This window comes from Amblyomma americanum, chromosome 7, assembly GCF_052857255.1.
Source record: "Amblyomma americanum isolate KBUSLIRL-KWMA chromosome 7, ASM5285725v1, whole genome shotgun sequence".
In the NCBI taxonomy this organism is placed as follows: domain Eukaryota; kingdom Metazoa; phylum Arthropoda; class Arachnida; order Ixodida; family Ixodidae; genus Amblyomma; species Amblyomma americanum.
The window spans coordinates 62,019,293-62,163,471 of record NC_135503.1 but is presented as its reverse complement, the minus strand read 5'-3'; the positions used below and the strand labels follow the sequence as shown (position 1 = coordinate 62,163,471).

The 144,179-nt window shown below is 45.2% G+C and overlaps 3 protein-coding genes, 1 long non-coding RNA gene and 1 pseudogene across 4 annotated transcripts in view; 2 read left to right on the top strand and 3 right to left on the bottom strand.

Annotated features, from left to right (window-relative positions):
• LOC144096814 (plexin-A4-like) overlaps nucleotides 1-6,676 on the bottom strand; it is a 7,690-nt gene extending 1,014 nt beyond the window's left edge. Inside the window, exons 1-2 of the mRNA XM_077629686.1 lie at nucleotides 6,511-6,676; nucleotides 1-231 (exon numbers count right to left, since the gene is read on the bottom strand). The exon at nucleotides 1-231 is cut by the window's left edge and continues 1,014 nt beyond it. Coding sequence (XP_077485812.1) covers nucleotides 1-159 — 159 coding nt within the window. The 5' untranslated portion in view covers nucleotides 160-231; nucleotides 6,511-6,676. The remainder of the gene's footprint in view (nucleotides 232-6,510) is intronic.
• LOC144099219 (uncharacterized) overlaps nucleotides 1-11,495 on the top strand; it is a 21,909-nt gene extending 10,414 nt beyond the window's left edge. Inside the window, exons 2-3 of the long non-coding RNA XR_013307349.1 lie at nucleotides 7,789-7,913; nucleotides 9,478-11,495. This is a non-coding gene — a long non-coding RNA (uncharacterized LOC144099219). The remainder of the gene's footprint in view (nucleotides 1-7,788; nucleotides 7,914-9,477) is intronic.
• The window catches only part of LOC144097732 (hepatocyte growth factor receptor-like), a 77,265-nt gene extending 47,067 nt beyond the window's left edge, over nucleotides 1-30,198 (bottom strand). The window contains exons 1-4 of the mRNA XM_077630371.1: nucleotides 28,993-30,198; nucleotides 27,329-27,514; nucleotides 25,128-25,259; nucleotides 23,426-23,599 (exon numbers count right to left, since the gene is read on the bottom strand). Coding sequence (XP_077486497.1) covers nucleotides 23,426-23,599; nucleotides 25,128-25,259; nucleotides 27,329-27,514; nucleotides 28,993-30,126 — 1,626 coding nt within the window. The 5' untranslated portion in view covers nucleotides 30,127-30,198. The remainder of the gene's footprint in view (nucleotides 1-23,425; nucleotides 23,600-25,127; nucleotides 25,260-27,328; nucleotides 27,515-28,992) is intronic.
• Nucleotides 30,199-60,908: 30,710 nt separating this feature from the next.
• On the bottom strand, nucleotides 60,909-134,464 carry LOC144099218 (hepatocyte growth factor receptor-like). Its single transcript, XM_077632364.1, has 17 exons — nucleotides 134,378-134,464; nucleotides 123,623-124,822; nucleotides 121,929-122,114; nucleotides 114,060-114,191; nucleotides 112,537-112,710; nucleotides 106,061-106,209; nucleotides 103,271-103,409; nucleotides 92,405-92,541; nucleotides 84,015-84,206; nucleotides 79,185-79,296; nucleotides 77,701-77,943; nucleotides 76,699-76,835; nucleotides 75,492-75,683; nucleotides 72,847-72,958; nucleotides 70,256-70,483; nucleotides 68,172-68,388; nucleotides 60,909-62,342 (listed from the first exon to the last, which is right to left on the bottom strand). The coding sequence occupies exons 2-17, from the start codon at nucleotides 124,772-124,774 to the stop codon at nucleotides 62,191-62,193; spliced, it is 3,654 nt and encodes a 1,217-aa protein (XP_077488490.1). The 5' UTR covers nucleotides 124,775-124,822; nucleotides 134,378-134,464; the 3' UTR covers nucleotides 60,909-62,190.
• Nucleotides 95,102-100,300, top strand: LOC144097151 (uncharacterized; annotated as a pseudogene).
• Nucleotides 134,465-144,179: the final 9,715 nt, after the last annotated feature.

The window sequence follows — 144,179 nt, the reverse complement described above, 5'->3', positions numbered from 1 at the left end:
ACCACCTTCCGGCGTACTAAACTGCAGAACGTTTTCCAGGGGTCCTTCTTGAGCCTTGAAGTGCTTCAGGGACTGAACACCTCCGTAACATACACTCATGAACAGCGTTACAAAGTATACATCAGCAAAAGACGACGCTGGGCCCTTGTGTTCCATCATCAATGATAAGGACTTCCACGGCCAGGTGTCTGTACAATCTTCACAAATTGTCCCAATGTGGCTTCAGAGGGCCTAAATGAATAGACAAATGGGGAAAAGAAGCAGAATAAAAATAGCATTCTCGTTGTTTCGTTATTTTGCTTTGTAGTGCCCTAAAACTTTCTTCGTGAACACGGCTTCTTTAAATATATTGGCAATGCTTAAACAGATTTACTGTTCATATATTTGACACCTTTAACTAAAACAATCGCGTGATTGCGTGTTTCTCTAACACGTGCATTCAGTAATTTAAACATCTACTGTTTTTAACACGACCACAAAAGATATTGTATCTGTAGAGCCTGCGTTCCGAAAGGCGTTACCGTTCGTAGTCATCCACTGACGGTGACTCCAGGCACTCATGTCAGTTAAATATATTTTTGAGGAAAGATGATGGACTCTTGGCAGAGACGATTCAAGGAGAAATTTTGCGATCATCGTTAAAAGTGTGGCAATGAAACTAAGCCGGCACCGGGTTTCTTGCTGCTGTTTAGCTTGAATTACACTTGGGTCTATACTATCCTAGATCACAAAACTCGGGCTTCGTGGGTATATAGCGCCAATATTTTGACAATAGTTACGCTCTTTTACAGAAAAAGCACGATAAGTGACACTTTTCGAAATCATGTTTTCATCTCGCCGGCTTCATCAGCGCACGTCAACGATCATTTTATGCAGCGTAGATTCTCTATTGATGACACATAGAGCAAATGCATGATCGTCAGCACATCGGCTATTGATGGAAGCGTAGGATGCTTTTAGGGTTTTATTTTTTTATCTCTCTTGCAGTGATGGTATTTTGATCACCGTATTTCTAGACATGAAGGACCAATCAACTGTGCTTCACATTACCGGATGTCCTTATTTGACGATATAACCAGGAAGATATCTAATGCACCAAGCCATATATTAGGCCCCGTGTTTAAGTTACCGATATAGTTTTTAGAATTACACACCCTTTAAGAGCCTATATATAATTTCAGAGGCAGCGTAATTCAAAAAATATCAAAACGCTCTACCATCAGCAAAGCACTTCCGCTTAACCACACTAATACAACAATATATTGCACAACGTTTATAAATACTGTTCACTGAAAAATTTCCCTGCATTTGGCTTTCTTCGACAACCTTGTAGTCGTTCCCTGGAGGATGCTAGATGCCATTTTTCCAGTATTAAATTTTTTTTATAATCTGCTTCCGTTAGTCTTCTGGTGCGCTGTGAAATTAAACAAGTGGATCGTATTTCACCTGGATAGCTCACTGCGAAACAATGAATCGAGTGGAGTAGAGCGTTGGATGAATATTCTTCTGGAATCGGGCACAATCATATCTACAAGCAAACAAATCAATCGCTCGCCGGCCACAAAAACACAAATGGTTTGGTTTACGGGGGTTTAAAGTCCCAAAGCGACTCAGGCTATGAGAGATGCTGTAGGGAAGGGCTCCGGAAATTTCGACCTCCTGGGGTTCTTTAACGTGCACTGACATCGTACAGTACACGGGCCTCTAGAATTTCGCCTCCGTCGAAATTCGACCGCCGCGGCCGGGATCGAACCCGCGTCTTTCGGGTCAGCAGCCGAGCGCCATAACCACTGAGCCACCGCGGCGGCTACAAAAACACAAAAGATGAAGATAGCGAGAAAAGCTAGTCGTATGGATTCTGTGGTAGCCGACTGCTCTTTAGTTTTAGACAGTTCAGATGATAGTATTCGTTTTGGCTGCACCCTTAACGGTATCTCGTGTCAGGGGAATCCTGGATTTAAATTTCAGTCAAAGCATTTGGCACTACTCTTAGCAGGATCGCTGCTTCTGTTATTGATGCGAACTCACTCCGCTCTCGGTCAGGCAATAATCTTTGGTTTTCGTTGTTTTATTCATGTTATAATATACCGTACACCATTATGCCATGTTTCGCTATTATACGCTTATTTTAACACATGACCGGAGGCATGAGACAAAAAACACAATCTTATGCGACAGTAAGTCATGTCTCTTGGCTTCGTAAAGTTCAGAACGGAAGGAAACTTGACCCTCTTTGTGAAGTCTCATGTGAATTGCTCCCTGCTTACAGCCTGCATGACAATGCAGCGTGCGTGGTTCATTTGGATCAACTTTCATAATACATGGCTTTGTCTGCCGCATTCCGGCTTCCACTAGTAACCAATTGTAACATTAAAGGCTGTTAAGTATTAAAACGTCGGTTTCATTCTGATCCTTTTTCTCTTGCCCATTAGCACATCCGCATGTCGTATTTGGCTCTGTCCATTTACCAGAATCTTGCTGCTGTCTCGTCGTGTTATATAAGGAATAAAATAGCCTGCAGTTCCTCTCTCCAAAGCGCCGCCTTGCTTTGCGTGCTACGCAGATTTCAGGAAGCCTTTGCTGATGATTGTAGTCCCGACCGTGAGTGGTCCCTGCCGTGCCGTCTTTGAACTTCCCCGACTATTCCGCACTAAGAAAAAGCAGTCGGTGGATGTATAGGCCTTATTCGCATGGGTGAGTCAGTCAGCAGGAGTTAAGGCTCAGTCAACTTTTCGGTGCTTTTTTTTCCCGGCTGAACTTTTATTCATTGCAAGTCGTTCTTGAAAAAACAACAGGAAAGGCGTCAGGTTTAATGGCTGTTTTTTTAGACATGCCGAAGGTTCTCCACACAACTGCGAAATTTGCAGCCTTCTTCGAAAACACAGTCCGTTAATGTCCACTCGTTTCTTGTTTTTTTTTAGGCTTTCACATTGGCCGTGGTGACGGCACTGCACGGATTGTGCTCGTGTGGTTACTTTATAAGACCTTATAAGAATGTGCGCTTTAGGCCAATATAGTGTTGCAACTCACTTCAGCGCAGAAGTGATAATCATATCTACAAAAAATTTCTGCAGTTACTTAAATGCGCATGAAGCTATCAACATTAAGGTCATTAAGCAGGACGTAGAAAGGTCAACTTTCTCCATGGGCTCACGAAGTTGCAGTGTTAATTTGTACCGTTACGCATATAAGATACACTGATGCTGTTTCTGTCCGGGAATTTAAACAGCCGTTCGGAGGCTTGTCTGCTGACGCCAGCTCAGCAGTCAGGTATACTGTCACGTTGGTGCTAAGCGGCCAGGGGTCAACAGCGGCGTAGACCTGGACGAGCGCTTCCACAACACTTTTCTTTTTCTTAATTGACGCGTTAGTCTGCATAAGCGCTGGCGTCACAGTTGGGCATTAATAAAGAATGAAATACATTACTACGGACATTTTAAGAAACTTGGGTTCTAGTAATGCGAAAATATTCCAATTCCATTCCAATCGTATTTTAATTATATTTCAATTCTATTTCTATTATATTTATTTTCAGTTAGTGCAATGCTAAGTACTAGTACTGACTATTACTGGTTAATATTTCATATTTTCCTGCCGATGACATGGCACTGCTTCGTCCAATCGCCAGTTTTGTAACGCCGCCACTTTATGCGCGACACCAGGATTTTTGAGCCATCTAATGCTTTTCATTAATAATATCCCCCACCCAGCTAACCTATTTCGCATTCGGCTAATTGGAGCTAGGACAGAGAAGAAAAAGTCATGATAACTATAGTAAGCTGCCGTAAGCATACCTTTAATTGTGCGTGTGAATTTGAGTGCTTTTGCCGCTGCGCGAAGGAAGAAAAGGAAAACGCATGGGGGTTGTCGGCTGGCGTTAAATGGGCCACTATTACTGCCTCGTGCTGATGTAGAATGAGGAGAATCAAGACGGAAGAGAAATAGAGACTTTTAGCAGAGCGAGCCAAGGCCAGCGGAGCGGAGCGGACGAAAGGGGACGCCACTGCGCATGTACAGAACCTCAGGCGGCCAGGGGGTTTACAGTGCTGTGCGCTCGCCCGCCCGCTCACCCGCTCGTCTGGTCACCCCAGCGGAGGGCGCCAAGCGAGCGAGTGAGCGAGCAAACCGGGGTTTAGCCTGGCTTGACCATCACAGTGCCAAACGTTCTTTTTTTTTCTAACGTCACATACTTGCGCAGATTATGCGGACCACTAATGTTAAAGAATAGCAACACAAATTTTGTTTGACTTTAGCAATCTTAGTATAATAAGAACAAGCGTGATTTATATTAGTTTCCGCGTAAATCCGCTTTTCACCAATTGGGGGGGGGGGGGGGGGGCAGCACAGCACTCCGCGCTACTAAGCTCATTCGGGCGTTTTAGACGCTGCGCTAAAACTCTTTACTCGCGCTACGTTCGGCTGGTGCCCCACTGGGGAGCTTCCAGCGAAGTGCAACGTAAATCCGGTCAGCTAAAAGCCTCTAGTAGAACTGACGCACGCCGCAGCCGTCAGCGTTGTAGCGACGACGATGACAGTGGCAAAGCCAATATAAATCTATGTCCTCGATACCTATCTTCAATCTAAGAAGCCCTTTAATTTATACTGCCGTGCAGAACAAGCAGTCATGGACAAGTGGTTTCTCTCACGAGTTGCTATAATCTTTACTGCATCCACTTCTTATTGTTAGTTCAAACTATGTTTTAACTTTACCTTGCCAGCTGCACTAGTTTTATCTTGTAAATAACGGCGCTGTGAGCCCAAAGGTACAACACTCCATCGAGGTATTCGCTGTGCGAGGATCAGCTGGTAACTGCCATCTCTCATCCTATTCGCGCTGAGCGAAGACAGCGAATGTCTCTTTCGATACCTTCTTACTCCTCATAATATCTATTCGGTACGTCGTTGCAGGAACGTGCGCAGCATAGAGTATCCACGCCATTGCCCGGTATCGATCGAAGGCCACACAATTTAGTAGAGAAATGGTCTCTAAAAATTTTCTTTTGCAACATGCATTAGAGGGTTAGCGAAGTTTAAATGTGAGCATGAATGACATCTACAGTAAATTAGCGTCAGTATTTCATAATTATGTCTGGATCTATGCTGAACATCTTAAAATCTTTTTTATGTTAATTCAATTAAGAACCTAACGGCAAATCGAGAATTTAATAAATATTCTAACCTCTGCAAGCATTCTTTCAAGAACCACCTTCTCAATTGAAGCACAGGTTGCTGACTTCATACTAGATTTGCTTGAACTAATTGACAAGAATCATCAAACTAGCACCACATTCCTTAACTTCATCGCAGATATCGATCGCGTCCTCCGGAATCATTTATTGACAAATTCTTCGTTAAAAAAATTGCAAATAATGCAATCAGTTGTACTGAGACCACTCCATTAGGCATACTATGTCATCGGTAGAGTAATCACCAAAACTCACGACACATCTTTGCAGCAACATCATGTAAAAACATTTGCTTCAGCGTACAATGCGGCATATCGGGCTATCCCCATTACCGAGTGCTAAGTGGTGTCATATACTACGAAACACAGTGTACAAGAACACCAGTGCAGCGTTTCCTTCATTTCCGTTTTCCCCTCAACACCATAGAACATCTTTAACCTACATCTATTACTGTCACTGTCATAAAAGACTCTCATTCAAAATCAATCCGTCCTTCCTGACGCTTACCAAAAAGAGCGAAATTGAAAGCTGACCCCTTCAGCTTCAGAGCATCTACTACCCTTCGCTTAATATCCCTGGAAAGCTAAAAACGTCTTGAAATATTTAATAAAAGCGCGTTAAAGTGAACGTTTGCAATATAACGGAACTTGGTAAGATAATGAGCCTGAATGACGACTGAAAATGGGGATATTGTTCAAGGCGTTCTCAAAGCGTTTGTATTACTGCCCTTGAAGAGCAAAGCCCTTTGTAAACTACAAGTGAGGTCCGACAACAGTGGAAAGAAACGAATTTTTACGCTCGAAAACACATGAAGTCTCTTTGCAAAAAACTAATGAATGTGTGTGACGCCGCGTCACTCTATTGTTGTACATCAGTAAGCCGTTACATTTGTCTTCCAGAGCATGCCACAAACTTCTTGGACGGGAAACTTGATAAAAGGAGATAAGAAGGAAACGGAACATCCTAGCAGTGGTTGGTGCATAACGACATACTATGCTACATAGACACATGTTTTCATTTCTGCTACGTAAACACTACATGGGGTGAGATAGCAAACGCAAATACAAGCTAATCTAAGGCTGCAAAGCAAGAGCCTACAGCTGACCCGAAAGACGCGAGTTCGATCCCGGCGGCGGCGGTCGCATTTGTTGGATGCAAAATATTATAGGCCTGTGTACTGTACAATGTGACTGCATGTTAAAGAGCATTACACGGTTGAAATTTCCGGAGCCCTCCACTACCATCTCTCATAGCCTGAGGCACTCTGAAAGGATAAAACTATGAACTAAAGTAATCAACAGCAACGATCGTATCAATAACCTACCGCTCAGCCCCAACAGTGTCTCCTCCCCAGTACCTCGGGAAACAGCACTACCACCGACAGTTCCGTCCGCACTCATTGATGTGGGCGAAAGTCTGCGGCGGTCACCTACACAGTCCGAACACACTCTACACTCTGGGGTGCCTGCGCTGTCTCCCAGCTGAGCAGGCCTGCACGATGCGTGCAATGCAACCCAAAGGCACAGCGTTGGACGTCAAGGAACTGAATATACCTGACGTGTCGCGCAAATTTCTTAGAAACGCAACGCTTCCGACGCGCCCGGATATACTTACGGCCGCGGCACCCTCAGTTGACACCTTCCACGCAAACTAAGGCTGCAAAAAAGATTACAGAATACCAGCTGGAATACATGGACCGCATCCCATAATATAATGTATACTGTCTAGAGCTGGTGTGGTGCATAAAGCAACTATTTTTCCTAAAGCGCAATCTATAGGCACACTGCATCCAGTTTAGGCCTGAAAAGCGTCAATAGTTCTTTTGTTGGAGGTTGACTACATCATTTCACTGATCACCGCCAGGTCTGCAGTTGCAAATCTCTGTTTTCTGTCACCGCTGTATCAGTTTTCAGGTGACTGACATGTCAGTTTGGGGGCGAAGGGAAGGTGTCGTTCTGTAGCTGCCCAATGTAGGACATCTTCCTCTCAAGAGTGAGTGTGGGAGGTAGCAGTTAATAGTCTTGGGTTGATGTAGAGCTGGCCTGGCTGTAGAACTGGCGTGATCCAAGACTTTTTTTTCCTATGGCGCAATTAATCTATATGTGGTCGTCATCATGACGCATGCATAGGTACTCCGCTTAGGAGAAAATCAGGCCGAAGCCCTCCTCCGCATTCCAGGCTGAACGCCTCACTTCCGCACGAGGCTACCAGGTTCACTATCCGCCGGCAGTCACGTATGCGCGTGCATTCCCAGTCCGAGTCGAATGCCTTGGCGCCCAGATGATGCAATAGCAGCAGGCGGAAGCGGCAAGTGCGCGACATGTTGCTCGAATCGCAGTGCGGTTGAAGCCGTCTGGCGTAATCACAGTCAGCGCACGTGTTTAAGACCCATCAACACGCGCTCCCCACTGCGGGTGCTATCCACCTGCTATTCTTTCTCTTTCTCGTACGAAAGCCCTCTTCACTTTGGGGCGGTTGAGTTGCGCACAGATAATGAGGCGCTCCAACCGGCTGCTAAATTGGGATGTAGCTACTTGTTTCGAAGTCTCATGCACTTGCACTTGACCTGCGATAACCCGTCGTGATTAGGTCTTGTCTGCAGTATATCGCAGATAGCACCACGCTCGCAGCACTCCTACCCTACTTTACGCTCAGAATGCCGGAAACAGCCGCTGCCGCAATCTGTGGTTTACAACGAAAGGGAGCTGTCAAGCTTCTAATTTTGAGGTGAGTGAATTAGATTTGTGATGCAGGGATACTGCTACACTCCATCCATGCTATGCTATCATATTCGTCCAGCAATATGGCTTTGAAGAAGAGAAATCAGCTATCTTTCAAACAGATCCGTGGTCGCCGACTTTCCCGTTTAAATATCTTAAACAGCATAACGTTCGTGTCATTCTGGAGCAGTTTAATTCCGTACCAGGTTTCGTTATATGCAGTGTAAGTGCAGATATCATTTGTGCCTTGAAACACAGTAGAGGTACTGTGACATCTCCTGCAGTTGCTGAATCTATAAAAAGGTAAATGGCGTTAAGACGCGTTGTCATGCACGTCCCTTAAATGGGAACATGGAAAGTAATATTACTCAAACGAGTTTTAATCCAACTTGCTCTCTCTATCTTCCAGTTCAGCCTGGTAATTTTCGATAACCTGGCAAACAGCGTCGTTTAAACTTCTTGATGAGTGAATGTTACTAGCAACTTTTCTAGTCACAGTTTATGGGATCTCGACGGGGAACAGCGCGGTTTTGACGTTATAACCATCACTGGCAAGGTCACACACACTCCAAACTTTATTTTAGTAGAAAGGTGACTTACGGCAATCAGGTTAATTTTTGAAAAACACGACGTTTCGGGACAGGCTCGGTCCCTTCTTCACGGTGTGACTACGGGCGATGCGCAGCTTGGGTTTTTAAGCCCTCGTGTTGAATACCTCCGGGTCAGTGGCCGCAAACCATGAATGTAAGACGAAGGAAGTGTCCCCAGGGAGCGATTAACATTCCTTCGCGTCTGTTGTATGTGCCACGACTCAAGCAGAATCTTCCTGCGCTGGTTTGCTTCGGTTTCCAGTACAATAGTGCCGTCAAAGTCAATTCGGTGGTCATATTCCTCGCAGTGTTCGGCACCGTGCTGCGCTGACGGTTCATTTGTCGGACGTCCGCTTTGCGTTGCCTCATTTTTTCGGCGAAGTTCTTCGTTTCCCCTACGTACGAGGCCGGGTGGACCGAGCAGGGAATCGTGTATACCACCTCTCTTGGGCCCTTTCTTTTGGGTGACGGTCTTTCGGGCGGGGGAGAAGGCGTCCGATGGTGATAGCCGGTTTGTGCGTTGCCAAACTTTTGTGCGATCTCCAAACTTGCTGGAGATCAATGTTTACGATTGTACAGGATATTTTTAGCCATTGATCAATGGCTAAAACAGCCTATTTTGAATCGAATAATGAGAAGCACCTGAAACGACTACTGCTGACTGCGCGCAAATGTGTCTGCAATTTTCAGGTTATTTAATTACAGCACTCGACTCGGTGCACATGGTTTAGACCCACCGACCCAGGAAACCCACCTCATGTGCTTTCCCTCCCTCATTTTCCTCTTTGGGGCAATTCAGCTATGCACAAGTAGTGGGGCCGTTATTGGGCGCTTCATTTTGTCATTTTCATCTCGCCTTCCGCGCTGCTTCCAACCCCGACGAGTTTCTAAATTTGTTCATTGCCCCTGCCCTTTGAGACTGATAAAGACTTGAAGAATAAGGATGCCGTGAAAAGGATTTGTTGCCTGCTTTTATCGCAGACGGTCCAGACGCCGGAAGGGCTCCTAGTCTAGTCCACCTCCATGTTGACGTGACGAGTCGGAAACCACCCACTGCTGCATTCTGCGCTTGACAACGAATCCCAGCTCACATCAGTATCCCTGAATTTTGAGGTTGGTGCATTCCATATTTTTTGATGCGGCGATACTGGCAAACTCCTTCGATGCTAAGTTAGCGCCGTTGATAGTCTGCCGCAGAAAATTACTTTGAAGAAGCAGAACTGAATAAAAATGAGCAACTTCGTTGCGAAGTATTCTGATTTACAAACGGCTGTTTGTTTCTTTGTAAGACATATTTATGCCGCAGCAGGCTTCGTGACATACGGCCTAAAAGTTATTATTATTCCAGCTATAAAGCAAAATGGATGTCCCGCGGTATTTCATATTTTGAGTCCTTCGACAAGAAACTTTGAGTCCTTCGAGCAAGATGCAGAGACTGCCATTTTGTTGGCGTAAAAAAGCGAGCTAGAATTTTGTCATTGCAAGTTTCTTTATAATTTTAACCTTAAATTCCTTCTCGTGTACTTAGGCGTAAACCGATGAATTTGAGTTAGCACGGGCTAATACAATTTTCGCAGCAACCTGAAACAATTTGTGCAGGTTTAAAGAAATCAAAACGAGGTCGTGTTTACCCGTGCAGTCTATTCTGGCAGCAATTCCTCCTTGTGCACAAAGCCTCTGTGCTGTTATGTCATTACTCGCAAGCTGCAAAAATTAAGGAAAATGACGACTGTGACGTCACTTTCAGACACATTAAATGAAGTCTCCTACCTACCTCAACAATTGGCCGACCTAAGTGACTGCACGAGGGTAGCCCAGTGTTGAAGGACAAAAGAGTGGATATGATATAAATTATGAATGAAATCGTTATATCTATACACGCATGTATAACAAAGCAGAATATGACATAAGGGGCGCGGCGCAATGAAGGCTGAGACAATCCTGCAAAAAGCGTTTGCGCTTAAGAAGTGCTCATTATCCACCTGCGCTCAGCAATATATGTTTATAAATAGTGGATTGTGCTTAGAAAAATCTTTATTAGGGAATTGTGACGCGGCAGACAGAAAGTTTCTTCTCTATCTCGAGCACCAAGGTTTTTGTTAAAAGGAACAAAATATCAGCATGCAATAGTCTTATCTCGCATACAGTGGCCTCCGGTGTCCGTGCTGGAAATCGAAACCTCGGCCAGGTGTTCACAGTAAGCGCGCATTACCTACGAAGCCTTAACGGTGTCGATGTCTGGCTAAGAACTTGGTAAGTCGCTGAATAGACAGGAAACAGGCTATATACACTCTACTTCAACTTTAGCCTGCAAACATTAGCCAACAAGGCGCTCCCGTGCTGTCATTCGTTCGATGGCGGCACAGTCATATGGAGAAGTCAAAATGCTATGTCAGTCTACTTTCCCAACAGGACATGGCCACGTATGAGGGCTCGTCATTCGCTTCCGCAATGTTCAGATTTTCTCTAAAGCTGCCAATGTGTACATACTTTGCTTAATTGTTGGTTCGAACTCGCCTTTCAACCGTGAGTGCGTTGTGAAAAGTGTAGATCATTTTTGAAGCTATTTAAAGGCAAATAGCCTTCTGGCAAAGGAATGGCTGTTTAGGAGGTGTGCGGCTCACCGTCTGATCTTGAAGCGCTCGAATCCCGAGCGGCTTCTGTTAAGTCATAACCGCATAAGCCGAGCGATATCCCATCGGCGACGAAGTGCAGCGCGAACTACTATCCCTCTCTGAGGCTTCTATTGCAATAATGTGGTGATAATTGTTCCAAAATGATTGTTTCGGTGAGAATGTTTTCTAAATTTAGAAATCAACCTATGCAAATTAATCTGGATGAACTTGGGCTTCTAGGGAATGCACACAGTGGCAACTACCTGCTCTTCAGCACTGGCAAATTATGACAAAGTTTGTTTAGAATCTTCTGTTATGACTCGTAATAATCGCAGTGATTCAAATCAAGCTAGGCGGCTACGCTTCTTGTTGTTCAACTGCTGCACTTCTGAAAAAAAGGTTTAAAAAAAATGTGTTTTATCTCAAGAGTTCACACATTGTTATATATGAGATCTGTTATGATGTGCTGTATGGTGTGCACTTTTGAACAAGCAAGCCGGTTCTTTGAAAGAAAAACTGAAATGCCTCATAGAGGCCGCACCGCAAATGAGCGAAAGAATAAACGGCGGCCACACCCCGCGTATGCAGTATGAGTATGAGTATACACGCCACGAGTACACGAGTATACAGAAGCAGCTTGGAAACCGAGAACGCGCAGCAAACGAAAAAGCTATTATCATGCATCGACGTGCATCCAAGGAAATGGCAAAGAGCGGACATGGTTTCCTCTTCCAGAAAAACAAAAACCTTCTGCGCGCTAAATGGGGCTTTGAAAGCTCGCCCGGAGCGAGCCAAATGGTATTGGTTAATGCCATAGACCTTTGATCCCGCGAAGTTATGGTTGGTGCATTTTTTCAGTAATGCTCTTCAGGTGCCGCATTCCTCCGCTAGGTAGCGGTAACACTGCGACCAGTTGGTGGAGCTAGACTGTTCGAATGCCAGCGAGCGTCTTCGGTACATGCGATGCAACGCAAGTTTGACGCCTGAGCAGAGAAGCGCTCGACTGACCAGCAACGCACCCTTACGCGCCCGCACACGATAGCGAAGTATGTTTCTAACACGTCTTCAAAAAAGAAAAGAAAAAGCGCTCATCGCTTCCCTTGAGGCCTTGCCAATAGATGTTCGTAGACAGTGGTTGGCAGTATCAGTGACCTGTGTGAAAGTTTGGGATGAACAAGATGCAATCAGCGAGTCTTGAAAGGTGTTCCCACAAGTACCGCTATTGAGGGCCGTTCGAATACCGCAAACAGGGTCGGCAATTTTTTGATGTCTTATATTTCATTGGGGCCCTCTACCAGACAAGTCTCGAGATACCTTGATGTAGTTAAAAAAAAATGGCTCAGGTGTTCTTTAGCTCTGCAGCCATGCATTTATTAACAGCGCCCTGTATAATTACGATATTGCTTTGAATGTTTTTATCGAATATTGGAGTTCATGACCTGAGACTACTGCTTTTATGCCCTGGAAGTTCTCAGTGGGCTCCTCCATTAGCCTTCCTGTTGTGCATCTCAAAGGCAGCACTCTGACGAAAAGCGTCCAGAATTTCTCTCCGATTGTTTTCGTTCTCATTACATCAGGGAAATCAAGAAGGTTGATATAACGCGATATTACCGGAATAAATACAAACAATATATTTCGTTCTGCGGAGCAGTCGACATAGTGCAACTTCTCACAACTGCCTTTGTTCAGCTTTTGAATACAGCATTTTGCGTCGAATCAGTATTTATATGCAGCTTATGCGTGCTTACTCAACTTGCAGCTTTAGTATTATGTTTAGATTACGTAAGTGGTCGATTTTTTATTAATACCACCCTTTTTTAATCAAGCTTTTTGGAGCCCGCAGTTATCTATATATTGCTTTATGTCTACTACCGAAGAGTGGTTTTTGATCATTAACGTAGAGGGAAAGTGTGAAACAACAGGACAGTGCGGATGGCGAAATAGATTGTGAATGGATAACAAAATAACTCAAGTATCTCATTTACGTACATAATAGAAACCAACAGAGAGCGCAGTACAAGAGCTAAAGCTACTTAAAGTAGGCGAAGAGTAAATGCGTTCCTTTTATTCTGGGAACAAAACAATCACATGATTGAAGCTGATCAGGTGCTTTCATCGCGTTTTCTTTTCAGTTTTCACTGTAGGATGTACATGCCTACAGCTTTCTCTGTAGGCATGCTAACAGTGAACATGCCTACAGTTTTCGTTGTAGGCATGAAACCGATGGCGCCAGCGCCATCGGTTTCATGCCTTTGGTTGCTTTGCCCCCTTTGCCTGCCCCCTACGGCCAGTCTTAGATAACAGTCAAGACTGTGGGAGGGTCGTGGCATCGTTGCAGCATCAAGCCGTGGTGGCATCTGTATCTGAAACTTCGGTGCCCTTCTTCATTTTGCTCCGAGTGCGACTTTCCTCTGCTTTCAGCGAGGAAGAACCCTAATCCAAAACTCCGCCCAGCCCGCTGCTACAGCGGGCTGGGCGGGGCAAAGTAACAAGAAAATTCAAACAGCACTAGACAACTGGACCAGAATGAGGAGGAGACAAACACGGCGGTGTTTCAATTTTCCTGTCACCATGGAACACCTACTCGCCCAATCTGTCGTCCTTCTAAGGGACAAAGTAGTTTACGTGACACGTGTGCACCGAGTGACGTGTGGTTGAGGGCGCTCGTAGTGGTCTTCACTTTGGCGCGGCTTTCGAATTGCACACTGAACGCCTAGAATTCTTTTCGTCAGCGGTGATGGGAATCATCTTTTGAAAATTCGAAAATCTGGTAAGGCTACAACTAATGGCCAGATAAAAATTCCTGATTGCATGTAGGTGTCCCAGTGTAATAGTTAAAAAATAATTTATATAATTGAGTTAACCACCCTACTGCAACATGATTCGCCTGTTTCCGGGTGTATTCCATCCTTCGTATCACTACGCAAAAAAGTCGCATTTTTTATTTCAAATACTACATCTTTCAAAATACCTGACAGACTTCTCTGTAACATCCGATCATTTGCAAAGTACTTGTGCTAGTATTCATAACCTTTTGTTCCCTTTAGACTTACTTTGTGCGTTGTTGCATTAATGCGCAATGCCTGTCCTATGCTACAAACTCTTGTTGCCTGTTGGTGTTTCTTTTCCCTTTCACTCTTGTTCGGCACAAAAAAAAAACGAATAACATTTCTTAGAGGCCTGCAGTTCCACTCCACGTGGACAAAGGTTTGCGCAGTTTTAAATTCATCGACAACAAGATGTATATGCTATTACTTTCTTTCAACGCATTCGACAGAACAGAGTTGTGCGCCCGCTTCTTGGCGGGCATATTGTCCCTGCTGATCTTTCACAGATGTAGAAACCGCCCTAGCTGACGCACAATGGAAGAAAAAATTCGAACCACGTACGACCACTGGATAAGACGCCTCTTCTGGGCCTACAGAAGCTAGCGCATGACACAATGAAATAGCACGTCACCGTTTGTGAATTGAAATCACTTTTCAGTCAATGTATCTTTAGCACTAATCTACCACCTAGTGCCACTCAACACAAGAAAATTTGTTTGACTTGAACGCATTTTACCTAACTGCCCCTTTTAGACCAACGCTTCTTGATGCACTGAAACGTTACTTACGGGTCAGAATGCACCATTTCGGGAGATATAAAGCAACTTCATCCGAGAAAGCTTAGGTGCCTTATTCCTAAGCTGCGCAGTTGGACAGACTCAGGAGCCCTACGGTTTAACTTGCAAAGTTTGGTTTAGTTTATGGGGGTTTAACGTCCCAGAGCAACTCGGGCTATGAGGGACGCCGTAGTGAAGAGCTCGTGGAATTTCGACCACCTGGGGTTTTTTAACGTGCACTGACATCGCACAGTACACGGGCCCCTAGAATTTTGCCTCCATCGAAATTCGAGCGCCGTAGCCGGGACCGAACCCGCGTCTTTCGTGTCAGCAGCCGAACGCTATAACCCGTGAGCCACCGCGGCGGCCCTTAACTTGCAACGATCCCGAATTGTAACATCGCTGAGATGGTTTACAGCAGCAGCTGTAGCCTCCAACATTGACTACACCGTTTGCATCCCTTTATATCTTTGCAGGAAGTTGAGGAGGAAGCTTTTTAACGAAGGGCCGTTTTTGCGCTGGCCCCTGTTTTCGAAGCGTAAATCCGCCAATACATACGTCACGTGACCACCCCTACACTTGCAGCGTCAGCGCGCTAGGCTCTTCTACCAGGGATGGGGGAGGAAATGCACGATGGCAGCTCAGAGGAGACAGCAAGGTTAGCTGGACTTAGTAGTCATGGCGTTCGTATCGCATTCGCACACACCAATGGGAGGCAAGCGCAGTGGCGGTTCGCGGTGTTTATATGAGTTGTTCCGCGTTTCGGCGCGGACGTAGGTGGAGCCCACTTCATTGCCATGAAGCGTCAGGTTCGCGAGCTGGAGATCCGAGTCGTGCATGTGCTCCATGTGGGTGGAGTATACAGCAAATGTCACGTGAATTCACACAAACATTTGCACAGTGCCTACATATAGCCCGGACCTCGCTGATTTTCGCTTAACACAAACGTTGGTATTTTTAAAGAAAGCACTGCGAGTATTACAAGAAGTGACACTTTACATTGAAAATATACGTATATTGAAAGTCCGTGCTCTCAGCACGAGTTTTTATCAAAACATGTGTAGAAAAGAATAGACGAACTCATCCTCTATACGGGCTTGGCAATTGTTAGAGGAAAACTTCTACATAAAAATTATTTCATTTCATTATAAGAGCAAATTACTACACACGTTCATCGAGTTTTCATTATTGTGAAAAAGAAAGTTCTAAAAACGTTTTGAGTGCTTGGTATTGGCACTAGTCCATCCAACTAAGAGACCCCTGCTTATTCCATTTCAGGAAAAACGTACTTGTGCGAACGATTCCTTGATGTTCGATGAAGTGATTTCGACTGGCATTTCACTGCAGTTAACGCAAGATATGGTGAACCTGTGGGCTTGTCTGAAAAGAGGGTTATCTCTTTTACACTCACCTCCGCAATTGCCGCCACGTGACTCAGTGGTTATGGTGCTCAGCTGCTTACCCGAAAGACGCTGGTTCATTTCCAGTCGAGGTAGACGCATTTCTATGAAAGCTATATGTTAAAGGCCCATGTACTGTGCGATGTCAGTGTACGTTAGATAGCAAAGCTGTCGAAATTGTCCATAGCCTCCGCTTAAGGCTTCGCTAATAGCCTGAGTCGCAATGTGACGTTTAACATCATGAAAACAAAACCATCACATCCGCCGTTGATAACAACAACATATGCGTGCCTCTGAATTTACATTTTGAATATGGAATTAGAATATATAGCTCAAGTACACAAATTCATCTCGTTAAAACCACTGAACGCACGTTCCGCGAGCTTACATGCGTGTTTAGTCTTTTTTTTCTGCATCTGTATTTGAAAAGTATCAACTAGTTCAAAAGCGCACATTACTAGAACACTCTTTTGCGCACTCAGGAAAGATTGAATTCATCAGTGGTCGCAGTTATGCTATTATGTCTTAACCCTTAGGGCACCTGAGGGGTTGAAATTATATCTTCTCTTCACTGGCTGTTTTCTGTATATCTTTTGTTTGAATCTGGGGAATTGCACTAGTGGAACGGACACTGATTTCAGTGCTAGCTTAGGTTTATATTGATATTATTTCATCAGAAGCAAGTTACTACTGTCTTAAAGCATATAGCAACAGTTTTATCACGGCGCGAGAGCGCATCATACGCCTTATAAACATCCCATAGATTCCAAATATATCCGAGCCGCAACGCTTGTCATAACCGACAAAACGCTATGTTCGAGGCTAGTTCGTACTTCATATTGTGGTGGATAGCACCGGCCCTGCAGAAAAAGGGGAAGAAAAGGAATACTGCTGCAATGGCGACATCAGTCTTTGTGGTAACCTGTTATTCCGTCTCCATCTTACTCTGTCAGAGCACGCTGTCCACTACATCCTTCGCCTGATACGTGAAGGGATGAAAACAACCAGCGCTCACCGTTTGTCTCAGTTGTCTACGTGCAGAGAAACGGTTGTTGCGATGTGGCAACGACATATGCTGCCTTATCTGAAAGCAGCGAGAGATAAGGCGTACATCGACCGTGTAGATAGGGTCGAGTGCGCTCGAAAAAGCGGGCGTATGGGGACCGCATTCAATTCCGGGGAAGGGTGAGTGTTTTGCGGTGGCATGCTTGCGTCCGCTGCTGTAGATTATTACAGTCAGCCATCTGTTTACAAAGCGCTGTTATCACTTTCTCGATGCTGCGCTGTTTCAGAAAGGACTGCCAGCTGCCCTCTGTAAACATCTTTTAGCGCTGGGGGTGTGTGCAGCACTGTGCCCTTTTATCGAGCGGGTTCAACGATAATTCTACGTTTCATCAGCATACTTGGGATTATTTAAATATGGACTCCAAGGTGAGGACATTCATTTACCGTGTATACTGAGTCGTGACGTAATTCATTTTTGTAAACAGCTTTTGAAAAGTATACCGGAGAAAATTTCCTCCTGTTGCGAGAAAATTTCAGCCCTCGAGTGCCAATCATTGGCTGCACTCGAGAGCTGCGCAGAATACGCCGCATGCGCCTGCCGGCCAAAGATTGTGTATGAGGTTAGTGGTAACGGCTGCTCGGTGAAAACAACTGGCCATCTTGAGGTGTTTTCAAAGGCATCGCTACTTTTTTTCCTGCACTGACAGCATAAAGGCTGAGGCAGAAATGAAGTTACACACTGACAAAAACTGCACAATTAGAAGCAGCACATTTTGAGACAAAAGCACACGCAAGCACACACACTGCCGCAGGCTTGAAACTGTAAACAAAAACGACAGAATGTTCTGCTTCCAAAATTGGTGACCCGCGTTTTTTGCAAGTGCATAGCCCGCTACCTGCCACCAGCGTTCGTAGCTAGCACAGGGAATCTATTCGGCGGCTGCTTAAATACTCTGCATTATGCTGGTGCCCTTGTTCGTACGGAATGTCACTAGGTTGGTTTTGGTTTATAGGGGTTTAACGTCCCAAAGCAACTCAGGCTATGAGAGACGCCGTAGTGAAGGGCTCCGGAAATTTCGACCACCTGGGGTTCTTTAACGTGCACTGACATCGCACAGTACACGGGCCTCTAGAATTTCGCCTCCATCAAAATTCGACCGCCGCGGCCGGGATCGAACCCGCGTCTTTCGGGCCGGCAGCCGAGCGCCATAACCACTCAGCCACGGCGGCGGCCTGGAATGTCACTACAGTACGCATAGTAAAGCCAGAGTGTATACGACGACATATAGCCACCTATGCAAGATGTGATTCCATTTTTCTGACATTCCCGCAGGGCAGGAATGCTCAGCGCCGGCGATCTTGACATCGCTAAAAATTACAATCGCGTCAGTGCTGCTGAGAGGAAGAAAAAGGACGGGGAAGTAGTTTCTGTCAGTGCATTAGATGTAGCGGCCGTAAAATGGTAAGATAAGCTGAGGCGTATCACCTGAGAGCACAGGCCATACTGCTGTGCCATTAAGTCAGCGCATGATGTATGACGGGAAGCAAAAGGCTCGTTTTATGGTTTATGGGGGTTTAACGACCCAAAGCGACTAAGGCTATGAGGAACGCCGTAGTGAAGGGCTCCGGAAATTTCGACTACATGGGGCTCTTTACCGTGCACTCACATCACACAATGCACGGGCCTCTAGGATTCCGGCTACATCGAAATTCTACCTCCGCGGCCGGGATCGAACCTGCGTCTTTCGGGTCAGCAGCCGAGTGCCATAACCACTGAGCCACCACGGCGGTTATAAGCAAGAGGAAATTCGTGATTCACGTCAGCCAGCATTTGTTGGGCTTCGAATATGCTGGCGTGTGGTGCGCACGCAGCTCGTTTGAGCAGGTGAGCGGCCGTGAGTTTCACACCGTGCGCTGACTGGCAGCCTGAGCATTGTGGACATGCGCACTGGCATCCTCGTTCGTCTCTAGCTACACTACATGTCTCGATTACCTAGTGCTCCTGTGTATTACTTTCGTACACGCTCCTGCTAAATCTCTTGCCAGGGACAGCAGTATTTGTAAAGAAATAATTTTAGATAAATACTGCGTGCCAAAAGTAGCGCTGTAATGAAGTTAACCTCTAATGAATCTTCTCCTCTTTAATTTTTATACTCTTCTGGAATTTTTTTGGCTTATTAAGCAATATTAGTGGGCGAAGTTGGATGAACGTACCAGTAATCTAACCTGTCAACATGCCGCAAAACAGAACATGGTATTAAATAACATTACTCGCGAAATAAAACAAGCAGCGAGAATAAATTTGACCAGTTTGACGGGAAATACGAAAAAAAGGCATCACGAAAGAAAATGTTTTGAAGCTTCATGAGGCAATGGCGAAATAATTGAAGCGAGATCACTATGTCTCACAGTCCGCAGTTGTAAAAGGGTATATTCCCAGGATGATGAGTCTTTTGCATGGCGTCGAAAATTTGAAGAAACAGTTAAGCGCACATTTTTGAAATGTAGCCGTGTACAATGAGGCAATAGTACAGGCGCCTCCTAGAGTTCAGGGACAAAGGAGTTGATATGAACACATCTCCAGGTGAACGCTGAAAAAACGGTGGGAGAATTCCTGGCTTAAAAGGAGCGCAGTGACGCATAGCAGGTTAGCATTCAAATACAGTATAGCCTAAAAGTGTCGCATTCTGTATTTAAAAAAAAACACCAATTTCAAGGTTGAAGGTTTTATGTGGTAAAGCAATAAACAGAAAAAGAACAATATAATGAGGCTCGTGGCGCTCGTCACTAGTCCGTTTCAAAGGGAAAGCTTTTAGCATCCAGCCATCTAACCAAGGCTCTTACTGAGTACTCAGAATAAGTGCTTGCTCCAACCCAGTATTTATCAGGCTGCTGCGCTCTGCAGGCGTTCCTTATCTTTTTCGCTGGATATACACCCAAAGAAAGGAAGCTTGGCATCAGTTCTAGGAACCGCAGCCGCCAGCTCATGCTTTTTTTCCATGAGGAACCGCCTGTCCAGGCCAAGCGAGGTAAGACGCCGACTAGCGGATCTTATCGTAGCTGGTGTACGCGTGGCTGTCGATTTTTTTTTTCGCGTTATGTGCCTGAAGGTGAAAAGCCATAGATTATTGAGGCTGAGTGAGCCGCCAAGAGTGCTCAACTCGCTTGCATTCGCTGCTGCATGCAAGCCTTGTGCTAGAAGCGAGAAAGGATACAACAAGCGGGCTGTACCTTCTGCAATCCTGCTTTCCCTTGTTTAAGACTATTGTTATTCGGCTGATGCCTCCTTTAAAAGACATCATAGCAGACAACACGCGCTTTGCATATCCTCTGGCTGTTGCGGAGCACCTCTCTTATTTCAAGCCGAAGAATGGCAATTGATGATTCCCCTACTAACGGCAGGAAGTATTCCCTTGTAGTTTGCTAATATCCTCAAGGATTCCTTTTTGACGTAAAAGTCGGTGAACAGGCAAGCTTTCGTTTGGAAAATGGTTTGAGCACGGACCTGACTGCTTCGACGGGAGACGAATCTCAAAGTGCCAGTGACCGCGAAAGCAGCAGATGGTAGAGAATACGTACTTTTTTGCTGAAAACTCTACTATTACCTGCTCCTAATACGAACTATGGAGCTCCTATATGAAGTATAGAATTTATTTTCTACTGAGGACAAAAATTAAAACATCTTTCACCATAGCTTTCTAAGCATCTGTTGTTGCCATAGAAGTTAACCGCTACGTGGGTGCGTGCCAGATGCTATCTTCAGGACCACACAAGCGAACAGCGAGCCGAGGTTGCGCGCCTATTGCTGCACCGGTGCGCAATAAAGGTGATGATAACCGGCTTGCGAAAGGTCATATGCCACTCAAGCGATATGTCAACTTCCTGGTTGCTCGGCGCCCTGCTGCTGGCGCGGAGTCACTGCTCCGCGTTATTTTGGGGTGGGTCAGAACAGGTGCGCGTGACGCGCATGCTGCAGAGGGGCGCGGTATGAAGATTGGGGTTGCGTGCGCTCTTCCACATCTCGTTATAGGCTTAATACGCTCAACTAGCCAGAATAACTGCTTATTTCAGCAATAAAACTCATTCAGTCATTCCAATAATGCCTGACATCGTAATCAAAATGGAAGCCATCACTTCCTGTCTTAGAAGCCTTCCAGTTCCGACGCAAGGAATTATTAACATATGCATGATGGCAGTATTGATATCTCGGGCCATCCGGAGGTTTAACAGCTCCTAACGAATAGCAACAGGAAACTTAAGCGAGCTTCAGCACTGAAGAAGGAACGCAAGTTCTTTGGCGGGCTTGTAAACCTCTTCATAACCGCCATTTTATGCGAGAGAATGACCTTGAGCTCCCGGCCCCTCATGCGTGGTTTTAGGCCGGAACTTGGGGATTCTGAGTCATTGAACCTTGCGACATACAAACTAAGAGTGCTGTTATAATTTCAGGGTTGCGTTAGTATTCATTTTCAATAAAACAACCCGGGTGACGAAAAAAAAACTCAAGACAGGTAGACAAAGGATGGACGCAGAGTCACTACTCAAGTCTTATACGTCATGGCGTATGTTTATGCATATGAAGGGCGGAAGGCGGTCGGCCGAAAACCGGCAAGCCGCCAGATGTCATCTCATCGCACATGCGTGAAGCCTAATATCCGAATGCACCGCAACATACAGGAATACCGCTTATGGCTCGAAAAAGGGCAGAAAATGTTCATTTTGCGTCTATATTTATGTCGACGTACACTCGCACACACACACACACTCAGCTAAGACGACGTGACTATGCCATTAAGAGCTACAAAGGCCATTTCACATGAGAATATTTCTTTTTTAACATGAGCCCCAAATAGAATCTGAAAGAGCAAAACGTTTTTGCGACTCTCACTTGACGGGATTGTCGTTATTAACAAATGTTTTTACTGGCACGCTACATTACCTTTAGAATGTAACGAAATTAATGCGTGCGCAATGTATCGAACTACTAACGTACAGTAGCGCCCATGGCGGTAGTTTAGTGGCTATGGTGTTCTGTTACTCAGAACTACTTCATAAGTTGAAGCCAGCTCTTGGTCCAGGCGTTTATTTGCAGCGGTAGCACCATGACGCAAGAGTGATATATAGCGTTCGGTGTGAAGTAAATAATCCCAGCTTGTCGAAATCAAACCAAGGCGGTTCGTGACGGCTGGCTTCAATACCCTCTCATGGTCTGGTCTTTAAAAGTTCGCCATAATACTGCAATCAGCATGCGTCAACGTCATCTTCGGCTTCTCTGTATGACCATCCCGTGATGGGAAGCCCTGCATTTAAATTAGCTGCGTAAACTATCAAGAGGGGGCGTCTAGGCTGCTCCGGCACGACCAACGGTTTTGACGGCGCTAGTAGAATGGACCCTCTCTTCAGCACCCAGAGCTAACGGCTTGCCGACGGCCCCATGGCGCTGCGCTCTTCTCCAGCAGGCCGTAGTCTGCGGGGATCGCATCCGTCGACCTCACAGCGTTTGGCTTTGGAGCGCCTTGAGTGCCTTGGAGCGAGCGGACGCGACAGTTTAAGTGAGCTGGTGAGTCAGAGGCCCGCGATTTCATTCCGTATTCCGACCGATGAGCTTATTCTTGGCACTAGCTATCTGGAACTATCGTTTTAGCAGCAATGAGCGCTGTTTCTGTATCCACATGCTGCCTTCTTTTTCTGTTAACAGCGCGGTCCGCCACGGTCGGTTTGCGTCCTGTTGTGCTCGCCATCTTGGGATAGAAAGTTTCACTGTAAGCCGCTTACAGGCATGAAAAAAAATTTCTCCTCCCCCGCCCTATAAAACATTATGTAATGTAGCCGACTGTAAGGGGCAGTTTTAGAGTATTAGTCGACTGGCGGTCCGGTTCATGGGCACATGTTTTTCGCACTTCACGGCTGTTGTACTTAGGGTTAATTTTATTTGCTAAGACAGGCTTCATGCTTTCCTAACAGCGAGGTGAATCTGGCTCTAGATTGTATGAACCAATCGACTTATCAAACCTTTGTCTATGTTTTTTTTGCATCTTCCTAATATAATTACCTTCCATAGAACAATACAGTGCCCATCAATGAGATTTCGTGGTCTAGCGCTCGCAAAGTTGGCACACCTGCAGCGAGCAAGTACGAAGCTGTGAGGACGGTCCGAGTTTTTAGGGTAGATAGTTTTCCTCTGCTCCATCGACTCTGGAAGTTCCATCAGGGAGTTGGGTGGCCACGAGCTCTCTTTCCCTTCCAAGCAACGAAATTCAAGCCAAATGATTCCCACTAACTAGTAGCTGTGATTTTTTGCTTACCGTATGGACTTCGACGGGGCACCGGTCGAATATCAAACTTTTGCCTTCAGGGCACTCTCCTGCGTGAGCACAGCTTCCTTCGCACCATCCGCATCGCAATGGGTCCTCGTGGCCTCGCAGGCACTTGGAGCACGAGCTGTAGATACTGCACGATCCGACCGGAAACTGCACCACCTATATTTGGACAAATGCAAAAAAATCTCCCCCATGAAAAGTGCCACATTAAGATGCCCGACTAAGAGATATGAATTTGGCACAAACCACTTCTCGCGGCTTGCTTCCACAGATCGGAGCAGAGCTGCTTGTATTTTGGTGCGCTTCTCTCGAGGCATTACGATTGAAACCTAAGACGTATTGCTGGTAATATCGGACAGCGTGCCTTTGTCATCAGGAAGTGCGTGAAGACAGAAGAAAATATTAGTTATGCAGGTGTGTTAGGGTTGAAAGAATCGTTAGGATGACATCTGAGCAAATGATAATTGCACGTGAAGGGATAGGTCTGAGGACTGCCTGCGAAAATTACCGCACCATTCGCCTTGAGGGGCGAGTGTCAGTGTTGGCGCATGTAACAAGTGCAAAATATATTTTTGCATTTATGTATATAAAAATCATGAAAAACAACACTTCTGCAGCTTTACGAAGATAATTGGAGTGGCATCGTACTTAGCGCCCCAAGAAATCAGTGTTCTAAAGAGTTATTCCCTTCTCCTTCATTCTAGGATATCTGAATATAATATGCGTTTTTTTGTCCATTCAAGTGAAGGCACATAATTCCAAAAAAAGGTGTTGCCCAATTCTTTTCTCCCTGCGTAATACCGTGGCCGTGCTTCCTCGTTGAGCTACATGCGTACTGCGTGATTTTGCTTGCTGGCAGTGTCACCAGCCGAATGATCTTTCTTCGATTTGGCGTGAAACTGGCTGTCAAGTTAGTCTCGAAAATTTTGCGGCTGTTCTATTTACGTTATATGGTGGCTAAGTTATTTATTTCAGCCACAGAACCATATTGCTGTTTTTAGAGGACTTAGCTAAATCTTTATAAAAACAGCAGACACTATGAAGCCTATGATGCGCCATGGTCATGCACAAATTATTTCATTAAATTTTTCAGAAGAGTGAAAAAATGATCATTGAGACGTTTTTTTTCATAATTCACTAGCTGTCGTAATGGTGCATCAAGTATTTCAACACAGCATGCGATGTAAGTGCACCGTGGTGGTGTTAGGGGCGTAGTGTGTGACATTCATCTCTTTGGCCTGAGCAGCATAGTGTACAACGCTATAATGTCACGACCTGAATAAAAAACATCGGAATGAGACCTCTTCTTTCTTAGTAGAAATAAGCAAAAATTTGTTCCTTTATTAATATGCACAGTTGTCCTTCTAAAAGCAGCATCTGTTTCTATTTTAAACGATAATTATTCGTACTACAAGTTTTCTACACCTGCACTGGCGGCTTACTGATTGTTGAATTGCTATTTTTCTTTCTGGTTATTTAAGCTCATCAATGCCGTGCCAAACAAATGTGGGGCATAGAACACATGAGCCAAGCCGGACAGGTGTTTTTTTTAATATCTTCCTCACCCACTAGACCTAACATAGATAAGGAGCGTGTGTTACGCCAGAATAGGGTTGATCTTTCTGGCTACAATTCGCACAAAAAGAGTTGGCCAAAGGCCGCAAGTAAACCAGACAAACATGCGTACCTTGTTATGCAACAAAAAGTAGCCATAAGCTCCCATCCTGTCTAGAGCTGTACTCTTCTCGATGGGTACGTTTCCTCCTCGTGACAAGTCCGTCCAGAATAGAAGTTTTGATGACTCACCTTGTAGCTTAACCTGAAATAAAAGGATGCTTTGCACCATGCAACAAAAACATGTTGACTGTAGCTCGGAACAATGGTTCATGTTTTACATTGAACAATATGGCAATGTTTTACATGCAAACAATTTTTTCTCAAGCCATAGCACCTCAGTGACAAGGGACGAAAAACGACAAGAACACACACAGCGCTATCATTCAACAGCTTAACTAGGAAAACACACAGCCATTTATGCATCTTGAAGCAACAAAATACACATGTAGTCAGCGGGAACGAAGGTTGGGAAGTTTTTTTTTTTTTAGACATTGATTAACGTGAGGCTCACGCAGCCATTTCTTAGGCTGGCTTTTCTGCTTCCATCATTTCTCCGCTGCGCCTATTTTTGCACTTTCCAACTATAAAAAAATTTACCGAGCAGCGGCCTGCCTTCTTTTCACCTGTTGCAGTGTAATACAAGTTGTCCGTTTGGTTCATTCTTATTTTCTACATCGCGAACGTTCTCTCGAATCTGATCATCAAGGCAACAAACAGACAAGTTGTTTTCCCCAGGAGAAAGCAATCTGGTACATGATGCCCTCTTTGCATTCAACCAACGGAACTCGATGCTTCTTTTTGCACTCACTAGGCACGTGATGGTCATGTCTGTTTAACTTACATAGCCTGCCACCTTGTCAGGAGCTAGAAAACGAACTGATACTGCTATCCGTTTTGAAATTTGCTTCAAATTATGGGGAGAGGCGATATGCAAGTCCAGAAGCAGTGCTTTTTTTCTTTTTTTGATCGGGTGATCATGCACATTATTGTGCTTCAGTGTTCAATTTTCTTCATACTATTTCTGCAACAAATATCTGAAGATATCTGTCCGCGATAGCCTGCGAGTGGCAATTAACCTACGCACTTTTGCAAGAAAACTGAATAAAATAAATTTCGATATTTTCGAAGAACATTTTGAAAGCAAAGGTTCAAAATAGCTTCTTTGACTTCTTTGAAATGCTCAGAATAGTAGTGTACCACCGGCTTACTAATTCGTTGCTCATAGGCCCAACCGATGTGATCGCGATTAAAGATAAAGCTAACGTCCATGCATCTTAGCATGCTGTTAGAAGGTAGCTTGAATGCTAAAACATGCGGGGTAAAACTTTGTCTCAAAAGTGTAAGCATGTTGAAAGCCCTGTGTTCAAAGGAATCCTGGTCCCTCTCGATAAATTTGCAACATGTCTGAATCAAATACAGTGGAGACAAGCGTGAAACATGTAGGACGCTCCTTGAAAATTTGTTCTCAGTCTGAAAGAGTAACAATAGGCGCCTACCAGAAATTATCGATGTGGAAAAGATCGCCATGCTAGGGAATGCTTACGTGAGCACCCCATCTGTCAGTCTAAGGAAAAAGTCTTCCTTACTATCGTTCCATCTGGTTACACAAGTCTTTTAATGTCACGGTAGTGCTGCTTATATAAATACACGTATTAGTTAACGCTGTGTGTTCATGTCATTCTTCGTGCATTACTTTTGATGCGCTACTGCTTCGAAGCATGAAACAACAAGCCAAGCTCCGCTAATGTTTTCGTGTACTAACTTCATCAGAACCCGCAATTTTTTTAACCTCAGCGAAAAAAAAATTACATAATTTAATGTAGTCATAGCTGCAGAGGCTTTCATTTCATAGCTTGAGCTAGCCTTTGGTACAATGCCCTCTCATGATGTAAAATAACAGATAAATGCTATACGCAAAGAACTCAAGAAATCTTGCAATCTGCGTCATCAAACACATATTACCTATGCTATCAGGCGCTCAGCGGTGTGCAGTTTAAATTGTCGCAGATATAAGCTTAGCGGTAATGACTACTTCCCGAAGGTAAACATCAGCTTTCCTTGAAAGAAAGCCCGTAAGTGAAGTGAAAACTTGCACTTTTATATCTGCTATACTTATATGCAAAGTGAAAAACAAATTCATGTCTACAGATATGTTAGACGGTTTCATAAGATTGATACGATCAGCAGCGGTACGCGGATCATACCACCACTGACCACAAAAAATTTTGCTGGCATCAGAGAATCAAAGATCAAAGAGGCGGGCACTCTCACCCTGTGGAGGTAACCGCTGTTGTCGCCCACCCATGCAACGGTGGCTCCGTTTTGTTTCATTACATTAATGGAAGTCATCAAGCCTTCTTTGAACTCCATGGTTGCGCGGCCGACGAGTGGCAGCAGGCCTTCAATGTGACTGTTAACCCCTGTGCTGCATCCGTCTATACTGTCATCCCTTTGTTCCTGAAAATAACAAATTGCGACGCAGTAAAGCAAAGCAATCTACGATGAGCCCGCCACCTATTCGAAAGTAGTGGCAATATTCTGCGTTCTTTCGTTCCTGCTGTTTTAAAACAGCGAAAAAGAAAATGCTGTTGCATTAGCGTCGCCCAGCGAATCAAGTTACGTAATTGCAGTTTCAAAACGTGTATCCTAGTTTTAGTCTTTTCAACAGAAACAGCATTGTCCAGGTGGAGCTTTACAAGCGCACAGGGCTAAGTGTCCATGGAGAACACATTGCATGGGAAAGCAAAAATAAAAAAGTATAAATTATAAAGGCAAATTAACAAAGTCATATTTTTATTGAGCCGTATGCGAAAAAAACGCCAGCATACGTTAACGAGCATATTGAGTCAGAGATCTTAGTGGCCAGAGACTCTGGCGTGGCATTAATCTACCGCGGTTGATGGTTAATTGATGAGATGGATGGGACTGTGAGCTTTTCAGCCACCTCGCTGGTGGAGACCTAAAGAGTACCTCAGCTAAGAGGATGTAGATGCGTGGCTAGTGTGGCTGAAAGTTCTCAAAATTTGGTCCTACTCGTCTCCGCTTTCGCTCAGATACTCTGTCAGATGCGGGCGGCCTAAAAAAAACGGCGGCATCTTTTGTACATCACGCCGGTGGTGTTGCGACCGTGAGCCAAGTGACTTTCATGTTACTGGACAAATATCCGTCGCTTCATACGTGTGACGGGATTTGTAAAGTGTTTGTTAAATATCTTCAGTTTTCATAGTAATTCCATTGCTACACGCCTACACTCCGCCACCGCTGCACAAAATATTATCTCTGCTGCTCTTTTCTAACCCTGACGCTTTTAGTCGAAACGCATTTTAATGCTATCATATCACAGATGCCCGGTTTAATTGAATAAAACCAAATATTAGAATGAATGTTGCCTGATTGGGACGTAGGAGGTATCAACATGTTTTCGCAGTCATATCTTTTGAAGAAATTTGGTTGGGCGCCAAGACTTATAGAATGGCGCAGCATATTGTTAATTTCCGCAATGGCTATATTTGCAGTGGAATAAATTATTACATTTCTGAAGAAATCATTAGACTACGTGCCATGACACCCCTGCAGTGCAGGTGAAAATCATGAACCGAAAAACTCTTCATGCAACATACAAAATGATTACATTAAAGTTACACAATTTCTGAAAGTCTTAACGAATGTATGAAATAATTCTCTTTCAAGAGGCATTTAGGAAAATTTCGAAAACCAGAAGCGCGTTTCGAAGAAATATACGTCTGAAAAGTTCTTTTATTGCCTTACAGTAATCGAAATTATCGCATTTTGTTGCAAGGAATATATTCTTTTGCCTGATATCTTCTATATGCCGAAAACTCCCCATGTTGATGGGCATCAGAGACCTTTTAAAAACTAGTTAAATAATTTATTCAGCTTTACCACTTGATGTACAGACAACGTAGGCAACTCACGTTAGGAGCGCAGTTGGAGTCCAGCTGGTTGTTACCGAAGAACTGGATGAGCTTCACCGTAGATTCCCCCTTGTTGCAGCTCTTGACTGTCTTACGGAACGCAGCTTCAACGTTGTCCATGTCGAAGAAACAAAGCTCTGAACCGAGGCTTGGGTCGCTGGAGTTCCGATTTCCGCCGAAAGAAGTTCCGAATGCGACGGCAAGAACTTTGCTGCCGTTTTCATTTCCAGCTGTAGACTGCTCTAAGGACGCACTAACGCCGATCCTGACGTTATTATTCACATCATCAACTTTTTTTAGACACCGTATGGGTAACTCTGTGTATGTTCTGAACGACAAGTCGTCCTCGCACACACGAACAAGCCTGGTCTCAAAGATGCCGGATAAACGTCCGCTATTCAGAACCGCAACAAAGTAAGCAAAGCCGTTGTAGCTGAAGCCGTACAAGAAGCGTGCACGGTAGGAGTTCTTGAAGGAGTCGAGCACTTTTACAAAAGAATCAGCCGCGGGAGTGGATGAACGAAGGCTAAAGGAATAGGGTGTGGTCAGTACTCTGGCTGACAGAGTGTAAGGGTTGTATTCAGAAGGCTGGCCATCATACGCTGACGCGACGAATAGGACGTTTGCGTTTCTACCGCTACCAAAGAAAGCAACTGTGCCGGCGCTTGATGCCGCGTAATCGGTGTTTGCTGTTTTTTCGATGGGCTTGCTGACGTTCAGGTCGTGCGAGACTTGATGAAATGAGCACATTCCTTGCAGTGTTGATGCGCAGGCCAGAACGCCTGAAGCTGACTCCAGCGGCAGTAGAATTTGGTTTTTGTTGTCCGTTGCAGTCTTCCCGTGAACGCAGTAAAGGGGGTGTGGGGCGCATAAGAGGTTGTCATCACTGGACCCCGTGACGCTAACAGCTTCAAGCGAAAGACTCTCTGCTGACAGCCTATAGAGTCTGTTTTGACCACCTGCAATAACCGTGCCGCCACCTTTCGGCGTACTAAACTGCAGAATGTTTTCCAGGGGTCCTTCTTGAGCCTTGAAGTGCTTCAGGGACTGAACACTTCCGTAACATACACTCATGAACAGCGTTACAAAGTACACACCTGCAAAAGAAGAAGCTGGGCCCTTGTGTTCCATCATCGATGATAAGGACTTCCACGCCCAGGTGTCTGTACAATCTTCACAAAATGTCCAACTGTGGCTTCAGAGGGCCTAAATGGATAGACAAATGGGGAAAAGAAGCAGAATAAAAATAGCATTCTCGTTGTTTCGTTATTTTTCATTGTAGTGCCCTAAAACTTTCTTAGTGAACACGGAATTAGACACCTATAACTAAAACAATCGCGCGATTGCGTGTTTCTCTAACACGTGCATTCAGTAATTTAAACATCTACTGTTTTCAACACGACCACAAAAGATATTTTATCTGTAGAGCCTGCGTTCCGAACGGCGTTACCGTTCGTAGTCATCCACTGACGGTGACTCCAGGCACTCATGTCAATTAAATATATTTTTGAGGAAAGATGAACTCTTGGCAGAGTAGATTCAAGGATAAATTTTGCTATCATCGTTAAAAGTTTGGCAATGAAACTAAGCCGGCAACGGGTTTCTTGTTGCTGCTTAGCTTAAATTACGCTTAGGTTTATACTCTCCTATCACACAAAACACTGGCTTGGTGGGTATATAGCGCCAATATTTTGACAATAGTTACGCTCTTTTACAGCAAAGCCACGCGAAGTGACATTTTTCGAAATCATGTTTTCATCTCGCCGGCTTCGTCAGCGCACGTCAACGATCATTTTATGCAACATAAATTCTCTATTGATGACACACAGAGCAAATGCATGATAGTCAGAACATCGACCATTGATGGAAATGTAGGATTCTTTCAAGATTGTATTTTTTTATCTCGCAGTGATGGTATTTTGATCGCCGTATTTCTGGACATGAATGACCAATCAACTGTGCTTCACATTACCGGATGGCCTTGTTTGACGAGATAACCAGGAAGATATCTAATGCACCAAGCCATATATTAGGCACCGTGTTTTAGTCACCTATAGAGCTTTTAGAATTACACACCTTTATAATTACATTCCGGCTTCCACTAGTAACCAGTTGTAAAACTAAATGGATGTTAAGTATGAAAACGTCGGTTTGATTCTGATCTTTTTTTCACTTTTCCATTAGCCCATCCGCACGTCTTATTTGGCTCTGACATTCACCAGAATCTTGCTGTTGTCTCGTCGTGTTATATACGGAATAAAATTGCCTGCAGTTCCTCTCTCCAAAGTGCCGCCTTGCTTTGCGTGCTACGCAGACTTCAGGAAGCCTTTGCTACTGATTGTAGTCCCGACCGTGAGTGGTCTCTGTAGTGCCGTTTTAGAACTGCCCCGACTCTTCCGCACTAAGAAAACGTCAATGACCGTGTAGGCCATATTTTCATGGGCGAGTCAGTCAGAGGGAGCTAAGGCTCAGTCAACTTTTCGGTGGTTTCTTCCTGGTTGAACTTCCTTTTATTCACTACAAGTAGTTCTTTAGAAAACAACAGGAAAGGCGTCAGGTTTGCGTGCTGTTTTTTGAGACATGCCGAGGATTCTCCACACAGCTACGAGATTTGCAGTCTTCTGGGAAAACACACTCTGCTAATGTCCACTCATTTTTTAGAGGATTTCACCTTGGTCGTGGTGACGGCAATGCACGGATTCATCTCGTATGGTTATTTTATAAGACCTTATAAAAATGTGCGAATTGACCCAATATAGATAGTGTTGCAACTGACTTCAGCGCAGAAGTGATACTCATATCTACAGAAAAATTCTGCACTTACTTAAATGTAGATGAAACTATCAACAATAAGGTCATCAGGCAGTACGTAGAAAGCTCATCTTTCACCTATGGACTCACTAAATTTCAGTGTTAATTCGTACCATTACGTGTATATGATACACTGGTGCGGTTTCTTTTCGGGCATGTTAACAACCGTTCGGAGGTTTGTCTGCTGACGCCAGTACAGCAGTCAGGTATATTAGGCATTAATAAAAGAATGAAATAAATTACCATGGTCTTTTTAAGAAACTTGAACTCGAGTAATGCTGAAATATTCGAATTCTATTCCAATTGTATTCAAATTGTATTCAAATTATATTTCTATTTATTTATTCGCAGTTAGTGCAGGCATAAGTATTAGTACTGACTATTACTGGTTAACATTTCGTATTTTCCCGCCTTTGATGGCGTCACAGAAATTCGCCCAATCGCGAGTTTTGCAACGCCGCCGCTTTATGCATGACGCCGGGATTTCGTGTGTTTTCCATTAATAATATCGCCCAGCCAGCTCCACCTATTTCGCAATCGGCTACTCGGAGCTAGGACAGAGAAGAAAAGATTACGATAACTATAGTAAGCAGCCGTAACCATACCTGCGATTGTGCGTGTGAATTTGAGTGCTTTTTCTGCCGTACGAAAGAATAAACGGAAAACGCATGGGGCGGTCGGCTGGCAGCAAATGGGCCACTGTTACGGCTTCATGCTGATGTAGATTATGAAAAGAATCAAGAGGGAAGAAAAATATAACTGACGCAGGGCCGCAGCCCTCAGCGCCGTAGCGACAACGACGACTGTGGCAAAACCCATATAAATCTGTGTCCCCGATATTTGTCTTCAATTTAAGAACTTTAAATTATAGTGTCGTGCAGAACAAGCAGTGATGGACAAGTTGTTTTTCTCACGAGTTACTAAAATCTTTACTGCATCTCCTTCTTAATGTTACTTCACACTATCTTTGAACTTTACCTTGCCAGCTGCACGAGTTTTTTATCTTGTGAATAATGGTGCTATGAGCCCATAGAGACAGCGTACCACCAAGGTATTAGTTGTGCGAGAGAGAATTAGATGGTAACTGCCATCTCGCATCCTATTTGCGCTGCGCGATGACGGCGAATGCCTCTTTCGATACCTCCTTACTCCTCATAAACGCTCTTCGTTCTTCATCATCATCATCATCATCATCATCATCATCATCATCATCATCATCATCATCATCATCATCATCATCATCATCAGCCTTCTTACGCCCACTGCAGGGCAAAGGCCTCTCCCATCTGTCTCCAATTAACCCTGACCTGTGCCAGCTGCATCCACCCTTTGCCTGCAAACTTCTTAATCTCATCAGCCCACCTAACCTTCCGCCGCCCCCTGTTACGCTTACTTTCTCTTGGAGTCCACTCCGTTACCCTTAAGGGCCAGCGGCTATCTATCCTTCGCATTACATGCCCTGCCCAAGCCTATTTTTTCCTCTTGATTTTGACTAGGATGTCATTAACCGGCGTTTGTTGCCTCACTCACTCTGCCCGCTTCCGGTCTCTTAACGTTACACCTATCATTTTTCTTTCCATGGCTCGCTGCGTTGTCCTTAACTTAAGCTGAACTCTTTTCGTTAGCCTCCACGTTTCCGCCCCGTAGGTGAGTACCGATAAGATACAGCTGTTGTACACTTTTCTCTTGAGGGAAATTGGTTAACTTCCACTCATGATCTGAGAGAACCTGCCATATGTGCTCCACCCCATTCTTATCCTTATAGTTATCTCCCTCTAGTGATTCGGATCTGCTGTCACTACCTGCCCTAAGTAGACGTATTCCTTTGCAACTTCCAGGCCCTCGCTGCCAATTGTGAACTGCTGTTCTCTTGCTAGTCTGTAGAACATTACTTTGGTTTTCTCCGTATTAATTTTAGACCCATCGTTCTGCTCCGCATGTCTTACTCATTGATCATGATTTGCAGTTCACCTCTTGAGTGACTCAGTAAGCGAATGTCATCTGCGAATCGCAGATTATTTATGTATTCTCCATTTACTCTTATTCCCAACTGTTCCCAATTCATGCCTCGGAATAACTCCTGTAAACAGGCGGTGGATAGCATTGGCGAGGTCTTGTCTCGCCAAGGAGGAAACGCTCTTTGTTACGCCCTGGCAATACAGAGTATCCACGCCGTGGCCCGACATCGATCGAATTCAGCACAATTTGCTGCAGAAATGATCTCAGAAAGTTCTCGTGTGCCACATGGGCTAGAGGAATAACAGAGTTTAAAGGTGAGCATGGACCTCATCTTGAGTAAAATAGCCTCAGTATTTCATAATTATGTCTGAATCTATGATGAGTTGCTTACAACTTTTTAAGTAACTTTGTTTAAGAACGTGACAATAAATCGTGAATTTAATAAATATTCCTTCCTCTGCAAGCATATTTTCAAGAACCACATTCTCACTTGAAACACAGATTGCTGACTTTTTTTTTCTTTGAACAAAAATTATCGAAAGAGTGTTAAATTTTTAACTTGTTAACGCTATCGATCGCGTCCTCCAGAACCATTATTGACAAATTCTTCTTTACAAAAAATTGCAAATATTGTATTCGGTTCTACTGAGACCTTTTCATTCGGCATAACTTCTTTCTAAAAGAACGTTAGAAGTCTCCCAATTCCTCAGCTGGACATTGTTACTATTCTTAGTGTACAGTAATGGCTTTCGATTCTTCCAGCATGAAGTCAAGCAAACGTATTTGGGAAACCACTACATCATCTGTAGAGTAATCACCAGAACTAACGACACTTCTGTGCAGCAACAGGATGTAAAAACACTTTCTCCATCTCGCAATACGTCATATCGTGCCAGTAAGCCTTACCAAGTGCTAAGAGGCGTCATGTACTACGAAATAGAGCATGAATAAACGCCAGTGCACCATTTGATCTATTCACGTTTTCCTCTCAGCACCTTAAAATCACGAACGCACATCGATTGCCGTCCTTATCATGAAAGACTCGCACTCAAAATCAATCCTGGATCCTCACGCTATCCGCGACGTAACTTAAAAGCTGACTTCTTCAGCTCCATAGAATCTAGTAGCCTTCGCTTAATAGCAACCGAAAGCTAATGAAATCTTGAAATATTTAAAAGAAAGGCGTTAGGGAGAACGTTTGCAATAACACAGAGCTTGGAAAAGCTAAGGAGCTTGAACTACCGAAAATAGGACTATTGTTTAATACCTTCTGCATACGTTAGTACTACAGACCTTGAAGAACAGAGCCTTTTCTTAAGTCAAGGCCCACAACAATGATATAGAAAGGAATTGTATTCGTACTTTAGAAACCCCGTAAACAAGCCCCTTCACGAAAAAACTAACGAACATGCGTTGCGGCATGTGACTCGGTTGTCGTATATCAGTAAGCCGTTAAACTTGGTTTCCAGAGCATGTGACAACCTTTTTGGGAGGGTAAGAAATGTGACAAAACGAGACAAGAAAGCAACGGAGAACACCCGCAGTGGTTGGTGCACAAAGACGTGGTATGGCCTATAGCCTCATATTTTTGTGTCTACTCCGTAAAAACTACATAGGGTGAGCTAACAAACGCAAAAGCATGCTAATTCAAAGGCTGCAAAAGCCTGCGCCGGAGGTCAGTGGTTATCTTGCACGGCTGCTCATTCGAAGGACGCGGACGCGATCCCGGCCGCGGTGGTCGCATTTTGATGGCAGCAAAATGCTAGAGGTCCATGTACTGTGCGATGTCAGTGCATCTCAAAGAACCCCCCTTGTTTAAATTTCCGGAGCCCTCCACTACCGTCCCTCATAGCCTCAGCCGCTCTGTGACGTTAAATACCATAAAGTAAACTAAGCCTGCAAAAAATATGGCAGAATGTCAACTGGAATACATGGACCGCTTCCCATCATATAATGCACTGTGTAGAGCTGCCGTGGTGGATAAGGCAACTGTTTTCTCTAGGGCGCAAACTCTATTTCGAACAGAGACAATGCATACAATTAAGGCTTGAAATGCGTCAATAGGTCTCGTGTCGGAGGTTGATTACATCATTTTGCTGATATCTGAAAGCAATGTAGTTGCAAAGCTCTGTTTGCTGTCATCACCGCATCAATTTTGGGGTGACTGACATGTCGCTTTTAGGGTGAAGGGAACGTAGCTGCTGATGTAAGACAACTTCCTCTCACTAGAATGTGTGGAAGGGGGCAGTTGATAGGCCTGGCGTAGTGCTGAGCTCTCAGGTTGCCTGGCGTGGTGCAGAATTGGCTTAGTTGTAGAGCTGGCGTTGTGCATAGTATTTATTTTTCCTACAACGCAATTAACCTGTATGTGGCGGTCTTTTCAGCGCATGCGCAAGTACACTAGGCTGAAATCCCTGGGAGAAATTCAGGCTGAAATCCTGCTCTTCATTCAAGGCCGAACGCCTCTCTTCTGCCCGAGGAAACCTGGTTCACTGACCGCCTCAGGCGCGTGTACGCGTGCATTCCCAAAGCCAGTCAAGTGCCGATAGCAGCAGGCGGAAGAGGGAAGTGCGCGACGTGTTGCTCGCATCGCAGTGCTGTTGACGCCATCTGACAAAATCACAGTCGGCGCACGTGATTTCGACCCACCGACAAACTCACCCTACCGGGCTTGCTTTTTCTTCTTCTCCTTAGCAAGCGTGGCTGTCCACCTGCACTTCTTTCTCTTTCGTTTATCAAAGCCTTCTTCTTTCTTTAAATTGGGACGGCTCAGCTTTGCACATATAGTGAGGCAATTACTGGGCGCGTCGTTTCGTCATTTACATCTCGCTCTCTCCCCACTGTTTCCAACCCCAAGTGGCTGATAAATTTGGCCACTGGTCTCGAAGGCCCGTGCACTTGTACTTGACCTGCGATTACCTCCGTGATTATGTCTTATCTCCAGTTTTTCGAAGATAGCACCCCTCTCGAAGCACGTCTACCCTGCTGCACTCTCTTAATCACCGACAAGCCGGAAAGAGCCGCTGCCGCATTCTGCACTTGACAACAAAAGGGAGAAGGAAAACGTCGTTTAATTTTGAGGTGAGTGAATTCTAGATTTTTAATGCGTTGATATTAGTAAACTCCTTCGATGCTATGTTAGCGCCTTTGATATCTGTCCTACAACGTGGCTTTGAAGAAGAGAAATGAACTATTCTTTAAAGCGTCCCAAGATTGGGAACTTTTTCCTCCAAGTACACTAACACACTAATGTTCGTGTTATTCTAAAGGAGATTGTATGTCGTTGCAAGTTGTGTTGCATAGAGTTTAAGGGTAGCTTTTATTTGTGCTTTGAAGCTCTATGGAGGTACTGTGCTATCTCCTACACTCAATCCTCCGTGATCCCGGCCGCGGCGGTCGAATTTCGATGGAGGCGAAATTCTAGAGGCCCGTATACTGTGCGTTGTCAGTGCACGTTAAAGAACCCCAGGTGGTCGAAATTTCCGGAGCCCTTCACTACGGCGTCTCTCATAACCTGGGTCGCTTTGGGACGTTAAACCCCCATAAAGCAACCATCAGTCCTCCGTGAGGTAAATAGCATAACGTCGTGAACATCTATTGAATGGAAACTCGACAGATCATTTCAGTCAAACGGATTTAAATTCCAGTTGTAGCCGCCGCGGTGGCTGAGTGGTTATGGCGCTCGGCTACCGGCCCGAAGGACACGGGTTCGGTCCCGGCCGCGGTGGTCGAATTTCGATGGAGGCGAAATTCTAGAGGCCCGTGTACTGTGCGATGTTAGTGCACGTTAAAGAACCGCAGGTGGTCGAAATTTCCGGAGCCCTTCACTACGGCGTCCCTCATAGCCTGAGTAGCTTTGGGACGTTAAACCCCCATAAACCTTAAATCCCAGTTGTTGTGTTCGCTCTGCTGTCTGCCTTGGTAATTTACAATAAGTTGGCATACAGCGTCGTTTACATTTCTCAATAAATTATTGTTAGCAGCAATTTTTCTAACCACATATGCGATATTGATGGGGAACAGCGCGGTATTGACTTTAGAAACGTCCCTGGCAAGGTCATACATGCTCCCAACTTGCAGGACAACGATGTTTACGATTGTACAAGATATATTTTGGTGGGCCTTTGAGCGATGGAAAAAACAGCCTTTTTTGAATCAATGAATGAGCGGCACCTGAAACGGCTAGTGCTGACTGCGCGCAAATATGTCTGCAATTTACAGATTATTTTATTACTGCACTCGACTCGGTGCACATGGTTTAGACCCACCGACCTAAGCACCCCACCATGAGAGCTGATGATGACGATGATGTCCTCCGAAGTACCAACCTGCACTGCTTTCACTTTCTCCTTTTCCTTTTTGGGACAGTTCAGCTATGCACAAACAGTGGGGTAGTTACTACGCGCTTCATTTTGTCATTTTCATCACGCCTTCCCGGCTCCTTTTAACCCCGGCAAGTTTCTAAATTGGTTAGTCGCTGCTATCCTTCAATACTGAAAAAGAGTTGAAGAATAAAGACGCCGTGATAAGGATTTGTTATCTGCCTTTATCGCAGACAGTCCAGACGCCAGAATTGCTCCTAGCCTACTCCACCTCCAGGATGTCATGACGAGTCGGAAACCACCCACTGCCGCAATCTGCGCTTAACAACGAAAGGCTGCTCACATCAGCATCCCTGAATTTTGAGGTCGGTGCATTCCAGATTTTTTGATGCGCTGATACTGGCAAAATACTTCGATGCTAAGTTATTGCCGTGGATAGTCTGTCGCAGAAAATTACTTTGAAGCAGCGGAACGGAATAAAAATAAGCAACCGCTTTGCAAAGTATTCTAATTGACAAACTGCTGTTCGTGTATTTGTAAGATAGTTTTATTCCGCAGCAAGCTTCCTTACATACGGCCTTAAGGTTATTATAATTCCAGCTACAAAGCAAAATCGGTGTCCCGCGGTATTTCGTACTTTGAATCATAGAAGTGAACGGCCTAACGTCGCGTGGCGATCCGCGTACCTCAACCAGAACTTCAGAGTTCAGTTCCGTTTCACGAATTTTATTCCAACTCCAAATGTTCAATGCTTGTTGCCCAGTGTTTAAGGGAACCTCTCGGGATGGCGTGGATTTGTAGTAAGGAAGTAATTACTCATTAAAATCCGCTCACGCGGAGCCATACGGCTAATAAACGACAGCGAAACAGCCTCTCTTTCCCTCCTGGTCATATGCGATAATTCTGGGTAACATGCGACCTGTGGAGGCGTACACCGCAAGGTGTATGCCCTCCACGCTTACTCGACCACTTTTGCAAGTGTGCCAATGCTTGCATAGCCCGGAAACCGGAGCATGGAAATAAAGTAACTCGCGAAACAGAAAGTGTTGTTTTGTGAATGTACAACACAAAATTGGGAAGACATTTCTTGAATGGAGGTGTCGTTTCGCATCAAGCTATAGGCGTGTAAGAAAGCTATTCCCGTTTTGAATGAGGCGTCATCGGCGGCCAAAAAAATTGCAGCGCTCGACCATAAAGTAAAGGTGCGCTGTTTGTCCTGCTCCAAAATTTTTATTAGGCGTCTTTGGACGCTGAACGGTACTAGCAAAGAAAGGTGAGCTTAATATACGTGCTGCGATTATAAGCTGTAGATTTTTAACAACTTATCGAAGTTAACATTTATCAAAGGTGACTCAGCGGCTTTCCAAGGTTGCGGCGGTTCATTTGCATCGATGCGAAATGCAAAAACACCATTGGGCTCTTGGATTTCAATGAACTCACAACCGCAGCTGGTTGAAATTATTCCGGAACCTCTCACTACGGCGTTCATCATCACCCACAGGTGGCACTGTAAACATATTCATGCGGTCATCGCTGCCTAAACTTCGAGCTTTAAGGCACTAAATCTGGAAACTTTCTAGACCACTATTTCTGAAATCTGATGAGATTGCTTTGGTCATCTCTTTAGACGCAAATTGACTTGCGCAGGTATGCCGATGACAGCCTCCACATATGAGGCGAAGAGTCTTTCTGCTATTACGAATGAATACATGCAGCGACCCAGGAACTGAAGACAAAGGACAAGCGCCACTAAGCTCTCGCGATTGATGGCTCACACACACATTAATACTAGTTTAACATGCCCATAAACCACATATTCTTGCTCAAATGACAAATCATACAAAAATAATAACATCAGATATATCTCCCTAAAAAAACCCTGCCGACTAGTGTCCAGCTTCACCCATGCAGTGATGATGCAACGCATCAACACATGGGCTTGGAAGCGTTGGTCAACGACCGGTTGATAAACAACGCAGCAATGCACAAGGTCGTGGCTGGTCCTATCGCTCAGTTTTTTGTTCTCTCTGTGGCGTGCAACACGTATTTGTATTAGGCATCATGACCGAAAGTATTTTAGCGCAAAGTGTTATTGAGTTTTCATTTTAACCAGAAACAAACTAGAGGCAAGGGCGATATCTCCGCTTTGGAAACGGCCGGCATGAAATAGGAGTGGTAAATGGAAGACGCTCCTATTGGAGAGAGTTTAAAATTATCAAGTTCTTGTACATAGGTTCAATGAAAGAGGAGAAGCATAATTTTGAGTGTTGAGCCGCATCGGTAAGCAAGGTACAGAGACTGCCATTTTGTCGACGCAAAGAAGAAGCGAGCTAGAATTGTCTCATTGTAAGTTCCTTTATAATTTTAACCTTAAAGTTCATATCGTGGGTGTTTAAGCGTTTACCGATGAATTTGTATTAGCACAGGCTAATACAATTAGCGCAGCAACCTGCAATAATTTGCGCAGGTTGAAAGCAATCAAAACAAGGTTGTGTTTAGCCGCGCAGTCTTTTCTGGCAGCAATTCCTCCTTGTGCACAAAGTCTCTCTGCTTTTACATCGTTGCTCGCAAGCTGTAAAAATGAAGGGAAGTGACGACTGTGACGTCACTTTCAGACACATTATATGAAGTTTCCTACCTGGCTCAACAATAGGCCAATCTAAGTGACCGCGCTAGGGGCAGGACTATGTCGAAGGACCAAAGAATGGAGATGATATAAAATCCTAATGAAATCGTTATAGTCATACATGCATGTATAACAAAGCACAACTTCACGTAAGAGGTACGGCGCAGTGAAGGCTGATACAATCCTGCAAAAGGCGTTTACGCTTAAAATGTGGTCATTAGCCATCTGCTCACAGCAATATATGATTATAAACAGTGGATTGTGCTTAGAAAAATCTTTATTAATGAATTGTGATGCGAAAGTCAGAAAGTTCTTCATCAGTCTCGAGCACCAAGGTTTTTGTAAACGGGAACAAAATATCAGCATGCAGTAGCCTTATATCGCATACAATGGCCTCCGGTGTCCGTGCTTGAGATCGAAACCTCGGCCTGATGTTCGGTGCAAGCGCTCATTATCTACGAAGCCTCAATAGTGTCGATGTCTGGCTAAGAACTTGGCAAGTCGTTGACTCGAAAAGAAAGACGCTATATACACTCTGCCAATAGCGTAGCCAGAGATTTTGCTCGGGGGGGTGGGGGGGGGGGGGGGGGGCTCATGTTGCAGGGCGGCCTCCTCATATTGTTTTTGAAGGAATCAAACACAAGAATAATAACTGCATTGCCATTGACAATTCCATGGTGTATTAGATAGCCCTACGCACTGTCTAGACGAGCGAAATATGTATTCTTAGAATAAAAGAATGTATTCGTATGTCTTAAAAATAGTGGCAGACATAACTGATAGCAAAGATTCCATGTTCTTGCGTATTTAATTAGGAAGGAAAATATCACACGAAGTCTAGAACTATATCGGTCCGGAACCGGCAAAGCAGTGCATGGCGCTGATGTGAAAAACGTTAAGGCCATGAAATGAGCAAGTAGAGGACAAACATTTTAATGAATGTTTGTCGTTCAACCTTTAGATTTTTGTACATATCCAGCGGCCAGGGAAAAATCTTAATGACGCTGTCCTTCGTTCCACTCTACTGCGCTGCAGCAGCTGTCAGCGGTCATGTGTTGAGAGTAATAGCACCGAAATTTTATTCACAACAGCGAGCACATGTATAAATTAGTTCTGGAATATATACACTAGAAGTGCGAAGATGAAATGGAGTATTAGAAATACGAAGATACAACTTGATAAAAGGCAAAAAAAAATGTCACTGGAAACAAAGTCACTGTATGTATGCACGAAACCTCGCAACAAAATATGTAAACACACGTATGTCTCCATTAAATCTACGTATCTAAGCAAACGTCACTGTATACAATGCTTAAAACAGGGCAAATAAACATCTTGCGCAATCGCAGGTAGTAAACTTTACACACAGAAAGACAGACGATCCAGGCAAGAAGAACAAAACTATGATAGCAGAAGTCGCGGTATGTACTTGGGACATGCTGTGGTCGCGACAGAACCATATGGTTGGAATAATAGAGAAACAATGCAGAAATATATACGAAAGCATATATTTTCTAACTGCCTGCACGGCGACAATTATTCTTCACCCATAATTACCGAAGGGTATTCATTTGATTCAAATAAAAAAGTAAAAGCAGCAGTAAAAGCCCCCGGAATCTCTAATACAGGTTCCTTTTCTCGAGCAGTGGGAGGCCGTGTTGGTCAGCTCAGACTTGGAGTTCAAACCCGGGTCATTGAATGGGCTACCCAGGTCGCTGTCAGCCGTGGACTGATAGCCACCTAGCACGGATCGTCTGCATTCTGCCTTTTCTGACGAATTAAATGTTTTCCAATCCAATCCTTAGAGGCCGTACCAATAGAGATTCGTAAAATTGGGTTGGCAGGATCCATTACCTGTGCGAAAATTTCGGATGAACAAATTGCGATGAGCGAGTTTTGAAATGTGTTGCCACAAGTACCGCTACTGAGAGCCGTTCGTATCGCGAACAGGCTTGACAATTTTTTGATGTCTTATATCTAATTGGGACCCTTTACCAGACAGGTCTCGTGATACCTTGACGTATTTAAAAAAAAATGGCAGTGGCATAACTCGGCTATGCCAGGTTATATGTAGCGAAAGCAAGTGTGAAATTTCCCGGTTGGCCTTGTTCACATATTCCACAACGTATGAAGCACAGGCATAAACGTCCAGTATGACCTGAAGGTCCATGTTTGGTTTCAGCACCGAGGCTATCCGAGGATTGAAGGGGTCGCGTCACTCTTACGCCTATTCTCTAGGCTAACGGCACGTTGTTCTTCGGTTTCTTGAGCTCACCGCTGAAGTCTCTTGGTCTCATTCCATCGTTCATCACGGGCCGTCTTCAGTGATGCAGGACTCAGGTCTCTCCTCCGGCTGCTGTTGCTGCTGCTAGTGGTCGAGACACCGGACTGAGACACCGGACGTTAAAAGTGCCTGTCTCGCGGCGGCATACTCACGGCAGCGTTCAGGCAGTCGTTCGGCGCGCTGTTCGTCTGTTTCCTGGGCGATTCGTTTCCTCTTCATCTCGTTCCGCTGTCGATTCCAGGCCTCCTCCAGCTTATCACAATTGTCGCCGTCCATACTGTCGCCTTAACTGTGCTTGCGGTACACGCCGGCTCTCCTTTTCAATCCTGTGACATGTTATCACGCATGCGACGCAGCTGTCGAAGCGAGCGGAGGTGAGGGCAACGACGAGAAACGCGGTGTCACGTCCTACCAAACGGCGTGGTGGCGAGCGGCGCGGTGTGACGTCATGCCAGATGGCGCGGCGAGCGCGCGAAGCACAGTAACCTTCCGTGGCGAGGCGCGCGTTGTGACGTCACGTGCCTCGATGGAGTACCGCCGCGGTGAAATCGCGAGTTTGCGGCCGATAAAGCTTTCTCTTTAAAAATGGCTCAGGTGTTCTTTAGCTCTGCGACCATGCAAACATTCACAGTTCACGCTACAATTACGATACTTCTTTGGTTTCATAAAATATTAGTGTTCAAGGCCTGAGACTACTGCTTTTATACTCTGGAAGTTCTCAGTGCGCTGCTGAATTAGCCCCCCCCCCCCCCCCCCCCCCTGTTGTGCATCTCAATGGCAGCACTCTGACCAAAAGAGTTCAGAATTTTGTCTCGGATTTTTTTCGTTCTATTTAAATCGGGAAAGTCATGAAGTTTGATATAACGTTATATTGCAACAACAGAAAAAAAACCTACAACAGATTTCGTTCCGCGGATCTTTCGATGAACTCCCTATTTTTAACATGTGATTACAGCGTTTTCCTCGAATCAGTGGTTATATGCAGTTTATGTGTGCTTACTCGACCTGCAGTTTTAGTATTTTCAGACTTCTGAAGTGGCTGATTTTTTATTAATACCCCCCCCCCCCTCTGCCCCTTGTAGTAAAAGCTTTTTGCTGTCTGCCATTAATCTATATATTGCTTTTTTATTACATATAGCTGGATTTTACACATTAATGTAGGGGGAAAGCGTCACATATAATGGGGAGTCTGAAATAAAAGTATGAACGAAAGATGTTTGAAGAAGATGACGGGGACTTTCCGTCGTACCTGAGCCCGTTCCGAGGAGTCAACGGAGGACGCTACCACCTGCTACGGCCAAGGGTATCTCCAGCGCTGTTGCCCCCCATCTGGGTGGTGCCCCCAACGCCATCACCGGCATCACCTCCACGGGCACTTGGACCGGGAGCTTGTAGACCGCCACCATGACTACCCCCGGCCTGGTGCTCGGCTCTTCTGGGTGAGATGCTTGGGAAAAGGGTCTTGACCATAGTTGCACGGACGGATCAACGATAAGTTGCGCTGTCAACAACCTTAAATCCGCCTCGTGTGGTAGAAGCCCATTTGTGGCCCTTTTTTAGACCAAGCCCACAAGGACGGGATTTGAAGGCGCAGGCTCCTTTGCCAAGCCATGTAACCCTAGCAAGCCGAGCATTAGGCCGGGCCATAGCTTGTATCCATTTTGAGGAAACCGGTGGGTAGCGGGCCGGCAGTGGGAGTCGAACCCACCACCTCACGAAGCCGAGGCATGTAACATATATAATAGGAGAGTCACAGCGTACGACCATTGGATAAGACGCTTCTTCTGGGCCTAGAGGATCTGGCGCATTGCACAATGAAATAGCACGTGACCGTTTGTGAGTTCAAATAACTTTTGAGTCAAAGTAACTTAAACGCTAATCTGCCACGTAATGCCGCTCTACACAAGACAACTTGTTTCAGTTGAACGGATTTTAGCTAACTGCCCATACAGGCCAGGCATGTTGATGCATTAAAGGATCCTTTCGGGACAAACTGCACTATTTCGGGAGACATGTAGCAACTTCATCCTAGAAAGCTGAGGCACCTAATTCTTAAGCCGCACAGTTTGACAGACTCGAGAGCGCTACGATTTAACTTGCAAAGCTTATGTTTTGTAACATCGCTGAGGAATTGATTTATAGCAGCAGCAGTAGCCTCAAGTATTGGCTAAAACGTTTCTCTCTCTATCTTTGCAAGAAGTTGAAGAGGAAGCTCTTTTAACCAAGGGTTGTTTCTGCGCTGTCCTTTCATTTCGACACGCAAGTGCGCAGCAACACGTGACAATCCCCTGCACTCGCAGCGGCAGCGCGCTAGGCTCTTCTGGCAGGTATGGGGGAGGTAAAGCGCACTGGAACCCCAGAGGAGAGAGCAAGGTGGACTTAGTACTCATGGCGTTTGTATCGCAATCGCGTGCACCATTGGGAGGCAAGCACAGTAGCGGTTGGCGGCGTTTGTCAGTTCTTGCCGATTTCGGCGCGGACGTACGTGGAGCCCACTTCGTTGTCATGAAGCGTCGGGTTCGCGAGCTGGGGCTTCGAATCGGGCATGTGCTCCATGTGGGTGCAGTATACAGCAAATGTCAGGTGAATTCACACCAGAAATTTGCACAGTGCCCACATGGAGCTGAATTTCGCATAGCACAAACGCTGGTATTTTTGTATAGAAAATGACACGAGAATTACAAAAAGCGACGACATGCGTTCATTGAAAGCACGAGTGCTCAGCAGGAGTTTGTACCAAAACATGCGTAGAAAAGAATAGATGAATTCACCCTCTATACGGGCTTGGCAACAGTCAGTGCAAAAGTTGAACATAAAAATTAGTTTATTTCATTTTAAGGGCAAAGTACTCCATAAGTTCATCGGGTTTTAATTACTGTGAAAAACAAATCTTTAGAAACGATTTGAGTGCTCGGTATTGACACTGATCCATACTACTAAGAGGTCCCTGCTTATTTCATTTCAGCAAACATTTACTTGTGTGAACGATTCCTTGATGTTTCATGAAGTACTTTCAACTGGCAATTGATTGCGGTTAACTTAAAGGTTGGGTAACCTGAGGGCGTGTCTGGCAAGATGGTTATCTCTTCCGCACTCACCTCCACACCTCCTTTTGCACTCACCTGTACGGTGACTCAGTGGTTATGGTGCTCGGCTGCGTACTCGAAAGATGCGCTTTCGATCCGAGCCGAGGCGGACGCAATTCAATGGAAGCGAAATGCTGAAGGCCCGTGTAGTGTGCGATGTAAATGCGCGTTCAATTACGCAGTTGTAGAAATTGTCCGGAGCCCCCCATTACGGCGTCGCTCATAGCCTGAGTCGCATTGGGACGTTTAATCTCATGAAACCAAAACTGTCGCATCACCAATTCATCCCTATGAATTTACATTTTCAATGGGGAATTAGAATGTATAGTTCAAGCACCCATGTTCACCTCGTTAAAGCCACTGAACCCACGTTCCGTGACTTTTCATGCGTTTTTCTTCTTTTTTTATGCACCTGCTATTTGAGAAGTATCATCTAGTTCAGAAGCGCACATTGCCAGGACGCTCTTTTTCCGCACTACGGAAAGATTGATTTCAACAGTGGTCGCAGTTAAGCTATCCCGAATTAAGCCTTAAGGCACCTGAGGGGTTAAAATTGTACCTTCTCTTCATTAGCTCTTTCTGTATATATGTATATTTTTTTTAATCTGGGGAATTGCAGAAGTGGAGCGGACACTGCTTTCAGTGCTAACTTAGGTTTATACAGCTATTATTTCATCAGAAGCAAGTGACTACTGACTTAAAGCATATAGTAAGTTATTTCACGACGCTAGAACGCATTATACATCCTGAAAACATCACATAGATTCCAAATATATCTGAGTCGCAGTGCTTGACATAAATGACAAACCGCCATGACTGCGGCTTGTTCGTGCTTCATTATGTAGTGGATAGAACTGGCCCTAATCAAAAAGCGGACGAAAAGAAATACTGCGCAAATGACTACGGTAGTCTTTGTGGTAACCTGTTCTTTCCGTCCTCGTCTATGTCCGTCACACCATGCTGTCCACTACAACATCCTTCGCCTGATACGTGGGAGGACGAAAACAACCGGCGCTCACCGTTTCTTTCAGTTGTCTACGTGCAGAGGAACGGTTGTTGCGATGTGGCAACGGCATATGCTGCATTATCTGAAAGCAGCGACAGGTAAGAGATAGGGTCGAGTGCGCTCGCTCTAAAAAAAGAGCGGGCATATGGGACTGGGCTCAGTTCAGGGGAAGGCTGACTGCTTTGTGGCTGCATGTTCAGCGTCCTTTGCGGTACATTATTGCAGTCAGCCATCTGTTTACAAAGCTCTGTCAGCGCTTGCTCTATGCTGCGCTATTTCAGAAACGACCGCCAGATGTCAGCTGCCCTCTGTAAACATCTTTTAGCGCTGGGGGCGTGTGCAGCACTGTGCCATTTTATCAAGCGGGTTCAACCAATGTTCTACGTTTTGTCAACATACTCGGAGTGATTTAAATTTGGGCTCCAAGGTGAGGACATTCATCGACCCTGTATACTAAGTCGTGGCGTAATTCATTTTTTCAAACAATTTTTGAGAAGTATGACGGATAGAATTTCCTCCCGTTGCGAGAGAATTTCAGCCCTCGAGTGCAAATCTTCGGCCGCACTCGAAAGCTGCGCAGAATAGGCTGCATGCGCCTGCTGGCTAAAGACTGAGCATGAGGTAAGTGGCAACGGCTGCTCGGTTAAAAATATTGGCCATCTTGAAGTGTTTTCAAAGGCAGCGATGCTTTTTTCCAGCACTGACAGCATAAAGGTTGAGGTAGAGCTGCAGTTACACACTGATAAATGCTGCACAAATAGAAGGAGTAGCAGGAGATTAGAAAAGAGCGCACACAAACGCTTTCAAACACACACACCGCCCTAGGCTTCAAACTCTTATCTAAAATGACAGAATGTTCTGCTTCCAAAATTAGTGCCCCGCGGCAGCTGGCAAGACGTGTAGAGCCCGCAAACTACCACCCGCGTTCATAGCATGCACATGGAATCTATTCGGCGGCTGATTCAATACTCTGCATTATGCTGGTGCTCCTGTTCGTATGGAATGTCACTTCAGTACGCACAGTACAGCCAGGGTGGACGACGACATATAGTTCCTGCCCCATTGTCCGTGGAGAGGCCCTTCGTTGTTCCTTAAATATTCAGGTTATAGCTAGATCACATCGTGCTTAATTTTACCGTTCGCTTTGATTGTTCTGATCATGCTAAGCGTATTCATGTTGCAATGCGGCACCGGAGAGTGCCATTTCGTTCGTATTTAACTCTGTAGCTACTATCATGGCGTTTTCTTGCAAGTCCGCGTCTTTATGCCCATTCGAAATTCTATAACTACCCTAGACAGCTGAATCCGATCAGCTTGACTGCGACGGGGAGCGTATTCAACCGTTGTGCGCTAGACCACGGGCACGAAATGACACACCGCAGATTGTGAAGGCACCTATATACAACCGACCTGCATATGTCAATGAAGTCAAGCTAAATCACTTAGAAGAACGGCCATTCGCGTACCCTCTTTGATCGCAATGCCGGCGGACAAGGGTAAAGAGGCGCATTTACAGAATATATAAAACGAGCATACATGCTGACACGAAGAACTACCGTCAAGTCGTGCTGCTTTCTTAGTTTACATCACTGATAGTATGAACACGGACTACTGTGTGGCCCAGATATATGTATTTTCTTTATTTTGTTCCTCGCAGAATGTTCCTCGTCCGGATATTGAAGCCACCCTGATCATATCGTTGAAGAGCAAGTTCGCATGGAGCAGAAATTGAGGCACGGCTTTTACTCGGAGAAACCTTGCGCCCGAAATTCCGTAATTAAATCCGCTATGTCACACACATCAGTCAGGTTCATTACCAGTGACAGAAATTCCTGAGCACACAGCCAATTCAGAACTAGCGCTTCTAGTTCCCTTGGTTCCTACCAAGTGGTGCATGGGTTTGAACATTCAAATATAGCGCGTTGACATCATGCGTGACATGAGAGAGAGAGCGTGACCCAGTCGCCTCCCATTGAAGCGCTATAGGCCTCTAGGCTAAGCGCCACTGGCTGGGCGCCGTCCCGCATTCTTGGGAATAGGTACTTCGGTGTCACACTGAGATCTAATGTGACAAAACCTTCACAACAAAAGCGTATATTCATTCGCATTTTCTGAACATGACCGTGGAAATAACGAACAAAAAACGCGAGTAAAGGGACACTAAAGCGGGATACTAAGTCACGCTACATTGTCTGCTTAGCGTCACGTGATACCAGACGTTGCATTTTTTATGCAAAAAAGACTTTAATAAGACAGAAATCTGCTTGGAAGCGATGTACCCGTGGCGCCACCACTTGCGCACACGTACAACCACGGAAGGGGAAGTATATTTACGCGTTTTCCAGACGAACGCTATTTCGCCGTCAAAGGGCAATTATAGAGTTGAAATGCGAAGGAAGAGGCGCGACGAGCACAGACCGCCATGTGAAGAGTCTCACAATTACAACGGTGCAAGGACGACAGAAAGAAAATCTTGGTTTATGGTGGATTAACTTTCTTGTGTTGCAATCTCTTCCAATCCGAAAGGAACAAGAAATTGCAGCTTTCTAAGCAGTATACGATCAAAGGTCAAGAATTCTTCCTTTACGTGCACGTTTTTAGATGCGGTGAAGTTCGCATCGGGCGCCAAGGATGTCGCGTACTGATTGCCTCCTGTCAAATTAAATCTGCATAAAACGCAGATGTTATGGTAGGTTATGATAAGGTAACAGAGCAATTAATTTCAGAGTGCCTAGTCTTATGTGCCTGGCTCAGCATCCCTGAATATTCGTTTTTGTTGTTCGCCGTGTTTCGGCGCAAAGTATTTTTGAGTTTGCAGGTGTGTAGGAAAATTAATGGAGGTCTGCCCTTGGTGGAGCAGAAGATAGACACGTGTGTAATCAGCCCTCTGTATCACTGCAGAACAATGAACCATACCTGACATGTGCACCTCTCGTGCTTGCACTGCTATTATCGAGACAGTATGTGTTGTTACTTTTGTTTATTTTGCTGCAGCCATAGAGTTTCTCACTATTAACTAGAGGGAAAGCTGGCGGCGCTGCACCTGAGCCACTATGGGCGCTCAAAGCATCATGGGGCGATGAGCTACTTGATGCGAAAGAAGAACAGAGTGTGGCGTTACTGAGATGTCCCGTTCTATATATGGCACAGACGACTTTGCAGCAAACGTAGTGCGCAAAAGCCTTAGTAGCGAAAACGCAACAGCATACGACGCCAATAAAACGTTTTTGGTTTCCGAAGTGCCATTAAAAACCTCTTAAAGTGCTGATGCGACAATATTTTTTAAAAACTTATTTCGTTTTGAAAAAGCGCCTGTTAAGCACGAAATGTTAGCTTTTGTTGTCTGCAATGCTAGGCCAATAGGAGAGCAATCCATCGCTTATTTTGGGCAAACTTGATATTTACATGATTTTCTGCTCGTTTGTTGCAATTTATAGGCAGGATATCGAATGATAGAACGTTCTTGATCATCGAACAACATTTGGTTTTTTCATTATTTTTTGTCCAAAAGTTGTGCTTTTGCAGTCGGTAGCTCTCCGCCACATGATGCTTAGAGCGCCCATGGTGGCTCAGGTGGTCTCGAGGAAGCTCCATGCAAACTCCCGGGCGCCAGCTTTCCCTCTAGTTAATAGTAGGAAGCTCTGTGGCTGCAGCTTGCTCACCGGAGCAGCCCCGGTTTCCAGTTTGATCACTGACCTCACCTCAAAACGGAAATTATTCTCTTATTTCATACGACATTTTGTCTTCTATGAATTTCATTATTTATAAATGGAGAGACGCCATCTGACAGTATCCGCATGTGCTTTCTGCTTATTTCTATTCTTGCTTCTGAAAATTGACAATTGGTATTGAAGAAAGGAAATGACGCAGTAACTGTCTCACATATATATGTCCATGGACACCAGAATCGCGCCTTAAGGAAAGGAATAAAGGAGGGATTGAAAGAAGAAAGGAAGAAAGAGGTGGGATATGTGGAGGTCTCCGGGAAAATTTCGACCACTTGGGGGTACTTAACATGCACTGACATCGCACAGCATACGGGCGCCTTTTGCCTTTCGCCTCCGTCGAAACGCGGCCGCCGCGGTCGGGTTCGAGCCTGGGTACTCCGGCTTAGCTGGAGAGCGCCTTAACCACTGAGCCACCGCGGCGGGCTCCTTCCTTCTAGACCGCAGTTTCTAAAAGTGTCCGTTCGTGGGTTGAGCGGGGTCCTTCGCCGTCGGCCGCGGCCGGCGTTTTACGCGAAAGCGTAAAGGCCCCTTATAGCAGGAAAGCCGGTGTCGGCGTCGCCGCCGGCGTGACAAAAAACATTCTAAGGGCAATTACGACACTCCGTAATTCGAAATTCCAGAGCAGCCCTTTCTACTTCGGCACCGCGAACGGCAGGGTCCTCTTGGTGGCGGCGATGAGCTTGTGCTTCGGTGGCGCGCTCCTCTAGATCTCGATGTCGGCGGCGCTGCGCCTCTGCTCAGGGAGCTCGTTTAACAGCAACGGCAGACGAAATATTTCCACGGTTGCGACACTCATTCTTCAGAAAGAACTGGCTCAGGCTATTTTGTTATGTTATAAGCAGACGGTTTGTACTAGGAAAACAACGCTTTGAGTGGCGTGGCCGACGCGGACAATCTATCGCTTGCAGCACATTTCACACACCATCCGCCACCATAGGGTAGCGGGCATGACTGCGAGGTGGTGGTGGTTGGTACTATTAATTATTCTGGGGAGGGGGATACAGGGCCCGACATATGTTGGCCCTTTGGACAGGCAGCGCATGGGTGCACGTGGGCGCGTATTGAAGCAGACAGACCTCCCCTAATACAGTGATGATGACGACGGCGCGCCCTGTACACACCTCTGGCGCCATCTATAAGCTCGCGGTGATACTCTCGTTCGCTCGGTTACGCCGACGGTGGCAAAGGCGACGGCGATGCGGGTCAGCCGACGAACGCGCTTAAATGTGTTCAATCATGATACGTTGCAAAATGACTCAGTAATGACTTTCATAAGTAATAGTACGTTACGCTTCATCATTCACGACTATACATGCTCGCTTGCATGTGCAGTAACACCTTATACCAGCGTTCTGACATCCTCCGAATTTCGTGCCGTAAACGCCCGGTGCCAGACGGCGCACACCGGTTTTTGCGCTAGTGGGGCATATACTTCTTTCGCATTAATAAAGAGTTATGAAGTAAGTACGTAAGGGATGTGAGGCCAAATTTAAAACATCAATACTTGAAAAAAGTTGGTTTTGGCCAAGCGTTCTCGTGTGTACGGCGCTGCTATTTTTTGAAAAATTCACATTCGATCGATGGGTCCGTCCGACAGTAATGCGTCAGCGTGCATTCGTATGAACCTGTGGCGCGTGAGCTCGCACGTGCAGTAGCGGCGCCACTGCTTCGACCCTCCACTCCTACCGTCAGAGCGCGCGCCAGGTTCCCACAGGAACGCATGCCGCCTCCACGTGAGGCTCTTTCATTCCTGCTACCACGACAGGTGCTCTGGTGGCTTTTGAAGTACTCTCCCTAAACCGAGATCACCCTGACCGCCTAGCCTCTCACTCATTCAACCTCCCACCACTATTCTGGCAAAGCAAGAGTATAAAATTATGGATGTACAAGTACCACCTGGACCTAAAATGTCGGCCAATTCAATGGCTGGTATTGCTCTAGTTCTCCCGAGAAGAAAACCGAAATGACGGTAGCAGAATTAGCCGAGAATGTAGACCTCAGGTTTGCTAAAATGGAGGCCGACAGAAAGGCCGACCTAGAACGTCTAGATGCCAGATTGGTAGCTACACTGGAAGTATTCAAAACCTTCATCATATATAGACGAAGTTAAAAAGAAATGACTAATCTTGCAGCCAGTGGAACTACAGACACAAACTAGCAGGATACAAAAACTTTGTGCAGTAAGGCGTGAACACCAAGAAGGAGCAGACCGCTTTTCTTGTACAGAGAAACGGTTATCCAGCACAAATTCGGTAGCGCAACCGCCAATTACACTCTACTACGGGTCGTCCCTAATAGGAGACACAAATCTTTCCATACTTAACGTGTACAGCTGTCCCGAACATGAAGGGCTAGCCGTTCCAAATTTATTGAAAACACCTTCCAGTTAACTAATAACTAAAGTAGGGCAACTCCTCGTGGTCGAAGACTTCAACGGGTCCCACGAAAAATGGGGATACGCACTTTGCAAAACGAAGAGTTGGGTTATGTACACTTTTTCAGTACATATACGCCTTATATATATGATAACGCGAAAATGCGTCGCGCGCTTTTTGGGCCCATGTATTTCTGTCGCGTTAATCAGCACAGCTAGGATGACGATAACCCGATTGCACTAAGAACATATTTCCTTTCCCTAAGCACCACACCCTCAGCATCTGAGGCATCCGTAGCCTCAGATGCTGAGGGTGTGGTGATCTTTGTCTCCCTGGTGAGGCCAGTTTCAGAGGATGAGTGCTCGAGAATAATTGGACCGTTAATATTAGCACATCTAGAAGATTCCATTGATCAGGTGCCACTTATTAAGAAACGTAGTCCTGACTAACTTTATGGAAAATTTTACAAGGCTTTTAAGCCCCTCTTGAGTACCATTCTATTTAAAAAAATTTCACCGTTAGTCAGGATGTCGGAGCTCAGCCGAAGACATTTACAAAGAGGCTTGTTTTATTGATATTAAAGAGCACTGGTGAACAAAAATTGCAATATATAAAGGCATAAAACCGATTACGCTATCTAATGTGGACATCATCACAAATTCAGTTTGAGGGTCTGTTCCGTTCAAGCTAACTTAACCGGTACAGTTCTACTATTTGGCAACAACTCTCAGGGACAAATAACATTGCTTCAAACTTACCTTGCGATGGTCCTTGATCTTTGATCGTGTCAGGCACAATTTTCAGTTGTCACATTTACCGCATGTTAGTGTTGGTTTAGTTGTCCACGAGGGAATAAGTCTTCTTGGCACTAATTCCTCCAGCCACTTGATTGTGAATGGTTCTTTTTCACGACACGTGTCCATCTCTTCGTCTGTCAAACAGGCGTGTCCATTATCGCCACTTCTGTTTGCACTCTACTTATATGCGCTATGTATGAGCATTCTGCAGAGTAGTAGCATTTGAGGCTTCCGTGTACTAGATAGTGTGGTCAAAGTTTTAGCTTTTGCAGATGATCTTACTTTTCTGCGCTCACAAGCCTAGTCCGGATTAGGTAGTTCACTTAACCGAGCAGTTTGGCACAGTTTCGCGTGCCCACATGAACCTTTCCAAGAGTGGTGGTATGTGGTTTGGATTAAGCTGAATAAGCTTGCATGGCATGGACGCGCGTACCGCCCAAGATCTTTGGCGTACCGTTAGTGCACATAGCCCCAGTAGACACTACTCGAAAGATGGCGTATCGGCTGTAGAGTTCTATGCTCAGACATTTGCACCACATGGTCTCAATATTCGGCAAGGCTATCGCCTGTAGCCTGCTTCTCGTAACAAAAATTTATTACGTTCACCAGATTATCCACTGCGCCAGCACTTCTATTTATCGCTTTTGTAGAGTTTTTCCAACTTTTTCTTCGTTTATTTTTTTTTTTTTGGGGGGGGGGGTTCTTTTATTGAACCTATGCGACGTGATTACCTTCTCGGACCTGTCAGCGCTGCTGGCATGGGTTCAGTCCATCCTTAATTACGGCATATTGTTGCCCTCTATGTTTTTTCTTGACATTTCTTACCCAATGCTGCGAGCGTTTTCGAAGACAAATTTAGTTAGTACTTTCACCACATTTATTGTGTCCTCTAACCTCGCTTACCGTCCTCGTTTATGGGAGCTTATGCATGGGGTATATTTTGCTGTGTGTTTTCTGGAAGTCCATTTTTCAACAGGGTTCTTATTTTCACTGTCGCGAAACCGCTTGTACAAACACTTGATTTCGATACTTTTCCCTGCTCCTACTTACCGCGCGATGTACTTTTTCGACTATGTCGCATGTTTCTTTCTGTAACCTGAAGGATAGTGTTCTGTTTCGCAATGCTTTTACGCTTCTATGAGCGCCAGCTAGCAAACACTAACCTTTTGTTAAAACGCATGCAAATGAGGCTAATTGTACACAGTAATTACTCCCAACAGCGAGACTGATCACAGCAAAGCGACCATTTTGTGCTACTGTAAACTGAACGCCCCAGTGGCGTCATAATTGCAAAGACAATTATTGTCTCGTACAAAAATCCACAGTCCCGTATTAGAACATTAACAAAGAGAAATAAAACAAAAATGCCGATGGGCATCCATTCGACAATAAAGAGAATAAAAACTCATGCGTCTGACCATTTTAGCATTGCAGACAGAATTCTACTCGCGAAAATTTTTTTTTACCCCAGTTCGCCAATAAAGAATAAAGCTCATGCCACTGACCATTATAGCATTTCAGGCAGAATTCTACTCGCAAAAAAGATTTTTTTTCCCAGTTCGCCAATAAAGGCAATAAAAACTCATGCCACTGACCATTATAGCATTTCAGACAAAATTCTACTCGCGGAAGGTTTTTTTTTTACGATTCTTTATTTCCAAGGATGCAGGCACGTGGCTTTGTTACTTTGTGATGCCAGATAGGAGGAGATTTATCTCATTTGACAGAAAGAACCGCGTAGAGCTGCTTCTACGTTTTAAGATATTATTGTTGATGCTATTCATGCCTTAGGGCAAAAGTTTTCGCAGCTTTAAATTGAGCGAGGCCAAGAGCGGCGCTGATCCTGTTCTTGGATGACCGCCGAACACGCACCTTGCTGTCGCCGCCGCTGAGTTTAATTGTTTGTGGGCACAAGTCTGCCCAATAAAGAGCCCTCTTTGAAAGCAGTTTGTTGCCTTCCTGTGAGTCGGCATCCCGTCAGTGCCACCCGACACATCTTAGGGAACCCAGGAAATCGCTCATCTTTATTGAAGCGCAGAGAAGGCGCCTCGATGGCCATGAGATCAAGATGACGTTAAAAATCAAGCACTAATGTGGTCGACATAACGTTAACTACGTATGTCCTGTTAGTGCGAGGCGGTCTCGTGAGTGCGGTCAGAGCATAATTAAAGTAGATATCGGACCATATCTCGTTGAACAATGAGGAAACCGACAGAAATATATAGACTGCAGCCAATGAGTACAAACTGAATTCACATTCATTTATATCAATAAACACCTCTGGAACAGCAGTTTCTATTGTGCGAGTAATGCGGTTAGACAACGTTAAGGCTTTCAAAACGTTATGTCAGCTCAGGTTCGAGGTAACAATTTTCAAAATATTTGGCTGGGTTGAACAGCGCGCACAGGACGACACATGGAAAGAAGCTGGCGCTCGTGTCTTGTCGTTTGTCTCCTTGTGTCCTCGTCCTATGTGCGCAGTTAAATCCTAACATGCAATACCAACATGCCCAAACTGCCACGTTATTCAATATACTTATTTGCCATCACCAAAAATGAAGTTTATTCTGTTTTTGTTTCGAGGCCTGCAGTGTCCAGCAAGCAGGCAAATCAGTTTTCATTGCGTGATATTCACTTTCGCTACTTGGACTGTTTTTAACCGATGTCAACGACAAAGGCCTATAATGATCCAGCAACAGAAAAGTCGGTCCACCAGTTCGTAAAAGTACTGATTTATTTATTTATTTATTTATTTATTCACAAACGTCAACACCCCAATACGTCACTCATAAAAATGGTTAAAAATTAACAAACCGCTAAATGCGACCAAAGCTAAACAAATTGCGCAGTGCACCGAACCAGAGAGTATGAAAACAGAAAAAATCTGGAAAGCAAAATGTCTCAAGCCACTAAATAATTGCTACTCTGTATGGGACGTTTAACGTCCCGAAGCCACACATAGACAATGTAGGACGTCGCAGCAAAGGGCTCCAGATTAATTTTCAACAGCTGGGGTTCTTTAACGTGCTTTGACACCGGACCGCACACGTCTTTTTTGCATTTAGACTCCATCGAAATAGAGTCACTGCGACAAGGATCGAACTCACGACCTTGGAATCGGCGGTTGAGCTAGAGCCCCTGAGCTACTGCGGTTGGTCCAAATAAGTAATAATACAGGCTAGGACAAATACGTTGAAAACAATAACTAAGAAGATCACTTAATCACTAACAATGTGTGCGAATGCGATAGCATAGAGCCTTGTTGTGCGCCCTTATTCCCGCGAAACGGGCACTGATGTGAAGGGCCAGCCAGATTCCATAGACGCCCAAATGTGTTGTTTTACAAACTGACTCCCGACATAAAACTGAAGCTGATACGGCTAGCAGATCTGTGCTAAATCAGACGCAGATGTGAACGAGATCAGTTCCGCACTTATGCGCAAGTTTGAGGGCCCACACACTGTTTTTCCGAAGAGAACGGCTCACAGGGCAAGGTGGTCGTTCCTCTCTCTGGGTGCTATACCAAGCCAAGTACAACTAGGTTTTTTTTTTATCGTACTATTTAGCTTGCAAACTACGGTTCTAGTCCAATTACAAGTTTTTATTTCGCACCATGATAGATGAGACAGTGGAGTCCCTTAAAGGATGACGCCGTGTCTTCGCGCCAGCAAGGTTTCTATGTTATCGCATAAAAAACTAGAAAAATAGAAAAATTGACCCTCCACAAAAGCGAAGTGAAATTTTGCAGTCCTCACGATGAAAAAACAACAGCAAAAATGCAAACGAATAGCAGACTAGGTATAACTTCCTTGTATACAAAAAATTCGCCCGTTTGGCAATAGCGTTGTGCACAAATAGGTTACACAGGCAGATTTCACAAAAAAAGGTACAGGTTTAATGAACGCTGCCGCAAAGGCAGTGTGCTTTAGAATATAAGACACGTATACACCTACATGTATGCATACAAGGCATCTATTCAATATAGACAAAGCATTTAAGGCATAGATACAAGAAGTTTCAACGTGACGAAAAAACCTTCCGAACATCGCAAATTGCAGGGTCAGTTAGCAAGACTTCTCAACCCAAAACATGCATAAAAAGCCGATGGCGGAGGTTTAAAAAATTTAAAATACAATTTTTTAAAGCATAACCAGCGTTAAGTATAACCAGGCTTCAACCTTAATAAAAATGAATCATACAATCGCATTCAAAAATACACAGCACTTAGTTGGCAATGCAGCAGCAACTACAGGGTGATACTGCGGCCAACCTATCTTTTGGCAAGCGCGAACTACATGCATTTCGACGAATGACGACGAAGTTTGCCCTCACCTTCGCTCTTTTGCGTTAGTAAACACGTGAAAAATTCTTTTAAGTTGGCTTGTCGTTGCCTCTCACAGCGAGACAGGACGCTTGGCGCCGAAAATATTCAAGTGCAAGACGCTTTCGCGCTATAGCAGCCAGTGTAGGGCCGCTCAGAATGAAGAATCCTCCGTGTCGAGAGGTCTACTGCCGCTTCGCTCTTCATCATGGCTGTTTTTTTTTATTTGTGCTAAAGAAAAAGAAAACGCACGCGTTGTTTTCATTTCGACTATCGAGAGGCAAGCCCGTTGTCGCGTATAAATTGGCACCAGCACTTTACACACTATCTCGCTCACATTCGCATCCGGTCTTAGCAGCAACGCCTGAAATAGATGTCACAGAAATTTAAACGCACGTCGGCAGAAATTTATGCGATATAGCCTCGCATTGCCCATAAACGATATCGCTTTGATATCTTTAAGCATGCCCTAGCAGTTTAATTTTCTGCTAGCGTGCAGTCTTCCATCGTTCTCGGCGTTGTGTAATTCAAATGCCCTTGTCACCTAGGTGCGCATTGTTCGTGGACAGTAAAATCAAACTAACCACTTGATTACTGCAATGACTAGGTTCTTGTAGACGTTTCTTGTAAAATGAAACTAAAAATAAAATTATAATTGGCAGTAATCCACATAAAACGCAACCCAGGAGCGCTGAAATGTCTTGTGTAGCATGTAACAGTGCACTATCTGGTTGCTAGCATCAATTCTTGGACCTCGATTAAAACAATCAGCGTACGTTAAGAAAATAGGCATGACTTCAGAGTTTGAGGGCCTCCATCTTGAAATGAAATACTGTCTTTGGTCTCATCTACGAAATTGTGAGTGTACTTTCTTAGACAGCGTTTTTACTGCAGCTATGGCCTAGTGGTTGAGCATCGGCATCGCATGCGGGAGGCGCGAGGTTCCATCCTATAGTGCCGTCGGGTACCAACCGGCGATAAATGGCTATAAGCTTCCCCTGGCCACGTGCTCGGCTTAGTCAGGGTGAAATGCTTGGGAAATGGGCCCTGGACCTCACCTTGAGCAAACGAAAGTATCTTGTGCCTGGCTCTCTTTAGCCGCTGATGCCCTTGCCCCATAAAAAAAAATCACCATCATCTTCACTATCACTAAAACAGCGTTTTTGCGCCTTACGAGGTGCAGTGGGATACACCCTCCAAACATGACTTTGCGATTGCCTGTCCTTGGGGTGACCGACTATAAAAGAAATAAACTTCGGATATGCATATTGCAAAAATGCCCCGAGATAAGTGCAGCCTCGAGTGAACCTTGTTGAACATCCAACTGTGAACAAACAGCAACGGGACTCATAGTAGGTGGGACGGGGAACGGCTCTTGGCCGTTGTCATATTGCACCTACGCACAGGATCAAAATCATTTTCGCAATGTAAGATACACTCGTAAATGAAAGAACACCCAAAGATTCAGTTCATTAAGCGCAAAGGACACCACAAAGAACAGCAGAACCAGAATAACACTAACACTGGCGCGTTATGTTGTAGTATCCTTTTCGCTAAATGAACTCACTATAGAGACCGACTACAAATTAGCTCAACCGTTAACACCTATGAATTGTTGCTTGAAGTGCTACCGGCTAACATATATGGTGGTCGAAACTGGCTCGAAATAAGTTTCATTTAAGGAGTTAACGTAAAGTAAATCTCATGATGAAAAACGAAGCGGCACATTGCCGCTCGGCACAGCAGAGGCTTTGTGGTACGTGGCTACCTGTTTAGCGCTAGAGCGGGACCGCGGATTCCCGTTGAATATTTTGAATGCTAGGCTTCCCATTTCGTCCTGAGAGCCAGCAGCAGAGCATCCCAGCAGCACACACTGAATTTATCAAGTACGCTACGCACCTGCCCGAGAGTGAAGGCAAAACTCTGTCGTCATTCGGACCACGCACCGAAAGTACCGGCGCCGCGGTGTGGCCTCGCAGGAACTTAGGCCAACGGCTCTGTGAGCCGCGTGAGCGAGGGCGTGTTGATGATGTCGCGCTGGCACGCGACCAGCGTCGCCACCACAGCAGCTGCTCCGCGGCGCTGGTTCTCCAGCCTCGCAGCCTCCGGCATGGACACCGCGCCGGTGACGGCCCTCTGCGCGCTCACTTCGGCGTAAGCGTCAGGTCGAATCCGATCATAAGGCGGATGTAGCTCGTCGGCAAGCCAGTCTCTCTAGCCACCCAGAACGCAGCCGGGCCAGACAGGCTGCTAAGTCAAGCTCAACACAGCTTACGCTCGATACACTATCTCAAAGAATTGTTGAACCCCACCATTTTTTTTTACACAGGCTGTGCCTTTATGCCGACTGTATCTGCAAGCGAACGAGGTAGCCTTGAATAAGGGGGAGAACAAAAGAGAATGTAATACTTACGTGACATGAACGGCAAATCAGGCGTTAAGAACATGAGATCAAAAATAGCGATCAAGTGAAAATGTTGCCTCCCACAGCAACAAGTTTGTAGATTATTTACCAGAGCAAGGACTTTCTTTTGACGTTGTTTTTTTTGCGGTGTCCTAGGTGAATAAGACTCGTGCTTTTCGTTTTTTTTCTCTTTTTCTGATTTTTCCTTTTTATAAGGTCATTTTCTTTTTATCAAGCCGGAATAATCTTTCAGCAATATTTAGAGATTCTAGCCTCGCGTAGGGGTGCTGGAACTGATAACTGTCAAGCAACATCCTCACAACAGCTCACTGGATTCGGTCCAATAGCAGTGTTCGATAGCTCCGTCAAGTGGGAGGAATTCGGTATCGTGCGCGAAACAGGTTGGCGTACTTGTTGCTATTAGCCCTCCCTGTACTACGGTGTGAAGTTTCAGAGCTCTTCATTTTTTATGTTTTTGCAGTGTTAAGCCAAGGAGGTCTTGAATGCACTATTCGGCAAAAACTGACACTTAGCTTTCAACTAAACTTTTAGCAGAAAATGGGACGAAAACTGGTACGCTTCTCACAGTACTAAAAAAATTACTTTTTTTTTGCGTAGGACTTAAGCAAGCACATTAACCCCATAAGCAAGAAGCACACAGTAAACACCAACAAAATTTCTTACATGCGTGGTGAGACGCCTCATTCGGACAACTCACAAAACGGATGCACCAGAAGTGCATTTGCACCTGTTTTGTTTTAATACTACCTTTATATCTGAGTGGTATAATTGATGTCAGCAGCGGCCGCGCTTTTCTCATCATTTTTTTCGCTAAGTTCAGCTCACATCAAATTTTAGTGCTTCTGCGTCAGGTGGCATGGCAACACATCCGCAGGTGAGCTCTCGGTAATCATGTAACGTATCTGTAGCAAGGCACAGCTTAAATGGTACATTTCAAAACTTCGGAAGTCAGACTTGGTGCACATTAAAACGTCATCACCATGGCTGCCCACACTGTATTTGGGGCGCCAATTGGTTGCATCGCTGGAAACGGCCTTTATGCCGTTCGCATAAAGACATGAAGCATTGGACACCGATAAACCTCAAGTGCTGTACCAAAATTCAAGCTAAGCCACCAAAGTAAAGCGGCCGCAGGTATGAAGGAAAGCTGCCTTTCGGAGTTTTGAAAGGGTCCTTTTAAAAACCACAATTCCACGACCAGAAAAGTTTGCCCGAGGTTTTGCTGACCCGTACTGCTGATAGGTCACTAGCACTCTCTCCACTTTCTTGGCTTTCACATCCGAGCAATTGCCAAACCGGTACTAAACCATTGCTGGTCCGACTACTTCCCGACTTTTGTTTACCAGAATTATCGGCTACCGACCACATTTGCGTCATGGGCCATAGTCGGAAGCCGGCTAGCCGTATTTCAAAAGCTCGGGCTTTTGCATAACCTGAAAGTTTTCATCGTCAAAGGCCCTAGCGCCTACAAGGACTTGGCGTTCGTCGGGTGCCCCCTATGAAGGAAGCTGGTCCCTTGGTCTCAAACATGGGCTGGAATTTTTCATTCAGTACGAAGCCTGAGCCTATGATGACTTGTCGTTCGTCGGCCTCGGACATTTGCGTGCATCCTGTAAAAGTAAAAATAAATATAAATTGGTGCTATAGTGAGAATACTTTTGACAACGTATTGAAACCTACCATGAAGAAAAAACAAGCGCTAAGGGCAAAAAGTAGTGCTTCTCATAAAGCAACGTCGCACAACTGAATATTCGAAATGAACCCCAGACAAGAAATTAGTGCAGCAGATGTCTGCGGCATTTGAATTTAAAAGTGTGTAATTTCTCCAAGTGTCATCGGCCATCTACCATACAGATTTTCTGAACCAAACTCCCTGTTAATGAACTAACAAGAAACTTTCTTTCCATTTCTATGCTCTTGCATTGTAACTGCCAGAACGCGCCCTTATAACTTCATTTAACTGGTGCACCAGACGCGACCACAGCGCTCTGGAACAGCGAGTCATGTGCGGAACTTCTAATTGCATTTGGGACTGTAAGTGCTTCGTCTGCGTTATGGCGGAAGTTTGTAGTCGTCTTCAAAATTGAGTACTGCCGAGAGGCACGGCTAAGGGGAACTCAAAATCCGCGGAGAGCACTTGCTTATAATGGCGATGACGCTTTAAGTTTGTCTTCAGTTTGAGGGCAGAAATTCCTAGAGTAAATATTCCTAGTTGACCGCCAGCCTCATTGTCCGTTGTCTACCACCATGCTTTTCATCGCAACTTCGTGACATTTACTGCGTGTGCTTGATAGCAAACCATGTTTCCGAAGATGGAGCCCGTCACTCAGCCTTCGTCCCTGATCTTTACGCAACCCCCATAGCAATGTCCTTTTCACGGCCTAATGCTTGAGCACACCGAAAAAGGGGCGGACTCCTATGGTCATGTGGCAGTATTGAATTCCAGCATGGTAAGCCAAAACGGTAAAAACAACAAGCGTAATTCCAGGACTATAAGAACGTCTACTCTCTCAACGCCTAGTGGGCACCCGCTATGAGAATCATGCTGTTTCTGTTGTGATGTCGTCAAAGTTCAGAAGAACGTGCTGAATTCTTATAAAGTCACTTTCCAGACAGAAACGATTCGAGCTCCTCCTCACATCCAATACTCGAACTAGACTGCCTTCGTTTACTTCGGAGAAATAAAACGCCTCTTCCTCCACGAAGACCGCGGCATGTCCGAGCGGGGAAAGAAAAAATGAGCATAGAGTGGCGTGAAGGCAAAAGTTTAATTTCCAAAAACGTTGCCCAAAACTCTAGTGAATAAAGCAAGAAAGCGTCTACGATGCGAAGACCCTCAAAGCCCGGTAGCTTAAGCGTAACCTTGCAGCACAAGTTTGAGTAATACGCTTGTGCATGATGACCTCCAACAATAACTCGCAGGAAATGATCCGCAAAGTCTTCTCAGATAAACTGCACCGGCTACGCCGATGTTCACCAGAGTTCAAGCAGAAACTATAGCTCAAACAAGTATATCGTACACGAAGTGCTCCATGCACTTGACGTTCTGACATCGACGACCGCAGGGCCAGAACTACATGAGTTACCTCACCGCCTTTCTAACTAGATCCGACGTGAAGACACGGCCAAGTCCTCTTCGATATCAGTATTACGTGCCAGAGCGCCACCAATTTGCATGCACCAACACACTTGCGAACCACCCGTGAGTTCCCGCAAATGCGACGCTTGAAGAACCGCTAGCAACCACCCCCTGTGCTTTCAACGCAGAGAAGAGAGTCATAGCTGGTGATGGTGCCCCTGCACTACATACGAATAGGCACTCAGTGTAGCTGTTACAAGGAAGCGCGGCCTCGACCTGTAAAGCGACAAGGAAAGTAGGATGTCATGCCGAGTACATGCCCAGCGGCTCATCGAGGTCACCATCGCCGTTGCATCACACGTAGCAGGTGCTAATAGGTCTCGCAATGCTCGTAGGGGAAATTGATATGGCCTGTCTTGACACGTAACGCTGAAGATTTTCTATCGATGGTGACACGTGGCTACGCGTCATTTAATGCAGTTCAATTAAGCACAGAGATAAGCTCGAAGACGACGCGGCGCAACCTCGAAATGACGATACCAACGAGCAACTACAGCGAAACCTCCCAGCTGCAGCTTTAGGCGCGTCGGAAATGCCCGGCTACAGTGCTCAGAATAACATCCTGTGGCCTGCACACTTGTGACGCACCCTGTACATTCACTATGCTATGCACCTCCGTCTTGCTGCCTGAAAAAGGGGGCGAGCGGTTCTGCCGCTGCATTTTGGCAGCCTGTACCTCGGCCTCCTCAATTATCTGTAAAAAGAAATTAATCAATACGTGAGGAAAGAAACATTCCCGATGACGCCATCAGTCATCAAAGAGCTCCAGTGCGGCATCAGTCCCACTTTTCAAAAAACACCGCTACACTCCTATTCAGAGTCGATCAGCGCCAACTTAGCAGCGCAACGAAGAACGACGTTAAGCGTCTATGTGGCATCCAGGGCACCCAGACCAACTTTGATTTCCAACGGCAAGCACTTCTTTTTGATGGATATTAATAGCAGCTACTGAGAAGATTGCATTGTTCACGCCAGATCGCTTTTTCCAGTTCACTGGGATGCCGTTTGAACCTTTTGAGCCTCCACGTTTCTGCCCCAAGATGCACGATAGTATACTTTCCTCCTGAGGGATACTCATGATATAGAGTACCTGGCAAATCTTCTTCATCTCATTGTTCTTCGCATAGTTATATTACTCTCGTAGTAGTAGTAGTAGGTAGGTAGGGACGAAGCGTACCTCTGATAACAACAAAATGCTGCATAGGCTTGGCGAACATTGTCTATGTTTTTCATTCTATTTTTAGACCCACCATCTTCTCTCATTGCCTTCGGGCTCGGTCATGCTCTGCAATTCTCCCGCTAACTTTTCTAGCACATATTCTCTGAAAACCTGTAAACACGCGGAGAACTAACGTCAGTGGAGGTTGCATCTTTGACTTTCTGAGGCCCTTCCTTATTTATCATTTACCTTATTTACCATTAAAATTTTACCAATTCCTAGTTGAAGGCCTGAGTTTGATGTTAGCTCCAAATGAATATTTTCCAGCACCCTTTCATATGCCTCTTCTATACTCTGGGCATGCAAACCCTACATGACTGCTATGGCTTCGACTAGTTTAAATGCGTAATCATATTCTTTGCAGGCAGTGAAAGGCGGTAGGCTATACTCTGCGCATCTCTTTCTACTTGGGTGGCGATGTGAATGCTGTGTTTGTCGAGTATCTCTTCCTAAAGCCAGCGTAGTCCTTTGGTTGTCCGCGGACTGAGGTTGCCTTAAATATATACGTCGTTGCGTTATTAAAATCCTTGCAACCACGGATACAGCATTCGCATGCTTTAAATGTCGTATTTGTCAGGTACGCTTATATTATCTCACTGTCTGAGCTTCAGAGTTTGGCGATGTCCAGAAAATATTTCCAACAACTAATCAGAGTGACCGGAGACCACGACGTTTTGTGCTGGTTTGCTAATTAAAGAACAATAAGGGCAGTCTATGGTAGGCGCTGCCCATTACAATGATTTGGCGTCATCGTGATCAACAAATCAAGACGGAAGAACCTCGACATGTACTGCTTTCAACGCACTGCTTTTAGCCCACTGCTCCAAGAAAACCAAAATAAAGATACTTTTTAAGCTCAATTAGCAAAACGAACTCTCGCAGAAGGAGAGCAGTTCGGCAAGAACATGAGTAATTTTATCAAGTAGTTCGAAGCTTAGACTGATCCATCCACATTGATCTTCAGGGGCGGATTACCAGCATTGTGTCTTTAATATGACGTTGTTATGAAGATGAGTTTCTCACCTACCAATGCGGCACACCTTCATCTTACCAATTACCAAGAATCCTCCGCAAAGTAATGACGCACGCATGTCACGTCGAACGGACTCTTGGCGCCTCGAATTCCCTCGCAAGCTCCGAAAAATTCCGAACAGGTGTAGGTCATGGCTTTCCGTGGACGTCGCAGACATTGTCATATATATATATATATATATATATATATATATATATATATATATATATATATATATATATATATATATATATATATATATATATATATATATATATATATATATATATATATATATATATATATATATATATAGCCTCGGCTCGTGACAAGCGCTCGCGCTGAGTACTTGCAGCCACGTGCGGAGTAGAATAAAGAAGTTGATACCTGGATCCGGCCTGTTCGCTTCGTCCGCGTTACGCTCCGTTAATTTGTAGAGGACTAGTTCTCTGTCCCTCTACAGTTTGGTGAACCCAGACGTTGGACGCGGATACCGCCGCCACGGTTGTGGCGCCCAGGCCCCAGGTCCCGGCTCATACACCGGCTGCGGAGGACACCGCCAACGTCCATGTTCAGCTGCCGTCATTTTGGCCTCGGAATCCTGTCGTACGGTTCGCGCAAGTGGAGGCTGTGTTCGACCTTCGGCGGATCACTTCACAACGCGTGAAGTATCTCCACGTCGTGTCGACCCTCTCCCCCGAGGTAATGGAACGAGTTTGACGACGTTTTGAAGACGCCCGACGCTTCCTCCCCGTATGATCACTTCAAGGCTACGGTCCTGGCCCGGAGAACCATCTCGGAGCGCAGCCGCCTGCAGCAGTTGCTCAGCACTGAGGACCTCGGCGACCGTCGACCATCTCATCTCCTCCATCGCATGTGACTGCTGCTCGGCGACCACCCACAGGACGTCAAGAGCCCGCTACTCTGTGAGCTGTTCCTTCAGCGCCTGCCTCAGGACCTCGTGGTCGTCCTGGCTGCAGCAGGTGGTGCTAGCTTGGATAATGTCGCGAAGTTGGCTGACCGTGTCTCGGAATACTCTGGCCCGCGTTCTGTGGCTGCAATTCCTTCCGCCGCGTCGTCCACTCTCGTCAACCGGCAGTATTATTCTAGCACTAATCAACACTGCAAATATAAAAATAAGCACATTCCCCTATGCAGCTTGGTTTCGATAGCTGTTGGCTTCCTTCATATGTTTTTCAAACGAGCATATATATATATATATGAGAGAGAGCGAGACCAATGAACGTCTACAAGTAAAAAAAAAAGGTGAATTTTGTGACAAAGGAAAAATTCAACAGAAACTTATGCTTTAGTGCTCACATCAATTGGCCGATTCAAATACATTCCAGGTTCGAACTGCACAGAAAGTGACAATTACGCGAGCCGCATTCAACTGGAAATCGCGATCTGATAGAGCGACAACAAACAGTCCGTGGCTCACATACGTTGTCGGATGCGGAGCTTTACAAGCAGGAAAAACTTTTCTCAATATCTCAGGCCCTACAGGTACTGCAAGCCAGGCTGCAGACAATCAAAGGCCACGCTCGGATTAAACAGCATGGTATCTATGTGTTCCATCACCAGAGATTAATTTCTAATATGAAGGTGTTGAAGAAAGAGCTATAACGGATATAAGCGTAAGGCCGTTATAGCTCAAGGTTTTTTGCCATGTTTACTTTTCATTGGCAAAGGTTACCGCATGAATGTAATATTCAGGTGCAGAAAATAGGTGTGTTACTCCTGAAAACGTTTCATTAATATCACAAACAGCAGTCTGATCCCTGCTTAAGGAATATATTTTAGGAAGGATTTTTCGCCATCTAATTTTTATTGCGCGCACTTTTCTCGAGATTTGTATGAAGAACATTATTTAAACAGTAGCCACGATGCGAGTTTAGGCAACGAAGGAAGCACTCATTGGCCGTACTGCTCAGCCGATCACCTTCAAAAGCATTTCTTCTATAGGTAACCTATTTGCGTTTCTTTTCAATGCAATTAAATTGGCGCCTGACTGCATCCCTCGCCTACGTTATCCATTTGTGCATGAATCCTGATGTTTCCTCGCTCACCATTTTTCTGTCGACCGCACAAAGCGTCCTTGGAGCTCGCATGGTCCAGGCCCCTGTCTTCGCAGCTTGTCTTCGCCATTTTTTGGGCGCGAAGCCTCCGGTAGAGGATCCATATGCAGTAGAAAACGGCGATTCCCAGGAGTAGTTGAAGAAATAAGGCTACTGCGATCAGTAGAAGCCTGTTCGTGTCGACTGTCGTCTTCTCGCCGTCCGGCTTCTGAGTAGAGATTGAATTTTCCAGCTTACACATAATGCATTGCAAGCAGGGTTAATGCTTATGCGCTAGAATAAATGACAAAGAGATCGAGGAGATTCTCGTAATAACCGCTATTTCGAGTACTCGCAAAATTATTGTTTTTCCCAGCTTCGTGACCTCCGCAGTGCTCTATGAGGTACTGTAAAATCAAACTTTTCGTAGCCACTTAAGGGGTGCACGAAGGGGTGGACAGGAGAGACCCGCTATGACAGCGTCGGCACAGTACCATTACGCAAGAGTTGAAACCCACAACGGAACTCTACTGCGCTATTCACGCCCACATGCAAAACCACCGCAAGACACAATGGTGAGGCAGACACCTCTGGTACTCTTCACGACCAATACTCTACGCAGCGGTGGTCCAGAGGCAGAGCACAGACCTCGATGGTGGTAAATATGGGTCCAAGATTTGTAGCCGCCTTAAACTCACTCATTTTTTTTTATGGGGGGAAGCGTCCTGGTGCTTAGGTTTATAAAAGACAAAACAGTTCGAAAAGGCACAAAGAGCTATACTTACCAAACCACCCAGCAGTCGTAAGTCATATCACTGGAGAGCAATGGAACCCTTAGCGACCACACTGGTATTAATACTGGCATAGCGACGTTGCTCCTAGTGGATTACTCCCCTGGTTAGTTTGGTTAAGAAAAGATATACGCTGTGTACATTTTTTAAAACGTTCTTTGTACTGTTATGATTTTTCCCGCGCTTTATTGAGCCCCGGATGCACGTAGAATAGAAGTTGATTATTGTCATGCCCCGGCATACACACAAGGAGCAGAAAAGAGATACATATGGTCTTCTATGCTCCGGTAAAGTGCAGACAGCCGAATGTTCCCAAAGTGCAGCCACCACTCGCCAGACCTTACGCTGCGCCACAGCTGCTGAAGGAGGACATTCTAGAAAGCTGCCCTGTTACAAACAGGGAAAAGGTGCGAGTAAATAACACGTTCGTAGCAAGAAAAACTATGCCATTAATACACAGGCTAAATGTAGCAGATGAAGTAGTAACTGTAGAAAGAGATGTTTCCAGTAGTGTTGGCTTAGATTTTCACTAAGGAATATTTATTTTTCCCCCCATAACCTCTAACTGGCACGGTGTTTATTACCAAGCTCACTGGCTTTTAACATCATGCGTGATGACGGAACCAGGAGGTCATCATCAGAAGATGTTTGTTTAACCTCGACAGCGTGACCACATCGCATTCCTTTGGCCTGTTTTTTCACGGTTTGGCCTAGCTTTTTTATTTGTGATGTTAAATTTATGTACAGTCGTAGACATTTCTTAAAGGTATAAGGGAATCATTTTATAGTACAACGTAAGTGCTCGCGCATGAAAAGAAAACGAATAAGCCAAGCGATAAAAAGGAACAAAGCTGAACTTTTCTTCCATATCTTATGGACGTAATCTGGTCGACTCTGCATGAATAGAGCAAATAAAAAAAATGGTGCTAGGTTATATTAGTTTAGGTGCGCTGTACTCAGGCAGAACGCCTGCCAATTTCGAGTGTCTTTCAGGGCCAATAAGGTTTGAGAGAATGCGAAACGGCGACTGGTAAAAAACACTCCGATATCGATGCCCAAAAATGACGGCTCATCTGATAACCAACCACATTCTCAGTGTTTGGTAAATGATATAGGTTATTTAGGCTTATTCAAAATACCTTGATGAAACGAAAATATGTGTCTTCTTGGGTGTGGTTGCGTGTGTTAAATTGTGTTGGCTTTTTTCTGGGAATGAAAAGGTGAATATTTATAGTATTTTACAATTTGCAGCACGCGTGAGCAGAGCGAAGTAGGTAAATTATCACATAAGTTGTTTATGAATACCTCGTGAGGCAGGCCCACGAAGCCTGACACCGGTAGGTGTACGCAGCTGAAGTGGCCCGTGTCTCCAGCATCATTCGCCAGCAGTTGTAGGCCGTCCATCTGGAAGCTCAGCTCCACTAGGACACGTAACCCGGGGGCCTCCTGTCTCGCGCTGCCGGCTACACACGAATCCACGACAGGTGCAATGGGGCACAGCATCCTCCGGCCATTTTGCGCCACACGACATACCTATGGGGATCGGGGGCGATGTTTATCAAAATCACGAATCCGGAAGCACTTATTATTTCACGCGCCAGCTTTTTTCTAAATGCACATTTGTCCAGAACAATGAGAATCATCATCGCATCCAGTGTAATGATCGGCAGCACAGTGCTGCGAAAGGTGGGCGCGAAGCACTATTGAAGATATTCTCAAAAGGCCCTGTGTTCACACATTTCAAGCATTCCTGAAAAAATATTGTGTATAAAAGAGTACTGATAAGTACTGTTATGCAAATATTGAAGGTAATGGTCCATTCTTCCGATGCGTAACAAAATATTTATCTTAAAGTTTTTTCATTGCTCGCATTGAGCAGTAAAGACTGCCTCAGAAAAGCAATGGGGAACGCTTTTGACAATAGCAAAAACGTTAACTAAAAAAAATGCAAGCCTGCCGACGGGAGATTTGCGGGTATACTGACTGATTGTTATAGTGAAATCTTACAATATACAAAAATTTGCGTTATCTCTTTCTCGTTCAAAAACGTTGATTTCCAGAATTGTTGGGCATGAAATTGGTAATTGTAACGTAGGCCGAAGTTTCGACGTCCTCGTGACCCGCCTCACTAACACAAAGATACAGCTGTACTGCAAACGCTAACAAATTCCAAAAAAAGAATGACACTGGTTGCCTGGCTTCAGCTGCCGTTATATTTTTTCTGTTTGTGGATGTATGTTTGCGCTGTCGATCTTGCAAGTCCGGAAACACCGATCGTTTATAGTGCGAAAACTTGCAAATAAACGAATAAAAGAACCAGCAGTTTGATCAAGCTTGTCTGGATGCAAAGCACTGCTTCAGGTTTTGCTTTTGCATACTTAATATGCGTTAGGAATATTCCACCAGTCTATCCATGGCGTGCGGTAGAAAGCAAAAGTAACCATGTTTTGGAATCACAGAATATTAGGCTATAGGGGATTATCGGCCTTTCGTAGTCCATAAGCATCGGTTAAGCCGGAAAATGATTTCCACAAATAGTTGACTCAGGATGTTCAAATTACGCAGAAAATCATGATGATGCGAAAACGCACAGATTATAGAAAAGCCCTACAAGCTTTTGCCGCATATATGGTGACAGTCGAAATGACTTGGTGTCTTGGAAGAATGGAACGCGATGGGGACGGAAGAAAAATGGCAGATTGAGCTTGGCTACGCCAAATCCGAATTGGGTGCTCTAGCACTTCGGCTTACTTTCGGTTCAAGGCTCACTTTTCAAGGTCAGGCAGGCTTCAGGCAAAGAGATGCGAAAGCGGCGAGTAGATATCTTTGTGCTTGCGTACTAAAACTGGAGAGGCGACACTTAAGCCTCACCATGATGGTATGACGCGACAGCGTTATTGGGTTAATGTCATACATTCTGAATTAGTCATTCTCAACTTTACATTCATAGATCACTGGGAGACTTGATGCCACTCCTGGCACAGTGGTGTAGCGGCTAAGCGATGTGCCCCTGCCCCACGTTGGCAGGTGCTACCACCGACGGGCTTGTGAGACCCAGATGGATCTTCCCGAGCAACCTCTGGCGGCCAATCCTTAACTTAATTTCCACCTGCCGCGGTGGGCGGGTTGTGATGACGCCGCAAGGTCATGTAATCGAGTTGGCCTACCTGCCTCCTAGGGGGCTACCGAAGTCACGGTTAGCCAGACAGACAGTGGCGAAATCTGTGAGTGCGGGTCTTAGTGCTTGGTGACTGTGCTTTAGTTGCGTTTTCACATTTTTGCCATGATTTATTCTTCCAGTTGACCTGAACATCATTTGCGGGGATAATGTTATGTATACGTGAGACAATCCAACTAAGACAAGTGTAGCCGAGGAACTGCTGCCAAATTAATGTGTGGCTTCAATCTTGGTGTTTCGAAGTCAGTTTACAAAAACTGAGCCTTGCTTGTGTGTCTAAATCATGCACCTATATCCACGTAAAGACTTCTCTATCATTAAGATTTTTGCGTAGTTTTACATCTAAAATCTATTCTTGGGTTTTATCTGTGGCAGTGACCTCCTGCATGTTTTTTTGCTATCTCAAACTGTTTGCGACGCACAGAGTTTGCAATGATCATAGACCAGGTGACCCTCGGCGCTTTTCTACAGGACTGACATCGTGACCTTTAAAGTACGGACCTTATGTCACTGCTACCATCATTACTAACAGAGCGCAACATTGCACTGAATTAGCGTAATAAAAAGCGCGTTTGCATCATCATCACTTATTGCGCGATTAACAGATACAAAATCATATTTAAGTACTTTCCAGAAAGCCACGACTATTTATGTAGCTCCAGCCTTTGTGCAGTTGCAACATGATAATTTCAAAAAAAAAGTATAAAATATTTCTCACCCCTCCGGTGTGATCCTCCTCCTCCTGGTTAAAAGGCAACAGCCGAGTCACCATAGAGGGTGCGGAAGCGCTGTCCAAGTGCTTTCCTCTGACTTCGATGAAAGAAAGCCCACTGGAAGAATATGTAAGTACAAATCAGTTTGGTCGGCTCATACGCCGCTTAGCGCGTTTGGCAAGCCCGTCTTTTTAACATACATCTAAGAAAAGAATACGGCCAGCTGTAACTTTCAGTTACCAACAAAATTGTGAGCTATTATTAGTGATATATCTACACTGCCTTGTGAAGAATTTTAGGCAGTGTAGTCTGCTGTCCTCGTTTATCAAACATCCACTGCGCACTTCTGCAGTTACTCGACGGCTCCGAATACGCAAACTACGTGGACACACTCTGCAATGACATCAGTGACCTCTTTGGAACCCATCGTACACTATAGGTTCGACCCAGCCGCTGCAATTAGGCCTATTGTTGCCGTCGTTCCGCCGGTGCTCTCAGACGTTTCTCGCCGAAAACCAGAAGTAAACCACTTGCGAATACGCACGGATGATTGTTTCGACCATCACAGCCGTCGCTTTCCCGCAGCGCTATTATCGATGGGCAGAAAGCCTCTCACATGTATGCCTTTCTCAAAAATTTAGGGCCTCGGGGATTTGCACCTAGGCTGTGTAATAGGACCCCTGTAGCATTCGTTGAAGTCCTTCAGTTTGTAACGGGCAGTACCAAATATATTGTTACGACGAAGTGGCAGTGGAAGACGAAGTGGCCTCTCGCGTGAAACGACGAATGAAGAAGAGGAGGTTAATGCAGCTCCCTGTTCGTGTTGGTGCTTCCTGCTAGAAACTCTCTATTATAACCTCCAACGCTTGTAAACAAATGTAAATAGTATTTTCCCGTAACATCCTTGGTGGAAGTGCGGGGATTCTTACTTTTTAGGAAATTTTGATCGCCAAAATAGGTTACAAACACCACAGTGTGGCTCGAAAGCAAATCCCCTGGGTTGTAAGGTTTTGACAAAGTGAGTACGTGTGGTAAACATAGCAATAGGAGCCCGCCTTCCTGCACTGGCCTCTTTAATAAGAGGTTTTAAATTCATACGAACTTCAAACCATTGGCTTCCAGGGGTCACGTGCCCGCTGGTCACGTGAGCGACAGCCAAAAGAAAGAGAGTACCTACAAACTACGCTCACCTTTTTTCCTCTCGCAACAAATGACTTAGTTCTATTTGGAACACTTGATGACGTAATTTGAATCGGGTTGCATATAACCGTGCCGAGAACAACGACGAGATAGGTGGTCCATTAATATCTGCGCGTTCCACGTTAGTGTCAAGAGTGCCGCGAACCGAGAGAAGCGTGTACAATAATCTGATAGCTGTGATAAGGTGGCGGGAATGGGTGCAGGTAGACAGTGTCACTAAAGATATGACCGTCAGTGCAGAACCATCTAACGTAAAACATCGAACCTAATCTGAAGAACAAACGCCGCGGACTACGCGCTGCACTGTGGCTGCTTTAAGGAGTGTGGAATGCTATGAGAGGTATGTCACCAAGTTATACGCTCAGTTTTGACTCAAGGTGCCACCGATGGCATGGTGTCTAACACACTGAATTAATTTACTTTTATTTAGGTATTAATTTCATGAACCACTGCCAACTTCAGTTTATATTGAGCTCAATGATTTACTTTAACAAAAAGCTATGAATTCTGATTCATATTGATGCTTTGGTGATATTTACTGACACATATGTGTTAGAAATCTGTGTAATTTTGGCGTTACTGCATTTAGCGCAAAACTTTTTGACGTTTCTCAAGTCGACTGAAGAGCTCCCATATAGGCTTCATATGGCTGCGACAGCGTAAATGTATCAATCACCGGCTAGTAGACGGCGAGGGTTTAGTAAAAGTGGCAGAAAAGAGCAACTTGTTGAGTTTATGGTAGATCCGCGTAGTAGCCAACCTCCACATGCCTCCTGTTACATTTTATTATTATTTATTTATTGATACCGCCAAGCCGTTCAGAGATTTTGGCAGGAGTGGATTTGTTTTTTCCTGTATAAAGGCAGTTGACAAGCCAAAAACACTATTGCAAGTATGGAAAAAGCAGACTGTAAAATATTAGAACAATGTGACACTGCTTTGTAAAAAAGGCATTACAAATAGAACACATGAATCATCATCACCCCTTCACATTTTACATTGCCACTGGAATACAAATAGATGGAAAGCCCCAGAAAATGTGAAAAATAAATAAAGTAATTCACGTTTTGTATCCTGACAACTCACTTGTGGTAGCGATTGCCAAGAATTTCTCAGAAGTTGACTGTACTATCACTGTACCGCCTTAGGACTCCTTTTCCCGCACAGCTCGCGGAAATAAGGAAAACGTAAAGGTATTTACTCAGCAATATTCTTCTATTGTGAGTTTATTTTTGTGACGTGTTTCTCCGAAAGTGCTGAAGGTAATGAATGTAGCAGAATTAACTGTGAGCTTGTTATGCAAGAGCATATACAGAAAGTTCAGCTTTCGCTTCGCAATTGGCGTATTTACGTCGATTGACTCTCGCCATAAACAGGATGAGCAGACTGTAGATACATATAGCTGTATTCAGTCGGCTTCGTTAAGAATGGTTTGGTGCATGGCACTTGCCTGAATGTACCCGATGGCGGCTTGATATCGTAGATCACAGGGTCCGGCTTGTAGGTGAATATGGAGCTATAGTCGCCCTCCGAACCGAAAGGAACTTCTACGCCATCTATGAACAGCATGACTCGCTTGCCCTTTCGTGCCTCTCTTGCAGCCACAGCACTCGTTGTACAGTCCAGGAAGGCGCTGCAGAAGCTGTAATGGAAGTTCGCTTTATAATGCTTGATGCGAGACACTCCAGAGTATCTTACTTTTCAGTATAGAGAGGCATGTGCTTTTCCGGTGAAAGACCAGAGTAAAGTACATATGTTCGGAGTGGACACGTTGCCTTGTGTTGTACTGAATACGGTCAAAACAGAGCCGCTGGGTCCTTTAAGAGGACAACCGAAATCAATCGGGCGTTTAAGATATGCACTCACTCTACTTAACGAGAGACAGAATACCGTATCTTAAAATACTAGAATTCACAGGAGGAAGCGCAAACTAGCACCTCATTTATTCTGTACTAAAAAAGGAAAGAGTAGGAGAAGGAATAACCGAGGAAAAATCACACAATAAAATCATGACAGCCGGTGGCCTCGTCCTAGAGAATAAAGAAAAAAAGACCAAGGAGCCACGTGTAGCGAACAATAATTTTGTGTGGCTTCTCGTATTTTATACTACATCTCTTCTAGCATTAAATGTCTGGCGAAAACAAAATGATGAGAGGCCCCATCTTCTAATCTGTACTGAGCTGTATTGCTCTTCGATGATTCTAATTTGGAGCTGATGAATTGAAAATAAGAAGAAAGAATGGTTTGCTTCTATCGGTGTGCGGAAAACGTACCGCCGCCACGAAAGCTCTGCATTTAGTCCAGTACGAGGTATCGCGCACACAAAGTAGCACTGGCAACACTGGTTCTCTGTTCTTGTTGGTGACATGAACCGCTGGAAAGCGTGGGAGGTCGCACCCGGAAGTGTAAGCTTCGCCGACGGAACCAGCGGCGGCGGCATCAGCAGAGACTCCTGAAAATTTATCAAACACGAGGGATCGCTTAAGGGTTCTAGGCGGGATATTTCTACGGAGTGGGGTGTTAAGTCAAGCTGAAGACTGCATTCAAATTAACCTTGAAAAACCGACTTTGACAGCATGTTGACGTCCGGGGATAAATTTTTGCTTACTCTTGCGTCGGCGCGCAGTCGCTGAAAAGTGTCTCGTTTAAACATGTACCTGTTAACCTTGCAGTAGCTGTCGCCAATTCTCACAACTCTTTCTGATCCCATGTCGAGATTTCTCCCAAAGAGAGTTAGATTAGTTCCACCGGTCACTGGTCCATAACGTGGCAGAACACCAGTGAGCGTAGCGACCTGTAAATGCAAAAAAAAAAAGACTTCTGAATGATGCATTAGTTCTTCCAAATAATTAGGAATAATTGGCAATACATGCTCATTAAACATTGCAATCTTTTAAGGCACTTTGGTTTCGTTCCCTAACTAGTTTCAAACCGTGTGTTTATTATTCTTCCAGTCTGGCATGTTGCAACACAGATAGATGCATATAGGTGGCGCCTCCTGCAGTACCATTCTTTTTCACTTCTCGCCGTTGCCCCTGCAAGAATGGTACTCTCTCATATGACAGGAAAGTTTGAATCCAGTATGTGTGAGCTGAGAAATAATTGCCGCGCTTGAAAGGCGCACTGCCCTTAACTTCTCAGAAGTCGTGAAATGTGCTCGCTCCATTCTACTTTCGACATTGTCTACGTGCCGAGAAAAAGTCTTTCTTTTAGCTGTTATATATACTACCTTTTTTCCTAGTGAATAAGCATATCTGAACTACATCACGAACAGCTCAAGTGCCGTAATATTCTTAAGAAAGTTAAAACAGTTAATAGCTAATCCCGAGTTCGATATTGCGCTCATAAAATTTCAAAGGACGGCAACCATGATATATTCAGTGACAGATCTTTGCCATGGTATAACGTGGTTTACTCGTTTTTATTTGTCTTCTATGGTTGAGCTTGTTTGGCGTTCTTGTGTTATCTTTCGTGATGACAGTGTGATCGGACTACTGAGCCGACGTCATGAATGGCGTCTCTAATTGCCGTAGTACAATGTTACCCCAACACAATAACATCAGAGAACCGAGCAGCATGTCCTTTACAGCTATGGCTATAAATATCAAAGCGAGTTGCAACAAAATAGAAAGTTCGCCATGCAGGCGATACAAACAAACCTTGTTCTCAAGAAGCTCCTCTTCGAATAAGTCACTTAGCATTGCTGGCCGATAGGCAAAAGTGAAGTAGTCTTCACCGCCAGAAATGCTCAGTGGCAGATGCAGGCCATCCATCTGGAAGCTTACTAACGCTGTGATCATTCGCCCATATACCTGTATCTGAGCGCCACTGATAACGGAAAAATCCGTCAACGACGGCCCCGGACAGACCATCTTCTGTCCCGTATCCAGCACGTGACAGGCCTTCGAGAAAAAAAATAAGAGGCTTGGTAGTGACAAAGGACAACACAAAGCGATGATTCACTGACTTTAGCGTGGCAACTGATCATGCTCTGGCCAGGTCTACAGAGAAGTTTATTGACGGGAGAATTACTATTCCTATAAATTGACAAACTAATAATTAGAGTGTTTAAAAGGTGGGTCTACGCTGGAAAATTATTCTGTTCTGGAAACAAGGTTGATCGTTGTATACTCTTTGATTTTGGCGCCAACACTTTTAGCAGAAAGAGTAGTCGCATTCAGCGGTGTTGTGAATTATCCTTTTAATGGAGCTTTTTGCTCTCTGAGCGTTCGAAACCAGCAATACCAGAGATATAGAGCTTCGAAATTCTTTCGCTGCACGCCAGGAAGATTGTGAGATTCACATTATGTGTACAGTGTGCTTATTTCCATTCACCAACATTGAACAGCTAGTCTTGGGAGTTTTCATCATCATTAGCTTTCTTGCGTCCAATGCAGGACAAAGGCCTCTCCCACTATTATCCCTTCTTTATTACTAACCCTGTCAACAGCCGGGTACGGCGGCCATATCTCCACAGACTTCCTAATCTCATTGACCCACCTAACTTTGTTTCACCCTATAGGCAAAGTTTGCTTTCCTTCGGAATGCTCGCCGTTGAACCTGAGCGACCATCGTTTATCCGCCTTTCACACAATGCAACTGTTGATTTTCTTTTTATTCACCCAGTCTATGACATCATCAACTCGCGGTTGTTCCCTGACCCTGAATAAAAAGTAAAAAAGTAAATGCGTAGCAAAGTTGAAAACCATAGAGGTGAAAATTTTCCAAGGAAACGGTAAAAATGACTGCGCTTTTTGCTGATTCTTTCTCGTAATGGATAGCTCTCTAGAAGAATTTTTGAGAGTTGGTTTACCAGTACGTACAACACCACAGCCCGCTAGGACGGTATCGTCGCAAAAGAGCGTTTCATGAAAAAACTGCTAGTGCCATGTTCTTATTTCTGCTTATCATGGCGAGCCTCGTGCAGCAAGAACAGATGTTTTGAGTCTTATCAGAACTGTACCTTAGTGAACGCTGTCACATTCATATAATGCATACACAACCGTGATTTATTAATGTAACATTGTCCCCACCGCACATGTCATTCCTTAAATGTGTCCTTCGAAATTTCCAGGCCGAGGCTTCAGCCAATAATTAGCAAGGAGGTAGGCAAGATAAATTTAATAATAAGTGTGCTACTCACCTTAGTGATGCGCTCATCTCGTTCGTTATTGAGAGAAGCGACTTGAACCACCATTTTGGGATTGTAGACGCTATCCAAATGGAAACCGCTCACTTCAATGGTAGTCTTTTCGCTGCACGTAGTGGTTCACAAACTTAGGTTCCTGTGTTTTCATGCGTTTCTTTTTTCAGAGAGAGTGATATGATCATTTCAATTAGGCTGCTTGATACAGAGCCTAGTTAATGCTTCCACACTTCAATAATGCATTTTTTGAGTGGTGAAAACAAGTTAGACTTAAGGCGGTGATGAGACTTTTCATCGCCATAAAAATGCCGTTGTCAGAATAAATAAATGATTTTAAATTCCAGCCAGAAGGAGCATTGAGTAATATTTTGAACTTTTAAAAGTGGTAAGCGAGCGCTTTCAATTGAAAGCAAAGCCACTGCTTTCATTTCATCAGAGGCCGCAGTGCTGATTAAGGAACTAAACCAAGAAACAACGTTTGCTTATCGACATGTACCGCACACATCACGAAAAATATTTGTTGGAAAGATAGAACCGACGAGCGCGACCTAAAAGTGCATTATTGTCCCTACTCAAAGCAATGAAGTAATGCATCGGCCACCCCCAAAAAATACCCGAATTTGTTCGAAGCAGTTCAAGGGCGCTCTTCGAGAAGCGGGAAAAGGATATCCACTGAAACAATGTGCTCTGACGTAAGTGGTATTTTTCTGAGATGCACTGAATGTAACCCACTTTTTATTGGTCCTCTGTTTGAACAAAAGGTTAACCTAATATATAAAAAATGCAATATTAATCGACATATGTTAGAAATTTACAAAGAGAAATGTATTTAGGTATTTACACATGTCACACATTAATAAATGCATCCAAGGCGCAAGTAAACCATGTTTGAGAGTGTAAGCCTAAGGAAAACTCGGATTTCTGCTGATTGCAGCAGCGCTCAAAGGACAGGAACTGACATATAGAAAGTCCAGGCAACAAAATGAATAAGAATATTGGCCTCTCCCGCACTACTCCTGTATCAAGGGTGTAATCCCAATGGTAGCATAAATATTGTGGCCCTGGAGCACTTGAAATTTTGGGTTCCGAGGGTGGAAAGAAATCAATAAGGGAATGCTACTAAATAGCGACCAACAGCCGGGGGAGCGGGCCCGGGGAGACTCCCCTGATCTCCCTTGGGAAGTAGCGGAAAGGGTTGGATAAATGGGTTATGGCAATTAGGAGGGAAATGGGGACAGCAAGTTTTCGTTCAGGTCCTTCAAATGTGTCCACTCTATTACTGTCCTGGCTGACCAGGACAGGGAGGGTGTCGAGATTGCCAAATGGTGCGGTCCCCGCTCACGGGATGCCCGACCACACACCAAACGCAATGGTCTCCGACCACCGGAGACAGGAGAACCTACGACGGGGTTAGCTACCTGGGGCCCCTCCGCGACACCTGGTTCCGCATTCCGTACCGACCGCAGACCAGGTCGTCGGTTATTCTGACTCGCGGGGGTTGTTTCGGACTGCCCAGCTGCCGGCCGTCGAGCGCTTTTCACGGTTTTTTCAGACACCGGAAATATGTGTGGTGTGATCCGACAAGTAAAGGCTTAAATAGTAAGCCTATCGACCCTCTGGCCCTCGGCACCATGACCTAACACCTCCGGGGGAACGAAGCTGTGCTTCCAACCAACCAACCATGCACTTATTTTTCCCCTAGCTTGCTTTGCACATACTGTACTAAGGAGGGAGTCTTGAAGACAGGGCTGACCGGGCCACATACCAAGAACGTAACTTAGAATGAGATGACCCGAGCCTACTCCACCGTTACTCCACAACATCGACGGTTTTTGCACAGGTCGTACTACGCCCCCTTTCCTCGGCGTCCCGCGACAGCCCTTACGGCCCCGCGGCCGGCCTAAGACCGCTTCCCTGTGGCGTCGGTTAGAGCCCCGCTACTTTGAGCCCACGCGCGGACCTGGTTTCTCCGGAACCAGAAACTGGCACGTCGATAACCAGTCTTGCACGCGCCCGAGTGCGGAGATGCATGTATTTGAAAACCTTTTTACTTTTTGGCATGCCTTCCGTGCCGGATTCCGTGGGTCCAGCCTGGTAATATAACCAGGCCTGCCTCCGCACAGGCTTCGGACCACACGGGCGCAACTGGCACTCACAGCTGCGTGGGAGTCGCTGCCACTCCCATGGGGTTTTGCATCACCAGAGGATGGGCTCCGGCCAAGCCATCCCCGCCGCTGGCGTTGCACCGAAAGAAAGCCTAGTAGCCGAAACTACACCGGCCCGTATCTGGTGGCGGGGGGCGCCATGAGCAGGCCGCACAGTCGGATTTCCCCCCCAAGAACTGACATTTGTTAGGTTGGGGCAACCTAAAAGAATGAAAAACAATAAGCCCCTGCCTGCATCACTAACGCACAACAGGCTTAATCCAATCTTAAAATAAATGAAAAGGCCCGAGGGCAATGGTATACTTTTGCCACGCGTAGGTGGGGCAAATGAAAAAAAATGAGGGGGGGGGGGCGGACACAGACAAACACAGCCGGACACTGCCAGTCCTTGCCATTGTGCACTACCAAAACCAGCAAAATGGAATATCGACTAGCCCCAACAGAACACAGTGCCTAAAGAGATTACTGACGCATGAAAGAATGCCTTACTCTGGGATTATTTTAAAGCTTGTGCTATATGCCTCACACGTATGCGGTAGCCACTTGTCTCAGTCGTCCTGCTTATGGATAGTCAAGCTTGGAATGAATGGCAGTACTTTATTCCGCCTGTGAGGATTTCTGACCTTACTTCACTTCTGAATGTTTGACATCCCCACTTCTAATTTTGATTTTTGTTCATGTTTCATATCAGTTCTGTACATCAAAACTTGAGAACTTCTGTCGGCTTTATCGCTAATAAGCCTAACGTTTCTAGAAGAGAACATCCAGGGACTTAATAATCAGAAATCAGGGAGCAAATAATCAGAAATTTTGAACATCAGCTCTTCACCTTAGGAATATTTCTCGATCTACGCAAAGGTTTTGATTCCGATGAGCCCGAAATCTTAGCTATAAATTTAGATTGCTATGGATTTTGAGGCATCACATTGGACCTTATCAGGAGCTACTTATCGTTTCGGCGTCACTTTGTTAAAATAGACTGTACTTCTTCAAAACAACTTGACATTAAACTAGGTGTCCCGCAAGGTTCGATATTAGGCCCGCTACTTTTCCTTTTGTATGTGAATGACATAGCGGAGCTACAGAGAACACCCACAAAAACCATGTTTGCAGACGACACTAGTTTATTCTTTTCAGGTAGAACACTGTATGACATTGAGCAATCGGCCATTCAGTATTTAAATGATTTATCCACATGGTTGCAACACAACAAACTTCAGTTAAATGCAGTAAAAACGAAGTACATGATATTTAAGCCAATCAATAAGCATAAAAAATAATTAACTTACAGTACAGAGGACATATCTTAGAACAAGTAAGTGTGCAAAAGTTCCTTTGGGTATGGTTTAGTGAAGAGTTGTCTTGGACCCCTCATGTTAATCATCTGCTGTCCGAACTTACGAAGTCTGTTGGATGTATTAGAAAAATAGCTTCTCTTCTACCTCTGTGGCTAAAGCAATCATTATATTACTCCCTGTTCTATTCTAAACTTTTGTATGGCATTCTGGTCTGGGGAACAACGACAAAGGGTAACTATATGATAGGCTACAACTGCTGCAAAAACGTGTCCTCCGAATTTTTGTGAACCACACCGGCCCTATTAGAGTGTTGTCGACGCAACCACTTTTTCCCAGATTTGATGTTTTACCAGCAAGTAAAGTCTATATATGGATACTGGGACAGCAAATATATAAAAAGAAACTTCACAGTGTTTACACACCTGTTTTGGCTCAATATGATATTCGTAACCCCAAACTCAGAAATAAAAATATCAGAACAAATTATGGAAAGCAAGATCTGGAATATCAAGTAATAGACATGTTAAATAACTCTGCTTCTATTTTAGATTTCTGCCTACCCAGAAAAATGTTCAAACGTGAACTGCGGGCAATTCTGTTTCCCGATGGGATTGTTAAGTAAAAATGATAAATGTAAACTTTGTTTTCAATTGTTGACTTCTTTTTACGTGTTTTTGTGATATTTGAGTGAATCTTCAATGTGATTTTAAAAAACTGTACATAGTGCTTAAATACAGCCATATGTTGTATGTATGCGTGTACTATCTGTAACGCAGGTTCTCTTTTTTGTACCAGCTCTCTGCTGTACTGCTGTAGGTTGCTACTTTTGTTACGGGGGCAGAGACCTCGTCAGGCAACCATGCCTTTAGTCTCTGCCACCCGCAGGATGATGCGATTTTCCTGCAAATAAAAACTGACTGACTGACTGACTGACTGACTGACTTACTTTAATATCCTAAGTGTTTTCTCACAATATGCAAAACTTTGTGGGTCGTTCTTTTTTCACAGATTACACAGCGTTAAAAATATTGACCGTGAATTTGGTGCAGTAAAACCTTCCTCGGTACATGATCGTTAATGATTGAGGGGGATTTAAAATCCCAAAGTGACTCACGCTACGACCGACGCCGTAGTGAAGGGATCCGGGTATTTGGGCCACCTGGGGTTCTTTAACGTGCACTGACATCGCACAGTACACGGGCCTCCATCGAAATTCGACCGCCGCTGCAGGAATCAAACCCGCGTCTTTCGGGTCAGTAGCCAAACGCCATAACCGCTGAGCCACCGCAGCGGCTCCTCAGCACATCAGGAAGCTTGTTCGGCTGAACCAGTTGTTTAACACCTAAGCGTACTTGATCACATACCCGTAATTTGCCCGCCTTGGACTGATGTTTTCGATGACAGGGTTTGGCATGTAGGTAAATGTAGTGCCCAGACTGTCGTTAGAAGTATACGGGATACTGACACCGTCTATAGCCACAGTTACTTGCATTTCCTGATGTATTTGGTCAGCGGCTACAGCGCTAGTTGAGCACTCCAGGAGCGTTTCGTAGACCCTGCGGTGAGATAAAAATCAAGGTTTAAAAAGTATACTCAAAAGATAATCGACCTTTTATCACTCAGTGAAACACAAAACTCCGTTGAAATTATCCCAGGCTGAAATAACGATGTGCGTTCCAAAATCAACACTTTATACATTTTTCAAACTAGCAAAAAACATCGCAATAAGGCAAAGGTGCGCTTTGAAGCTGCGGTACAGCCTTTCTATTCTATAAAGATGTCTATTCTGGGTCACCTTTTGTGAGCGGACTGCGTTATCTTCCTTTAGAGAGGAGCGTACCGCTCTTGTCAACTATATGCAGCCCAAAAAGTGTATTTCGTACCTTGTAATATAGCTCTCAGCCCATCTAAAAGTTTTAAGCTTTGGAGAGCTGTCGACTACACTTTCTCCCATCTTCGAGAGATTTGGAGCGGTGATGGCATCGATGTAAAACAAGGCCCGCGACATCGCCCTGAAGCAAACCCAGGTGGGCTATATATTTGTGATAAAGGCTGCACGTCGTCTCAGTGGAATCTCTTTGTTCTCGACGCAATGAAGCACATATGTCGAGAACCATATAGCAGGCAGTTAACACATCCTCCGACGCACATCTTCAGAGCCCATGACTCAAAGCGGGCTTTTCCTGGCATACGTGCTTGGTTTGTGGCTGCTAACAAAGACAGGTGCAAATAATATCCTCCGGGAAACATGTTCAGTTAGGCTCTCATGTGAGACTTATCATCGACCAGCCTGTTTGGCTTTTTGTTTTTAAAGCGCGTATAGTCAGACTTTCTTTTAACTCCTAATATAGCTTATAGATTTTTCCTCACAAACATTACATTTTGTCGTGTCCGGTAGTTGTCAATGCAGCAAAAGACGCGGTAATTTTACACTGTTTATTTACTACTAAACAGGGTGCGACCAGCGTCGTCCGAGGCGGAAGCCGTGCTGGCCGCCCGAAGGACAGAGGGGACGGTGGGGCGTCTACGCGAGGGAGTGGCTTCCAAGAACAAGAGGGCGTGGGGGCCCGCCGTGGAGGGCATCTTGCGACGGCGCTCGAAGAGGGGCAAGTGGCAGTTAGGAAAGAACACTGGTGACACAGAACAGAAAGAAAGAAGGGGACACAGCACAAGGGACACAACACTTCCTTCATACTTAGAAAGTTGCGTGGTAGTGTGCAGGGAGTCTGCGCGGACGCGTCGAGCTGCACTGGCTTTGTGCGCTCGGGGGAGAACCACTTGAAGGCTGGCTATTGGTCGACGTGACTTCTAGGTCTGCCCTGGGCGAAGTTTTTTCTTCCGGGGGAGGTGCCAGGCTATGTGGTTCGATAGTACTCGTGTTTTCTCAGATGCCGGACCGCTGCCAGCAGGCGTCGTAAATCCACGCTGCTGGTTGAGGTGTCGGCGTGCTACTGTTCCATGTATGTTGACGAGCCAAGAGCGCAGGCCTATGCGTTTGACAATCGTAGCTTCCTCCCAGCGTGGCTTCTTGAGAAACTGGCTCGGCGAGGACGCGCTGCCCCTCATGAAGCGTTCCGCAGCGCGGAATTGGTTTTTCTTCCCTGAACGTCTCCGCTTTCGGCTCGGGGAGGATGGCTGTGAACTGGGTTCGCATTTCGCGCTCAAACATCATTTTCGCTGGTGTCTGGCCCGTTGTGCTCTGAACTGTCGTGTGCTGCTTGAAGAGAAAGCGCGCAAGGCGGCGCTGCAGCGATCCTGTATGGAGAGAATGGGAACAAGCTAACTTCCAGGAATGGGGTCGCAGCCACAGATAAGAGGCGGCATAATTAACCGGAAGTTAGGAGGGAGGAAGGGAATACCCAAGTGCTTATCGGGGGTGACTCAAATATGAGCAGGTGCAAAAGAGCTATAATGGAGCGTGTAAAGGGTGATAAGTGGGTAGCAGTCGGGGCATTCCCAGGAAGGAAGATGGACGCAGTACTGAGAGAGATCAAAAATGAACTTTCTAAGTACGTTGAAGAGCGCAATTTGGTAGTGATAGCGGCGGGACTAAATGATGTCTTGAATGGTGAAGCCGCAAAAGTAGTGGAAAGATTATCGGAGGGAGTTGACGATTTAAGGACGATAGCACAGCAAGTCCAGATCGTGGTGTGCACAGTTCCGGAAGTGCAAGGACGGAACGGAGAAATTGCCAAGGACGTTGTGGCTGTTAATCGGGAGATATGGATGTTAAGCCAGGAGAAAAGCTTTGAAGTGGCACACATAAACAGGGAAGTGCATAGAGCACGCTTTGGCGGAGGCTTTACACGAGATGGCATCCACTTTAATAGAAGGCTAGGAGCCGGGATAGTATGGTGCCTGGCAGGCCGGGCAGTAGCTTTTTTAGGGGGTCCACTGCAGCTCAGGGCATAGGGGTAGGTAGAAGCAAAGTAGAAAGTGTAGCAATGGAGGCTGACTCCAATAAAATGAACACTAGGAGGTCCAGGAAGAAAACTACAAAAAAGAAATTTAACACCAGGATCAGGTACATAAACATGCAAGGCGGTAGGAAGAGAGCGAAGTGGCTAGAGATAGAACAGCAGTTGAAGGACGAAGAAGTAGGTGTATACGCGCTATGCGAGACACATCTCAGGGATCTAGAAGACTCACCATTTATTTATGGCTACGTCTGGGAAGGGAACAACAGAACAACAACGGAGAGGAAGGGAGGAGGAGTAGGTATGCTGATACATCAAGCAGCAAATTGCCAAAGAATAAAGTCAACTTGCAAAGAACATGTCTGGGTATCGGGTACAATTGCCGGTAAAAGGGCATGTCTAGGAGTAGTTTATTTAGGGACAGGGGACAAATGCAGGCATAGGAACACGAATCTAGTTAATTGTCTCAATGACGATATAAAGCAGTTTGAAGAAGGCGCCGATATTATTCTGTTGGGGGACATGAATGGCCACATCGAGGATCTGGATGGATACACAGATTGTAACGGGAAGTTGATGCTAGACTTCTGTGAGCGACTCAACCTAGTTATTGTAAATAGAGAAACTAAGTGTGAGGGACAAATCACGTGGGAATCCCGTAACAGGCAAACAACCATTGACTACTGCGTAATCTCGCAGGGGATGTATAGCAAGCTCGAAATGATGGAAATAGACGAAGAGGGGAGGTACAGCCTCGGTAGTGATCATAAGCGGATTAGTCTACAGTTTCGAGCCCTGCTCAAAAGAGAAATGAAGGGGAGTCAAAAAGAGTGCGCAAAATTAAATGACGAACAAATAGCGCAAATAGCGGCCTTCATAGAGGAAGCAATAGAGACACATCCCGTGGAAAAGAGGGATATTATAAGTTAGAACTACTCATTAGTACAATAATAAAACAAGTAAAAGGAGTAAACCGCTGAAGAGGAAAGAGGAAGCCACGAAGTTGGTGGAATAAGGAAATTAGGGAGGCCATCCAACAACGACGGTTGGAATCACGTGAACACAAAGAAGCAAAGAGGGCGCAGTTATCTAAAGAGGAAATAGGCCGAAAATGGGTAATTTATCGACAAAAGAAGCAGCAAGTGCAGGTCCTCGTCCAGACTAAAATAAAGCAGTCCTCTGATCGCCGGCTGGCTGAAGTTCGCGATGCAACTAAAGGGGGCCAAGGAAATTCTGGAACCATATAAGCTGGCAGGGCCACGCGAATCACAGAAAGCAGGAACAGATTCACGATGCCGAGGGAAAATGTTTAGAGGGAGATAACGCTGTGAACTACATTTCATCAGTTATAGCTGAGGCATTTAAGAAAGACGATAGAGGACTCACCCCAAATATGGGAGCAACACAGGACAGCACAATAGAACACAGCGTGGAACTGACGAATCTTAACTGGAAAAAGGCGGAAGAAAATATTCCAAGATGTACGTCCGCAGGGATCGGCGAAATTCCAATCAAGCTAATTAATGAACTTGGCCCAAGAGGCAAAGAAACGCCGATAAAAGAATTGGAGGCAGTCATAACAAATCAGCAAATTCCGCACAGCTGGAAACAGAGTAAAATGAATTTGATTTATAAAGGAAAAGGCAATAAGACGAACATAAAATCCTTCCGACCGATTACGATAACATCAGTTACATACAGGCTGGCGATGGAGGCGGTGAAAATAAAAATGCAGTCATGGGTAGACAGTAATAGAATAGCCGGAGAACTTCAGAACGGGTTCAGAAGTGGTAGGCGCTTAGATAATTGCCTTTTCGTGCTTACCCAGTGTATAGAAATAGCTAAGGCGGAAACCAGACCTATGTATTTAGCCTTCCTGGACATAAGCGGTGCATACGACAACGTGAACAGGGAACTCCTGTGGAACGTATTAAAAGGTGAAGGTGTCGGTCATTAGGTAATTAGTTTTCTACAGGAAATATATCGAGAAAATGAAGTTGAAATAACATGGGGAGGAATTAAGAGTACAGCAACTGTCCAGATACACAAAGGATTAAGGCAAGGTTGTCCTCTATCACCGCTACTGTTCATGCTTTATATGATAAGTATGGAAAGAAGGCTACAAGGAAGCAATCTAGGTTATTATCTGTCATACACATTAGGCGGAAATGTTGTTGTGCAACAACTACCGGGTTTAATGTATGCGGACGATATTGTACTGTTAGCAGATAGCCAGGAAGATTTGCAAACTTTGGTGAATTGCTGTGGAGACGAAGGAGACCGTCTCGGTTTCAGTTTTAGCGCACCTAAGTCAGGTGTGATGGTTTTCAACGGCACAACTGATCAGGAGCTTACAATACAAGGCCATGAAATACCCCGAGTGGCCGAATACAAATATCTCGGGGTATGGGTAAAAAAAGAGCATATGTACACGGAAAAGCACGAACAGTTTCTCATAGCAAAAGGGCGAAGAGATGCCGGGATAATCAAAACATAGGGCATTGCGGGGGTACAACAGGTATGAAGTCCTTAGAGATATTTGGAAAGGAATAATGGTGCCTGGGCTTACTTTCGGGAATCCTTAAGGGCTGAAGTTCATTCGCGATTAGAAGTAAATCAGAGAACTGTTGGAAGATTAGCACTAGGTGCCCACGGGAAAACCACAAACGAGGCAGTACAGGGGGATATGGGCTAAGCAAAGTTCGAAGCACGGGAAGCTCAGAGTAATGTACTATACGAAGAACGCCTGAGGAAATTGGATGATAACAGTTGGGAAGCTAAGGTATTTAAATACCTGTACAGAAAGAGCGTTGACACACAGTGGCGGAAACGAACTAGAAAGTTTGCCAGAGACGAGGAAGGAGAAAGAAAGAGCATTAAACGACAGGTTAAAAACGTCGAAGGTAAAAATTGGATAGATTCAATGGAAAAGAAGCATAGTGTAGAACTATATCGATGTTGGAAAAGGCAGATTAGGAAGGAAACGTTTTATGATAACTCAAGAGGCAGTGCCCTCCTTTTTGAAGCTAGGTCAGGGTGTCTTAGAACGCGCAGCTACAAAAAGAAATTTAACGAAGAAGATGACACATGTGCTGTGTGTGGTAAATCTGTAGAAACAATAGAACACCTCATCTTAAAGTGTGATGGTATCCATCCCGATGTCGATGCCGGCACAGTCACTCTTCCTGAGTCCTTAGGGTTTAGAGATAACAACAGTTATGTAAATAAATCTGTGGTGGAAATTAGCAAAAAGCGATTGGAGGATTGGTGGCACAAAAGCAGAGAGGTGACATAAGTTTTAAAGTGTAGGAAGACGTTTTTTTTAAAAAAATGGCGAATTTTATTAACAACTTACAGCAGAGTTAAACAAAAATAAAGGAAAAAATACTGATCATAGTGGCAACAACCACTGCCCCGTTTCAAAGGGGACGCTCCTACCTTCCATCCATCCATTCGTCATCTCTTTCAAGGGCGCGTTTTAGCTCGGCCACGTAGCGCTCGGCTTGTCCGTTTGTTGCTGGGTGGTAGGAGGCTGATGTGACCGATGAGATCCCGCTGTCACGATCAAACTTGAGAATCTCCGCAAGCACAAACGGTGTTTCGTTGCCCGACACTACCTTGCGAGGCAGGCCGAACGTTGCGAACAGTGATCGCAGGTTGTCAATGGCTGCTGCCGAAGTCGTCTGTTTCGTTTTTCTTGGTGTTTCAAGCCACTTGATGTAGGCATCTACGACGACGAGGAAGGTGCCGACCTCAATTGGTCCTGCAAAATCAATGTGCAAGGTGTGCCTGGGTGTGTCTGGTTTTGCCCGTTCTGGGAGAGGAGCTTTAAGCGGGGCACTGCGGCTGCACTGGCAACGCTTGCAATATAGGACAACTGTTTCGATGTCGTGGTCAATGCCAAGCCACCACATGTAGCTGCTGGCACACTTTTTCATTGCAACGATACCCTTATGTCTAGCGTGGATGAGAGACATGGATTGTGCGCGTAGTTCTCTCGGAATCACAACTCGAGACCTAATGATGATGCAGCCGCGATGGGTGCTCAACTCTGTACCTCGCCTGCGGTAAGCGTCGAAGTTGTCCCCTTTGAGTTTGTGCATGTTGCTTTGTTGAACAGCTGTGTAAACTAGCCGGAGAGCTGCGCACTTCTGCGTAGATGCTGCAACGGTGGCTGCTGTAAGCGTAGGATCTGGCAGTGCTTAGAACATGAGAACGTCTCCAGGTGGAGGTGGTTCGTCAACAGTTGCGTCCAGCGGCTGGCGGCTCAGTGCATCGGCGTTTTGATGTTTATTCCCACTGCGGTAGACCAGACCGTTGTCGTACGCTGAGAGTTTGATGCACCAACGGGTCATTCGTGGAGACAACGTCGACGGCATAGGCTTTTTTGGTCCCAAAATGCCCAATAGCAGTCGGTGATCCGTTATAAACGTCACCTTTCGGCCGGCAGTGTACTGGCGAAAGTGTGTCGCCGCGTAGACGATGGCTAGCCCTTCTTTGTCAAGTTGCGCGTAGTTGCGTTCTGCTTGCGACAACGTACGTGAGGCGAATACGATAGGGGCTTTCCTTCTCGTAAGTTGTCACAAGCAGAGCGCAACTACGCACAACTTGACAAAGAAGGGGACACAGCACAGGGAACACAACACATTAATTTCGTAACCTCCTTCAAATACGGCCATCCAAACTGTCGAGGTGTTGAAGTGGCAGTTAAACAAGATATCTGCACAATACTAAGGCAACAGTTTAAAATCTCAGACACGGAAAGATCACATTCTCCTCGCTAGCGTTTCCTCCTCTAGCATCAATAAAATTACACGCTCTGCCACTGCGAAGAAAAAAAATAATTTTGTTACCTACTTATCCTTTCAATCCCCCCTTAAGAGCCTACGAGGCAACCGCCATAGATTGCTTAGTGTTAGTGCGGGGGCCAGTGGCGACCACCAGCTAAGGAAACAAGCAAGCTGTCTTTTATAAATTGAAGGATGCTTTCTAAAAAATAAAGCGCACCTCGCAGCACGTTATCACGCAACGATTTTAGCGCAGTGCGTAAAGGGCTGTTTTTATGCACTCGGTGTCACAACCTCATCAATGCACGCGACCGGATTATGCAGTGACCATGCAATAACTACCGACCATTGTTGCGGTTGGACCTATCGACAAGATTTTCCAGAAGGCAGAGTCGTTCGCAGTAGTTTTTGGTAGTCTTTTGAAGTGTTTCAAACAGTTGTTTTCTGAGTTTTCTGAGAAAACAAAAAAACACTGCCAAGAAACAACGAATGCCTTTGATGAATGCCAGTGATTGAATGCTGATTGAACATAAGTATCACACGTATTAATGAGAAATACATTGGTCAAAATAATTATGAATTATTAGGCGAAGATTGATGAATAAACAGGTTTCAACATCTCAGCTGCTTGTAAAAGAACATTTTTCAGAACGCTGGTCAATGTGCTGTACCGCAAAGTTGTTTGGGCAGTGTTGAAAGTAGCATTTATTAAAAGTTTAATAGGAGGTTTACGAAAAACACTGCCCAGTCCTGTAGAAGCACATGCACATAGTCGTTATCGGATCTAAATAATATAAAAGTTCGCTTTTGAGGATGAATTGCCCTTCCTGGTCGCCTTCTATCAATGACTTTTCCCGGTAGATTGCAAGCCGTCCGTTATTACATGAAAATAAAGACGAAAAGATTGGCCAACAGCTTACAGCAGCTCTAAAGAGTGCATTAGCGTTAGAAGGCTTTTGACTGAAACACGGTGAACGAACCTTCTGTTAAAAACTTCAATTAGTGCTTTGACTCAAGCGGTTTTTCAATTTAGCCAGAGGTAAAACCTACTTGTGAATCCGGCATTTTCTGCCGCCGACTGTCACTACTCTTTCTGATCCAATATCAAGATTTACTCCTCGCAGCGTGATGTTGGTGCCTCCGGCGATTGGTCCGTATTTCGGCAGCACTCCTGATAGCGATGCGACCTGCAGAAACCAAGAAAAAAAAAGTACATGGTACGCGCAAGTCGTCTTCAAAACAAAAACTTCTGGCCTAGGAGAGTCCGCTGGAATGGCCGAAATCTGCGTCAAGCACGCCATTAACGGCGTGTCTCAGAACTAAGTGGCACACATGACAAAAGCCGGTACAGTGTGTCCGGAGCACTTCGATTACTTCGGCGCACATACTCCCGGCACGTGCTTCCAGAACAAACCTGCACTACAAGACCGCATATAGAAGCCTCCCCAGTGTGCTTCCACTACTATACAGAAGATGCAGTGGTACATAGTTTCGTTCTTCCAACAGCACAAAAACACGCATCTGAGTTAGCAGCCCCACCTAGAGACAAATAAAAGATGTTTTATAAGAACGGATTAGAACCCATTTAGAAGCGCCCATTCTCATCGGATCTGTTGAGCACTGAACCGGCACTGGATCCCACCGGGATTGCCACGGTATGCAGCGCTGCAGTTAATGGCCCTTTTTCTACATGAATGACGCTGGCGCTGATGTGGATGACGTTGGCCTGACTCAGTCCTGAGCCAAACTGTAATTTCGAAAGGTCTGCATTCTCGAGATCTCAACGGGGTAGTTCACGGACGTCACTCCTATTAAGGCCGGTGGAAGCAGCGACGATGTCATGTGACAGCTGGGACGCTGTAGCGACACAGTGCATGGTGTTTATTCAATGCTCTCCTGCCGACATAAATAAACAGGACATGCACTTGTCGTCCATTCTCTGTAGAAGGGAAACAACGGTTCAAACAAATAATGGCGCATAATCTTCAGGATTGTCACTGACACAGAATCGTAGGCGCACACAGAGACGTAGGCGCGACCGAGCCCGTATGAGAGTCCTGGATGGCAACAAGCATCGCTTTGCGAAAAGCGGGAACAGGCCTCATATTAAAATAAGTGCAAAGGGATTTACAGGGTTCATTACCAGGGAAAACAGCCTATGATCTAGCAAAAATGGCAATCCGAGCTATGGCCATCAACGCAACAATCTCGCGCCATGCGATGGCGATGCGGCTGCCACAGCTGCCCATCTTTTTTACAATCATCCCCGGCTGAAGGCGAACCCATTCTAGCGAGTAAAAGAGTCAGCACACACGGGTTTTAGTAGTGCTTCAGGCGGCACACTTGTACAGTCTCGCGCTTACGTCTTGGTAGATCTCTCGCTGGTGTCACTTGGTCAGCATTGTACTTCATTGAACTGAAAAATGCGCACTACGACGCGGTAGAGTCCGTGATATTTGGAAAATAGTTTTGAAGAGGGGCTGGGTGTGGTAGAAGGCACGCGAAGCCAGACGAGAGAGCTGGGTACAAAACTGTCAGTAGAGTGGGTGGTGTCAAAGCAGAATTTTTGACGTCCCTGCTCGGCAGACGTTAACGACCGAACGAGCTGACGGCACTCCTCGGCGTGCTGGAAAGCTTCTGAGAAGGCTGTGCACTCAGATTCATCAAGCCGGTAAGGAAGTACAGTATCGAGCGGTGAGAGAAGTTCTCGCCCGTAGAGAAAACAGTGAGAAGCCATTGGGGGTCTGCGTGGCGGTGTTGTAGGCGCAGGTGACGAAGGGTAATATCAGGTCCTTGCTCCAATAATCTCAAGAAACGCATGCGTGGACCGCATGTCTTCCAAGGTGCGGTTAAACCGTTTCATCAAGCATTTCGTCAGTGGATGGTAGGTAATCGCGGTATGATGAGTGATCTTAGATTGGTGTAGAAGAGATTCGACATCGCGGTATGAGAAACGCGCCCCCTGTCGCTCAGCAGTTTCCGGGGTGCTCCATGGCAAAGAATGAAGTGATGCAAGATTAAAGATGTAGTAGCGCCGTAACAGCACGGAGGGCCGCGGTTTTGGCTTAACGTGTCAGGCGGTTTACGGCTACAATAAGCCAGTGGTTGCAAGCAGCACTACATAGAAGCGGTCTGTAAAGGTAAATGCAAATATGGTCAAAATGCCAGGAAGGGCAAGGGAGAGCCTGCATCAGGCAGCCTTAGTGATGAAGGGTGGGCTTGCGACGTAGACAGTCACGGCACGAGCGGGCGTACTTGCGGACGTAGGTGAACGTACCGCGTCAATAGACGTTTTTAGCATACCGTAGACAGATTACCGGAGACGTATACCGTATTACCTTAAGACGTATTTCGGCGGATATCGGATCACCGCCACAAACGTGTTCTAGCTGGATGTATACGTCTACGCGAGGCGCATACGTACGTCCGGGTGATGATGATGATGGCCGCGGTCATAAAAAAAACAAATTATTGTTACGCTCAGAATAAAGACATAAATAACACGTCACCAGTTCTAAAGTGAACATGTTAACTTGCTAATTTTATTGCTGGTAAACAATAAAAGTGATTTTTAATCAATGATGCCATTTCCATCCGACAAGACTAATCAATCCAAGCCGCGGTTGCGTTTGGGCTGCTTCTTTCAGGCCGTCGTATTCTGAGACCGTTAGTTCAGTCAGGGGTGCTCGCTTTCGTGTTAGGTTTTTGTGCGTTTTTGTGTGTGTGAGAAGCGCGAAGGCGTTCATCATGCCCTACAGCGTGCTTCATGATCAACTGCTTTTAAGTTCACTCACATGGAAAGAGATTGAAGCCATGTATCGGTTTCAAATGGAGCCCCATGCTCGGAAGAACCTGTGTGAGCGCGGCTTTCTTAACATCGACGCCATGGAGTTCAGTTTTCTTCAGGAAGTTTAGAGTTCAAAAGGAGGAACTGCGTGAGCTGGAATCAGCTCTGCTGGTTCCAAGCGATGTCTACAGTACGCAGCGGGTCAGGGTCTCTGCCCAGAAGCGCTGTGCATGACCTTGCGCCGGCTCGGCTACCCTAACCTGCTGTGCGACTTGAAGCATATGTCCAACCGGAACATCTCAGTAATATCGAGCATTGTGTCTAAAACGTTGTCGCACATAGAGTACTACTTTGCGCACCTTCTGGTCGACCTGACCACCCACAAGTCGCTTAATCTGCAAGCCCTTGTGCTCTTCTGCCAGGTAAGTACTGCATTGAAGCGGAAATATGGCAATGGTCGCGCAAAGTTTGGACTGTAAATAAAATTAATGGAATCAGTTATTTGCGATAAAAAGGTTACAAAGCAAGGCCGGCTAACGCAACACGTCGGAGAGCACATTTTAGAATGATTTTTTTTTGCTGTCGAAAAAAGCGCGCGAGCGGTCCCGCTTTCCATTGGAGCACAGCGCATGCAGTCGGTGTTCTCCGATGAGTGTGGCGTGTCGTCAGCCATTACTTTGAAGCATGCTACTCGTGTCCGCACAAGCGCCTCTGTGCAAGTATATGTCTACCCTTCCTCTGCAGCTGCGTTTAATCTCTAGGCAGGTGCACTTGTGCGGACGCGAAATGTCGTGAAACGGGTTAAAATCCCTTATGTAATACCTCGGTATATGTGGGACCCCACCTCATCAACAGCAGCAGAGACGCACCTACGAAATTGCCAATGTAGATGATAGCCTCCAAGAATGTATGTGCTTGTATGAAACCTCTCCTGAGGGCAGCGTAACAAGAAGGTGCTGATCGCAGAAGCAATATGCTACAGTAAACTAGGAGTACCACGGGTTACGCTGAAAGGTTATTTTATTGTGATCACTTTAAGGTTTCTTTTAGCGAGCTTTGCTTGCAGCCACCCCAATTTCTCTTTCCCAGGCCGTGCATGCAAAAGGTGCTCCTTTGCATAACTGCTGGGCTTTCATCGATGGTACAACACGCCAGATTTGTAGACCATCGGTGGGGCAGCAGGAGCACTTCTCCGGGCACAAGCGGCACCATATGAACAAACACCAGGCTGTGATGTGTGCCAACGGCATAGTCTGCCATCTTGATGGGCCCTTCAAAAGGCGGCGGCACGACGCCGGTAAGTCTGCTCATTCATGTTTTAATTAGAAACCCTAGCCATATTTTCATATTCAGTGGTTTGTTTGCACAGGTAAAGCCTAATATATTCTTGTTCATCGTTCAGAACAACAAAGACAGGGTAGAAAAATTGACGGGCGGACTGAGATCCAGAAAACTAGTGTAATGTGTTATTAAGACATTGTCACGACAAGAAATGGAGGAGGCCATTCGTAATACATAATATTACAATATTTATTATGTTACAGAGAGGAGCCTTGCTTTATGGAAGCAGAAACTGCCGGCCCATTGTGATTATTCCCAGTAGTATATAAAATCATAGAAACTCGGCCCTGACCCTGACAAACTTTTCCAAGGGTGTAAAAGCTTATGCTAAAAAGTAGAGTGTAAAAGCTTATGCTAAAAAGTAGAGTGTCATCGTAGCGAGCCCCGCCACGGTGGCTCAGTGGTTAGGGCGCTCGACTACTGATCCGGAGTTCCCGGGTTCGAACCCGACCACGGCGGCTGCGTTTTTATGGAGGAAAAACGCTGAGGCGCCCTTGTGCTGTGCGATGTCAGTGGACGTTAATGATCCCCAGGTGGTCGAAATTATTCCGAAGCCCTCCACTACGGCACCTAATTCTTCCTTTTTTCTTTCACTCCCTCTCTTATCCCTTCCCTTACGGCGCGGTTCAGGTGTCCAACGATATATGAGACAGATACTGCGCCATTTCCTTTCCCCCCCAAAAAATCCAATTATTATTATTATCGTAGCGAAGAAAATGATGGCAGCCCTTATGGCCTTTTAAAGGGCCACTGACCACCCTCGTGCGAAATGTATCCGGGGTATGGTTTAGGTTACGTATAAGGGGTTTAACATCCCAAAACGACTCGGGCCATGAAGGACGCCGTAGTGAAGGGTTCCGGAAATTTCGACCACCTGGGGTTCTTTAATGTGCACTGACATCGTGCAGTACACGGGCGTCTAGAAGTTTTCCTCCAGTGTAATTCGACCGCAGCAGCCGGGATCGAACCTGCCCCTTTCGGGTCAGCAGCCGAGCAATATAACCACTGAGCCACTGCGGCAGCTGAACATATTTTCTACTCTGGTGACTGCGAGGCATCGCCCACGGAACATGCGGCCGGAAACATTTTTTTTCAAATTTGAAAAGACTAATTCATAGCGTTGTTACAGTCACTGCAATCAACCGGTTTTGCAGTGCTCCTCTCCTTCCGTTCCATCTTGGAGATTTTTCACTCTCCCGCTGGCCATCTAGCCTCTGCAAGCCGAACTCCCCTTCCTCCTCCACGTTTCTTCCTTCTCCTAACTCTCCACTCTCCTTCTTTCTTCTTGGCTTTTCCTTTTTTACGTGCAGTGAAGGTTAACCTTGTGCAGCTAACTACTCCGTGCTATACCGTATTGGGTAATAGTTGGGATGTACAAGGCGTGGACAGGTCTTGCTTGCAAGTTCGGGTCCTGTCCCCTTGTTGAGCTTCATGTTGAGTGACTGGTGCTGTAGCCGAAAAACATGAGCATTCTTCCACGCCTTCTGCTGTTCATTTGCTTTCCTAGCTGTCTTGCAGAATTGGACCGCTTTTTCTAACATTAAGTCCTCTTCATGTAGCAGCCGTTCTCGAAGCTTTTTTGAGAGATTCTAAAGACAATTTGATCCTCGACCATCGAGTCCGCAAGGCTGCTGAAGTTGCAAGTTTAGGATTTGAGCTCCACGTCGCATATAAAAAATTGCAGTGCACTGCAGTCTGCAGCACTGGAGAAATGCGAAGGCATTTGCGTTTTAATGTCAGCAACTTTTTTTGGAACTCATCGATTTCTAACATCAGTAACATCCCCAACACACTTTACTCTCGTACACACCACAACGTGATCACTTCGTGTCCCTCTAACATGCTTGAGCCAACGGCACTTTCTGGTGTGTGTGTTGCATGCCCACCTGGCACAGAGAGGGCCTGGGTTCAAACCACAATTGCAGTGAATTTCGTTTTTCGCATGGCCGTTTTCATGCAGACATGCTCTGACGGCACGCTCTGCCAACATTCTCTGCTGACAGGTCCTGTACGTGCCACTCATGAGGCAAAAAACGCTTACGTTCTTTTTTGTGTCCCTATGCGGAAGATGTACATTTTGGACGTCTCATTTTATCTGGAAGTACAGTATTTCTCAAACTTCTTTATGAGCCTGTCGTAATGCTCTTAGTCCGCTGCGTCGCACTGGAGGGTATTGAAAACTTCTTTTGCTTCGGGGCCGGCGACATAAAGCAGGATGGGTACCTTCTGTTTCTTAGAAAGTGGTTTCTCTCTTTCTATACCCTGGAGATAAAGCTCAAGTAGTTACTATTTCTTGCCGTACCTTCTGGCTGCGCATTCGTCCGCTGTCACCACACTCTCTCAAAGTGTTTAACACTCAAACATTTCCGTTACACATTCGTAACTGTGCTGCAAGTTATTTGGGTCAGACATAATAGTGTGTAAAGCGGCAGCTCTTCATGCTCCTCGTACAGTAAACAGCGAAGTTGTTGCTGATACGTTTGTGCATTTACGCTATGTTTCAGCTATCCTCAAAGAGACGCAGTTATAGCAGAATCTCGAGAAGATCACCATGGGTCACAAATATGAGACCTATGGTGATCCGGCTTATCCACTGCGGCCGTTGCTGTACAAGCCCTTTGGAGGTGCCGTCCTGCAGCCACACCATGTTGCCTTCGACAAGGCCATGAGTAGGGTAAGGCAGGCCGTCGAGTGGGAGCTTGGGAGAGGGGCTTGAGACTTGCTTTTGTTGATTATCATAAAAACCAAAAGTTCAGGCGGCAGCAACTTGGCCGAATGTATAAGGTTGCCACACTGCTCACAACTGCCGCACATGTTTGTATGGTAGTTATGTTTCGAGCTATTTTGATGTCTCACCACCTGAGCTGCATGAATCCCTGGTACGGTTCTAAAATAACTGGTTCATATTGCTCCAGGGTGACACGTTTGTCTCAAATCATAAATTGTAATTTACAGTTCACGATCTCACACATAAAAGTCGCCTTATAGCAGCGTGATTCAAAGTTACCTTAGGACCGAATTCGTGCGAAATTGCACAGCAGGACAATGAACGAAGAAAAGAATTCAAAAACCACTCGATGCAATGCTTAACTACTGCATATATATTACATTGAACAGAGACTTGTATATGCAAAATTAAATTTGGTTTGGTTTAGGGGTTGTAATGTCGCAAAGCAACTTAGAGGGTCACTGAAGCACTTTTTGTGAAAATCTGGCTTGCAGAGGCGTCCGGCAGTTTTCATGCTGCGTACTCGATTATCGAACCCAAATTTAGCAATGCTATTGTTCTGAAGGCCAATCCAAATACACGCACAAGGCTGCTGCTTCAGTCAAGGCATGTTCTGTAGACGCAGGGAAATATTAATCGCTCCCTCAAAACCACCCCCTCTTCCTAGATGTGTAGTTTCAGTTCAGTGACCTGGCGGTCAACTGTATGTGTGTTTCAAAGCAAAGCTGCCAATCGCCCGCTATAACAACTTAACGAATAAACAGAGTAAGGCTTCGAAACTTCGTGTTTTCTTACAAAAACTTGTTTGCCGTTCATTAATCTCTTAAATTGGCATCCGAAGCCAGACAGACCTCTTTCAAGCGTTTTCATTTTAACTGTGTAGCTGTTATGAGTGATAAGGCAGCAACAGGTAGAAAACATGCTGCATATGAACAACTTCGATGCTTGCTTGCTTGGAAGCGTGGAACCGAACATTGCTAAACAATTCCCATGAAGTCTAGCCGCGCCTGTGCTGAGGAGAGCGACACATCCTTGAGCCTCTAAAAACATCCACAGGGGCTCCAAAATCATGTCAGGCGCGTGCCACGCGGGAAAGTGTCTCGCAGAGCCACCACAACCCCGAAGTCTGCGACACATCGGTAGGCTCTTTTAATAGCCGGTCCGCACACAAATAATCGTGCCGCTAATAGGTTACGAAACGATTAGCATGGAGGCATGTAGTGTGTCCCTTGCATTAAAAAAAAGAGACACGCAAATGCACCCATGCGCTGAAGGTGCGCGACCGTCCCATCACGGGGCCACTTTCCGAGGACCGATCGCTGTAAACACTTCACGCAAAGCTGCGCACATAAAGAGAGTTGAACTATCATAAAGCAATGAAATTAGAATCGTTAGTAGCAGCATTTACCTCCCTTTTTCTTATTTAGCAGAGGCGCTTCTTAGCAATGGTGACACGCATCTCATACGCGAGAAAATCCTAGGAACGGTCTCGTGGTTCAGCCATGCCTCCTTGACAGAAAGCCCTATAGATTGCATTGGAAGCAAGCTCTGCAATGCAGCCGCTCTGACGAAAGCGTTTCTAGCAGAGTACGCTTGCTGTGGTCGGCTTGAAATTCTCCCTCTTGAGAACAGCGACCCGCTTTGCTGCGACCTTTTGGTCTTGCGAGAAACAGTAAAAGACAACACAGTCGCGGCCGTAGTTGCTCATGTACCCGAAAGCGGAGCAATACCTCATCTTTAACTTTGCGCTTGAGCTCAGATGACACGTTTTGTACATCCGCAACGCGCACAGCACGAGGAAGAACGCACACAGCGCAACAAATAAGCTCACCGAATGCTCCCTCGGGTCGCGCGAAGTATCCCCGGCTACTCAACATGACGTCACGTTGGCCGATATGGACGAGATTTCCCTCTCCGCTGTTCTCCTGCCCTGCGCTTGCGCGGGACGCGGGAGTTTTGAATGCCACGCTTTCAATTGGTCATTGCACCAGTTTCTTAGCCAAAATCGGAAAAATAACTTCACAGACATGATTTAGCAACGAGTCTACTTCAGAACTTTAGAAGGTTAGCAGATTCGTAAACTGCCTCAGTATCCCTTTAAGCTATGAGGGATGTCGTAGTTAAGGGCTGTGGGTGATTTCGGTCATATGAGGTTCTTTAGACTGTGATGACATTGAACAGAAAACGGATCTCTAGCGTCTTTCCTCCATTGAAATGCGACCGCTGGAGCTTGGAACGAACCTTCGTCTTTCAGGTCAGCAACTGAGCATCATAAACAATGAGACACCGCAGTGTCTGGAGGCTTGTGTCATGAACTTAAGTGCAGGCAAGTCATATGCAGCCAGCTGGTAGTGTGTGCTAAATTTGTCGAATTTGTATGCTACAACTATGAAAAATATTTTTGTTAGTTTGCACGCAGTGCTGTTTATGTTTCTTTGCTCTGTCCGATGTCCTTTGTGCAATTGAGCGCTGTTGCCATTCTAAGATGAAGTGTCAGCTGGTCCCAAGTATTTTTCCCTTTTGGTTCAAAGTGACTTGAAACATTAGCTAAAATGAGCAACTCCCTAAAGCCTATTTGGAACAATGATGGCATGCCCCATACGTGACTGCATACTTGCTGTAATGAATTTGTGTTTTTGTATTTGTTGTATTTATTGTGTGGCTGTACTTTACTGTATTGTATTGTAGACTCCACTCCTCATCCCTGTTCACCCCTCAGTCAGGTTTGAGAAAAAGGCGTAAATTTTTGCACCTCTTATATGCTGCTCAAATGTGCTCGTGAGGTTGTAAAGAAATCTTTCTTTGCTACAATCAATTTACAGCTTCGTGTCCGAGATCCCTGAGCAAAGTTTTTGATGCCGGGTTGTTTGCTTGCTGTGCTCGCATAAAAGTGGTCCACATACTGGCCACACTTCAATCACGATCTCTGGAGGGTAGCACAGCCCTCTCAGTTTTATGCTGAATGAGTGCGCACGTGCCTGCTTTCGGCTAAGTCGTGAACAATGGTACCATGCATGGCCCCACCCTAGCTTAGTTTTCAACCTACCTTTTAATGCTGCTCTTGTTGTTGAATATTGCAATTCAAATCTGGGCACGCAACAAGAATTTTTGCAGCGAATTCCATCTTGAGATATGAGTGAACGCAGTCAATGTCAGCCAGTGAGCACGACCAGAAACAGAAACTCGAGCAGGTAAGAAAACTATGCCTACACCGCACCTCAAATGGTACGCCGCAGCACTTTGCTACCGCCCGGTTTGGTAGCAACTACAACGCCGTTGCTAAGCTGCCCGGACAAGATGGCCTCCCGATCGAGAAAAACCACGTGACTTCCTCCACACTTTTCTCTCATGTTGTTGTATGGGAAGGGCCCTTGCTGTCTTTTGCTTCCTCCATGGATGCTTGCATCGCCTGTGCAAGTCGTGTGGGATGATCGGAGGGAACACAGGTGGGGGCAATCCAGCATGATGTGTCGTAGAGACTCTTCGGCCGTGTGACAGTGTTGACAGGTTGTGTCGAGACCAGCAGTGAACTTTGCGCGCGTAAGGCGTGTTCGTAGTACCCCACTGCAGGCCCCGCACAGGAGCGCACTGCCCCGGGAGTTGTCATATATCACCCCCCTTTGATTATGGTCTTGTGGGTGCAGTACAGTGCTAGTGCCGATTTCTCCCTCGCTGACCACTGCCATGTCCCTAGCTCCACGCCTGTCATCTCGCCTCGAACTTTACGTCGCTGGTTAGGCAGCGGTGTTGCTGTCAGTCCTGGTCCTACGTCCTTCTGGCATATGGGAGAGGCATCTCTCGTACACGAGCTGCGCGACCGCTTCCTAAGCCTCGAATGACCACCAGCCGAGCTCTCCCTGTATGGCTTCAATTGGGGTGTATCGATGTACTCCCAGGGCGGTACGGCCAGCTTCCCGTTGCCTGGTCTCGAGAACCTGTGTCATCTCCGCTGAAACACAGATGACCGCTTTGGCGAATGTCAGGGCTTGCATGGCCACCGTCCTCCACAAACACCAGGCCGAAAAAAAATAGTATTTTGTTATTAATTTGTTCTTTTTACCTTGTATTCGAAGCCTGAAGGAATTCTGTGACTGTCGACAACATCGTAGTTTTTCTTGGCGTCTCTGTTAGTATCATTCACAGATATCACGATGTCCACTTTCTTGGCTTCCTTGAAAGCTGGAGTCTTGCATTTCACCCTGAAAAATATAGTACACACCATACTTTAGCGTTTTGTTATTGAGACAGATGCTCAAATAAAAAAATATGAGGTGCACTTAAGTCTCTTTACGTGGGGAAATGCAAAAGCTATGGGCTGTCCGCCAGCCGCGCCATTTTCTGGGCCAGAGCCGTATATTGCAAGGGGGATTCAGTGGGTGCCGCATGAAGGCGCTATGATGCACGTCAAGCAAGGAGGAAATTTACCGGAATTGGAGGAAATTTGTTACACGCTTGATTGCGGCATCAGTAGTCAACTTGCTCATAATTAGTCATGTAGACCTCAATATATACCTCGAAGATACGTTTTTTAAGAACTCTGCATTCACTAGACGCGCCTTAATTCAGCTTCGATTAAACGTCGGGTTTTCTGCTTAGACAGTGCAGTGCCGTCACTAGCTGCGTGCTTTGTAAATAATCTACATATATCCCCTTTTGTGTACATAAACAACTTCGTGTAGCAAATATCATGCGGTTAAAAAAGCGTCCTGGCGGAGTGGCAGCGTCCCCGTCCAGATCGCCGGCGGCCCGGTTTCGATTCCCACCTGGACCCGAATTTTATTTTCTTACTATTTTAGTTACCATACAAGTGCACAGACTTTTGCGGGCAGTCTTTGTCTGCAACTTCCGTCCACACCCGCGCCAGTCATCAGCCAAGAAAGGCTTTCACCTTAAAAACCCCCATATCATTTTTCTTCCTTCATAAGAAATAGGTCGTTGACGATAGTTGTACCGCTATTTGTACTAACTGGCTTGACTTTTAAAAAGCACGATGTCATATATGTGCTAAGAGAATTTCTTGTTGGTCGAGTTAGTAGTTGTTAACTGTAAGTATTTAAACGCGCAAATACGCACACACACAAGAGAAGAAAACGGGACAAAACACCCGTTGTCTTCTCTTGTGTGTGTATGCATGGGTTTGTGTGTGTGTTTTGGTGCCTTTGAAACATTTACAATGATCATTATTTGCGGATGGTATGAGATGATTTTTCGGATCATGATGTCTACCATTCTGGTAACAACATGCATGATTAGACCGCAGTGCGCACCTGAAGTAAACATTTATTCTGGATGCTTCAGTACACTTGTGCCACGCATTAAAAAAGGTAATGCGCTTTGCGAAGATACCACAGTTTCCGAGTTGTAGGCAGCCGTCTTGCCAGAGTTGCCATATTTACAAAATGTGCCTGATATTTCTTACTGCAAAAGGGTCTTCTGTGGCGCAGAATTTTGGCGAGGTCAAGTATAGGTACGCTTATAACTCTCAAAATTTTGTTGATGGTTTTGGTTAAAGCAGAAATCTGTAGCTCTATCACTCCCAAACGCTACGTGAACATTGACTTGAACGTTTTAAAGTACTTGTATATCGCCGCTAGAAACTGCGACTGCTAACATTTTTGTGCGTGCACATTGAGTTTTGTAGATATGTTGTAGTTCTCGTGCCTTTCTATGCTTCCTAGTTAATCATCACGGTCACCCTGACTGCGCCAGCTGCAAGAAAAAGGCCTTCGCCATATCTCTCCCATTAGCCGTGCCCTGTGCTAGTCACGTCCACTCTATCCCTGCAAGCTTCTGAATCTCACCCGCCCGCCTAACCTTCTGCTGCCTCCTGCTACGCTTGTCTTCTCCTGGAATCCAGTCCGTTGCACTTAACGCCCATCTTTCATCTTGCTATCGCATTACATGCCCTGCACACGCGCACTTCTTGCTTTCTGCTAGTATTTCATTAACCTGCGTTTGTTCCCTGACCCACTGTTCTCCTCCTGTCTGTTAACATTAAAACTAGCACTTTCAATCCGTGTTGTCGTCAGCTTAAGCTCAACCCCTTTCGTTAGCCTCCAAGTTTCTGCCCCATAGGTGAGTACCAGTAAAATGCATTTCTTATATACTTTTCTATGGAGGAATATTGGCAAACTTGAATTCGTGGTCTTAAGGAGAGCTACATTTGTACAAACTGCCCGCTTGAACGTTTCCTTTAGCTGCAGGGCCACTATTGGCACGTACTGATTCTGCCCTGCTATCTTTGGCCTTCTCCTTGAGTAACCGTTGGGTTGTGAGTTTCAGTAGGTCTGCGTACCTTTTTATCCTAATAAAAAACTTCCTCTCCGCTATATGCTCGAAACGGCAACCGTGTATCTCCTGTTAGAGTGTAGTGCTGTTTACAGCACTCTTGGCCATTTATGCTTAGTAGGCAACCTTATTATAGTAGACTGTGTCTGCAGATTTTAGAACCTGTGCCATGGGCTAGCACAGCAACCTCATTTTGCGTCACTATGCTGAGTCTGGCTTCGGTGCTATGCGATTTTAAAAATTGCGCCCTATTATCTCAACACTTCTCCATGACGCTTGGAGGAGTGAAGCCTCTTTGGGTCGTTACAGAAGAAAGTACGTGGTGCCCTCCAGCGGAACATATTCAAATAGCTATGGCGACTGGGTGCTCCTTATAGATACGACCGTCTCCCTGCCCTCGTCGAATCGTGTGACGACGCTCTTATACGATCGTGGAGCGGAACTTTAAATAAAAGACTTGGTTTACAATAGTGTATAACATGCATAGCGGAGTTCGCCTATAGTGAACTCTTACAGTGACTGTATCAGACGTAGTGTAATTGCATGCTCAAACTATGCTTACAGTGAGAAGACCCAGTTGATGATTTGGCACTGCTGGCCGCCGACGGTTATCTCAATGCTGTTGGAGGCTTCATGCCACCAGTAGCCAAAGTTGTCGCCCAAGAAAGTAAGAAGAGTTCCACCGGACGTGGGCCCACTCTTCGGGTATACCTGGCAAGAACAGTACGTATGCTTATTAAGAATGGTAAAAACACGGGAAAGCTGGCATGATGTCATGGCGAATCCACCAGTGCGAAAGACAGGTACGTGAAAGGAGACAGAACAAGTGCTGACTTGCAAGTAACGTTTATTGAAGTGGACAGGGAATATATAGACAAGCCAAGGATACATCACAACTTACGTCATAAATTGCCCCGAACATTCCCCTCTATTAACACAATGGACGGCACACTCACACGTTCGTGACGTGGTCGTAAGGCGTGTCTAGCCTAGATAATCTCCTGGTTAATCTGCTCCGAACGTAACGCCAAATTGCGCGTTGCCAAAAGGAATGGATAGCAGCCTTCACATCCTTAGCAATGTATTGCCAAATCAGAACCCCTACCAATATCTAAAAACTTCTCGTGCCCTGGTAATGTTACATTGACACTCGTTCCAATTTGACTTGCATAAAGCCGACAAAGTACTTTCATGTTCTATATATATATATATATATATATATATATATATATATATATATATATATATATATATATAGACGCAAATATGTATATGCGTTTATACTCCCCCCTCCACCGCTCCTTAGCTTTTGTTTGCGTTTTGTTAGCGTTTTCTCCTCTCCTACAACTTTTCGTCTCCGATCGTTAGAACTTTCCTGCTGTTCATGAGGGTCGTCCCGCGCACCATGACCATATTCATAGTTTCGCCTAAGCTGCATGTACTGCGGGTTCGGAGGATACGGCCCGTCCGAGGCGAATATACCTTGGCCAAGGCCCTGCGCGAGCCTGAGTAGCAGAGCTGCCAAGTGGCCACAGGCCAGCCCGCATGCTGGGCTGGGTACAGGTTTTCGGGTCGCCTCGAACCCTTGCAAAGCTCGATCCTGATCTACAAATATTAGCGATCAACATCCACACAAGGGCAGCCACATGGATGTGACAATGTTTCGAACCTTTCTTGAACCTCCATCGTTGAAAATTTTTGACAGGCCAGGGTCTGCTGTTGCGGTTCGACGCCGACATATCAGTTAACCCATACAGTCTAGCATAGAACGCAAGGCATTTCAAATGGTAAACCACCTTCACTGGTTAAGAGCTGGTCCCTGGTTCGAATTCCATACCTAGACCAGGGCACTGAAGAGTTTAAGATGTTGTTGATGATTCCTTTCCAGATTTCTCGCGACGCTCGGTTGAACGTAAATTGCAATAGATTGGCTTTAATGTGTTTTAGCGTGTTAGCGCGTACTTGACTTTATTCTCGTTATTTCAGGTGACCGTGCGAATTAAATTCTTGGTCTTTTTAGGTTGAGCAAAACGGATCAGTTTCGAGCTAACTGGCAATTTTGCCCTTTGGATAGGCAAGGCACAAGCATAAGTACACATGTTGAGTCTAGGTGAAAATTTTTGGACAGTGTGGTGCGATTTTCAGCCGCATAGTTAAGCACACACTGGACGCTTAAATACCAAAATGCCTTGAAGGGCTAGGACAAGGGTCCTGATCGCTTTCCAGCTGTTTAAAGCTTCAAGAGAGCCATGAAAGCGGCACGTACGGTTGGAAAGCAAACCCTGGGGAGAGGCGACTCTTGACGTGATGTGTACGTTGCACTCGGTGCGCTCCAAAGCGTCGATGCAAAGCGCGATTATTCACGAGTACCAACATGCATCTTCCATATAGGAAACAGAATTCAGGGTACCTGAGTCACATTCAGGCACCTAATTAGGAAACCCAAACTCTTGAAACATTACTCAGCGAAGGCGTTTCAGCCTACCTCACCTGTCCACAATATCATAAGGGCGTAAATCCAAGTGTAAATAAAATATGCGATCAGAAATAAACGTGAGAAGAATAACAACACTGCGCCCTCGCGTGCGCCTGTGCAGGGATATAAAGCGATGGATATCGTTTGAAAGGTCCGCACCATTAAGACCTTTGATGCTTGAGGCACTGTAGACACCATATGTCTGAGGACCTTAGGAGCGGTCATAAATGTGCATCGTGGCGCTAATGGCACGGCTGCTCCAATGGAGAAGTACCCCGCAATGAGGTTCCTTCTTATAGTCGCATCATTCACCCGCTTCAACAAATCTCACAACGGCTGGCAGGAGGATGCGCCAGGTTAACCTTTAAAATTCAATTGCATGCCTTTTCCTTAACGTTCTAAAAATGCATCTAAATGAACTCTCAATCGACCGGAATATTGTTATCGACCGACAATATTAGTTTCAGTTAAAATGTTTTCATCATCATCTACACGTCAGCTTACTCCATTTAGTGAACGTGGAAAAAACCCAGGAAAAAATAGCTGCAGTTTAATTACTGTTGAATCTGGTTCGAAAGTGAAAGATGTGGTGTATCGGGCAACTAGACGCGGCTTGGCGTCTGTAACGTTGAGCGCGTTCCGCACAATCGATAGGCAGCGCGGCCACCCTGCCACCGTGGCAGGTGGCAGTTAAATTAATGGTTGATCGCGAGGGGTTGGTCACGCGATGAACACTGGGGCCTATGGCTTCAGTGCCACGTGTCTGCCACAACGTTGTCAACGGTCACGTATGCAGCCCGCATCTCTCTCACCAACACCACATACCTCAAAGCGCGATTGAGGCGTCCACTGACCCAGGGAGCCATTTATGCGCCCTTCCTTTCCTCAAAATAATCGGAGTCTAGAAAGTTCACTTTGCGGGCTGGGGAAGAATGGCCGTTCTCGAGTGCTGGGGATTGTCTGCTGTCTTTTCGGGATATCCTTACAAACTTCCGTGAAAGCATGAGAACATACGCTCCCCCGGCCACGACTCTCACAATCACGCAATCTGCCCATTGGCGCAGGCTACAAACGCACACAACCCCATAGCCCTTCCTTCTCCACGCCCGCTTTCCTGGTCAATTTCCCTCCACTGGCAAGCTCCGTGGCAAACCTTGATACCTTCTTCCCATATTACTCACCTGCCCCTCATTCCCACATCCTCCCGCAACAGAGGTGGCCCTAGATTACTGGGACCGCCTACTCTCCAGTACTTCCGATCGGGACCAGCGCAAGGTCATTACTTGCGCTCAGTCTATAAGATAGCCCTCCAAGGGCTATTCTTTGCTTTGTAAGGGAGCCCTCCCTACGCGGGGAGGGCTCCCAAGTTTCATGTATGAGGCTCCGCCCCCAGCCTCTCTGTGGTATTGGCAATAAATCTTTTACCACCACCGCCCAGCACCTGCCTGCTAGATCTTGCGCTTTCGAATGGGAGCAGTGCGACGTGCGACAGCCTCGTTCCGACTGGTGAAACTGGTGGCCTGTGGTTCACCGTGGGGGGACTACGGCGCCGTGCGGGGCTTCCCACTGCCTCAACAATGCGGCACAGTTCGGCGACACCCTATGCGGGCAGACTAAGCTGGGATAGGTAAAAAAGCTAGCGATGAGGGTAGGGCAAGAGAGGGGGCCAGGAAAGTCCTTGATTCGCATTTTAGGCTTATGTGACCGGCATTGATAACAATGCAGATATAACAGCATGCTTCAACGTTCTTTCTCCCATATTAAACATTTTACGTTTAGGTCGAATAATGAGAACTTGGTAATCGTCGCAGCAACCAGAGACCAAAAGGGGATGCGTAGTTTTATACAGGACTTTTCTGACGTGGCTGGAAGCCTCTGCCTGTTGAGGGTCACGTCTGCACGCGGTGACTGACAATACCTCATTTCAGGATCGCTAAATGCTCCAATAATCCTCACCACGCGTCCCGTATCGACCAACTGCTTATGCGTCTCTGTCAATTCTGCGATGTAATGTGTTTACAAACTTTAATTCTTTTATATACCAGCTAAAAACTGACTACTAACTAATAACGTTTGCAGAAGTTCTTCTGTGAGTTTTTAGGGAGCGTAGATATAAATGCGACTGTTGTGTAGATTTAAATGAAGCATTTGCGCAACTGTCTCATCTGTGTAAGTGCATCAGATCCTGAATATACACGCGCCAGTCATTCTTTAGGGACGGCAAGTTTTTGTGCAAGTTTGTGTGATTCGTCTGGGACGGATCTGTATCTGTACCTGCGTGCCGAATGTTCACACTAGCCACCGAAACACATTCTTTGGAACTCCTTAGTTTCAAAAACCTACGTGAATAATTTTGCTAGAGACCTTATGAAATTCAATCAGTACGATTCCGTTATTCTACTGTGTCGTTTTTGCGCAACACTCGTATAACACTTTTGGTTGAAAATTTGGGAGAGGTAGGCAAACTTAGACCGAAAATGTGCATAATTCTGTCAGCCACCAAACAGCACCGCCTAAATAGATACCAGCGAAACTTACTGAACATATATCAGGTTTCATGGTTTCTTTAAACTGAAAATATTTCACCGTTTCGCGACACACTTTTGTGCAAACCACGTGTGCAAGGAACGTGTTTTCTCCACCATCCCTGCAGGAGCGGCAGGCCAACGCTCTGAGTTTATTACTCACACCTCTTCTTTCAAGCAGGTGATAAGAGCGTGAGAGTTTTGATGCCTGTTCAAACAATTCTTGGCGACTTCCTGCTTGCAAAGGGCACGCCAAGTGATCCTGCGCGGCTGCTCTCCACTATGGCGCGGGTGTGCAGAAAGCAAGCACGAGTCACGTACATTTTCGCTGGACTGGCTGCATGCCCTGTTCGTCCGCCCGTTGTTCACTTTCTACAAAGCCGGGGGATCCGAAATTCTTAAATTTTTGAACGCCGGAAAACAATATAACGAAAACACACTGCTTAAAATTGTTTTCCGAATCAAAATCATTGAATTCAAAGCCTTGGAACTGATGCCGTCCCGACACACAGTGCTTTTAAGATGCGTCGAGAACCGCTCTAGCGCCTTGAGCAAATGGCATGTCGCATGATTCTTGAACCACATGAGTAATGTGTAAGCTTTGTTAAGCTTTACAGTTATGAAAATAACCCACGTGTTTGAACGTGTTTTTAAAGCACTCCGTAACCTCCATGTCCTTTTCCTTCTTAGGAAGCCCACGTACTACGGCAAATCGACGCACCCGGTGAATCATAACAGAAATTTGGTGTTATCCTTTGTAACTCTTCTCACATTGGGAGCACCTAAGCCAAAAACCCCAACAAACAGCCAACAACTGTCAAACAGGATCTTACCTCAAAACAACATTGAAGGCAAATTGAAGTTAGCCTGTGTTGACAGACAGGCACAATCTAACACCAAAGACGCTACTTTCACTTAAAAAATAATTTTTGGAAGCTACAAATGACCAAGAAATGAAATGCATGCGTCGCTACCTCTGTTCGATTTCGAAACTAAACTGCCGTGTGAGACTGATTTTTGGGCGCGAATCACAGAGGTAAGATTAAACCGCTATGAATTTTAAAATATGCTGATGGCCAAGACCTTTCGGCTGTATATATGTCACAAATTTGAATCTAGGAGCGGCACAGTTCTAATGCAATTTTCTATAGAATAAATGGGTCGTTTTCTGCTGGACGACTATCAACGTATACCGAGAGAGCCATAAAATCAATTCTGACCGACAATTAAAACTAGATCGAGGTTTCCTTAGTCTTCTTAGAAGGCCACCGAAAATGTAACGCGGACGATATCGATAATAGTTCAGACGGCGAAGTGAAGAGGTGGGGGTTGCGGTTTTCTTGAGTGCTATGAGTAGGCGAATTTTTGGAATGTGTTTCTCAAAGCCTATTCCGGCTTAATTGCCGTATCCCGCCAACGAACAGCGGCCACACCGGAAGCGCTGCACGCTATTCTCATCAACGCTATGCTCATCAACACAACATCATCACTAATGATGATGATGGTTTTTTATGGCGCAAGGGCATCAGCGGCCAAAGAGCGCCATGGCACAAAGTTTTCTCTTATACTCGAGGTGGGGTCAAAGACCCACTTCCCAAGAATGTCATACTACAGAAACCGAGTACCGGGCAGGGGAAAGCCTGTACCTATTGTATCACCGGTGGGTATCCAGTGGCACTGAGGATCGAACCCCGCACCTCCCGAATGCGAGGCGGATGCTGAAACGACTCGGCTACCTCTGTGGTACTAAAGGGTGGTTCCGCCAGAACTGCCTGAGCTCTGTTCGCCACATGCGCGGCCTCAATGTCAAATTTATATAGGTCCTTCAGCCACGGCGTATCATATGATTATGAATGCATTGAAGCCAGCATTTTTTAATTTGTTCATATATTAACAGGAAAGAAAAGTCGTCCCAGTGGTTCAATGCCTCTGGCATTCTGCAAATAAGCAGAACAACAATTTTTCTTTCTAGAATGGTGGATTTCGTCCAAAAATCAGTAGTTGCAAAGGACTTAGTTGCTGAGATTTCAAGCTTACTGTGTGGACTTCGACGGGACAGCGGTCGAAGACTAGTTCCGTGCCTTGGGGACACTCCGCTGCGTGGGCACAGCGGCCTCCGCACCAACCGCATCCCAGTGGGTCCTCGTGGCCTCTCAGGCACTTGGAGCACGTGTTGTAGATGCCGCAAGATCCGACGGGAAACTTCACCACCTATATTTAGGGTCAGTGAAGAAATGCACCGATTTACATGGTATCTTAACATTACAAGGATAATGTGTATTTAGCCTAATTTCTAGGTTTCACTCAATTCGTTACGGTACAGCGATAAAAAGGTAAATTTTTGGTCTTCTTTCTTGGCCCTAGGGCTGATAACTACGGTCACGATGTTGAAAAAATTATACATCATGCTCTTTTTATCGCGAAGCGCTTGCAGAAAGAGGATATACAAAAGTTAAAATGTGTTGTTGGGTGACCGGCGTTGTAATTAAGCCCTGACGCCTCTTGCATAAAGGCTCAATTGTCCGGAAGGTCATGAATATGAGTGCAAGCCATTAACATTAGCGGTTCTACAGTTCCTTTGAAAATAGCCCCAGCGTAAAGAATGGCGACACAGTATAACAAGCGCGCAGTACCGCTGCTCATGTCCAGTGTCAAGCAGTCGTCGTGGGTGAGATTTCCGGCTTCGACTTTCAAGTTGGTGTTAAGCTTCAGATATGAATCACCAGCTCGCCCAACCAGCTGCGCGACAGTCCCGCTCTCATGAGGGGCGGCTTGAGGTGCTGACCCCTCTCACCAACGCAACTTAGGCTTCTGCATTCATTTAGGTACATCTGCTAAAACATCCATAGAGCGCTGTTGCAGTGGCAGAATGTTAGGTTATGGGATTTAGTAATGCACAAAGAAAAAAATTAGGTGAATGCAATCATGGTCCAGTTCCTTCTGAAGTTCGCAGCAGCATCTAATATGCGAAACACTTAGGCTACTAAGATATGTACATTAACTTTAGTTTGATGCAAAGAATTCCGTATTATTCAATAATATAGGTTATTTCATTAATTTACCATGAGGAGGAGCACATAGCAGATGCTGTGCCTAGCGGGTACTTGCATGCTCGGGCTTATGCTTGTAGCCACGGGGTAAGTCGAAGAATTTCTTCGCGTAGGCTTCAAACTACCAGTCGTTGAGAAACGCTTTGCTAAACTGCTTTGATATTGTCTATACTAGGCTGCAACACGGCCAAGCCCTTCGACATTATAAATGTTTCTGTAAAGTCAGTGAGAAGCACAAAGTTGTGTCCAAAATATTGCAGCTAACGGACATCTAGGACGCTACACTCCTGCATTTGACCCGCTCGCTGGAGATACTGGAAGCTTCTCATCACCATGCCCCAGTACCGCGAGGGATGGGAGATGTGCCACGGCGCACATACGGCTTTTCTTTTCCTCCACAGACATTTAATGTAACAGAAACATCAACTGGATTAAATGTTCCAAGCGGCCCCACAGTTAAAATAAAAAGCGTGGTTAGAAGCCGCAAGTAAAAAAAGAAAGCAGGCTTACCTTGTCCCTCGTCAAGAAATAGGCATAGGTTCCGTTGCTGTCTAGAGCGGTGCTCTTCTCGATGGGAATGTTTTCGCCACGGGTTAAGTCCGTCCAGAATAGAAGCTTTGAAGACTCACCGTGCAGTTTAACCTGAAACAAAAAGCAGGCTATGCAACGGGCCGCTTGGTCTTTTTCTATGCAACTATAAAAGTTGGTCCAAGTTCTAAATAAAAGAAAAAGAAGTTGTTCGTGGAATGCAATCGTAATGTTATTTCCAGAAATCGATGATAATTCTAACCTATCCCGGGCGTCCGAGAGAGAAAGAGAGAAAACGTTTAATGCATAGAATGTATGGGTGGTCCCTCATTCCAGCAGCCCATTGGCTTTTGCCGCCGCTCTTGCCCAGTCCACAATGCAAGCTTGTCGTCCGAATGTGAGCTGGACAGCGCCTCCTCCCAACCCTCATTTTTTGTGTTATTGATTCTTGGTATAGCTGGGTTTTTTCTGGCAGGCCCATACCATATGGTATAAGTCAGCCACCTCACCGCAGAAAGCGCAGTGCGGATCGTACGAATGAGGAAGCATATAGCTGAATTTGACAGGATTTATATAAGTATTCGATTGCAATTTCCTTTAAATGAACCTTTGCTCCTTGTTTAGATTTTTGTGCGGTTCGGCGTATACTTTCCTCGTTAATAGCAAATGTCGGAGTAAATCCCTGTAGCTTAATAGTTGTTCAGAATAATTATGTTCCTGCGAAAGTTGAGGGACCTCAGCTAATAGCCCGCGAGCAATGGCGTGAGCGGCTTCGTTTCCGAAATCCCCAGTCTGTCCTGAAGTCTATATGACTGTGGATTTAAAGTCTGTATGTTTTTAAGTTCTGAGTATTGTGTTTGCGTGTTTACCATTACTTCATCTTGTATAGTTACGACATGCAGTCGGGGAGTCCGTAAATACACACGAAACCTACCTGGAAACCATCGCCAAAACTATCACCGCTTCCCCAGCCTGTTATGCTATCGTTAATATTCTGCTGACTGGTCCTGCCGCGTCCACATAAATTGCCTCTTTCATCGCGCCCCATGTTCTCCTGATGGCGTCCTCCCTAGACTGCCTTCTTTCCTTATGATATTCGGGGCGCATATTTCTCGAATTTGCTGCACCTCGACCTTGCTTCTAAGCAGATCTCCCAAGTCCTCTCTGTACTCCGTATATCAATGCATTGGAGCACTAGTCTACCGAGTACGTCCCTTCCTCTCCTGCTTCCTGACAGCCGTATCATCTGCGATATCGAATGGCCTTCAGTAATTTCATCTACAGCATTCTGGATGCCCATGTGTGGTAATCTTTCTGTTCCTGCGTTAACCGGGATACCAAGTGCTCTTTAAATACTTTGCGTATTGTGACGTCTCGCTTGATCTCACTTTTCTTCCATTTCAGATAGGATGCTTTGTAAGCTGTAAAATGAAGCCAAGGTAGTTGTGTTTGAACTCGCATGACTTTGTCGGCTCTATTCTTTTTGTTCACGAAACTAATTATTTATTAAAGGCTTATGAGCTAACTTTTAAGTATAACTTAAAGGAATAAAGTGTCAATGCGTAAAGCGCAGATAGCCTTGAAAAAGAGTCGGCTGAATTTTTTGCACCAATGCGTAATTTATGCAGCCTTAATTACCACTCTTGAAAAAGGCCTAAACAAAAAGGCCTAAAAACAAAAAAAGCTCCAGCCTGACAGAGGTACTACATCAGCGTCCCAAGATCTGTTTGAAGGAATAAAATCTTCCTCTCTCTCCTGAACGCTGTCCCAAACGGGGCTTCCTGTGTATATCGGCAAGACATATGCTCCAGCAGTTGTTTTTTGGCAACCTTTCTTTTAAGGCCGCTAAATAAAGCCCCGTAAATGGGACTTCAGCGTTAACATTGCAGCCAGCTTTTTTTGAATGCAATCTATAGCTCTGCAACAGCTTTATGAATCTATACTTTATTCCTGAAGTCGATATTTCAAACATTAGCTAGTCATTATTCAATGAATAATTAATTTTCTAGAAAGAAGAAATACTACAGACTAGGCCACGCGACTTTCAACAGCACTAAGCTGGTTTCATTCCCCTATGGGACGGTCCTTCTCGAAAACCTTGATTACATTTGGCACAGACCTTCCGAGTAAATGCGTCGCTCATAAATCACAACTACGTTGTCTAGTAAACGGTGAGCAGAATTTGTAAAGCTTCTATATTGGCGATTATCACGAAATCGACGCCATGTTTTGCGGCCCGCCGATGTAGTCTACGAGGACCGGAGCGCGTAACCGCATCGTTTGCTTCTCTGCCTAATGGATTCGCCGGCATAGGCGGATGTCGCACTCAGAGAAACGCTTTTGCGTGGATCTTTGATAGATAACGTGTTTGAACAGCTGCAAAGTGTCACTGCGTGAGTTTTGTTGTGCTAGCACCACACAGATGGCATTTTCGCAGGAAGTTTCCCCGATATACTGCCGCTTTTGTGGTGTCATAAGAAAGCAGTTGTTATCAAGCTCTGAGCCCACATTTCTGAAATAATTATCTGCGCAGACTAGAAGGGCCTAAGTCAATGCGAGGCGCTATTTGATCAGCAAAAATGACTAACGGAAAGTGTAGGCGATGGAGCTTTTAGCAAGATAACATTAAGACCCTGTTGGGTGGAAAATCCAGAGGCCGCTTCGTTGTGGCTGGGGACCCTTTGGTCAAAAGGGCAGTGACGCAGAAAAGAATTTTCGCTCAAAAGAAAAAAAATTGGTCAAGCAGAATCGAACCGCTGTCCTTCGAGTCGGGACCTGGGGGGGCTACCTCTACATCACCGTGGAACTTTTTCTTTACACATTTTAATTATTACAGTGACGTACAGTGTTTTTGTACATGACATATTTACAATGCCTTCAGCAATCAGTATACCATTCTAAATCTATGCACTTCGAATCCACAAATGTTTAGAAGAGAAGCAAGGCTATGCATGCCACCAAGAGGGAATGTCGCTCTGTTCTGTCTTTCAGTGGGGTAAAGAGGCCTATTACGAGCACCTCACACCGCACAGGAGGCGAATACATTAAAACAACCCTTATTAATTTAGTATCACTAAATACCAGCACCAATTAATATCGGAAGTGATGTGCAAAAAGCAGTATGGTAAGGCAAAAAGCATGTCGATGTCTGCGAAAGGGTGCCCCACGGGACACCAGGTTGTTGGGACACTAACGCTGGCGCGTTATGCCCTTAAGATGAACTTTAGGGTCCCAAAGCTTTTTTAACGAATAGTTGGAAAGAGGGGGATGTGATAATTTTACTTTAATTTTTTTCATTCTGATTCTTTTTCTTTTGTTATAGCCCATGCCCTCACTTTAAGTGGAAATAGGCAAAGGGGTGAATTATAGGATTACAACATAAACAGACAAAAAGGATTACATCGTAACTGCCTTACAGTCATTCTGGTTACTGCTTACGAACAAACTCAAAGCACATCGCAAAACATTGGGCGAAAAAAAAAACAAAACACCAAAAACAGCGCATCTAAACAGTCTACCTGAATGTTTTGGCATTCTACTGGTTTACTGAGTTATAAATCTAAATTCGGGTTTAAAGTAGGACGTGGGTAATGGGATTGTGAGTGCCAAAAAAAGGGCACAGTATCATCAGTAAAAGCTCAAGCGACTGTGGGTAGAGAACTTTCCACATCGAAAAACACAACATGAAATTATCTGTTGTCACAGCACATTTCCTTGTAGTATTTTCGGACCTGACGACAGAAATTATTGTTGTGACAGCAGGACTTTGTGTAGTATTGAGCACTCTCCTGTCGTAACGACAGAACTAGTTCTGTCGCAACAAGAGGTAACTTTGCAATACTACAGAAAAATCTCTCGGGATGACAGGACGACAAAAATTTCTGTTGTATTTCAGGCTTGCTTTCTGCGTAAGCGGCATGACAATTGGTGGGTCTCGCTGACCTGCAGTACTCGTAAATGCGGAAAGCTTCCCTTATAGTTTTACCTTTCATCTTTGTATGTACAAGAGAAATGATCACTGCTGTCACTGAAGTGTTTAAACTCAGTACAAATCGCGCGTCGATCGTTCGCCTCTCAGCTTTAACACCAGGCAGCGATTTATGCGTCTCCCTTGTTTCTGCCTTTGCATAGTAGAGAAATGAGGATCTTTGACTCACACGCTGCTTCCACCACGACGAAAAAGCGCGAATTAATGACGAAAAACTACAGAGAATGTCTACTAGATTCGAATCAATGCGAAACCACGGATTTTTGCTACACAGAAGACGACGATGAGCGGGCAGTGCCGCGGGACAGCGCGTTCGTGCTAGGCCAGCGAGGAAGAGAAAAAGGAATAGACAACGGACGATTTTGCTCGTGGTTGGTACCCATCAGATTAGTGCTTGCGAACAAAAATTTAAAGCAAGCGCTATCCTGCCGGGGCTGCCCTGAGAAGGAGCCCGCCGTAACGCACTCAATTTGTATCCCTTTAGGCTCCCTATGCAGGTCGTAAAGGGCGTGATCATAAGTCACTTCAGCCGCCGCGGTGGCTCAGTGGTTACGGCGCTCGGCTGCCGGCCCGAAAGACGCGGGTTCGCTCCCGGCCGCGGCGGTCGAATTTCGATGGAGGCGAAATTCTAGAGGCCCGTGTATTGTGCGATGTCAGTGCACGTTAAAGAACCCCAGGTAGTCGAAATTTCCGCAGCCCTTCACTACGGCGTCTCTCATAGCCTGAGTCGTTTTGGGACGTTAAACCCCATAAACCAACCAAACCAAACCATAAGTCACTTCAGATTTTTTTTTTGAATTTTATACCTCCAACAAAATTTCCGATCGATACGCGGTTGTAAGAAAGAAACATCACAGGCAGGCCAAATCCGTGGAACTGAAGACATTTTAGTACGTATTTCGACAAAATTATCAGGTATTCATCATACTTGAAAACGCCTCCTGAAAATCTCTAATTTCAGTTCTTTATTTTCTTCTGCAGCCTAATCAACTGGGATTTCACGACATGCATTGCTTGTTGAATTTGCTCCCCGTATTTAATTTTTTTGTGTATGCCTTGTTCTTGTGTTCTCGCGCTGTTGTAATCCATAGTTTGACGGAACACCGTCTGGTCAGGTAATAGGTATGGTTGAACAAATCTTGGGTCGCTGGCCAACTGTCAAAAAAACAGTTAGTTGACTTTTCGGACGGGTTCTGAAACGTCAACTAACTGTTTTATTTTTACGATTGTGCAGTGACCCAAGACTTGTTCAACCGTTCTCTCGCTCTGTTTGCTGCCGGAACTGTGGGCAGAATTAGCCTCCAAGCTGCATACCACAGCTTTTTCTGTTCTTTCCCATCTCTAGAGTGTGAGGGAAATAATCTTGTGAGGGAAATTTTGTGTGGGAAATAAAGATTCTCAATTTCAATCATCAGCCTGACTACGCCCACCGCAGAGCAAAGGCCTCTCCCATTCATCTCCAATTAACCAGGTCCTTTGCCAGCTGCGCCCACCAAATGCCTGCAAACTTCTAATCTCACCCGCCCACCTAACCTTCTGCCGTCCACTGCTACACTTGCCTTCCCTTGTAATCCACTCTGTTACTCTTAAGGACCAGCAGTTATCGTGCCTTTGCAGTACATGCCCTGCCCAAGCCCATTTCTTCCTCTTGATTTCGACTAGAGTGTCATTAACCCGCGTTGACACACTAGAATGCAATTTCAATAAGTGTAAATATTCCAGAATGCGAAAATACGCCTCTCTGCGGCGCAGATCCTTTGTGACTTCACCAAAAAGACAATAGCATTATCCGAATGATAGTGGACAAGCAAAGCGGAAACTAGGAATCAATATGTTCCGCTCTGACGCAAGTTAAGATGCACATGCATGCTGTTGTGCTCGCGGTTCCTTCCTGCAGTGGAACTCGGCGAAGTTGGGCATGGGGAGGATTCCCTGAAGACCACCGCGAGGGTGGGTGAGCCCTCTGGGGGAGACATGGCTGCAGGAATGCCGGAGGCATCGACGATAATAGCGTCCCCACGTATTCGTTCCGGTCCTCAGACGACGAAGTGCGGGATAAGTGTGGTCCCCTTCGGTCACGCTGGGGTTGAACAATTTCCCCAGTGCCGCGCCTTCGACAAAGGTTCCGCGTTCCGGTCAAAGTCAGTCAAATTTATTTTTCTCCGAGAGGAAGAAAGGGGGCAACGGAAAAAAGCTGCGCATGCGCAGCTTGACGAAGCCTGGCCCCCTTGGGAGCAGTTCAGCAGCAATTCAAGAAAAATAAACAAAGGACGCTCAATGCGGCAACAAGCATTGCACAAGATATATACATATGGACGACAATGTCAGGGTTTTATACATGAGATGCAAAAAGTAAGCGGCTGACATAATACAATGCACGTGGTACAGGGCGTAGTTGCAGCAATATGTAAGCAAAAATGTCGTTAGCTGCACGATATAAAGAAAAAAGGAAGGGATATAAAATCGGACAGGTGGGCAATAGCGCAGCGGACGATTAGAAATGAAGCCAGAGACAATGCTGAGGGTATTAACAGAAAGCGGATGCATTGCGATCTAATTTTTTGAAAAGTGAGCGTGCAGATTCTGTATTTGTATCAACACCAACGCGACTGAGTGCGTTCAAGAGGACGGCGATGTGGTACGATAAAGATTGATTGCCATATGTTGTGCGGCAGAAACGTTCGACCCATGAATTATTGTGTCTGGTGTTATGGCTATGACTGCGCGTGTCAAGGTTGAATAGCTGAAGAAAATAGTGATTATTAGTGCGAACAGCAGTCTTGTACTGGCAAAGAAGGCGGAACGAATACATGGTTTCAATTGGAAGTATGCGATAGGATGCGAAGTATGCGGACGTATGATCACGGTATGAAATATTCGAAATGGCTCGAATGGCGCGTTTTTGACGTATTTTTAGTTTATGAATGTTTTCTATGGATGTGGTCGCCAGTACAAGATGACAATAATTAAGTGCAGATAAATATAAGGCGTTGTACACCATCCTTTTTACTTTTGTAGGTAATACCGATATCTGCTCAATATTCCCGCGATTCTGTTTAATTTGTAGCAAACGTGTTCAATGTGCTTATCCCAGGTTAGGTTTTCTGAGAAAAAGACCCCAAGTGATTTAACGTGCGTTCGTATATCAATTTCATCATTTGCTAGAAATAGCTTTTCTGTGGGAGTGACAGGGACAGTAGGAGTGACAGTACAATATCTTTCAACCCCTGCTGGGAGAAAGCCTGCATTCCTGTGTCATGCAGGCGCCTTCCGGGTCAACGTGGGCGCGGTCTGGACACACGTGCGCGCCCACCTGGAGGCCGCTTGGACGACAACGTGACCGGGTCCTGTTCTCTTTCCCTCGGCCGAGCTGCGAGAGAACATCAGGACCGCCCTCCCGTGGGGGGTACCATCAGTGCCATCGTGTGATTGGACATCATTCTTCGAACTATATTCCCCAGCTAGGGATCTGGGGAATACGAAGAGTATTTAAGGAACTGCTGGTTTGGTACCAGAAGAGAGCCCCCTTCCTGAGAGATACCAGAGAATCCCGACTGCTAAGAAGCTCTCTTTACTTAGAAGCACTCTCAATTGCCCTACTTGTACATTATGTAAATAGATTTTGTTTAAAGTTTTCCAAGTTTTCTTCCTCCGATCGTCCTCGTCTCTTCTCCGGCCCAGTCACGCTACCTGAATCCCAACAACTGGTGGCAGCGGTGGGATGCTCCTACCTGAATCCCGACGTAGATACGGGAGGAGGACATGATTGAGAAGCTACAGTGAGATAGTTACTACAAACCATGTTTCACAGCTAATGGGGCGTGCATGAGCTCACGAGTCTTACAATGAAGTGCTATTCTCACCTTGTGGAGGTAGCCGCTGTTGTCGCCCACCCATGCAACGGTGACTCCGTTTTGTCGCATTGCTGTAAGAGAGGTCACGAGGCCTTCCTTGAATTTCAGAGTAGCGCGGCCGGTGAGTGGGACTAGGCCTCTAATGTAACTGTTCGCGCTTGGCATGCGAGCGTCCCTGTTGTCATCTCTTTTTTCCTGCAAACATAGAACAAACGGGCAGAGCTAAGCGATGAATTTAGTGTTAGGCTAGTCACCGCTTTCAGTGCCCTAACAACATGCTGCATCCGTTGCTTGATGGTGTTTGTATGCCTATATATTTTGAGTTTTGCAATAGCGTCCTCAGTAGGTCTTCTTTATAGGAAGTAGTCACTCTTATGGAGTTTTCGTCGAAAGGTCTGTCGCGACCTTGCAATGGTAACATTATACCGTGCAGTGAAAAGATTTTTGTGTAGTTCTTAGGACTGGAGCTTGTAGTAGCAACAATCGTTCTTGTGTTAAAATGTTCTGCACTACTTGCCGTAGCGACAAAACTAGTTCTTTCGCAACAGGTGACTTCACATTAGTACAGATAATTTTGCTGTAACGATATGACGACTAGAACTTTCGTAAAATTGCGGAACTGGCTGTGTCGTACCTTTCGCCTAGGCCGAGTCACTTGTGACAGCGGCGCTGCCGCCAGTTCACGTAGCAGTCTCTCATCAATCATCAAAGTACAAGTTAACCAGCAGCGTTCGTTGTGCGCAGCTGTAAAGTACTTCTTTGCGTACTACAAGTTCCGACTATAAGCGACGCGTTTTATTAGAACCAACAGTGAAGAGTGCCGAAGTGGTCATTAGAAAACTGAGGTAAATTTTGCAGTTCAGTTTATCTGTGCAGTCTTGATATCTGCGCTCAAAAGGCGGCTAAGGCAAATATAATCTCTGCTGCACTTGACTTCAATTAAGCCTTCAATGAGGCAGAACTTAAATGGTTTATTATCAGACGAGATTTCACTGGATAGAGGAAACTAAATAACGGTGCATTAATAGGATCATAACTGTTGCTAAGTAACGGTACACTAATAGGAACATAACTGTCACTAGTGCCACGTATTCTTTGGATACTCTTTCCACAGTCCCGAACTAATTGAACGGAAGCTACTTAATGCGAGAGGAATAAGGGATATTCAAAGTTTCGCAAATTTGCTCTCCCGCATAACAATGTTGACCAGGACAAGATGGCTGACCATGCGTTTCCAACTGATACAAAGAAAGAGGGCTAGTTTTTTGTTTGATTCTTCTAAAATGCGTTTCTTACATTCTATCCACGCCCTTAGCGTCTCTCCTGTACCCTTTGCAGTTTTTTTTTTACAGAGAAGTCGGCCATCTTGTTTTTGGCAACAGAGTTATGTGAGAAAGCGCACTTGCGTAATTTTGCCTATCCACTATTGAACTGATGGCAGGAAAGCATACTATTTGACGAGGTCAGTCATAAAACTCTTGGAAGACCCGAGCCCATAGTTAGGAGGCTATGACTGCGAAATTCATTGTGTGTCACTAACGAATATTATAGTCGGTTTTTCACCCAGGCCTGTGGCCGATTTCTGGGTATTTTTAATTTTAAGAGAACGTTTCAATGTTTTCACAGCTTGGACTGCTTTAAACATATTTTTCTTTGCAAGACAAAGTGAACTTGTAAAAATATAAAATAGATTCGTTACTCACGTTAGGAGGGAAGTTGAACTGCATCTGGTCCTTTCCGAAGGCTTTCATAACTTTCGCCTTTGTCGTGTTCTTGTCGCGACTTTCAATGGTTTCGTTGAAAGCAGCTTCCACGCTGCCCATGTCGAAGAAACAGAGCTCAGAGCCGAGGCTCGGGTCGTAAAAGTCCCAACTCTCGTTGAAGGGAGTTCCGAATGCAACGGCAAGGACTTTATTGGTGGGGTTATTTCGAACAGTCGAATGCTCCAGGGAAGCGCTGATGGCAATCGCGGCCTGCCCCTTCAGACCATAAACCTTTCTTGGGCACCTGATGGGCAGCTCAGCGTATGTTCCGAAAGATGGATCAGCCTCGGAGACACGTACAAGCATCGTCTCCGAGGTTTTAAATGACGCTTCCGTATTTTGAATGGCAACGAAGTAAGCAAAGCCATTGTAAGTGAACCCGTGCAAGTAGCGAGCACGGTGAAGATTTTTGTCGAAACCAAGTCCGTTTAATGACGACATAGCTATGCCCGCAGATGAACGAAGGCTAAAGGACTCCGGTGTACTCAGCACCCTGGCAGACACTGCGAAAGGATGGTATTGAGGAGGCCGGCCGTCATACGTCGACGCGACAAACAGGACGTTTGCTTTGCTCTCGCTACCAAAGAAAGCGACTGTGCTTGCTTTTGATGCGACATAATTGATAGGCAACTGCTTGTCCATCGGTATGCTAACGCTTAAGTTGTGTGATAGTTGGTGCATTGAGCACATTCCTTGCGATGTTGTTCCACATGCTAGAATTATAGGCTCAGAGCCCAGTTGAAGTAGAATCTGGTTGTCATTGTCGGTGGAAATTCTTTGGCTGTAGCAGTAGAGGGGGTAGGGGGGGCACTGCAGGCTTTCATTAGTGGGCCCCGTGGGGTAACTAGTTTCAAGTGAGAGGTTCTCTGCTGAAAGCGCATAGAGTCTGTTTCTTCCACCGGCAACTACCACGTCGCTACCTTCCGTCGTGCTAATGTGCAGTATGTTCCGGAGGCACCCTTCTGTCGCCCTGAATTCTTTCCACAACTCAGTACTTCTGCTGGAGCTGACGAAGAGAAGCAGAAAATACAATTGGGCCAATAGCAACACTGAGGCCTCATGGACAGGTAGGAACGATAAGAGGTTACTCATTTTTGAGTCACTACAGGTGCAGTATGCTTTAGAATGCCATTGTGGTGTCTGGAAGGAAAGAAAAAAGGCAGATGATTTATAAATAGGAGCGCTCAAAAAAGACTGTTTGTTTGTCTATGTTTTTGTCAGTTATCACTTGTAACCATTCAGATGAATCTTTCAAATAAATGATATACACCTCTTACCCAATGTCTTTCAACGCGTCATATTCGCCAATCATTTTTAATGACATTTTACTATTCTACGGTTCGTCTCTGGTAAATACATGAACACACGAAAAACCTAAACCTAATTCGACGTTCAAAGCGTCCGGGTACACAGCGGTGAACAATGAAGTGGAGAATGAAGCGGCATCTGGCGCTGTTCTCGGCGATAGTAACGTTCTGTCAGACCGTGAACTCTTGATGATGGATGTTCTTTGTCATGACTCATGACCGTAACGACCATAGGATACATCCAATGATGTTATTTGCGAAACTAGAGCAATTAAGAATGCATTGAAGTTCAAGTTTGTTTGACATAACGGTTGAAGAATTACCCTCAGATCCGCATGCCAGACTTCGCACACAAAAATTATTTCATAGCACTGTTAGCCCATCACAGGTTAATGTGTAGCGCTTGCTCATACTGAGACGCCTAAAAAGGTCCATACCGCACTGTAGACATACAAAAACACATATACATTGCCACTGCGGTGGCAAATCTACAGATTCCATAAAATAATCCAGTGAAATCAGAAGTTTTCGCGTAACATAAGGACACAGTCGCCGACATTTTGCCGCTATCTTATAACTAACAAAAAGATTATGACTAATTTGAATTTTGTGAGTAGAATGAGAAGGCGACCTCTCTATGACACCCTTTTTAACAATTCTGGATTTTTTTTGGTTCTGGATTTTTTTTAATCTAAACTTTTCTGCGGCATCAAATGTTTTAATGTCTAATTGAGAGTGAACAAAACGACTGAAAACATGAAAAAAGCTAAACATTTATGGGAGAATGTTTTAGTCGCTGCATCACTCACAACTGAAACTCATGCTCAGTATTTCTTCACCGTGTGGTAATCCTTGAACCACGGAGCCACGGCAGTGCTTTGTCGCATTTTGCACGCGTGAAATGCATGTCTGCTCTCTGCTTGGGGAGCCTACCCTTGTTAGTGCTCACATGGGTTCATTGTTGAGTGCGGCTGCCATAGGAAGAGTTATGAGGCACCGTTTATGTAAGAGTGGCAACTAGTGGAATATAGCTCCTCGTCTGAAGACGAGCTATCTTCCTCCTCTGATGGGTACTTAAGTGATGGGTACTTAATCCGAGAGCCATTGCTAACACTACCAGAAAAGTTGACGGCTCGTGTAGCCATAATGATCTTGGCTATCATCATCATCATAATCATCATAAGCCTGAAAAGAAACACCGCCCACGTTACTAGGCTTTTGCACACTCGAAGTCCTTTGTGTAGGGGAAGCCTTGTCAGACGACGACGAGCTGTTTTTTTTTTTTTTACCGCCGACGACATTAAATATGGTTTGTGGTTGCGGCTACCCGTGAAACAGCAAGGGTGATCCTAGGCATATCTTTACCAATTTTCGTGGCAGCTGTGACTATAGTTTTACGCAAACAGCCACCACATCTGCGTATTCTGCTAATTTATCAAAAAAGTTCCAAGCTTGATATTAGGCTCTTGAAGTCAGAACACTCTGCCAGTATACTTGCCGCGCTTCTTGTAGGACACAGCTGCCGATCCACATCAAACGTGTAGCAACTCTCCCCCTTTCTCTTCGATGCCCTAAATGCACTTTCCTACAGTCTTTGTAGCTCGCCGCTAGAATGCTGGTGTAAGAAAAGTGGCTTAAGTGCCTGTTATCGGTCAAATATAGAGCTTCCAAGAAAGCTCTTAACTCTGCTATACAGTCAAGGAGTGGCGGCCTCCATCTTCGCTGCACTTGCGAATAACATGTATCAAACTGTTAGTCGCTCTACACATCTTAGCTCTCTTTCTTTAATACGGTTTTGTTTCAACTCCTATGAATGTTGTTAGTGAATTGAGTGTACACGTACGTAGCACCGCATAATTAGGCGTACTTTAGGAAATTATCTCACTCTACGAATTCATGGGCACTAAATGCTTGGTCCTTGTTCGAGGGCCATTTAGTTTACGTGAAACTTCATGGAGTCAAAAACCCCGTATTACCTTCTGTCGATCTACCTAATGCCGTGATACAACTAAGCGTAAGAAAATTGGTCTCCACGTCGTATCCCCGCGCTCAGGCATCTATGCATTGTTGTTCACTTCTCTGTTGAATTTTTTTTTTAATTCACTGGGTATTATTGTATTACTGCTTTGCTCTTGGTAATTTGTTTAGCATCTCCAATTTATGAAAGTCTGTATAGTTCAGGACTGCATGTACTGTACATGTCTGGGTTTGTCCTCTGGATAATTGAATTTTAAAAATCGCAAATCCAATGCGGTAACTAACATCGCTGCAATGCGTTCTCTCAGCGAGTCATCGGAACGATGCTATAACGTGGACTTTGGCAGGTGTTAGGGGAACATATCCATCATCTGTTCCTGACATTAGCAACGGAGGCCCTGCGAAGCAATACAAAGACTATTGACACAGCTGTTCTGTGTGACGCCATGGATTATTAAGCAATTTATAAGTCACCCACTTTTAAGATGCTTTGCGTCGTACTGAACAATTATAGGCATGCGCTTTTCTTTGCAAAGTCAGCCATAATATCAATACAAATTTCTTCGAACGCTTCATGCACACTGCCGACCTCCAGATTCATGGGGATGAATTTCATGTTGTTCACTAAAATGCAAGCCTCGCTAAAAGGGAAGGATGTGAGGAACAGAGCACTGTGTCTGGCTAGAAATCCTCATTTTTCAGTGAAGGATTTCTGTTGTATATAGTGTTCCAGAGCTGCTGAGAAGAGTGACTGAAAGCGTACAGCGTCACGAAGACAAGCTTGAGTTTGTGGTCTAAAATCCGAAGGTCTGTCCCGGCTATAAGTAGGCGCGGCCTAAATATTCTCAACGATCGTCATGGACAATGGGGCACAAAACGGAGGTTCTGCTGAGGTACAGCCTGCGTCACTCTTGTGTAGAGCACTTGAATGGTGTCCTCCCCTTCATAAACGTCGACGCCTTGCCGTAGTGTCTAGCTTTTAAAGGCTACTCTTGCATGGTACTAGGGCCACATTAAACTGCAAGCGAGGTGGAAACAAGCAATTTGTCCGCAAACCATGGACTGCTTTCTAATTTTACTTTTGACTGCTCACGCGCTCTACACAAGGGTGACGCACAGTGTAGATTACTTACATTAGTCTCTGGGAGATACTTAATGCCGGCAGGTGATACGAAAACAACCTCTAAAGACCGAAGAGGCCTGCTCCGAACATGAAAAAGTGATATTAGAACGCTCCTGAAAAGTAAGCTTAACCACAAATCTGCGAGAAGCCGCAGATACCAACATGAGCGTACTGACGTCTAACGATATATTGCTTTTTGTTGTTGTTGTTGTTCATACGTGTATATTCGCTTTTTTGTGTGAACGCCGGGCCGTACTCAGGCGATGCCGCTGCAATTATCAGGGTGCCTTGCTGGCCTCTTCTGTTGACAATGCATTCCACAGCAAGCGATCGCAAGCACACGGTGTAAGCACGTGCCGATTACCACCGCGTCATCTTCTATTCATTGAAAAGAAGTGGTAGGCACTATCGACTGCAATAACAAAAAGGATGCGTGTGTGCCGGAAAAAAAATATTTCGGGGAATCCATGTCTGGTAACCACTCGAAATATTTTAAGATATATCGGAATGATCGTGCCCTGTTCGCTAGTAATAAAATCAGGCTGCTGGGCTGTAGGACAGGGGTAAAATAGTAGTTTTCAGATTACAGTTTTTGCGTAAAAGTATTGGAACCTGTAGTTCATGCGGAGCAGTGCCGCTGGGAAATAGGATTAAAAAAATGACTGCTGGTGGCAAAACGGTGGCTGTTATTCTAAACTCGAGCGTTAACGTGAGATGGGCAAATCTCAGTGAGGCCGTACTGTTGAAGGAGGTGCTAGTGGAAGAGGTTCGGGTGCGAGGTTCTTGCTCAGTGGTTTTCTAATAACTGCGCTAAAAACAAAATGCTCGGCAATCTTGATATGCGAAGTAAACTTTTTCTCTTATCATTATCGGAACAGTCGTTCTACCAGACATCTCTCAGTACAATGGGCGGGTATTTTTAAACTATGAGTGTACTCAAAAATAACAGCGCGAAAAACGGAGACGAAAGCTTTGTCCTTTGTTTTTTTATCAATTCGTTTCCGTTTTCCGCGCTGTTATTTTTGAATATTTAGTTCCAACTCGCCCGCCTAGCTATTATATGAGTGTACTGATAAAACTAAACAAACGTGCCCGGATTTCTGGTTGATTATTACCGCCCTGTGTTTTGCTTTACTGCTCTCAACATCGACGCCCTGCAATCTGAATAATGTTATTCCGCCTGGAAAGCACTGATAACTGTTGCTAACCGAGCTAATGAATGGTTCACAAACGTGGGAGCTTAAGAGAACACCACTTCCACAAAAATTTTGCTTTTTTTTCATTTTCGCAGACCTATGAGCGAAAACTGCGAAGGTGGCAAGAGGTAACGGGCATGGAGAAATAAATGTGGTATCAGTCATTTGCACCAATGTTGTGTTTTCTTTTATGACAAGAAAAAATTGAATGTGGCGTGTGCGTTCGAATTATCAGTGCGTTAAAGATGACAATGATATGTTATGACAGGTGGCGCCAACACGACCGCTGCGTATTCTGCTAAAGTATGCCGTATTTTAATATAGTTTAGCTGACGACGTGCATAACTCCGCAAAGTACTTTTCCAGGGCGCCAGTCATACTCTTTTTTTTTTTTTGCTGCTCTGAGCGCTAAGACTAGTATAGCGCTCTAGTAATCTTGTAGCAAGCTCTCCGTCGTCAAGTGCGGCTGTCTTAACACTGTCTCCTTACAAAAATTGTCTGCATAAGGTCAAAGCTATTAGGGCACAAATAATTGTCAGTTGAAGCAAATTCATAGCAAATACAGTCGAACCCCGCTACAACCAATGTCGATTCAACGAAAATTTCGCTTCAACGAAATAGTTCCAATTCCGCGTCAGCTCGCCATAGAAAGTAATGGAACAAATTTCTCATCACAACGAACCAGCAGAATTTCAAAGGTCGTTCGTTTCTTCGAGGAAGGTTTACGAACCCTTCCTCTAGTGTCGTTCGGCTTGGAAGATGGACAGGAGGCGAGCTTGTAGATGATGACAGCAGAGCATATATTTACAGCATACATATACAGAGAGTTAAACTGGAAAAAGCAGAACTGAATTTATAAAAAAACACACTTTGCGCTACTTTACTCATCGACGGGCAGGTTAGAGCCTAAGTAGCATCACGTTACATGCAAAGCATGGAGCCCCAGCTCAGACTGGACTGGACTGCATCCGTTTACAACGCTTTTAAGCACTTCATTAACAAAGGACTAAGGGCGGTCATTTTCAGGGGCCCGCCCTAAGCAACAATTCTCCAATCAAAAATAACAGGAGAGATGGGGACAACCCCTTGGGTTGGGCTTAGCCTCGAACCCAGTCTTGTTAACAACACAAACTAAATAAAAAATTAATACGCCACCACTCTCTCTCAAGTGAGAGTATCCACACGCTCTCCCTTCGGAGCTAATCCTTGCCTCAGGCATACCGCCACCCTTCATCGGTCCGCGTCGCCCGTCAGCAACAGAGGAGGGGGCGAAAGGGCCCACGTTGCTGCCGCCCTACGTACGGCGGGACACAGCTAATAAGCATGAAGGGGTTTGTCTGTCGCTCCGGGAAACCAGATTCAGGATCGCCCCTGTCTTCCCACATTCTTGGTGAGCACTGCCTGTCCGCCATGACAGGTGTCCGTCACGGCCCTCCTGGGAATACGCTTTTGTTCACGAGGCACGGCGGGACGCTGCGGGTGCCTTCCCGGCGATAGCCCACATCGTTTGGGGGGGAGGAGGGGGGTCGGTCCGTGCGTCAAGCGACCATTTTCGTTCCCCGTATGTACTCGGTTGCTCTCGCTTATACTGGTGAGCGGTTTCCACGTGTGCCGGCGTCCTGCTTCGTGCAAAGGTATGCAGCAGGAAAAGAGGGGCGGCCTTACAGAACCATTTCTGGGGCGCGTTTCCACTTCAACGAAGTGTTTGATATGCGAAGCTGGGTTTAAAAATCTATCTGACAATAAAACAAGCATATCGCCGCCCATCTGTGTACTTCCGTAGGTCCATGCTGCTTTGTTTCACTAAGCTTTCGCTGGAACCATTATGATCCACTCATTCAAACGCATATGAAGGCCGCCATTGCTTGGTGGTGATGACAATCGAGCTGGCTGCCTTGCGACAAGGCCCGCGTACAAGCTCCCGTTTTCTTCCAAGCCATAGCCGCAACCTATCCATCGCCAAAGACGCAGCAGCCTGGAAACAGCAGCAGCGCGTTTGCCCTAGTTTTTTTCACTCGTGCTTGTGCGCTGCAATCGACACGAGCATGGCGACTTTGTCTAGGAAGCGCAAGTTCCTTTCTTCCGAGGAGCTAAGTGATGAAGCCACAATTGAAGGCGTTCGCCACAGCGACACATCATCGGACGCTGACAGCGACACAGAGGATTTAGCACCACCATCTGCACTAAAGTGATGGAAGCACTTGATGTTTTCCGCAGATTTATTGGTGCTCACGATGACGACGTCGCGATGCAACTGCTCACCCGAGTGCGAAGGTCGCGCCACGGCGCTCATGGCAAAAAAAAAAAAGAATCCGAAGAAGCTGACCGACTCTTTGTTTGGAAACAAACGATGTTTTGGGACTCTGTTGTCCAACCTGACAGTGTTTTTGGGTTGTTTTCGCCTCAACGAAAGTTTTAGCGTGCCCCGTCAGTTTTCGTTGTAGCGAGGCATACCGATCCGGCAAAATCAACACAGAGATGTTCCGCCATTGTGGAGATATAATGTCTACGGGGAATTGAATGAAAGTATTCTGCGCTGGCTACTAAGCAAATTTGCAACTATAAACCACTCAAGTTTCTATAGGATACCAATTCTGTGCGCTTGCACATTGGACATTGATCTTTATTTACCAGAATTTCTGGTGGGTAGCCTGGGCTGAAGGCTGTAGTCAAACAGCTTGACGAGACCCAGGCAACCATTACAAGGCAGCACAGACGAGACTTTTGAACAAATACTAATCATTAAAATGTGTTGCTTTACAAGAAAGAGGGCTCAAGAGCAAAAGTGAACATATACGCTGCAGAAATTTAGGAAACAAAGCAAATTGCATGAAACCATAAAAAGAGATAACCGTGGGCAAATGGAAACAAAGAATGCAATAATGGCTGTTGTTTAGCTCTGGTTAAGCCTGGAGTGACGCTATAGCTCCATCTGGCCGAGTGGGACTCGTTCAGTCGAATTGCAAAGTCAGTCTTCCGCCGATCCGTTTCTCAGGGCATCCCTACTTCATCTTCGTCCCTGCAGGTGGGTACACTCTCTCCTCCTCTCCACTCCCTCCCTTTCGGTTTCGCCGGCGCGCCGCGCCGCCGGCAGCCGCTCCGCACCACGTGACCAACGACGTGACCAGCCACGGCGCCACCACGGAGCTCAAGGGCGGCCACGCAGCTCAAAGGGTGCCGCGCTGAAGACTCGAAGTACTAGCTTATTGTAGCTATCGCTACAAAACATCTACAGGAAATCGCAGTCAGGGACGAAAAATAGATTACCAATTGGAAAAAGCTGAAGTAGTTAAGCAGCTTTTGTACAGTTGATGTGTTGGCACTTGTTTAAAAAGGACGCAAGATTGTTACGCAAAGAGATACCGTGCTCTGTCACCTTGCAATAGCAGGACATTAAGTACTGGAGAGCGTATAAAAACTCACACATCACATTCTTTCCAAACTTATGAAACAAGGGCGAGGTGCTACAATACAGTGACTGCGCAGCTTGCAGCCCACAATGGACCGTTTCCGATACCGATAGAAGTATCTGGAGCCGAAATTTCGGTAAGCGTCCGCCTCTGAGACTGAAAGATCAGCGATTTGCATACCTATTTACTTGAATTTAATTACAAGCGTTATTAAAGAGGCAATTTGAGTCAACATTGCTTTAACTGCGAATAGCATAGCACTAGCCTAATAAGCGCTGAACATGACCTTCTGCTCATGGAGAATTGCGCAGTGCTCGCTTCGGGAATAGTACCTGATAATACAAGCCGATATATGCCTTAAACATCACTTCAGATGACTAGAAGGCAAAAACATGTTTCTGTAACTGGTGCATTCCCAAACGGGCCTAATAAAAGTATTATTGTTGGCCGGTCTGCATCATTAATATTGCTTACCAAAAACAGCATCCATGCCTAAGACAGCAGTCCAGACTGAAACATAGACTTAACGAACAATACCCAGCTTCCGCGCTAAGATGTACCTTATACCCCTGTCACACGGGCATTTCGAGGGCCCTCGAACCGATAGTCTATCGACTCAAAGGCGATCGAGCGCTGCCACACGGGCAGTTTCAATGGCGATCGAGTCAATAGCCTATCGAGTCAACGGAGTAGCGCAGAACTCCATCGAGATTTCGAGGGCCTTCGAGCGCTGCCCAAGGTTGCTAGCGTTGCTCCGAGCGGCGCCAAGCGCACTTTCGTACACGACACATTCACGGTGCAGAAACATGAACAAACATTATTCGCATAAAATTTAATGTAAGCAGCTTGTAAAATTATTTTAAAAATATATTAGAGTGTTTTAAGTGCGTAAGCGCATTAATTTTGCGTTGCAGTCTTTGCGTTGCTTGCGTACTTAACGTTGACAACATGGCGGCACCCTGCCCGCCCGCTTCACAGCGATAACAGCTTCGTCGCTAATCCCTCAAAGCAATATCGTGTTCTAAGCTGTTGTATTCGCCTTCGATTTGCCCATTCTTACTCTCGCATAAAGTTTCAAGAGAAAAATAGCTCTTGTTTTTCAGATATCATGGCGATTACCCCGGTCTTACGCCTGACGAAGCAGCGCTCCGACGCAGTTGGACTGGCTTGGTTTTGGCTCGTCTTGTATTAGAATGGCTACAGCAGTGTCTGCATCTGTCCGTCGCGTACGCCCAATTAAAAGGATTTTAAACGACATGCGCGTATGCGTGTATTTAAGCATTTCGTATTCATTTATCAAATATTTTTGTTATTTTTGTAAAATATAAAGTAGCGATTGTGGCGCCGCACAAGCGTAGAGTGAGACACGAGAACCATTTCAATGGCCATTGAGATTTGCCGTGTAGCAGCGGCGAGTTCGATGGCGATTGAGAATCTCGAAGACCCTCGACTCGAGGGTGATTGAAACTGGCCGTGTGACAGGGGTATTAAATAGGGCGACACTGTGCGATTTCTACGGTGCTCGATGCGAACATCTGCACAACGGTGCTCCATCCGAAGATCTCTGGCGCATTAACCTTCAACGCGAAACAATATACGCCCAAGCTTGTTCTATTAACACGAACAAAAAAAATACTTTAACGAACCTTTCACACTTATATCAGAGACATCGTTGTACGCACCTGCGTTGTCTGAAGCGGCGTAGGTGAACAAGTAAGTATTCTGTGCCGAAGTCTGGAAGGGAGCTGGTAGACCCGCGATAAAGCTTGTGGAAATACGTTAACTGCTGCGCGTCAGCGCAGATAGTGAGAGATAAGTGTGGGAGAGAGACCCAGATAACCTCAGGCTATATATACATGTATATATATATATATATATATATATATATATATATATATATATATATATATATATATATATATACGGTTAGCGGCGGTGGTGGCGCTTCGGTGCCGACGCTCGATGGAAAAAAAGACGGCAGAGACTTTGGCGTTCAGAGCGACAATGCAGGAAGTGCATCAAAAAATCTTGGGATGGTTGCGGAAAGGAGCACTCGAATCGCTCTGGCAAACAACGATGTCGCCAGCAAACGGTGTGTGCGTCGCGGACTGCTTCGTGCGCTTAGCCGATCCAGCTGTAAGCCGAGTTTTTAACCGACATTATCCTCGGTGCTGTGGTGGCATCCTGCTGCTTTCGATGTTGTATACAGATAGTTTTGTTGATATGAACCGAGTTCTGCGCCTATCTTTAATATAGATTTTCCTACAGTTGTAGCATTCCGATTAGCATTAATATTGAAATACAATGCCACTTCGGCACTGCGGATAAATGGAAAAAATGATTGGAAGGCGCGGCAGTTTTGGGATTTAGGAGATAGCTGGTTATATGGCTCTATTAAACCTTTAACAAGAAATAAATAAACCTTTCCATGCAAAACTAGCTTGAACAATAGCGTAAGTTGGACTGAAGCATAGCGTTGACATTCTGTACGCAGCTTCTAAGAATAGGTTCGAAGGCGCGCATAAGCGATCAAAGGACAGAAGGCTATCACCTACCCGTCGAACTTACCTGCGTATCTTGCTGATTGCTATGCAATTTGGCACAAAGCTCACGTGATGGCTTCAAAGGGCACTGACAGAGCCCAAGGTAAGGAAAAATCACTCGAAGCGACTCTCCACGGCGCAAGGCCGGTGGCCGTTGTGGTGGCCGAAAGAGAGCTACGTGTTGTTTCTCTAAATACATATACGATTATCTGCAGCACCTAGTCTTTGACGGCAGGTACCATATCGCTGTCGAAACCCGCTAGTATTGCCAAACTTACCTCGCTGATTTGCCTAGTACGTTCCTATTCTAGTGGCGTCGTTGCGAGGATCGGGCTTCGGGCGGCGATCTGAAACGCAGAACCGTGGCGCCCACTACTGCCGTTGTGCTGCAGCTCTGCAGCCCCTTGCTCTGGATGAGTCCGTATCTTTCATTCGTGTACGTACTTGTCAGGAGCAGCACGTAGTCGTTAACAGGAATGTTAAATCGCCTGTTACAATTTCCCCGCAGCGGGTGAGTACCGTGTAAGTTGCACTTTCAGTCATTGTCTTAGCAAGATGTTATCATTACCCTTTTACGGTTGAATTGCATGAAAAAAAAAACACAACAAACTGACAAACGAAAAGAATAAGGATAAAATATGCCACTGTAGGATGCATAGCTACTGTCTTCGCTGGGAAAAAAAGGGGGTGAAAAAAGATATTTACATGCGGAGGAGACAGAGAAATGATACGCTGCTTGGTGGTATACAACCCGAAAAGCGCGCAACGTTGCGCGCAGAATAAATTTCGAACACAAGAACTTATGAGAAGAAATTATGGCACTGATCTTAATAACACAAGTTTATCTGTTCAGGTTAAATGTTTGAGGTAAAAAGCTTTCTTAACGGATGATTTCTTACACAAATTACGTCATATTTGCATGGATTGATTTCAGTGCAGTGACATGCTCTCACCGCGATTCGCTAGGGTATGGTGGGTTAAGGGCGCTGCTAGGCGCGCATCTAGTGCGGCGCTTCTCGAATCCAGAGCAGGGTCGTCCTTGTGAGCTGTGCCATGTGTTGACGGTACTGGCTACCACGCAGTGACAATGCGGTGATGAGAAGCCAGCAGAGCCAACATGCGTAGACAATGACTTGCCTACTGCCACGCAGCAAGTAACTCAACACAGATATCCTGAAGTATATTTTGTGGTGCACTTGCTTCGCAAGGAAACTGGGACGCCTTGAAGATTGTGTTGATCCTGTGAGGTTAACGCAGTGAGGTTAAACAGGCAATGACCAGTAGGCTACCGTACACGTTGAGAGGGGAATACAGGGGAAAAAGAGGGAATAAAGAGCAGCAACGAAATGAGTTTTTCACGTGTCCATTGACCACTATGACAAGGGGAGAAAAGGAGTACAAAAACGTGTCACACTTAAAGATGGAAACAGGCAAACTACAATGACAGGCGAGCGTGGACAAGAACCGTTGCGAGGGAGGCTACGATCTTGTACTAGAAGGCAACAGAGGAGGCACCACAAAAAAAGAGTGTGTGCGTGAAAATCTGAAAGAGTGAAAATCTGCAACCTTTTTAAGGAGTCTCTTTCTGGTCATCTCCCGAGAACGCTGTGCATTTTTAAGCGTCAATGAACTGTACGTCCTTTAGTGTGTGTTGTAAATAAACCTTGCTTTCCTTCTTCTGCTGCGCCGCCTCCGATATTGTACAAAGTTTTAGCAAGGTTGTTGCAGTTAATGTTCCCTTAATTGGAAGCTAACCAGTAAATCACCAAGTACCATTTTCACATGCTTTTACGACCTCCATAACGTTTGCAAGGGGGGAGGTAATGGGGGTATCTGTTAGTCTACAGCAATCTCTTCGGCGGGCGCCTGACTGCGGGACGCCTGTTTTCTCAATCATTTTTCTTTGCATCCATTACTTTCAGGTTACTTCCTTGCGCACGTGGCAGGGACAGTAGCTCAGCTGGAGATCGGCATTTTCTCGTGATGTGGGCGGGCGGACGGGCAATATCCTGCAGGCAAAGAGAGGGGAAAATGTAGCCGATTAAATGCATTCCTGTACTAAAAATGCAATCAGATAAGGTGACGATTGTGGGTATATGATCCGTCACCGCTTGCGCATGTGATTCGTACAATGCAGACGCTTAAATCGAGTGCTGGATGTCGGGGCCAAAAAGTAAGCGACCCCCCCTCTCCAAGTGGCGAACAGTGGCGCACTGCATGTGAGCGTAACTTGACGATGCGGGCCTTGAGTGGAATTCGGCCCAGCGCGTGCCGGTCTCAATTTTAATTTATGAGCGAATTTACGATGGCCCGTTTTGGCCAGATGCACGTGTAAACGGCTCATGGGTTTTGGTTTAGAACACGTTTTTTAAATATATTGAGTTGTAGTTATAAGAAGTACAACCCGATAGCAAAGGCGGGCGAGTTGGTGATACATATTCAAAAAAAATAACAGCGCGGAAAACGGCATAACATGGAGACTAAAACATGGACCTTACGAACAATACCCGGCTTCCGCGTTTAAAAGTACCTTCAATATGGCGAGAATGTGCGACTTTTACGGCGCTCGATGCACATATCAGCACAACAGTACTCCATCCGAAGGTGTCTGGCACACTAACCTTCTACGCGTAAGAATTATATACGCATAAACTCGTTCTATTAACAGGAACAAAAAATACGTTAACTAACCTTTCACACTTATATCAGAGACATCGTGATACGCACCTGCGTTGTCTGAAGCGGCGTAGGTGAACAAGTATTCTATGCCGAAGTCTGGAAGGGCGCTGGTAGACCCGCGATAAAGCTTGTGGACATACGTTAACTGCTGCGCCTCAGCGCAGATAGCGAGAGAAAATGTGGGAGAGAGACCCAGATGACCTCCGGCTATATATATATATATATATATATATATATATATATATATATATATATATATATATATATATATATATATATATATATATATATATATATATATATATATATATATATATATATATATATATATATATATATATATATATATATATATATACGGTTAGCGGCGGTGGTGGCGCTTCGGTGCCGACGCTCGATGGAAAAAAAGACGGCAGAGACTTTGGCGTTCAGAGCGACAATGCAGGAAGTGCATTAAAAAATCTTGGGATGGTTGCGGAAAGGAGCACTCGAATTTCTCTGGCAAACAACAATGTCGCCAGCAAACGGTGTGTGCATCGCGGACTGCTTCGTGCGCTTAGCCCATCCAGCTGTAAGCTGAGTTTTTAACCGACACATTATCCTCACTGCTCTGTTGGCATCCTGCTGCTTTCGATGTTGTGTACAGCTAGTTTTGTTGATTCTAACCGAGTTCTGCGCCTATCTTTAATATAGATTTTCCTACAGTTGTAGCATTCAGATTAGCATTAATATTGAAATACAATGCCACTTCGGCACTGCGGATAAATGAAAAAAAATGATTGGAAGGCGCGGCAGTTTTGGGATTTAGAAGATAGATGGTCATATGGCTCTATTAAACCTTTAACAAGAAATAAATAAACCCTTCTGTGCAGAAATAGCGTGAGCAATAGCGTAAGTTCCACTGAAGCATAGCGTTGACATTCTGCACGCAGCTTCTAAGAATGACAGGTTCGAAGGCGCGCATAGGCGATCAAAGGATAGAAGGCTACCACCTACCTGTCGAACTTACCTGCGTATCTTGCTGATTGCTATGCAATTTGGCACAAAGCTCACGTGATGGCTTCAAAGGGCACTGATAGAGCCCAAGATAAAGAAAAATCACTTGAAGCGACTCGCCACGGCGCAAGGCCGGTGGCCGTTGTGGTGGCCGAGAGAAAGAGAGCTACGTGTTCCCCTAAATACACGAGGTTATCTCTAGCGCTTCTGCTTTGACGACAGATACGGCACGTAGAATATCCCTGTCAAAAGAAGCCAGTGGTGCAAGACTTACGTCGCATGATTTGCCTAGTACTGGCGAAATTGCGACGTTCCTTTTCCATTTGCGGCTTTGCGAGGATCAGGCTGCGGGGGGCTATTGAACCACAGCTCCGTGGCGCCCACTACTACGGTTGTGCGGCAGCTCTGCAGCCCCTTGCTCTGGATAGGTCTATTCTTCACTCGTGCATTGGTCAGCAGCAGCACGTAGTTGTTAACAGGAATGTAAAATCGCCTGTTACAATTTCTGGACAGCGGGTAAGTACTAAGTTGCACTTTCACCCATTGCCTTAGCAAGATGCCATCATTAACCTTATCAGTTTGAATTACATGAAAAGGCGTACAACAAAATTACCAGGGGAAAAGAAGGAAGATAAAATATTCCACTCGAAGATGCATAACGTCTGCCTTCGGAGGAAAAAAAAGAGGTTATAGGAGTTGTGTATGTGCGGAGAAGACAGGGAAATGATACGCTGCTTGATGGTATGCAATACGAAAAGCGCACAACGTTGCGCGCAGAATAAATTTCGAACACAAGAGCGTATGAGAAGGAAGTATGGCACTGATCTTAATAACACAAGTTTATCTGTTCAGGTTAAAATTTTGAGGTAAAAAGCTTTCTTAACGGATGATTCATTGATTGACTGATTATTTGATTGATTGATTCACCGATTGATGACGTAATACATAATTATATTACATAGTTCTTGTCCTTGAGGCAGGGCAGAAGGAGGGAACACATCCTCCTGACTACGCCCTGGCCTGAGAGGGCACCGACGGTGCAGCAACAGTGGCGCGTCAGCAGTCGCTCTGCACAACAACAGTTATATAAGAACAAGCAACAGTTTTGTAACTAAATGTACATATGAAAATATTATATAACACATTCTGTGGGAAAAGCAAAGGAAACTAAAAGTTGGTCAATAAATTTAAAGCCAAGCAGAGAAGAGCATGCTCTTTTCAAGGTGGGAGTCATAAGAAAAAAGAATGAAAATCGCAATACCACACATTACTAAATCATGCAGACAATGATATGAAATTCCGGCATTTATGCTTAAATTTCGAGCCGCTTCAAATTTATATGCAATGTCAATTAATTTAGGGTGGACATTACAGATTAGCATGATTTGATATTCAACAGTTTCCTTTCCATAATTGGCACGAGGACACTCTACTACAACTGAGGTTGTCCGAAAAAAGTAACTCGCCTCTCTGCTAAGGTATTGAATATGGAAGCTATTGTTGTTCTGTGTTATTTTCGTGTATACAAGAAGGCATAATCTGATAGTGTAAGAGATTGTAACAAGTGGTAGTGCAAGCTGCATCATTAGTTCACCTGCCCTGATGTAGGTTCTGGAGGGCATCAATAATCGAACCACTTTACGTTGGAGCGCTAAAAATTGCTCCATTTCAGTCGGCCACAGGTACCCCGAACTAATAAGGAGTAATTGAAATATGAATGAACAAGCGAGAAATAACTTTTTTTTCTTGAACCAGGTGGGCACAAGATAACGAAGTCTATATATCATGCCTATAGATCATGCTGCTTTTACAGAACCTTGCTTATGTGACCAAACCAGCTTAAATTTTTGCGAAAAGTGACGCCAAGAAAAAATAGCTGTCCATTTGTTCTAGTGTTTTCGACGCGTAGTACAGAGTTATATCATAATCAGTCGTCTTATTTTTGACACAGGAAAGAATAAATTTTTTTTCTCTTTGTATTCAGCTGAAGTTTCTTTAAATACAACAAAGTATTTAGTTCTTGTAGCCAAGCGTTCGACTTTCGTTCTATTTCTTTAAGGTTAGCGCCAGAGAAAAAAAACACTAGTGTCGTCGGCATATAACATAATCTGTTGAGTAATTGAAATGTTCACAATGCCATTTATATATAGTATAAACAACAAGGGACCTACTATTGATCCTTGTGGTACGCCGGAATTTAAAGTTGCATGTCAGATTGAGAACCATGTAATATACATAACTGAAATCTTGACCTCAGGTAGTTACGAATAAGGTCTAGGGCTATTCCCCTAATACCATATATATCAAGCTTCTTAATCAATATGTGGTGCTTAACAGAGTCGAACGCTTTACGGAAGTCTTAAGATAAACCCAACTCTATAAAGTTTCTCTTCGATATTTTTTATAATTGTATCTTTTGTTTCTAACAGCGTTTTTTCCGCGGATTTTGCTTTCTGAAAACCGTACTGCTCCTCTGAAATTAAACGCTTGTATGTAATTCGCTCCGCTACTTTAGAGACAAGCGGCAGGACCGAAATGGGTCTATAGTTATTTAGGTCATTATATGTACCTCCCTTATGAATTAGAACAGCGCGAGCTATTTTCATCTCAGGAAAGATACCCGATTCAAGCATGCGGTTACAGACATATGTCAATGGCTCAGATAAGATATGCGAAGCGGCGTTTACCGGCGCGGCTTTTATTCCATCATAGCCGGCTGATGGTCTAATGTCTAGTAAGCATAGTATAGCATTTACTTCTTCGGGAGAGGTAGGGGCAAGAAAAAGTGAATCAGGAATATGCATGCTCATATATAAAGTACTACCGACACACGAAGGAGGTGCAGAGTTACCTGCGCCTGCTTCCACATAATGAGCGCTGAATATATCTGCTAACGGTTTACCGAAATAGCGTGTGCCATCTATTTCTAATTCAGATGGTATGGCAGTAGCGTTGTTTCCCGTCAGCTCACGAGACGTTTGCCAAGCTCTCTGAGGGTTACGCAAAGAGTTATCTAATTTGCGTTGGTAATATTCAAATTTTGCCTTCTTTAGGTCTCCACTCAATCTATCTCGAAGTTTCTTGAATTCGTGTAGTATCTGAATGTATCTTGTTAGTAGGAGCTAGTTAAACAACAAATCCTTGCATTTTATACGCTTGTAGAGCTGAGCTGTAACCCATGGCTTATTCGCTTCTTCACCTTTCTATGCCTAGTGATAGGGGTCTGCGGAAACGCGGCATTAGAATTGGCTTGTACCTTGGCAATAAGCTTATCATAAAAACAAGAAGTATTTGGCTCTGCATAATCATCGGTCCACGGGACATTTTCGAGTAATGAAAGGAACAAACCTATGCCCTTTCTGCTTATGAGTTGTTTGGTATAGGCTGGGCTTTCGACATGTCGGCGGGTTGGAAATACTTCAAACATCGGCATATGATCACTAAAATTTGAACTGAGCACCCCAGAGCACGTATTAAGCTTCGGAAAATTAGTAAAACAAAGGTCAGGCATCGTCTTTAAATTTAAAGATATTCTGGTAGGCTCCTCAATAAGATTTTCGCAGCCATTTGCAAGCATGGCTTCCAATAAATGAACGCTTGCATTGTTTCTGGAGAGATAATCGATGTTCAAATTCCCTAATATAACAAATGCGTTCCGTGCACGGATAGTAGCAGTAGTACGTAATAAATGTGATTTAAAAAGCTTGTAAGGATTCCCTGGGGTGGTCTCTATACAGCAACAATTACAATGTTCTTATGCATGAGTGCTGAAGACTTAAAATCATCACATATGTTTGTAAGGTCAGTTTAACATTCAAAGGAAAAACCATCCCGGATGTAGACAGATACGCCTCCTCCGCGCTTGTGTGCGCGGTAAATAGAGTTATGCCTGTACTCTGCTAAAGAGTGAACATCTGCACTGTTGGTGAATTAGGTTTCTGTAAACGCTAGAAAATCAAACTGATAATTCAGCTCGGAAAGGAGGCTTTCAACTTGGTCTAGTTTATTCTTTAGACTTCTTGCGTTTGTATGAAGTATAGAAACTCCTTTTGCTAAAAAGAATTTCTCAGTGTAAACTAAATTAGTGAAAGACTGTATGGTATATTAAGACATTTTGCTTGAGGAACCAACCCATACTCACACTAGGAAAGTGTACAAATTTATACAATCTTGTCCAGATCGCTTGGACAAGACACATCACGTCAAATTGGCATGTATTGATTTCAGCGCAGTGACAGATTAGCTCACCAGGTTATATAAACCTACCCTACCCTTGTTGCATGAATTTGTTCCAGGGATGGAGACTGTCTATTTTATGCTGTAAAAAGTAGGATAGCGCATCCTGGTCTTTACATGCTCTAAACAACCACCGGATGGAATTTTTTCTTTAATTTAGTGCTGTGTGCGCACCTGAGAAGCGCGGCGTTTTCAGTTATGACTGTCATTTTTCCTTATTTCATGGGTCATAACTCTGGCTAAATATCTGAACGAGTTGTATGCTTCCATTCTTGTGATTTTTTGGCGATTTCTAAGCCCATTGCGTTCGAATATGCGATTTTCGCGACAAAAAAATGAAACGGATGTGCATCGTATTACAGCCCTAGTACTACTTCTATGCGACACAGCATATTTCTTGCATCACGCCAAGGCAAATCTTTCCCATTCTAGTAGCAAAAAAAAAAAAGCTTCTAGCAGGGACGAAGAATTTTAAAAATTATTTTGGAGCAGTTGAAAAACGCATTGACTTTCTTGCATTCAGCGCCAGTATTAATGTGCCTCGACTTGAATAACCAACCAATTTTTAATTGATCGAATGGCCCCTGACAATTTGTAAAAATTTTGTATTTCAGGTTCTGCATAGAAGCGAAGGGGAATGTTCAAGTTCATTGCTTTCCACTAGAACTAACTTTCTCAACATTTTTCATTATTAGAATGCGGTATTCGATTCCAGGAAAATAAAAACGCAGGAAAACCAGGTGTACAGATGAGATCATGTGCCGCTTCACGCGACAGGCCGAATTTGAGACCATTCAGAGAGATATTTGCCTTATAGAGGACATAACATGTGGCGAGGCCATTTATTTAAACATGTAAATCCACACTTGAGGTAAAAGTGGCTTATGCCTATGTGGGGGAGAATCGCTTCAGTTTTCCAGAGCCTTGTAATCTCGCAGTCATCTAGTTGTCTGGATTGGACATGATCTATCCCTCTTCATCATCTAACACGGCAAGATAAGGCATGCACCACTAGTGGCACTTTTATATA

Excerpts from the sequence above, each read along its gene's own strand:
- LOC144099218 (XM_077632364.1), bottom strand. The coding sequence starts at position 124,774 with ATGAGTAACCTCTTATCGTTCCTACCTGTCCATGAGGCCTCAGTGTTG. Across the intron at positions 106,210-112,536 it reads GTCCCGTCGAAGTCCACACA|GTATACCCGAAGAGTGGGCC; the intron begins GTAAGCTTGAAA and ends TGTTCTTGCCAG. Across the intron at positions 68,389-70,255 it reads TCGTGGGCCTGCCTCACGAG|AAGCCGGACGGCGAGAAGAC; the intron begins GTATTCATAAAC and ends ATCTCTACTCAG.